At 40.6% G+C, this 113,403-nt stretch overlaps 6 protein-coding genes across 6 annotated transcripts; 5 read left to right on the forward strand and 1 right to left on the reverse strand.

Moving 5' to 3' along the window:
* The first annotated feature begins 785 nt into the window (after positions 1-785).
* Positions 786-7,328, forward strand: LOC139474427 (sialate O-acetylesterase-like). The gene is made up of 8 exons (XM_071257441.1): positions 786-865; positions 1,421-1,761; positions 2,141-2,279; positions 2,717-2,986; positions 3,964-4,100; positions 5,151-5,308; positions 5,417-5,609; positions 7,048-7,328. Exons 1-8 carry the CDS (start codon positions 799-801, stop codon positions 7,321-7,323), a joined length of 1,581 nt encoding a protein of 526 aa, XP_071113542.1. The 5' UTR covers positions 786-798; the 3' UTR covers positions 7,324-7,328.
* Positions 7,329-9,569: 2,241 nt separating this feature from the next.
* On the forward strand, positions 9,570-18,010 carry LOC139474534 (sialate O-acetylesterase-like). Its single transcript, XM_071257589.1, has 8 exons — positions 9,570-9,651; positions 11,003-11,343; positions 11,840-11,978; positions 12,716-12,985; positions 13,645-13,781; positions 15,490-15,647; positions 15,750-15,951; positions 17,717-18,010. Exons 1-8 carry the CDS (start codon positions 9,576-9,578, stop codon positions 18,005-18,007), a joined length of 1,614 nt encoding a protein of 537 aa, XP_071113690.1. The 5' UTR covers positions 9,570-9,575; the 3' UTR covers positions 18,008-18,010.
* A 1,754-nt stretch (positions 18,011-19,764) lies between these two features.
* On the forward strand, positions 19,765-44,058 carry LOC139474409 (sialate O-acetylesterase-like). The gene is made up of 9 exons (XM_071257422.1): positions 19,765-20,164; positions 26,153-26,499; positions 27,384-27,522; positions 29,111-29,309; positions 30,573-30,691; positions 31,504-31,643; positions 32,475-32,632; positions 40,332-40,512; positions 41,439-44,058. The coding sequence occupies exons 1-9, from the start codon at positions 20,026-20,028 to the stop codon at positions 41,727-41,729; spliced, it is 1,713 nt and encodes a 570-aa protein (XP_071113523.1). The 5' UTR covers positions 19,765-20,025; the 3' UTR covers positions 41,730-44,058.
* Positions 44,059-47,284: 3,226 nt separating this feature from the next.
* On the forward strand, positions 47,285-58,492 carry LOC139474838 (sialate O-acetylesterase-like). Its single transcript, XM_071257985.1, has 9 exons — positions 47,285-47,616; positions 48,473-48,822; positions 49,237-49,375; positions 50,418-50,619; positions 51,132-51,250; positions 52,751-52,890; positions 54,624-54,778; positions 55,070-55,250; positions 56,259-58,492. Exons 1-9 carry the CDS (start codon positions 47,502-47,504, stop codon positions 56,571-56,573), a joined length of 1,716 nt encoding a protein of 571 aa, XP_071114086.1. The 5' UTR covers positions 47,285-47,501; the 3' UTR covers positions 56,574-58,492.
* Positions 58,493-78,259: 19,767 nt separating this feature from the next.
* Positions 78,260-98,815, forward strand: LOC139476112 (sialate O-acetylesterase-like). The gene is made up of 9 exons (XM_071259369.1): positions 78,260-78,714; positions 79,303-79,676; positions 82,602-82,740; positions 85,759-85,942; positions 86,879-87,018; positions 91,846-91,979; positions 92,117-92,271; positions 94,310-94,493; positions 96,969-98,815. Exons 1-9 carry the CDS (start codon positions 78,603-78,605, stop codon positions 97,260-97,262), a joined length of 1,716 nt encoding a protein of 571 aa, XP_071115470.1. The 5' UTR covers positions 78,260-78,602; the 3' UTR covers positions 97,263-98,815.
* A 9,398-nt stretch (positions 98,816-108,213) lies between these two features.
* On the reverse strand, positions 108,214-109,989 carry LOC139476019 (uncharacterized). The gene is made up of 3 exons (XM_071259259.1): positions 109,300-109,989; positions 109,003-109,143; positions 108,214-108,639 (listed from the first exon to the last, which is right to left on the reverse strand). Exons 1-3 carry the CDS (start codon positions 109,987-109,989, stop codon positions 108,214-108,216), a joined length of 1,257 nt encoding a protein of 418 aa, XP_071115360.1.
* Between the last annotated feature and the right edge of the window lie 3,414 nt (positions 109,990-113,403).

The following is a 113,403-nucleotide window of genomic DNA, read 5'->3' on the forward strand; positions in this document are numbered from 1 at the left end:
CCAGATTCCGTTGATACATCACTAAACTTTTGATATCTCAGCTCACAAGAAAATCACTGATAATTCAAAATTCAATTATTAGAAGGTAACACACATATGCCAAACATATTCTTTCCTGTTTGCCCCATTGTGTACTCATCGAGCATCATACATGAAATGATATATTGTGTCTAACCATCTTGGAAAGGACCACGTATATGTCGGTGTCTACGTACAGCAAGTGGAATGTAAATGTATTTTATCAAGTAATGCAAGGATATATTATTTTCCTGAGCTATTGGTAATACTGGTTGCAATTCTCACCATCTCAGTGCTACCTCATTACCTCAAGTTTGCAACTGCATGTTGACTCCCTAAAGTTAGATTTGAATCATATCTACTGAACTGTTGACTAAGAAACAAATTTAGGAAGTCTAATACACCGTTGTCCCAAACGTTTGAAAACTAAATCATATTATTTGTGGTCAGGTTTTACCAACAACAAAATTCTTGACGATATGATGGATGTCTGATGGGTTATGAGTAAACTTAATTGTTTCACCGCTCCTTTCGGAATTCAAGATATGTAATTTTTTTCTGTCTCAAACAACAAATCCCAAAACCTGGACCAACCAGACCAAAAATATAAACACTTAAATCTAATATACTCAACCATAAGAAGGAATGTGTTCTACATTAGGTATTGTCTTAAAGAATGCAAGTAGTTTTCCAGATATGGTAGAGATATCATAGAGGTAGATAGTGTCCTAAATATATATACTGTACAATCATTAGTCTTTGCTCAAACATTCCGGCAAAATGGGACCAACTGCCTGCGCAGTTCTCCTGATTACCATTGAGGTGGCCTTACTTACTGCAGGAGAAGGTAGGTTTTCTCAAGATCATAAGTTAGTTGTACGGACCACATGATAAATTGACACCAAGTATTTGTGCATTCAATGATTGAACAAATTTTAACATTTGGTTGGAACCCCCCGTGATTTACACAAAAGTAGGGTCAGCTCTATTTGACTGTCATTTCGTGTCATATTTTAGTCCAAGTTGTTAAAACAGGTAAAGTTCTGTCGATATAACTACACAATAATATAGTACATTGTTCCACACTTGTGTTACAGTACGAAACGTGTTACGTCCGAACTGTGACACTGTCTGATAAACCTCTCTGACCCAAACCAAATCATCGTTATCTCCTTAAAGATATAACTATACAAGACTTCATTTCATTGTTCTGAAGCGTCCAAAATCTGCATTACATTTCCTAAGGGTTAATATATTTCAGGGAACATAGATGTTAAAACATTCTCCTTTGCAAGTTTCTATGGAAACTATATGCTTCTTCAAAATGCTGCCCAAAAGAAAATAATATGTCTGGTTTTACTGAACAACAAGGGAAAACATTCACATTGATATTTTATTGCAGAGGCCTTAAAAGCAAAATCATTCGCCTTTGCCAGTTACTATGGAGACCACATGGTTCTTCAACAAGCGCCTAGGAAAGCTGCAATCTGGGGATATGCTGCAAAACCAGGGGAGACAATCACATTAAGCATTAGTGGTAAAGGGGAGGTGAACACAACATCCTTTAATGGACCTATGGCAACAACCCCTGTGTGGTCAGTTCAACTTCCTGCCATCGCTGCTGGTGGGCCTTACAACATTACAGCGACATCTAGCGAGGGCAGCATTGGCTTAACAGATGTGTTATTTGGGGACGTCTGGATATGTTCCGGTCAGAGCAACATGCAATTTACACTTTCGATGGTAAGTTTTTTAAAAAAATGACAATAAGTTAGTCGATATTTTAGACGCTTCTCCATGCGTAACTGGTAGTCAAGGTCGATGAAAACTAACTGGTTACATACTCAATTATGATGGTAAAATAAGTGGTTATAGGACTCAAATATGGTAAGGTAGTCAATGAACAAAACGCAAATCTGATCTTAAACATGTTACAAAAGATTCTGACTTTAACCACAAGTAAAACAGGATGAGTGTCTCTGCTAACCTAAAACTTCTTTATGGAACTGCAGATATGCTTGTTTTGAAAAGGTCATGTATTAATCGATGATTTATAACATTCTTGATCTTTCTTAACAAGGTCCCACAAGGCATCATTTATAATTGAGTATAATCCATGCAGGCTTTAAATGCAACGGAAGAGATGGCAGATGTCCCCAACTATCCCAACATCCGGGTGTTTACAGTTGCCCTGGGAGGGTCTCCAGTCGAAGAATATGATCTGCTGAATATCAGTCAACCTTGGTCTGTTCCAAGTGCAGGTAGAACCAACAACTTCAGTGTTGCCAGGTCATGTGCAGTCGTTATATGTCAGCACCTTTTGTAAAAACATCAACATTTTGCTTCAAGTCTGTTTCAACAGTTCAACTTTGCTGCTGTCTTACAGATACACCATATGTCACGACATCCCTTCTTGCATGATAATACTGAAGATTAATTAAAACAGTGTCAGCCTTCATCGCGTTCATCTTCCTACCATAATCACAATAATCAGGTTGCAAACCACATTCAAAATGTAGTTTTATATTGGCATTTGACCATGAAGGTTCCTTTAGCCTTTATACTGCGATAGTGATATAGTCAGGGTGATACAGATATATTAATCGGCAGATGTCAATTTACGTTATTTTTTAATTTTAGTGGGTTTTTTTCTCCAAAATTCTAAATATTACGGCAACATTTCTTTCCTGACATCCAGCTACTATAGGCGGTCCTGATTGGTCGTACTTTTCGGGAGTCTGCTGGTTATATGGCAAGTACCTGTCTTCACATCTCAAATACCCCATCGGCCTCATAGCATCATCATACGGAGGAACCCGAGTGGAGGCGTGGTCAGCTCCAAATGTTCTCAAGAAATGTGGTGTAAGCGATGTGTCTGGTGTGAACCCGAACTCTGCTTCTGTTCTGTGGAATGCCATGATGCGACCCTTCCTCAACATGACCATATACGGAGCCATCTGGTATCAAGGTAAAAACTGTTACACATTAGACCTGTTGCCATATTCATCTATTTTAGTGGAATATTGTCTCACAAAATAGTATACATGTAGTACTTTTTAATATGGCTAAAGGAATATAGGTAAAAAATGCATAGTTCAGTGCTTACTTACAGAAAAAAGCAATTTCTAAATGGATATGCTCATGCTGACCTCAGCATCCCATGTATCGTGCATTCATGAAAATGTGGAGATTAATTCAAGTTCAACTAAAATCTGTCTAAATATGGAAAACCATTCACATAAACTCTTTACTTTCCCAGAAAGGGAATAATGCTGTGCTCTGATTTGTAACAGTGTATGACTAACAACTTATCCCATTGTTAAACATTGATATCTCTCTCGGAAACGTATTTATTAATACGATTAGGTGCTCTAGGAAAGGTCGTTGTGAGCACGGTTACAAGAGGAGATACCAAGAGAATCCACGTTTCATTTACGGCAACCGAAATAAAGAAAACTTACCTAGTGTGACCGTCTCACTATCGGTTGCAAATATGCACGTATAACAATAGGAACTTACTTCAATAGACATCACAATTATATTTTGATATGAATGAAATGATCTGGACACCCACCAATTTCTAACGTCCGATTTATGTAGTCAGCACGCTTGGGAAACGTGGAATAATTTCTACATTCTGAACGCCTACGTTGGAATTTAAGAGGGTCAAACTTTTAGGTCAATTAACAGATTACAAGTTGAACATTTTTCTGCAACAAGTTAAGGCGAGTACCACACCACCATTACATCAAACACTGAACCAGAACAGCTGTATGTTCTTTGCCATGATAGAGAGAGGTTCCGTTGAGGGACACTTGTAGACCAAACAATTGAGCAGAGAAACTGTGATGGATGATTCAAAGGAGCAACATACCACCTATAGACCAACAAATGGACCAGTATATGATGTACTGTTTGATATGTGTATCAATGTTCTGTGACAAGGTGAAGCCAATGCCGGTTCTTCAACAATGAACCAGTACAACTGTACTTTCCCAGCCATGATAGATGACTGGAGAGAGAGGTTCCACGAAGGATCAGAAGGACAAACAGACCCATCCTTTCCTTTCGGATTTGTTCAGGTAATATTCTCTCCTACTATTACACATACCAAACTATCCCTCACAGATGCCTGAGGCTCTGTGTTTATATCATGACAAATCGTAGCATGTTGCTGTGTTTATCCGTGTGACAACAGACAGCTAGTCTATGTGATCTTTAGTATGATTTGATAACTGAATATGTTGCCAGCAATGATCTGATATAATTCAATAATGACTCCCTTCCACTGTCTGACACATCTGAAACAGCTTTATCTCTTCATATTTATATCTGTGCAAAAAGACGGGTGGCCCCGTCTAAGTGTCATACCACACTTTCTCAAACGTTAGGTAACAACATTCAAGGCGTCAGCAAAGCTATTAAAAAGTTTTATTTTCGCCATGTGTGAAGATCATATCCCAATGTGATGCATCAGTGACAAAAAGTATGTCCGATGCAATTCCCTTATTTGACATGTACCTTATGTTCCCGTTGATTTTCATGTGAACAATTGACTTGCCTTGGCATACGTTTGTGACAGGCGCCACAAGTGGGGCAGGATACGCTCACCTTTCCGACAGCACCTGGTACATTACGATCTTATTGTGATTCATAACACATGCAAATGATATAGTCGGAATCGTACAATGGGCTCTGCCATTGGCAGATATTCCTTTTGATTACAGAGTTTTGGAAATGTTTTTGTTTCTTTTATTTGTATTTGCTTAAAATATAGGTCACACTGTCCCTTACAACACGTGAGTGGTTGATAAATAAAGTTATCAACACATTATCATTGTATAAGAATAACAGCTTTTCTTCATAAGTACCAATTCAAACAAAATTCAAATAATATTGGTTATTTAAAAAAAATTCTTTCATAATTTTTGTTTTGAAGATATTAAAATCTGCCCATACAGCTTGTTCGATGGAAAGGCAAACGTAAGCTGTTAGTACACTTTTCTTATCATTCATTATTTATAAGTTCTGTTAATATGTTTTTTTTGGTCGGTGCCATCCTGTAAATATACAGTTATTTCCATTCACTCGCTTGATTACACTGAATAATGGTCGTTATGTTTTGAATGCAGCTTGCCCCATGGAGAAACAATGACACCATTACTACCGGCTTCACAGACATTCGATGGCATCAGACAGCTGACTATGGCTACGTCCCTAACGGCAGGATGAAGAACACCTTCATGGCGGTGGCCATGGACCTGCCGGACTTTACATCTCCATACACAGGGTATATAACTATATCTTTTTATATTCTTGTATTTAAATAATATCTTTTTAAATTTAACTTATTCTTTTGAAAATGTTGTACATTTTATACAGTTGAATGTACTTTCAGTGTCCACCCCCGAGACAAGCAGGATGTGTCTATGCGTCTGTGTACAGCTGGACTTGCTGTGGCCTACAACCAAACTCAGTTCTCTACATTCGACGGACCCATTCCTGGTCTGTTCATAATCTACACCAAGCAAAGAACCATGGAGATAAACTTTTATAAAGACCTTGATATCAGATCAACAACCGGCTTTGAGGTCAGTGACCATTGCTAATACATTATTGGGTTGGTCAACAGATTTTAGTTTATATTCAATATATATTTAGTCACAGACAATGTCGATAAACGCTATAGTGGGACAACATTCAAAGGTGTATTAAGTTGAACTCCTTCCACACATTGCTGCAAAGATGCAACATTTGTACTTTGATGCCACATGTACAATAATTCAACGGGTGGAGCTACACATAATGCGCCAAGGGGGCGTGTCTGCACATCTCGGAGTGACAGTCCATCACGTGACACAGAAACTTTTGCAGGCACCTCACAGCTGCCAGACTCGGGCATTGAACCCATAGCCTGCATGAAAACCTGTAACGACAATAAATCCAGCCCGGGGACCGATTGAGCAACGAAGGCTCTTGATATACAGTGTGTTCGTCTGTTCCATACTGAAGTTGGTTTCGCGCGGTAAACTTCAAATTCTAAAGATTTGATAGGGGTATTCAGAGTGTCAAGATGGATGTTTGGATATGTTGGCGTACGAATAGGATGCGATCTAGGCATGGAGCTGACGCAAAGTAAGCTTCATTTTAAGTAATGATAAACAAAAGAGAACATGGCAGTTATGGAAGATTTTCGTAATGTCACAATAGATATTGATTAGTTCAAACAGCAAGTTTAAACACTGAAAGAGAAGAAGGTAATGTCTGTTGCATACAGGCTTCACTGCTACCCAAAAATGTGTCCTAATGTTTCTCTCAAAAATGTGAGTCAGTACAACACAACTTCTTCTGAAAGGTCAATTAAAGGTCAAATATCACAATACTGCAAAATTTGTTACGAATGTTTAAGGCCCGATGCCGACTACCAATGATGGCCATGCACAATTATATTCGTGCAATAATTTCAAAAAGGGCTTACTTATAAGTTTTTCCTTGTGGTTGACAAGGTGACCATGTTTATAAAATGGGATTCGAACATATCCTCAATTGTGGGCATGGGTGTGAAAAGTTTAAGATCAATTGGTCCAGTATTAGTGGGGATACAATCTGACTTTTTATTAACAGGGCCGTGCTACTCGTAACCACTCCTCGAAATATCTTGTGATACAACAACAAAGACTGTAATGCTGAGAGGTCCAGTGAATGATCCGGTCTTCTGTACCGAGATGATTCACTTCGACAAGCCAGCATCAGCTGATGGTGTCGACAATATAAAAAATGTCATACGAGTACAAACAGTTGCGGTTGAAGGTTGGATTCACAATGTTTTCGAGTTGAATTGAAGTTTCCAGGTTCTTCAAGATCATATGGTTGACAAAAGAAAATTGAGATGTATATTCATATGACGTGAATCAGTAGATGGATCAGCTGTTATGATCAGAGATATTGTGATTTACAACGTATTGCAGTGAGAAGTGATTCTGTTTATCATTAATAACATCTTTTAATTTTGATACTGACTTCTTCTAGGTGACATGCACCAATAGTTCAGCTCCATCTTCGGATGAGTCAGAGTGGTTCCCCTTGCCTATTGTGTCACATGACAACACATCAGTGACCCTCGACTACAGCCAAATATGTCTGCAGACTAAAAATATGGTGGTGTCTGCCGTACGCTATGCCTGGAGAGAGTCACCGTGTCCCTTTAAAGAGTGTGGTGTCTACAACAAGGATAGTGGCTACCCTGCGCCACCTTTTGTCGAAAGTGTTATCACCAATATGTCAAATGTTAAAATTGTGAAATAAAATGCGCAAGGAAAGAAATGTTGTCATGTTTTTGTTAATAATACTGTTAATAATAAAACAATGGGTGGCTGAAAATCTCTGAGCCTACTATGAAGGATGTATAATACACCCTTAACAGTTTGTATGTATTACGTCAGAGACCATATAATAATCTATTATATGGTCTCTGATTACGTTTAATACTTTCCATGCTTACAAGCTGAATTAGAATCAAATACACAACCAGGCAAGATATGTCTGCGGGTATGAAAGTGACTACGTATTCTTGTTTGAAAATTGGCTACCACGCTGCCATCAAGTATCTTCAACTGAAAGTCATGTTTAGGAGATGATATCATTCGCCTTGCTTTGCCACTATTAATGTGGGAGAGCCTCGAAGGTGATCCACAATCAGGTAGACCTTCAACTGCCACCACTGAGAATAATGTTGATAAAATAATGATACCATTATGGATGATCAACGACTCACCACACGTTACATAGCCAATACAGTTGAGGACATTCTAAGGAATCAACTGACAAACGTTTCAACACACAGAGTTCCAAGGCTTCTGATCAGAAACGTTCATCATCTATCGTGAGAACGTATGTCGTTTTGAAGCAGATCCAGCTGGTTTTGTGGAGCGATTTTGATACCATTGATGAGATTTGGGTTCATCGCTATCAGTCAGAGACCAAAGAAGACTCACAACTATGGAAACATCAAATTCTTTGAAGAAGGGCAAGTCAATTCTATCAGCTGGAATTTCCTGGTATTCCAAAGAAATCCTACTGGTGAACTACCTCCCGAAAGTTCAGACCATTTATGGCCAATACCATGCTAATCTGCTTAGGTAACCGCGTGAGAGTAACGTGGAAAATTCACTAAAGGTGTGTTTATCCACAGGACAATGCACCGTTGCCATGTCTATTGTCATCATGGCTGCAATACATGACTGTGGCCTTGAACTCCATCATTCATCCTCCACATTCAGCAGATCTGGCACAGTCCCATTTACATCCCTTCAAACTTGAAGAAAGTACTGTCTGTCAAGCATTATGCAAAAGCAGCACCAGGAGCTTCTACATCAGTGGGGTCCCGGCCCTCCAGTGTCATTGGCAGATGTATGTGGTCCTTGGGGATATCATGCTGAAAAATAACTAGCAACCAAATTTACAGGGACCAGCATTGTAAGGCTCAGACCTTTTCAGCCATACCTCGTATATGCCCACAGCATATGTGAACAATTCTAAAAGACGGATGGATTTTTTTATTCTTCAGAACTTCGTCAATTCCTTAACATTTAAGAAAGCCAAACATGTCAATAATTCCTGATCACATTAATGGAATATTGTAAACGAACCAAAGCTTTGATAAAGTTTAAGTAAGATTGTGTGTTTACTTAATGGGTTTACTAGTTATAATGCGTAATATTCAAGAGCAGTGTGCCCTAAAATGTGGTGACTATGAATAATAGGTGTCTTCCAATGTCACTAATCGACTACTTCAAATGTGGTTAACGAGGCTGTCATCTTATACCTTATATACTACATATCGTTACATGAATGTATGTGTACACTGCATTTTGTCACATGTGTATGGTGGGATGGAATAATACATCACATGTTTATTCTTTGCAAAGGATGCTTTTACTGTACAATACCTGCTTTGAAATACAGGTCAATGTTGTGGAAACACGAACAAAAATTTGAAACACAAACATTATTCTAAGGTTTCTGACAGGTGACCTTTAATTTCCTTTATGTCGTTATTTCATTATATATACATGGACATTGCTTTCAATAAATGTTGCTCAGATCTCTTCTTGTCGTTTCTAAGTTAATGAAAGGTTAGACATATGTATCTATCTTGGTAGTGTATGCTGGGTTTAACATTGAACAGTATTTCAGTTATATTTTGATATGTCAACATTACAGTTTGGTGACACCCATAAATCGTATTGGTGAATCACTGGGAATTTTGGATTCAACACCATGTGTAGCAGTTTAACACACTTCTGGCATCATACACCACTAAACCGATGATCCAGTAGTGCCCCAACAATATTTCATTAGACAAATAACGACTTGTTGATACATGTTTAAGATTAGTAGTTAAGAATAATAGTAAGGGTTCCTTCACTTGAGTAGCTATAGTCTCACAAGTTAAAAGTTTACTAGGTTAGAGATAAGATAAAGGTAGATATTGCCTTCTATAAATAAACAGTGTCAGTCTTTGTCTTTACTCAAACAGTCCTACAATACCGGCAAAAATGGAACGAACTGTGTGGATTGTTCTCCTGGTTGTCATTAAGGTATCAGCACTAACAGCACATACTGCAGGAGAAGGTGGGTTCATCCGTACATTAAAACACGTCTCAGGGAGTGGTCATATTAAAGGGCAAGTTGTATTTTTTCATCATGGAAAGTATTTACCTAGTAGTTTCAGAGGCCAAACAATAAAAATATCACAAGTATCTAATTTATTTTATTCATAAAATCGGTTCATATTTTTCACATTTCCCACGAGTTCTATTTTCATAATAAATACACCATGGCTTATGACCCTTGCAATATGACGTCACTGGTGCCAATTGATAAAGGAATGACGTCATAACACTTTATTAGACTCGTTTCACGTGGTGTATGTAGAGGTGTGTGGTGCTATCTTCTCAGATGCGCAGCATATTGTTTTGTACGGTGCCGCGCTGTTCAAGATACAGCAGGTGATGTGGGTCTTCTTTTGTTTCCACTTGACTCTCATCGTTTCCATACCGCGAAGCTTGCTCGTTTTGGTTCGAAAGCGTATGGTTTTGCGATTTCTTGAAGGTGTCAAGGGAACTTCTTCGGACCAGGCAATGTATCGGATGCCATGTTGTCTCACCATAAACTTGTACTTGATATCTTTTGCGTTATGACAAGACAGGGACCTAGTTATATTGGCACCAATTACGTCATAATCTAAGGGGGATAACCCAGGCCTGTTTAGCTCGGAAACCGAAGGCCTCATAACGGCATGACATTTTAACACTTATTGTGAACTCCCTACTTTCACTGCGAGAAAAGTGAGTGTATATTTTCAAACAATGATACTAACTAATTCTAAAATTGTGTTTTGTTTAAAATAAGAAAGAAAGTGATTTTTGCCTGTACACTTCCCCTTTAACATTCTTTAGCGCCGCAAGACTCATTATAAGCTGATATCGAACCTTTACATATTCAATGAACGAATAACATTTTAAAAACACAGCTCTCTTTTGGAAAGTGCCGATTTAAATACATGCATTATAGTGCATTAAATACAAATACTGTGGAAACCAGAAGGCTGCCCCTGACCTGCCTGAACAATATTTGATAGAGTTTAGGGATGTTTAAGTGATCCATTCATATTAAGATTCACCACCATTTTGCCTTTTACACTCACTGAAATCTGAAATCTCAGTGAATAATCGACACCCGTTATTATCTGGCGTTGATTTAAGGTTTTCTCTTCATAACATTTTCGAATAAAAAACAATCCTAGTTCTAATATGTGTGGTGAGTCGATGTTAAGCTGTGGAAATGATGAGAAGTCATTTGTGGAATAGTTCCCAGGTAATCACGTCGGCTGTGTATAGGTTGACATGCTGAGGATTGAGTGGAGGTAGCTTATGCCTTATCTGCCTTATCACCTCACATTTGTATGACGATTCTATTTTAGGGACCTCAGCGGCTAAACCTTTCTCCTTTGCTAGTTACTATGGTAACCACATGGTTCTTCAAAAGGCACCCCAAAGGACAACTATATGGGGCTATGCTGCAAAAGAAGGGGAGACAATCACATTGAGCATTAGTGGTAAGGGACAGGTGAATACAACATCCTTTAATGGACCTATGGCAACAACCCCTGTGTGGTCAGTTCAACTTCCTGCCATCGATGCCGGTGTGCCTTACAGCATCACAGCGACATCTAGCGAGGGCAGCATTGGCTTAACAGATGTGTTATTTGGGGACGTCTGGATATGTTCGGGTCAGAGCAACATGCAGTTTACACTTTCGATGGTAAGTTTTGTATCAGTGGTGAGATGTTCGTAAATGTTTTACCATGAAGTACTGGTACTCCTCAATGATTGTTTACTAAATTTTGTTTGGGTGAAGAAAGTCAAGTATTTCAGAAGAATTTAAAAATTTCAATTGGTCTCTATATTTTTACAGTTTTACTTGATATGTGATAATCTCTTATTCGTTATCCTGCCATGTAGAAGACATTGTGTTTAATACATATCTTACTGTTGTTGGCTAGACTTCCAACGGACAAAGTTACCAAAATAATCGCGTCACATTGATAGGGATATGACTGGTTGAAGCTTGACAGTTAGTGTGTATCACCATTGGTGGTGGGCATCATAAAGAAATGGAAAACCCATCTTGAAAATTTAGCCCATTTAACAACAATCAATTCGGTTTCGAATGCAATGTACGAGTGTTAAATCTACGTTTGAAACATGTAAACGGAAAACACAGTAGTTTATCTCCTAATTCCGTATAATGCATGCAGGCTTTTAATGCAACGGAAGAGGAGGCAGATCTCCCTAACTATCCCAACATCCGGGTGTTTACAGTTGCCCTGGGAGGGTCTCCGGTCGAAGAATATGATCTGCTGAATATCAGTCAACCCTGGTCTGTTCCAAGTACAGGTAGAACAAGCAGCTTCAGTAATGCCAAGACATGTGCATTCTTCATATGTCAGCACCTTTGTAAACTTATTTCAACATTTTTCTTCAAAAGTATTGTTTCAATAGTTCAGATAGTACAGATGCAACAGGTGTCACGAGATCCCTTCTTGCATAAATACACTGAAGGTTAATTGAAACAGTGTCAGTCCTCATCGCGTTCATTTGCCTACCTTTAACAAAATAATCACGTTGGTGCCCACATTCAAAATGTAGTTTGATACTGACATTTGACAAAAAAGGTTGTTTAACGCCCTTATGTACAGTGATGGTGATATAGTCAGGGTGATACAGATTTCTTAATCAGTGAATAATGTCATTCTACATCATCTTTTTACAGGTGTATTTTTCTCCGTATTTCTAAATAATATGGCAAAACAGACATAAGGCTGCTATTTGTTCAACAGATGTCATAAGATATCTATGCCTCCGTGTGCGATCACACTGGCTAACTGGACCAGGTCATCCTTCATCTTCCTGCCATTAACAGAATAAGCATGTAACACCTACATTCAAAATGTAGTGCGCTATTGGTGTTTAGTTGTTAGGTTCCTTAAACAGTAATAATGACGTGGTCATTGTGATACAGATTTAATCAGTACACAGAGTATACTGACATCGTCTTTAGGTATATTGTGTCATATATATGCATATGTTTCATGTAATATCATATGATATAAAGTGTTCTTCGTGATACTAAGCTACTATTGGCGGTCCGGATTGGTCGTACTTTTCGGGAGTCTGCTGGTTATATGGCAAGTACCTGTCTTCACATCTCAAATACCCCATCGGCCTCATAGCATCATCATACGGAGGAACCCGAGTGGAGGCGTGGTCAGCTCCCAATGTTCTCAAGAAATGTGGTGTAAGCGATGTGTCTGGTGTGAACCCGAACTCTGCTTCTGTTCTGTGGAATGCCATGATGCGACCCTTCCTCAACATGACCATATACGGAGCAATCTGGTATCAAGGTAAAAACTGTTACTCATTAGACCTGGTGCCATATACATCTATTTCAGTGGATTAATGTCTCACAAAATAGTATACATGTAGTACTGTTTAATATAGCTAAAGGAATATAGGTGAAAATACAGAAAAGGGTACTTTCCGTTGTATCTTAAAAGCATGACCATATGGGGATTAGTTCAAGATGATACAGATATGTCTACATCTGGAAAATTCCAGATTACACCTCTCACATTACAACTCTTTACAAATGAATCTTGGCACCCGGTGCTCTTGTTGTGTGGAGGAGTTGTTGTAGGGGCAGTGGACGAGAGTATCCCTCCTCAATACAGCTGAAAATCCGGTCCTTACTTAGTCAGCACGCTTGGGAAACGTGAAATAATGTCTGCATCCTCAACTCCTATTTTGTGATTTAAGAGGGGCTTCTGTGTAAATAACTTCATAAACGAGCTTAACAAATTATGAAGAGTTGATGCCAGTGTCATACAACCTATGAATCAAATAATAACCAGAGCCACTGTGGTTGATGACTCAAAGGATGAACAGACCACCATTTGACCAAACAATGAATCAGTGCAACTTCTCTGGATGACTCAGTGGCACACAAACCACTTGTAGACCAAGCAATGAACCACTATATGGTGCATCAATATTCTGTGTCCAGGTGAAGCCAATGCCCTATCTCCAACTATGAACCAGTACAACTGTACATTCCCAGCCATGATAGAGGACTGGAGAGACAAGTTCCATCAAGGATCAGGAGGACAAACTGACCCAGTCTTTCCTTTTGGATTTGTACAGGTAGGATTTCCTATGAGTGAAGATTGAGGCTCAGAGTAAGTAAGTATGTTGTGCGGTCGGGTAGCCTTGTGGCTAAAGCGTTCGCTCGTCACGCCGAAGACCCGGGTTGGATTCCCGAGGTGGGTACAATGTGTGAAGCCCATTTCTAGTGTCCCCCGCCTGCTGAAATATTGCTAAAACCGATAAATCGGGGGAATGTTTCAATATTTCTTTGCTGAATGGGTAATGTATTCCACAATTTGATCGCGGATGGTATAAACGAGGATTCAGATAACTTAATTCGTAATAGAGGAGTTATATTGTGAGCGGTTCTAAGGTTGTATGTTACGTTTGTCCTGACAGATAGAGGTACTAGATCTTTAAGGTATGAAGGTGTCATATTGTTATACATTTTATAGAATAAACACAATTTACGTTTTCTCCTGCGCTCTGATAGGGGTTCCCAGGAAGTTTCGAAATATAATTTTTTGACGGAAGTATAGGTTGATAAACCAGTTACAATTCTTGCTGCTTCCAGTTGGAGTTTTTCTAATCTGTCACTCTTCTCCTTGGTACAACCGTCCCAAACTTCACATGCATATTCAAAATGTGGTCTAATAAACATTACATAAATCTTATTCAACACACTACGACAGAGCATATACTTAAGCTTTCTCATGGAATGAATCATCTTTGATGTTGTTTAATAATTGAATCAATATGGCCTGACCACTTGCCCGATGACGACAATATAACACCCAGGTGTTTGTGTTTTTTAAAATTTTCAAAGTTTTGATTATCCAAAAATAATTTCAAAGTTCTCTGCGGCTCTTTTGTGGAAACGAGAATTGATTTTGTTTTGCTCGGATTATATAGAATTGAGCCCTTTCATTAATTTTGTTTAAATTGCTATTCATAGTAGTTTCTATATGTTCAATGTTATTAGATGATATCCCCAGGGATGTGTCATCGGCAAATCTTGTTGCATAGTTCAATCTGTCAGTAATATCATTGATGTACACAAGGAACAAGAAAGGGCCTAGTGCCGATGTACACTAGGTGTGAGTGTTTGATAGGTGAAGGTATTCACGCATTATTTTTCTGCAACCACCAACAATTTTAGAGAATTGTCATCAGATTCAATCAATGTTCAATATTATATTGTTTTCTTGGTTATTTTAAACATTTTCATCAATTTTCTTTTCAAGATAATCAAATCTGCTTATACATCTTTTTCTATGGAAAGACGATTAAACTGTTAGAAGCATTCATTATAGTACATGCGTTTGACCAAATTCTGGGAAACATATTAGTTTCTACTATTTCATAATGGAACACTTAAATTATTTCCCGTGTTATTTGCTTCATTAGCGTTTGAGACCCGTGAAGATCCTGGGTAGACTAGGTCTTCAGCAACCCATGCTTGACGTAAAAGGCGACCATGCTTGTCGTCAGAGGCGACTAACAGGATCGGGTGGTCAGGCTCGCTGACTTGGTTGATGCATGTCATCGAGTCCAAAATGCGTAGATCGATGCTCGTGGTATCAATCACTGGATTGTCTGGTCCAGCCTCGACTTTTACAGACCGCCACCATTTTACCTGGAATATTGCTGATTGCGGCGTTAAACAACAAACAAACAAAAAACTAGCGTTTGAATTATTTATGGGGATATTCGTCTTTGAGACACATTTCCCCAACAGAAATAATTAGTATATGTTTGTATGCAGCTTGCTCCATGGCGAAACAATGACACCATTACTACCGGCTTCACAGACATTCGGTGGCACCAGACAGCTGACTATGGCTACGTCCCTAACGACAAGATGAACAACACCTTCATGGCGGTGGCCATGGACCTGCCCGACTTTACCTCTCCATACACAAGGTATATCATTATGCCTACGATATTCTTTTAAAGCGATAACATGAAATCTTAATTTATCTTTGGAAAATGTTGTGCACTTTATACTGTTGAATGTACTTTCAGTATCCACCCCCGGGACAAGCAGGATGTGTCCATGCGTCTGTGTACAGCTGGACTTGCTGTGGCCTACAACCAAATTGAGTACTCTAAATTCAACGGCCCCATTCCTTCTTTGTTCACAATCTGGGTAGCTGACAGCACTATACAGATAGACTATGATAACAAACAAACTGTTCTGGACATCAGATCAACAACAGGATTTGAGGTGATTTCCAATGAACATTTACTTTAAGACTAGATACCTTTGGTGGGAGAGAAAAGTGGCATATTTCAATGGATTTAAGGAAATCGAGACCTCTTTCATTTACAGAAATCATGAATAATTTCAACAAGTACAAATATAAATATGCATCAAAGTATTTAACCTGAACACTGAATTGCAGTCAGGTGAGCTTAAAGGCTATTCAACCAGCCACAAGTCAATTTCTTTTACAGACAATCAAATGGTAGCAATGTTTATTTACAGCCCCAGACATAGATCAAGTTGTTGGAAGTTGACTTTAAAGAGTTAAAGTTCATTGGTATTTTCCTGTTTTGACACAATATCACAGTCAACATGTTTTAGATATTGAAATATGTTAAAATGCCTTGAAATGACTCTGAAACCATCAGACTAGACAGAAGTTGTTATTGACGGAAATGTTCCCACGTAATATGACAATAACCTTGACAACAATTCCAAAACCGAAGTGTCTTCAAAATCGTTCACGACTCAGCGTCAGGTGTGACTTTGACAACTTAACACCAATCTCTTGAATTTACTCCATTTACCCTCTGAGGATGATTGTGTCAGATATTTGGTTTGTTGTTTAACGCCACACTCAGCAATATTCCGGCTATATGACGGCGGTCTGTAAATAATCAAGTCCGAACCAGACAAGCCTGTGACTGACATCATGAGCATCGATCTACACATCTAGGATACGATGACATGCATCAACCAAGTCAGCGAGTCTGACCACCCGATCCCGTTAGTCGCCTCTAACAACAAGCATGGGTTTGTGAAGACGAATTCTGACACGGATCTTCACGGGTCAGATGAGTCAGAGCTGGCAAAGTGGCTGGAGCAGTGGTCAAAGAACAATGTTCCATCGGATTCCAGCCCGGGGAATACATCGTTATTGTGCTGTATGGTTCCCCTCTCAAAACACTCTGCAAATATTCCGGACCTATGTTATCTTTTAAATCGGCCATTAGAACGAAGTCGTCTCCTATGCTATGTTCATATCTCATCATATCTTGCAATTTCCTTTCCTTGGGATGCACAGTCACGGCTAAATCTATCATGTTCTACCAAATGGCAGTACAGCCAATGATAACTTACTGTCATGACAAACACGACCGTCACCATCGTAAACGAAACAGAAGGCGACTCATCTGTGAACAAACTGCAACTGGTTGGCATTCGATCGTCTCCATTAATGAAGATAACGTGCACGATGATGCACTAAACAGCGGTGGCCGCACAGACGGTTTTTGAGCACTAACATGATAAAGCCTATAACTAGCCCATTGGCTGTCCATAAGGTACCAGCGGTCTCTTCCGGTGTAAGGCGTCTTCCTAATGGCATTTTAAAGGGCAAGCCATCCTTGCATAAAATGACTAAGAGAGATGTTGCAAATGGCATGTACGTGTCTTGGAAACTACTGCTCAAAAACGTCCATTTTCACATATACATGCATATAACAATGCATGAGAATGGTGTGGATCTCTCCAGCTTTGGTCAGACCAAGTGTATGGACGTGAACATCAGCCGAAATGAATAGTATAACACATGCTTTCCATATTGTTTCATGAAAAATATCAGTCTCTTAAGTAAAATGTATGTATATTTTGGAGGAAAATGTTACCTTTTCTGAACAGCCATTTCTAGGACGTTTCCAAAATGCGCTTGTCTTCAGCAAGAATGCAACAAACCAATTGATTATTATATTGTTATTGATTTCTCCTTAATTCTTCTGCGATTCAGGTATCATGCATTACCTTGGACAAAAGGTCTGCTCTTGTTGAAGTCTCGGAAAACATTACGTGGTTCCCTCTTCCAATGGCGTCACATGACGACACGTCAGTGACCTTCAACTACAGCCAAATATGTCTACAGCCTAAAGACATGATGGTGTCTGCACTACGTTACGCCTGGAGAGAGTCGCCCTGTCCTCTTAAACAGTGTGCAGTCTACAACAAGGAAAGTGGCTACCCGGCGCCACCTTTCGTCAAATATATCATTGAAGATAAATCTAATGTCAAAATAGTAAAATAAACCGTGTCATAACACTTGGTTTGATATGTGTGGGTTTTAAAAAAACAACTAGTAATGACCACTGTGACAGAACAACAGTAGGGGACACACTATACGCACTTAAAAATGCACTGGGCTCGTAGATAAAAGAACATATTCTTGCAGTTAACGCACTTTATGATATTTGCTGCACGCATACATCTGCATTAAAAAAGCAGGCGTAGTGTTCCACTTTGAAGATACATGTATTTAAGGCTTGGCAGCGAGACAGATTGTAGGAGAACATCTTCCCTAGGCAAGTGAGTTAACTGACTATAAAACTCCAGTTTCCACCCTTGCCGAACTAGGCTGGAATTTCCAGGTTCGATCGTAAGGCCACCAGTGGCTATTATGAGTTTTGTCCCTTCTATATCCCTCCAATTGACCAATCAGATTCCAACTCTCGTATCACTTGCATTTTCAAACAAAATGGCGGCGCCCTGTCAAGACGATCTGATCGATAATCAAGATTTATATTGTAATAAAACTGGTCTTACCTCGCGAAGTGCATCAAATCACTTGAGCATCTTCATTAAAAACATGAACGGATTTGCAAAATATCTGTCGACGCCCAGTTAACGGTACATATACTTTGCAAATCCTGCAGTCGACCGAAATCAGCACGTTGAAGTCCATGTCAGCAAACCGGCGGTGTAGCACCAAACGCAAATGCTTACACTTTGAAATTACAAAAAAAATAATTCACACAAAAGAACTTTAGTGTGTTCTTCTTTCAGCCGTTTGTTATAGTTACCAGACTCGTTAGTTCAGCCAAAATGTAACTCCGGAATTCAAGCCTAGTTCGGCAAGGGAGGAAACTGCATGGACTATTAAGGTCAGTTATCGCCCTTGCCCCAGGAAGATGTTTGGCCAATGGCCGGACATATATTATGTTATCAGGGAATCAAAGAATGCTGAATAACTGAATGACATCGCTCGTGCAGGAGATATACTTGTCACACCTTAAGGAGGGAATAAGTACACTGCCTTTGATATTTAAAAGATCTATTTAGCGTGGTTCAGGTTTGAGGTTCGGTGTCTTATGGTTGTAAGCTGTCGTTCAGCCGAGTAGCTTGCCTATTGTTTTGACCATATGAAGTTCAATGCAGTTACCACACATTCATAGTTGCTTTAAACCGAGCTGCCTGGGTAGGTATATAGGTAATATTGACTTAGTGAGTTTGGTTTAACGCAGCCTTGAACAGTATTTCAGATTTATCAAGGGCTGTCAACTTGTAATACCATAATATCTTCACTGAAAAGTAACATATCTATGGTCCATAGTTTATAAATATAATAAATGTAGATATGTTACCTTCATAATATAATCTATAAAATCTTGAGTGAATCTTACACTTACACGGGCGTTTTTAAAAGCAACAAATTTCATTTATCTAGTTAACTTTACTCTAGATATTTTTGACATTTTAATATTTTTACGACAAAGATCTACTTACCTGCAATATGACCATAAGAAACTGTACAAGTTTATGGATAACAACTTCTGGGTTATTTCATTTTGCGACGTTACGATGTAGATTCTAACACCGCCATCAAGCTATTTACTTACCGACTTCTAGAATGCCAATCAAACTGTATAATGATCACACTGCTGAGTCAGGAGCGTGTTATTTTTGTCTGACCTGTGAATAAGTAACCCGTCAACTTGAGAGACCGATAGTGAGAATTGTTCGTAGATTTTAGTAATGGGAGGTAACTCTAACTTACGAACCCTCACATTGATAACAATAACATTGGTCACGAGGGTTTGTATTTTTAACTTTGCTCAGTTCAGTCTCTATCTGGATCTATATACAGGAGTGCTAAGTATTTAGGAATACTTTATTCATCTGCTATTGCCAAATGTAGATGTGTCATCGCGGGACTAACTTAATTGACCGAGGCTTCCGCGTTCACCTGTTGAGCTGTTGAACTGTTCTCCTGCTGAGCTTGAGTTGAAATACTTTACTACGGTAGCGAAAACAGGTTTAGCAAGAAAGATGGGGTCGATTGATTTCCTAGTCCTACACTGCGTGTTTCTGTCGCTGCTTTTGTTGACTGCTGCTCAGGCAGTAGAAGAACATTTTGAGCATGAAGATGAAATCTACGGAATGTTTCAGAACGGATTTCCGAATGACGGTAAGGGACTTGAAATGAAAGTAACTTTTTGAATGCTCTGGTACATTATGATTGATAGTGATACAGTAGAGCACATGGGTCATTCAGTGCTAGTGTGTACATTGCATACTATAGTATGACAGAGAGTAGCTACTGTCTGCAACAAATCAACACAATAATGAACAATGTTTAAATCACTGTAAATGTGTACAGTATGCAGTCAATCCAGTACCGTATGTACTCAAATGCAATCTTTCTTCAATCATTGTTTTTATTTTATCAAGAACATTATTAGAATATTCCCCAAGATTTTTTTTTGTTTATCGTTTTTATTATGTGTTACAAATAAAAGTTGTACTATGCGAGCATATATATAGTAGATCTACATCCTTTATTCATAATATATGATATGTGAAATGTGAAAACACCATCGGCACACCTTAACCATGTTAAGCCTAATTTAAGCATCTTGCTTCAATAAACGCTCCCCGACCAACTTCTTGACCAATTGATAAGTATAGACTTTATAGGCACCCCCTTCATGGACCAAACATGTACAAGATTGTATATTTCCTCCTAGTCCTATATATATTAGATATGTTTCAGAAACAGCAGCGAAGAAGGGGTATGTTTCATTGCCCATGAACTTTTATCTAAAATATTTCATTGATGTTTGAACTAAGTATGTTCACTTCCGTTCGATCTCTCTTTGACAACAAATTTAACTCAGTGTTTAGTTTTATTAAGTCACCAATTTTGGTACACAATGAAGCCATGTTTGTTTACAGTTATAGAAGTGCTAATACTTTGAGCAGTGTGTAATTAACGTTTTGGGAACATTATCGAAAGGTTTTTGAGCAAGTCTGCTTCACAAACTGAAAGCAGTTCCTGCTGGGTGACTTCATTTGCATATTTAATAGTGGATTGGTTTAATGCATCTTAAACTTGCAGGTTATGTGTTGGATCCTCCAGAATAGTAGGGTTGTGAACCCCTCATCTTCAGTCAAAAAAGTTGATAACGTGTGTAAACTACGATGTGCAAATATCTAAAAACATAATACCTTTCTGAGTACAACCCCGATCCTGCATGATAATTTTGTAGTTACATAAATTCATAACATGATATGATATTCAGTTTAAGCCAGTCACTGGTACCATTCATCAGTTTTGGGAGCTGGCCTAGTTGCCTAGGCAGTGCTCTTCTATGCAGTAATGTGTCTTAATGATCCATTGGTTTGTGTCCCCGAACTGCCCTGATTATTCAAGCTGACATGACCCAGCTGTGTCCCATCGGTCATCCCTCCCACATCTTGCTGACATGACCCAACTTGGTCCCATCGGTCATCCCTCCCACATCTTGCTGACATGACCCAGCTGTGTCCCATCAGTCATCCCTCCCACATCTTGCTGACATGACCCAGCTGTGTCCCATCGGTCATCCCTCCCACATCTTGCTGACATGACCCAGCTGTGTCCCATCGGTCATCCCTCCCACATCTTGCTGACATGACCCAGCTGTGTCCCATCGGTCATCCCTCCCACATCTTGCTGACATGACCCAGCTGTGTGCCATCGGTCATCCCTCCCACATCTTGTTGACATGACCCAGCTGTGTGCCATCGGTCATCCCTCCCACATCTTGCTGACATGACCCAGCTGTGTCCCATCGGTCATCCCTCCCACATCTTGCTGACATGACCCAGCTGTGTCCCATCGGTCATCCCTCCCACATCTTGCTGACATGACCCAGCTGTGTGCCATCGGTCATCCCTCCCACATCTTGCTGACATGACCCAGCTGTGTCCCATCGGTCATCCCTCCCACATCTTGATGACATGACCCAGCTGTGTCCCATCAGTCATCCCTCCCACATCTTGTTGACATGACCTTACTGTGTCCCATCGGTCATCCCTCCCACATCTTGCTGACATGACCCAGCTGTGTCCCATCGGTCATCCCTCCCACACCAAGCTGACATGACCCAGCTGTGTGCCATCAGTCATCCCTCCCACATCTTGCTGACATGACCCAGCTGTGTCCCATCGGTCATCCCTCCCACATCTTGCTGACATGACCCAGCTGTGTCCCATCGGTCATCCCTCCCACATCTTGATGACATGACCCAGCTGTGTCCCATCAGTCATCTCTCCCACATCTTGCTGACATGACCCAGCTGTGTCCCATCGGTCATCCCTCCCACATCTTGTTGACATGACCCAGCTGTGTGCCATCGGTCATCCCTCCCACATCTTGATGACATGACCCAGCTGTGTCCCATCAGTCATCCCTCCCACATCTTGCTGACATGACCCAGCTGTGTCCCATCGGTCATCCCTCCCACATCTTGTTGACATGACCCAGCTGTGTGCCATCGGTCATCCCTCCCACATCTTGATGACATGACCCAGCTGTGTCCCATCAGTCATCCCTCCCACATCTTGCTGACATGACCCAGCTGTGTCCCATCAGTCATCCCTCCCACATCTTGTTGACATGACCCAGCTGTGTCCCATCAGTCATCCCTCCCACATCTTGCTGACATGACCCAGCTGTGTCCCATCAGTCATCCCTCCCACATCTTGATGACATGACCCAGCTGTGTCCCATCAGTCATCCCTCCCACATCTTGTTGACATGACCCAGCTGTGTGCCATCGGTCATCCCTCCCACATCTTGATGACATGACCCAGCTGTGTCCCATCAGTCATCCCTCCCACATCTTGTTGACATGACCCAGCTGTGTCCCATCAGTCATCCCTCCCACATCTTGTTGACATGACCCAGCTGTGTCCCATCAGTCATCCCTCCCACATCTTGCTGACATGACCCAGCTGTGTCCCATCGGTCATCCCTCCCACATCTTGCTGACATGACCCAGCTGTGTCCCATCAGTCATCCCTCCCACATCTTGTTGACATGACCCAGCTGTGTCCCATTAGTCATCCCTCCCACATCTTGCTGACATGACCCAGCTGTGTCCCATCAGTCATCCCTCCCACATCTTGATGACATGACCCAGCTGTGTCCCATCAGTCATCCCTCCCACATCTTGATGACATGACCCAGCTGTGTGCCATCGGTCATCCCTCCCACATCTTGCTGACATGACCCAGCTCTGTCCCATCGGTCATCCCTCCCACATCTTGCTGACATGACCCAGCTGTGTGCCATCGGTCATCCCTCCCACATCTTGCTGACATGACCCAGCTGTGTGCCATCGGTCATCCCTCCCACATCTTGCTGACATGACCCAGCAGTGTCCCATCAGTCATCCCTCCCACATCTTGATGACATGACCCAGCTGTGTGCCATCGGTCATCCCTCCCACATCTTGCTGACATGACCCAGCTGTGTCCCATCGGTCATCCCTCCCACATCTTGTTGACATGACCCAGCTGTGTGCCATCGGTCATCCCTCCCACATCTTGATGACATGACCCAGCTGTGTCCCATCAGTCATCCCTCCCACATCTTGCTGACATGACCCAGCTGTGTCCCATCAGTCATCCCTCCCACATCTTGCTGACGTGACCCTGCTGTGTCCCATCGGTCATCCCTCCCACATCTTGCTGACATGACCCAGCTGTGTGCCATCGGTCATCCCTCCCACATCTTGCTGACATGACCCAGCTGTGTCCCATCGGTCATCCCTCCCACATCTTGTTGACATGACCCAGCTGTGTCCCATCGGTCATCCCTCCCACACCAAGCTGACATGACCCAGCTGTGTCCCATCGGTCATCCCTCCCACATCTTGCTGACATGACCCAGCTGTGTGCCATCGGTCATCCCTCCCACATCTTGTTGACATGACCCAGCTGTGTCCCATCGGTCATCCCTCCCACATCTTGTTGACATGACCCAGCTGTGTGCCATCGGTCATCCCTCCCACATCTTGCTGACATGACCCAGCTGTGTCCCATCGGTCATCCCTCCCACATCTTGCTGACATGACCCAGCTGTGTGCCATCGGTCATCCCTCCCACATCTTGCTGACATGACCTTACTGTGTCCCATCGGTCATCCCTCCCACATCTTGTTGACATGACCCAGCTGTGTGCCATCGGTCATCCCTCCCACATCTTGCTGACATGACCCAGCTGTGTCCCATCGGTCATCCCTCCCACATCTTGCTGACATGACCCAGCTGTGTCCCATCGGTCATCCTTCCCACACCAAGCTGACATGACCTGCACCCAGATGTTTTCATGTCACTCAATTGAAGTAACATAAAATTTATCAAACAATAATGTATTAATTGTATGGTGTCATATGTTCCAAATAGGAAAGTACACAGCATTAAACACTGTTACTTCAAAAGTACACTGCAGGGTGGTAGCATCACAATTCACTAATGTATCAATAATATTGTTACACCTGAGGTTGTGGCACACGATACAAATACATTCATATATCAATTCATGTTTAAGTGCTGTATCGATTTTCAAAGTGCAATATTTACAAAGTTTAGCAATAGCCCTTCCTGACAACTGTAGGGGCAAGTGTTAACTTACTGCCTGTCATGAAAAAAAGCTAGATCTGATTGCATAATTATATGAGCACGATAACCACGATAATAGGGCTGGGATGAGTCCAAATTGACCACCCGGGTACCCAACCCCCTATTACCGGACCCTACCCGGACACCCGGTGAATGTCTCAAGCAACAGGAACAAAATGTCTGGTTGGGAATTGTTTGATCAGAGCCCTGGAATAACGTATTTAGCACCTACCCGACCTGAGTACCCGAGTTTCCTGTCCTGGCCCAACATGTTAAGAAGAAGCCTAATCTAACCAATCTACATGCCATGTAGAGACCGTCACTTAAAATCAGCACAAGATAAGTAACAAGATATGTATCTTACCCCGATCTGTATCGATACATGAAGTATTTGTATCCTGAATACTGGATGTATGCATGGATGAGTGTAGGGTAGGTGGTTGAGCACAGTCAACGTGCCAGGTGCTTAAATCACATCAGACATGTTTCAGTGCAAAGCATATCTGCTGCCTGTTACCTGTCCATTGTGAGAAGTTTGTCTGACTTGGCAGAAACACAAGTAAAAGTTGTTTTTTTCTATTGTCACTTTATTTACACGCAGATGGTAAGTATTAAAGAATTAAAACACAATATTGTGGTTATGGGGGTGGTTATTAGGGAAAGTCCAGTAATAACATCATTTTAGGTAATATTAAAATATACCTTTGGTTGGAGGTATCATTTAAGACAAGATTATTTGTATCAATCCAGGATTCGTGTGAGGAATCACAGTTGTGCATATATGCCTCAGGCCCAGAAAAAGTGTCAACTGATAAAATTGGAAATGAATATTGCCCAATTCAGAGTATTATAATTTAACTCTATCATGTATGAATGTCTCATCTTTGTAATGGTGATTGTATTTCACTGATAACATCATACAATAAAGGGAAAATGACTTCATACATAGTTTTTGATCATTGTAATAATCAATTTGTCAGCCTTGAGCACTTAGTTTTTAATGCCAGATACATTCCTGATTTAAGATGCTAATATCCACTTCAGAATTAAAATTATTTTAGGGGAGACTAGGAAGTAGAATGCTGGGTACACTTACAAATGCTTTCTGATGATGATGTGTTAGTGGCTGGTGCTGCAAGTAGAGCAGGTCATACTTACCCTTTTCATGAACCGTTTAACATGAATGCCCCACTCAAACTCCAAGCCGACCAGTCCTTGTTTTAACCCCTTAATGCTGAGTGCCAGGCAGGGTAACAACAACTTAAGTACCATCTAGAATGTCTTTTGGTATGACACAGGCCAGGGATCAAACACCGGACCTTCCACTCTCCAGGTGGATGCTCTACAACCAGACCACGGAGGCGGTCGTGTCATTACTGAATTTCATTGATCCATTCATACAATGTTCATCATCATTTTGCCTTTTACTCCCAAAGGAATCTCTTTTGGCAGATAATTGAGACAAATTATTTTCTACCATAGACATATTATATTTCTTTGTTTTGCAGTTACACCTCAAACTTATCCCTCTAACTTCACATTTGCCTCCTACTATGGGAATCACATGGTTCTACAAAGGGCACCGAAACAGGCAGTCATCTGGGGGTACTCACCAAACATCGGAGAGGTCATCAAGGTCAAGGTGGAAGGTCAGGAGACAGTGTCAGCCACAGTTTACAAGGACAACATCTATGGTGTCGGCATCTGGAAGGTGACCTTGCCCCCTGTGTCCCAGCCAGGACCGTTTACAATCACAGCTTCATCAGCCTTGGAGGCAATCACCCTGACTGATGTCCTGTTTGGGGATGTCTGGATCTGCTCAGGCCAGTCCAATATGCAGTTTACTGTCAACAGGGTATATTGTCAACTTTTTTAAATAAGTGTGTGTCTGTGCGTATGCTAGTGTGTCTCTGTGTGTGTCTGTGTGCATATGCTGGTATGTCTCTGTGTGTGTGTGTGTGTCTGTGTGCATATGCTAGAATGTCTCTGTGTGTGTCTGTGTGCGTATGCTAGTGTGTCTCTGTGTGTGTCTGTGTGCATATGCTAGTGTGTCTCTGTGTGTGTCTGTGTGCGTATGCTAGTGTGTCTCTGTGTGTGTCTGTGTGCGTATGCTAGTGTATGTGTGTGTGTCTGTGTGATGCAAAGTGAGAGAAGGATATTTTTCAGTGAGTGAGCGTAAGTAAATGCAAAAAATTGTTGTGTTGCAGTTTTTTAATACACATGAGAATCTAATATTCACTTTATTATCCACTATTAGCTGTTAAAAGAAGCTGTGTGACCAAAAGACATTAAAAAATGGTACTTGTTGTTACCCAGTCTGGCGCTCGGCATTGAGGGGCTACAACAATGACTGGTCGGCTCGGAGTCAGTACACTGTGTCTGAGTGGGATATTCATGTTAAACTGCGGCATGGTATCTCAATGGGCTTGCACTATAAAATCAGCATTAGTTCGACAAGTACAAGCAGCCACACACACACACACACACACATATGTATGCACGTCGTTATATAAGTGCAATGAACACGACATTAAACCTCTTTCACCTCACCTGACCAACACTGGTAGCCTGTTTTGTCATTATTTTTGTGACATATATGTTTGTGCAGACAAGTGTATTTGTACTAACCTTACAACATTTGAGTAAGTAAACTTTGTAAACTATGGATTGTATGATTACAGCAAGAACTGACATAAATTAGGGATCAGCCCTGAGTATGTTTCAGCATTCCTCTTTCAGATGTACAACGGAACAGCTGAAATAGCTGCCGCAGCCAACTTCACCAACATCCGACTGTTTAGTGTCACTCTCAAGTACAACCCCAATGCAACTCTGGACCTTCTTGCTATAAATGAAGGATGGTCCCTGCCCAGCAAAAGTAAGTAACAGTTGGCCATTCAGTGTTGGAGTCGATTCAGATTAATTTGGATGTAAATAATAAATATTGGGCCAAGTATCAGTTGCCAATATAAGCTCAGCTTAGCATAAACTTGGTGTGAAGGAAGATGTATCGTTTACAATAGTATTAGTGTCATGTCATAGGTCGCAGTCCATAGGTCAATGTGTGATCTTGTAATACGTCATCCTTATTGCTATTTGAATATGATGTCATTCGAGAGATATGTGGCCTCCATGTTGGCTAAAGTGGTGTACCAAAAGAACACAGAATAAACCTAGTGTTACAAGCAACAAAGATGTCTTGTTTCCATATCAACATTACGTTCTGGCGTTGGGGATACCGGTGAAGTATTTGAAATGTCAACAAATCTCCTATCTTTCTCAAGTTCTCAAATTTTGATGTGCAGACGGATGCAAACACAGGAACGCTGTGAACAAAATGGCTGTCTCGATTTAAACGTTTGTTGGTGGCTTTGGATATTGCCGCTGATTCCCAAAGACATGTGTTGTTCTTGGACCAAATGTGGATGAAATATTTGACACATGAGAAGGCACAGGTAATGATGACGATCATTAAACTGCCCAAACCAAACTCACTGAATCTTTCATACTGGTTGTCAATACCGCATTTGAACTGTATTATTTTCGAAATACAAACAGCATGATGGAGAGACATATTATACATGTTTGGGGCACCTCCGAAATCTTGTCTTTAATAACATTGATAAGGAAAATGCTGCAAAAATTGTTCTCAGTTTCACATCGCAGAGCTTGAATTAAGTGAATTTCAGGCTTCTGATGTGGAAAAGTCGGTAGTCAAAATCTGTAAGTTTTGTGTCCTGTGGAAGAAGTAGAAATAGATACCAGGGACAAGAAGAAGATTATTTGTATACCGTTGTTGATGCACACTTAATCAATTCAGCTACATCTAAAAATCACCTGTGAAATCTGTAGACATTGCTGGAAAAGAAATTCCTGTCATTTTTTACTCTGGAGTATCGTGTGAAATTATGGATCAAAATACTTGGGATGTGCTCAAGGGAGATGAATGTGGTTTAGGAACACTAACTGATGCCAAATACAGATTGTACTTGTGTGGGTCGGACACAACTTTGTCAGTAATTGGTGTTGTTAAACTACCAATGATACATGGGGATTTGAACCCCAGACTTACCCTGATTATGATGCATGGACTTTGGGCACCATACAATGAGTCTCACTGGGTTTCCTCCATAAGCAAGCTGTGATGTCACTGAAAAGAGGCGTTAATCCCAACTATCTCACCCATGCCCATACATGGCCATCTGGTCAGTGTACAAACAGATCAACTATTTGGAACATTGCGGTTTCCATAGCTGTGTCCTTGGGGAAGGTTTCAGAGATTAGATACATCATGTATACCCATAAACCCACAGTTTCTGACTTGCGAACTGTTGCAAAAGAATTAAGGGAACCTTAAGTTTACAATAATTATCCAGTCAGAGAATAATCTATATTATAATGCATACTTCAACACAGAAGCAAGTATGTGAAGTTCCTTGTGTGACTGTTGTGGTGTCTACTTGCAGAGAGCCTGGTGGACCACACTGGATCTGTGTACTTCTCGGCTGTCTGCTGGTTGTATGGCAGGCTCATGTACCAGGAATTCGGATATCCGATTGGATTGATTGACACATCATATGGTGGAACACCCATCGAGGCCTGGTCTTCAAGAGATGCCTTAGCCCAGTGTGGAATCCCTGCCACGGACATTGTGGATTCATACATGTACGTAGCCCTTAGCTGTGGATTCCAGATTAGAATTGGTCACCTATGAGATGACATGATGGATCAGTTGGTTCAGCTCAGTGATTGTGTGTCATGATACCACCATGGCATGGATCATTGCTCATAATATCAATCACTGGTTTGTCCAGAGTTGGTTATTTATGGACGACCATCATATGGCTGGAATATTGCTCAATGTGGTCAACAAATGTACCAATTGTCGTTCTTCGAAACAGAATATTAAATGTTGTCTTTGTGTGCATCATTGTTTAAAAAGATACATATTGAAGCAGTGTTCAAAATAGCTGCAAGACTTAACTGTAATGTCATGTGATTATTTACAATGTGGTACAGCCCTATGAGAATGCTGGGACAAAATTTGTCTGAAGTACGTCATACCTCATCTAAAAACATTTCCAGAGCAATTTCAGTGCTCAGAGACTGTAGTAGTTCTCCTACTTTGACCTTCACTTAAAATATTCTCAATATTAGATTGGTTTTGGTAACTGTGCCAAGATCCTTTGTGTCATCCACTGAAATTCAAAGTGCTATTATAACTTCATAACTGATGAATGTGATCTCTCAGGGTAATGGAAAGAGATGTGTAGACTACGTGTGTCTGTCATATCTGTGTCCATCTTCCCAAGGCAAGGGAGTTAACTGACTGTAAAAGTCCAGTTTCCAGCCTTGCCGAACTAGGCTGGAATTTCTGAATTCAATCCAAGCGCGACCAGTGACTATTATGAGTTATGTCCCTTCTATGTCCCTCCTATTGATGAATTAGATTCCCCCTCTCATATCACTTGCATTGGCTTCAAACAAATTGGGAGGCACACAGTGAAGACAGTCTGATCGATAATCAATATCAATATTGTAATAAGATGAGTCTTACTTCGCGAAGTGCATCAAATTACGTGAGAACCTTGATAAAAAACATGAAAATATTAATAAAATATCTGTTGACTCTAAGTTGATGGTACACATGCTTTGCAAATCTTGCAATCAACCAAAATATGCATGGCAGTTTACGAACCGGATGTTGATTTCATTATGCGATTTTGATTGGACTATGCATAGACTCGTTAACGACACATGCTCTAAGATCATACAAAAGATATTCTTAGTAGGCTTCAAATTACTTTTTAAGAAACTCTAAACGTAACGTAAAAATTCACTTTTCTTACCTATTTGCCCACCATATTTGTTACTGAATGTTTTTGTCTCCATACGGCCTGGTCAGATGTATGTGATGCATGTTGACAGTTATGAGTTTGAGAAGACACTGCCAGGCTACACCAACTCTCACACCCCCACCCAGCTGTGGAACTGCATGATCCACCCTCTACTCAACATGACCATATATGGAGTCATATGGTATCAAGGTATATAGAGTTAGGCTCCGTGTTCGTGGAATGTGGATAGATTGTTTGAGTCATCCTCGACTATATTACAATTCCATTCTCTAATGATAAATACTCTGAACCCATTCACCACAGAACCTTAATTTGGGAAGTCACCAGCTCTATCCCTCTTATCACTACCTAAGACTCATCAACTGGAAATGAACAACCAATAAAAATGCCTCTTCTCAATGCTAGTTCAGCAAAATTGCAGGCTTGTCATACAAGATCTATGTAATCAAATCAGGAGACTGCAGGCTAGGTAAGATGCTTTCCTGAGGACTAAAAATGGAGCATTGAGATGTTCTGGTTGCGTTTGAGATGCCTTGTAAGTTGAGTTGAGTACTGATGATGTCTCAACTTGTTTCAGCCAAGAATAGTGTAATTTTATTGGATGTCTATTTTTAGTGTCGTATTCGGTCAACTCAAAGCAAATATTACCGGGATCCACCTCCGGTCCCCCCAATGCCAGTGATTCCTCACCCTATTCCCAGAGTTTCCCCGTTATCCCAGTGATTTCCTACACCCTGATGTCAGTGAGCTCCCACCCTCATCCCAGTCACATGTCCCAGTGGGTTCTGTAGTGTATTCCATTGTGATTAGTGCTGTAGTAAGTAGTACCAGCTGGCTCGCACTATGATGCAGCTGATGACGTCACGACGGACCTCATGTACTGCCGCCATGATAGAAGAATAAACCCATGATCGTATTCCAATGTCTTCCTGGTTTATGGAAACAGACATAGTTCCCAATATGAGAACTATACCTATTTTATCACTATGTCTCCCATGCAGGAGAGAACAACGCCCTGCCCCACGCCAACACCCACAAGTACAACTGCACCTTCCCTGCCATGATCTCAGACTGGAGACTCAAGTTCAACCAGGGCTCACTCGGACAGACTGACAAACTTTTCCCTTTTGGATTTGTTCAGGTAACTGAAACTTCTCCGATGTGTCATTATGCACACAGACTGATATCAGGATATACAGCCATATTGAAATACCACTGTTAGGGCTGGGACAAGTCCTACCCAGGTACCCAACCCCCTATTACCCGACCCTACCCAAATACCTGCTGTTGGTCTCAAGAGTTGGGTACAAAATGTCTGATTGGGAATTGTTTTACTGTTCCAATGGCAAAAAGTATTTAGATGCATGTATAAATGATCTGGTCATGCATACACAGAAGTTGACTGAAGTTGTATCTTTACTCAAAACATATAAAAGTCAGAAGGAATGTGCCAATAGTCAGAAAGATATGCAAACATTAACGATTTGTAGGTAACCATGGATTTTTTTTCTCATTAAACAATAAATCACGTGACTAACCTCGGGTCCGGATAGTCCTATGGGTACCCGGGGCCTACTCAGTACCCACCCAATCCGAGTATCCAAGCTACCCGTCCCAGCCACTGTCATTATTCTGCCCAACGTAACTTCCTGTGGTCGGTCATGTCTCGAATATGGTGCAACATTAAGTCAAGTTCCACTTTGAACAGACAACTATAATAAAGGAAACTTTTTTGTTGCCTTTTGTTGTTTCCATTGGCCTGATATTACATTTTCACCTGAATTTTGACATCTGTGTGCACCAGTATTATGAATGTCACCCCCTTTGTAAACACAAAACTGCAGGAGGAATTTGATTTTAAGCTTTAGATCTTTATTTTGAATTATTAAGATAAAAACTATTTTGGACAGTGTAAAATAATAACTTGAAGTTGAAATGAGCTACATAAATCTCAATTTGTCCTACAATATAGCTGGGACCAAAGAATCCCAACCCTACCTCACGATCTGGGTTCCCGGAGATCCGGTGGCACCAGACCGCTGACTATGGCTATGTTCCGAATCCTAAGATGGAGAAAACATTCATGGCTGTTGCCATGGATCTGGCTGATTTTGGATCTCCGTATGCATCGTGAGTACACTTACATTGATATCAATATGCTTAATGCCTCAGTTCCATTTGCTCTACGGCTAGGACACGGCGACTGTACCTTGCGGCTACCCTGTGTAACAGTAGCGTCAGTTTTGGCTCACGGTGGACGTATGGTCTCCCTGCAGCTACCTTGCGGCTGCCCTGTGTAGCAGTAGCGTCAGTCTTGGCTCACGGTGGACGTATGGTCTCCCTGCAGCTACCTTGCGGCTGCCCTGTGTAGCAGTAGCGTCAGTCTTGGCTCACGGTGGACGTATGGTCTCCCTGCAGCTACCTTGCGGCTGCCCTGTGTAGCAGTAGCGTCAGTCTTGGCTCACGGTGGACGTATGGTCTCCCTGCAGCTACCTTGCGGCTGCCCTGTGTAACAGTAGCGTCAGTCTGGCCGCACGGTAAACGTATGGTCTCCCTGCAGCTACCTTGCGGGTGCCCTGTGTAGCAGTAGCGTCAGTCTTGGCTCACGGTGGACGTATGGTCTCCCTGCAGCTACCTTGCGGCTGCCCTGTGTAGCAGTAGTGTCAGTCTGGCCGCACGGTGGAGGTATGGTCTCCCTGCAGCTACCTTGCGGCTGCCCTGTGTAACAGTAGCGTCAGTCTTGGCTCACGGTGGATGTATGGTCTCCCTGCAGCTACCTTGCGGCTGCCCTGTGTAGCAGTAGTGTCAGTCTGGCCGCACGGTGGAGGTATGGTCTCCCTGCAGCTACCTTGCGACTGCCCTGTGTAGCAGTAGCGTCAGTCTTGGCTCACGGTGGACGTATGGTCTCCCTGCAGCTACCTTGCGGCTGCCCTGTGTAACAGTAGCGTCAGTCTTGGCTCACGGTGGACGTTTGGTCTCCCTGCAGCTACCTTGCGGCTGCCCTGTGTAACAGTAGCGTCAGTCTTGGCTCACGGTGGACGTATGGTCTCCCTGCAGCTACCTTGCGGCTGCCCTGTGTAGCAGTAGCGTCAGTCTTGGCTCACGGTGGACGTTTGGTCTCCCTGCAGCTACCTTGCGGCTGCCCTGTGTAACAGTAGCGTCAGTCTTGGCTCACGGTGGACGTATGGTCTCCCTGCAGCTACCTTGCGGCTGCCCTGTGTAACAGTAGCGTCAGTTTTGGCTCACGGTGGACGTATGGTCTCCCTGCAGCTACCTTGCGGCTGCCCTGTGTAGCAGTAGCGTCAGTCTTGGCTCACGGTGGACGTATGGTCTCCCTGCAGCTACCTTGCGGCTGCCCTGTGTAACAGTAGCGTCAGTCTTGGCTCACGGTGGACGTATGGTCTCCCTGCAGCTACCTTGCGGCTGCCCTGTGTAACAGTAGCGTCAGTCTTGGCTCACGGTGGACATATGGTCTCCCTGCAGCTACCTTGCGGCTGCCCTGTGTAGCAGTAGTGTCAGTCTGGCCGCACGGTGGAGGTATGGTCTCCCTGCAGCTACCTTGCGGCTGCCCTGTGTAACAGTAGCGTCAGTCTTGGCTCACGGTGGACGTATGGTCTCCCTGCAGCTACCTTGCGGCTGCCCTGTGTAGCAGTAGCGTCAGTCTTGGCTCACGGTGGACGTATGGTCTCCCTGCAGCTACCTTGCGGCTGCCCTGTGTAGCAGTAGCGTCAGTCTTGGCTCACGGTGGACGTATGGTCTCCCTGCAGCTACCTTGCGGCTGCCAAGTGTAACAGTAGCGTCAGTCTTGGCTCACGGTGGACGTATGGTCTCCCTGCAGCTACCTTGCGGCTGCCCTGTGTAACAGTAGCGTCAGTTTTGGCTCACGGTGAACGTATGGTCTCCCTGCAGCTACCTTGCGGCTGCCCTGTGTAGCAGTAGCGTCAGTCTTGGCTCACGGTGGACGTATGGTCTCCCTGCAGCTACCTTGCGGCTGCCCTGTGTAACAGTAGCGTCAGTCTTGGCTCACGGTGGACGTATGGTCTCCCTGCAGCTACCTTGCGGCTGCCCTGTGTAACAGTAGCGTCAGTCTTGGCTCACGGTGGACATATGGTCTCCCTGCAGCTACCTTGCGGCTGCCCTGTGTAGCAGTAGTGTCAGTCTGGCCGCACGGTGGAGGTATGGTCTCCCTGCAGCTACCTTGCGGCTGCCCTGTGTAACAGTAGCGTCAGTCTTGGCTCACGGTGGACGTATGGTCTCCCTGCAGCTACCTTGCGGCTGCCCTGTGTAACAGTAGCGTCAGTCTTGGCTCACGGTGGACGTATGGTCTCCCTGCAGCTACCTTGCGGCTGCCCTGTGTAACAGTAGCGTCAGTCTTGGCTCACGGTGGACGTATGGTCTCCCTGCAGCTACCTTGCGGCTGCCCTGTGTAGCAGTAGCGTCAGTCTTGGCTCACGGTGGACGTTTGGTCTCCCTGCAGCTACCTTGCGGCTGCCCTGTGTAACAGTAGCGTCAGTCTTGGCTCACGGTGGACGTATGGTCTCCCTGCAGCTACCTTGCGGCTGCCCTGTGTAACAGTAGCGTCAGTTTTGGCTCACGGTGGACGTATGGTCTCCCTGCAGCTACCTTGCGGCTGCCCTGTGTAACAGTAGCGTCAGTCTTGGCTCACGGTGGACGTATGGTCTCCCTGCAGCTACCTTGCGGCTGCCCTGTGTAACAGTAGCGTCAGTCTTGGCTCACGGTGGACGTATGGTCTCCCTGCAGCTACCTTGCGGCTGCCAAGTGTAACAGTAGCGTCAGTCTTGGCTCACGGTGGACATATGGTCTCCCTGCAGCTACCTTGCGGCTGCCCTGTGTAGCAGTAGTGTCAGTCTGGCCGCACGGTGGACGTATGGTCTCCCTGCAGCTACCTTGCGGCTGCCCTGTGTAGCAGTAGCGTCAGTCTTGGCTCACGGTGGACGTATGGTCTCCCTGCAGCTACCTTGCGGCTGCCCTGTGTAACAGTAGCGTCAGTCTTGGCTCACGGTGGAGGTATGGTCTCCCTGCAGCTACCTTGCGGCTGCCCTGTGTAGCAGTAGCGTCAGTCTTGGCTCACGGTGGACGTATGGTCTCCCTGCAGCTACCTTGCGGCTGCCCTGTGTAACAGTAGCGTCAGTCTTGGCTCACGGTGGACGTTTGGTCTCCCTGCAGCTACCTTGCGGCTGCCCTGTGTAACAGTAGCGTCAGTCTTGGCTCACGGTGGACGTATGGTCTCCCTGCAGCTACCTTGCGGCTGCCCTGTGTAACAGTAGCGTCAGTCTTGGCTCACGGTGGACGTATGGTCTCCCTGCAGCTACCTTGCGGCTGCCCTGTGTAGCAGTAGCGTCAGTCTTGGCTCACGGTGGACGTATGGTCTCCCTGCAGCTACCTTGCGGCTGCCCTGTGTAACAGTAGCGTCAGTCTTGGCTCACGGTGGACGTATGGTCTCCCTGCAGCTACCTTGCGGCTGCCCTGTGTAACAGTAGCGTCAGTCTTGGCTCACGGTGGACGTATGGTCTCCCTGCAGCTACCTTGCGGCTGCCAAGTGTAACAGTAGCGTCAGTCTTGGCTCACGGTGGACGTATGGTCTCCCTGCAGCTACCTTGCGGCTGCCCTGTGTAACAGTAGCGTCAGTCTTGGCTCACGGTGGACGTATGGTCTCCCTGCAGCTACCTTGCGGCTGCCCTGTGTAGCAGTAGCGTCAGTCTTGGCTCACGGTGGACGTATGGTCTCCCTGCAGCTACCTTGCGGCTGCCCTGTGTAACAGTAGCGTCAGTCTTGGCTCACGGTGGACGTATGGTCTCCCTGCAGCTACCTTGCGGCTGCCCTGTGTAGCAGTAGTGTCAGTCTGGCCGCACGGTGGAGGTATGGTCTCCCTGCAGCTACCTTGCGGCTGCCCTGTGTAGCAGTAGCGTCAGTCTTGGCTCACGGTGGACGTATGGTCTCCCTGCAGCTACCTTGCGGCTGCCCTGTGTAACAGTAGCGTCAGTCTTGGCTCACGGTGGACGTTTGGTCTCCCTGCAGCTACCTTGCGGGTGCCCTGTGTAACAGTAGCGTCAGTCTTGGCTCACGGTGGACGTATGGTCTCCCTGCAGCTACCTTGCGGCTGCCAAGTGTAACAGTAGCGTCAGTCTTGGCTCACGGTGGACATATGGTCTCCCTGCAGCTACCTTGCGGCTGCCCTGTGTAGCAGTAGTGTCAGTCTGGCCGCACGGTGGACGTATGGTCTCCCTGCAGCTACCTTGCGGCTGCCCTGTGTAGCAGTAGCGTCAGTCTTGGCTCACGGTGGACGTATGGTCTCCCTGCAGCTACCTTGCGGCTGCCCTGTGTAACAGTAGCGTCAGTCTTGGCTCACGGTGGAGGTATGGTCTCCCTGCAGCTACCTTGCGGCTGCCCTGTGTAGCAGTAGCGTCAGTCTTGGCTCACGGTGGACGTATGGTCTCCCTGCAGCTACCTTGCGGCTGCCCTGTGTAACAGTAGCGTCAGTCTTGGCTCACGGTGGACGTTTGGTCTCCCTGCAGCTACCTTGCGGCTGCCCTGTGTAACAGTAGCGTCAGTCTTGGCTCACGGTGGACGTATGGTCTCCCTGCAGCTACCTTGCGGCTGCCCTGTGTAACAGTAGCGTCAGTTTTGGCTCACGGTGGACGTATGGTCTCCCTGCAGCTACCTTGCGGCTGCCCTGTGTAGCAGTAGCGTCAGTCTTGGCTCACGGTGGACGTATGGTCTCCCTGCAGCTACCTTGCGGCTGCCCTGTGTAACAGTAGCGTCAGTCTTGGCTCACGGTGGACGTATGGTCTCCCTGCAGCTACCTTGCGGCTGCCCTGTGTAACAGTAGCGTCAGTCTTGGCTCACGGTGGACGTATGGTCTCCCTGCAGCTACCTTGCGGCTGCCAAGTGTAACAGTAGCGTCAGTCTTGGCTCACGGTGGACGTATGGTCTCCCTGCAGCTACCTTGCGGCTGCCCTGTGTAACAGTAGCGTCAGTCTTGGCTCACGGTGGACGTATGGTCTCCCTGCAGCTACCTTGCGGCTGCCCTGTGTAGCAGTAGCGTCAGTCTTGGCTCACGGTGGACGTATGGTCTCCCTGCAGCTACCTTGCGGCTGCCCTGTGTAACAGTAGCGTCAGTCTTGGCTCACGGTGGACGTATGGTCTCCCTGCAGCTACCTTGCGGCTGCCCTGTGTAGCAGTAGTGTCAGTCTGGCCGCACGGTGGAGGTATGGTCTCCCTGCAGCTACCTTGCGGCTGCCCTGTGTAGCAGTAGCGTCAGTCTTGGCTCACGGTGGACGTATGGTCTCCCTGCAGCTACCTTGCGGCTGCCCTGTGTAACAGTAGCGTCAGTCTTGGCTCACGGTGGACGTTTGGTCTCCCTGCAGCTACCTTGCGGGTGCCCTGTGTAACAGTAGCGTCAGTCTTGGCTCACGGTGGACGTATGGTCTCCCTGCAGCTACCTTGCGGCTGCCCTGTGTAACAGTAGCGTCAGTCTTGGCTCACGGTGGACGTATGGTCTCCCTGCAGCTACCTTGCGGCTGCCCTGTGTAACAGTAGCGTCAGTCTTGGCTCACGGTGGACGTATGGTCTCCCTGCAGCTACCTTGCGGCTGCCCTGTGTAACAGTAGCGTCAGTCTTGGCTCACGGTGGACGTATGGTCTCCCTGCAGCTACCTTGCGGCTGCCCTGTGTAACAGTAGCGTCAGTCTTGGCTCACGGTGGACGTATGGTCTCCCTGTGCGTCATCACTTCAAAGGCCGTACAGCAGCCGCAGGTTTTAAAATACGGCATGCGGCTACCCTTACATATGTGACTGCTACAGTATGTTACCGTGGGAATGCTGCGGTGGCCCTATAATTGCTATTAGCTATAGATATTTTAGACCCAACGGCCGCCGCGGCAAATGTGACTGAGGCATTATCTGACTCCTATCTTCACTCCAATAATATTTACAACAGTTCACTGTCTATGATATATTTCCTGTCTAAACAAAGTTTTTGAGGGGATTCATGGATCAGGTTCTGTCTGTGCATCATGTTTTATTTCTAGAGCTTATAAGCCATTCCATATTACTTAATTTATTAAGTAATATTAATTTATTAAGTAATAAGTAAACAACTTGACCAAAGATACTGACTTGACATACATGTTCCCTCCATGATGAATGACACCCCAAATTGTTAAAGAGATCATGGCAACCATACCGAAAATCTGTTGATTTCCTTTACTCAACCATATTGGTACAAAATGTAATAAATTTTGGTACATGTATATAAGGTAGTAGGGAGCAACATATCTGTTGCGATATTTTACTTTTTTACCTTGATTTAATCTTTGAACTTACTGAAAGCTGAAACTTCTTATAGACGTTACTCAGACATTCTTGTTTAAAAATTAATGTTTTGTTGGTATTGGGGCTAACCACATATGTTCCGTTGTTTAAGTTATTTTAAACTTGAGTTTTATTTGACCATTGCACCTTGACCAGGCTCCAAAATTCTCTCAATTTCCTTTCCTTGTGCTGTAAATATAATCGCACTGGACCAATGAAACTGGGGAGCTGAACGTTGGCATGTATGTTCTTCTGCTGATGACATCATATATTGTTCCAATCATCAGATTTTAAGTTCAAAGTATTCATGTACAAGACATCAAATCTAACAGCAACTTTTGTTAGGCTTAAAAAAATTAAAGAAATGGCTCTCAGGCAATGGCTTTTGAAAAATATAGTGCGGGTGGCCAGCCGGCCCTTTTTTTCGTTGACTGTTTTACCAAATAAACATTTGTGTGCAGTCACCTTGGGAAGGGCTCCCTACATAAATGTATTCCTTGATGATTAAAATACTGGAATACAGTATTTGGTGCTGTTGTACAACCAGTGTGTGCATAATACACACATACAATGAGCTTTGATTTTACTTCACAATGCAAAAACATTATTGTGGGCTCACAACACTGGAAGAAGCATGTCGACAAATCCGTACTGAAGTACGCAAGTTACTCCTATTATTACACTCTCTGGCTATAAAAGTGTTTATTGTGTGTCTGGATTTGCGTTTATATCCATTATATTACTTTTCTTCAAGATTTCATTCAAGTTTGTTGACATTACTTTTGGTGAAATTGTGCATCATCTGATTGGCAAATCACCGTGAACTCGCCTTTAAATGAACATTAAATACAAAGTCTTCGGTCTTCCTATCAATTTTGGTTTCAATTATGATACTGACCATGACATGGATGAAGTGTTTTTTAAATTGAATCACCCATAGAACTGGGAGAAAATGTGTAAACCGCTGATCGCTATTTCTGGTTTATTTTACGAGACAACTACACATGTAATCATATTCTCTGCGTTTGAAACAGTGTCCGCCATAGAAGTTCACAAATACCATTGAATTTGTAAATCATCATATCTTCATAAAACAATAATCATGTTTTTATTGACCAAATTTGCAAACGGCAAAACAAGCACCAAAATATTGCCACTACGACGATAACATAATATTATAACACGATATGTAAAGGGAAGTAACTGCACGCTTATATTGGAGCTTGTTGTTTCTAAGTATTGTAGCATTTCACTGCAAGGGTAATGTGTGTTCAACACCCGGAATATTTAAGGATTTCTTTTGGGTAAATGAAAAAAAAAAAAAATGTGCGGTGGACTTATGTGATGATGCTGCAGTGCCTGAGAAGCAAGATTTTTCTTTTTTTAGTTTTAAGTGGCTTTCTTTGTTGAGATTTTACACTGTTGACTACATATCCAGATGAGCTACAGTGCCTGTAGCAGTATTTTCACATATAATCTTGTTTCTATTTCCCAGGGTCCATATTCGAGACAAGCCTGATGTTGCTAGGAGACTGTACCTCAGTGGACTGCGGGTGGCCTATGGCAAGGATGTCCTAGCTGATGGCCCTCTTCCTAGTACTGTTGTTGATAACTCAACCCAGCTCATCTTGACTTACAAGGAAAAACTCCTGTACCGCAACCTGGAAGGATTCGAGGTGAGGGTGGGCTCAATGTTTACGGAATGTTCAGTTAATCTCGTAAGATCAGTCTCAGGTTTGTCTGATCCAGACTTGATTATTTAGAGGCCGCTGTCATACAGCTGGAATATTGCTGAGGTGGCGTCGAACAACAATCAAACAAAGTTAATGGTGTTTTTACAAGCAGCCTGAACTGAGGGACCGACTTCGTGGTCTAGTGGTAGAGCGTCTGCCTGGAGAGTGGAAGGTCCGGTTCGATCCCCGGCCACACCATCAACAACAATGGTACTTGTTGTTACCCTGCCTGGCGCTCGGCATTAAGGGGCTAAAACAAGGTCGGCTCAGAGTCAGGAGAATGTGTCTGAGTGGGGTATTCATGTTAAACTGTGGCATGGTATCTCAGTGAGCTAGCGCTATAAAATCGGCACTAGTCCGGACAGTGCAGCAGCCACACATACACACGTGCATGCACATTGCTATATATCTTGGACGCAACATAAAACCCCATTTCACCTCACCTGACCTGCACTGAGTGTCTTGTACTGAAACAAAGAAAAAGTAAACACATCATCCGTCGTTCATATCAATCTACACAAAAGAACATGCACAATATTGCAACAATTATAAAACCCATTAAACTACAAAAACTTATCAGTAAAACTTGAGCTTCTCTGGTTGATTAATTCCATGATGTTCTCTTGAAAATGAAATATTACAACTAGTAGCTATTACACAAGCACCATAATGGCTGGACTGACAGAAAGACATGACTCTGCATTACGGTGTTTTGGCAATTGTCAAAAGACTGAATTTCAAATGGCAGCATTCCGATTATGTATGTTAGGTATTTATAGAACCATTTTGAAAGTAAATTGAGAAGAATGCCAAAAATGTTTCTTGTGAACTGAGCTAGTTTTGTTTCACATGGTGAGTTTATGTTTCAGGTACTGTGCTCTGAGCAGGGAACTAGCAAGACATTCTGGACCCCCACCCCCATCCTGTCTGCCCTCCCCACCAGCATCACATTGTACTCCCTGGTGTGTGGGGAGGGGCAGACTGTCCTGGGGCTCAGATACAGCTGGAGGGAGTCCCCCTGCGCCTTCAAGACCTGCACGGTGTACTCGGCGGACAACCCTCTCCTCCCTGGACCTCCCTTCCTGGTGTACCGGAAGATGACTGGGGTAGCCGGGACCGTTCACACGATAGACTGGAACACTCCGACTGCCATTCCTTAAAAAGACCTCCCTTCCTGGTGTACCGGAAAATGACCGGGGTAGCCGGAACCGTTCACACTATAGACTGGAACACTCTGACTGCCATTCATTAAAATGACCTCCCTTCCTGGTGTACCGGAAGATGACCGGAATGGATGGAACAGTTCACACCATAGACTAGAACACACCTAATGTCAATCAAAATTATTACATTAAACAGGTAGAAACAGCTGGCTGGCTTGAATTTTGTAAAGGGTGATAACTCTTATTAAAAAAATACCAAGAGAAGGTAACTCAAATTGGAAATTTGCCATAGTTTGAAGACATGAGTCCTGAGGTTGAAGCACAATATTTATCAGATTGCTGCTTGGCACGGATAATACAATAGAACATTTTTGTACATTATGCTAAGTGTTATTGTGAATCTTTGTTGTTAATATGAGTAAGTAAGAACCTACGGGTTGCTGAAAAATATTTTTGAATTGTATGACATCCTGTCACTGATTATGCCAGTCGTCATAACTTTGATAGTGTTTTTTTGTTATTTGTGTATGAATGATAAATTTTGACTACCATAAGTGACTCTTATATATATGAATGATCAAGTTTGATGTTCATGATTGTTTGAAGCAAAGTATGACAATCATAGGTGTATAAACAATACTGGTTCATGTTCATCATACGTGAATCAGTGATAAAGTTTGATGTTCATGTATTTATGGATGCCAGTTTGTATGTTTTCCAGGCAATGACTTCTTTAAAAAACACCGCTTCTACAATAAGGGAAAGAAATTACCGAGATGAAATAAGTGCAAAAACATCCTTCTGACACCTTAGTCTAAAATTCACTATCTCTTTGTGGTGATTAAAAACAATGATTATGAGTGTTGATGGTGTATGTTCAACATGGTTCATTCCCCAACTTGCTGATTAACACGGTCGTATCCTTCACCACACCACTATATGACTTAATGGGCCAAGGCTTGCACTTACTCAGGGGACAGCAAATACCAGCATTCCAGCAGTGCTTAACTTCCGGTTACCATCTATAGTTGCGCAGTCTACTTCCTGGTGCAGTAAGGGTTAAACCATCTTTCATAATAATAAATCCACATATATTATCACAGTCCAGAGAATCTTCATTGTGTAAAAGACAATTTGTGGGATTTTGTGGGATGTCATTGGTATTGACATGGTTAAGTCATGAAAAAAGATTACTTGTTAAACTATACTAACGAGCGACACATAAAACCCCATGTACCCCGAGTGATCCTGCTACAACGAATTTATCATGCCGACATGTTTTAATGTGACATTGTAAAAGAATTCAAACAACTTCAAAAGTGATAGAAAACAGCTGTTCTATTGAGCTGAGGTTAGCTTGCTATGTCACCTGACTTCCGTTGACTCGCAAAAAGCGTGCGGCTTTTGGCTTTCAAGCGGGGTATAAGGGATTTATTCTCTCTCTCAGAAATCTATGTGCACCCTAATTTGCTTGTGGTGGGGTAGAAGAGATTTATTCCCCCGCTGAGACATTTATTCCCCTCCAAGGCGGGTTACACAGTATTTTATCAAGATCAATCAGACCAATCAGATCTCATCATTCCGACATGGAGGTATGATAATGATGTTTTTCACATCTCATATACTGACAAATATGATAAAAGATACTCAAGAATAAAATATGCAACATGTGTATTAACAGCAATGCGATATGAAATTGATAAGCTCATGTAAACAATATGTTTAATCTCTAACCATTTCAAGATACTCAGCATATCAAATATGAGCAAATGTCTTTTGCAATGTTTATATTTAAACACAATATCCCATTTAAGGTAGGTTGGTGCACATTTTACAATTTGAGTACAAGCAGGTTTGTTATGGTTTTACGAATGCAAAACACTACCTCGCGGTGGTTAATGCTATTTAGTTCATAAATATATATGAATATAGATTTGAGAGTAAGGGAAAATCATTTTGTTTCTATTCAAACATGATTTTTTGCAAACTTATTTATAGAATGTTAACCCATATATAACACCTTTTAATACTTACACATTTTACAATTTGAGTACAAGCAGGTTTGTTATGGTTTTACGAATGCAAAACACTACCTCGCGGTGGTTAATGCTATTTAGTTCATAAATATATATGAATATAGATTTGAGAGTAAGGGAAAATCATTTTGTTTCTATTCAAACATGATTTTTTGCAAACTTATTTATAGAATGTTAACCCATATATAACACCTTTTAATACTTACATATTTTTTACAAACTGTATTAATTTGCATATATTTGTTGATGTATTTTCCTCCACAGACATTGATATTGATACATGTATATTTTTTCACACTATTTTATACCATTTTAAATAAAAAAACCTTTTCTTTGAAAGTGTGTCAAAGATGTTTCATTATTTTACAGTGAGCAACAATTTTTGGTTATAAAATACACTGGAGGTATATTCCCTGTAAGGGGGGTGTTTTTGTTGGAGAATATGTCATCTCTGTTACCAAGGCTAAAGCTCCCCATTATGTTGCATGTCTTGAAGCCTGACTATCACTGGAATCATTACAATGTGTGACCTGCCTGATCTTGTATTTCAAACAAGATGGAGTAGATCGTCACTCATACTATTAACTGTTTCTAGTCTTTGTTGACTTCTTTGTCACTGAAGTTGCTCCCAGTTAGATTCTCTGTTGATGGTTCAAAACTCATCCATTGTCACTGATTTGGGCCAGAAGTTTGAACTAATCACTGAAAGACAATACAACAAAACTTTCTCAAGGAATTATGTCATGTCAGGCAATGTGTCAGGTGACTAGAAGCAGCAGGAGCTCCATCTCAGGATGTTGACATCCTTACCAACAGCATGCCACATCATTTGGCCGACTCTGTGTTACAAGGGCTGCTCAAGACTGCTTCATATCGCTGTCATTTGCGACAAGACTGTACAAGAGAGTAAACTATAACAGCAGCAATTCCAGTATTGTGAAGGATATCTGACCAGACAGTGCAGAACTGCCTTCATGAGGCAGGTCTCCAAGCAAGATGTCCCTGTCAACATTGATGTCATGGTCAGTCGCGACGAGTATTGCCTAGGGGACCGACCATTTGATATTCTGGGTTTGGGGTGGGGGAACGTTTGCCTCAAACTGTTTACGGGAGGTCGACCGAAGCATTACTGATGTGGGCGGAATTCACCCACACTGGCAGAACAAAACTTGTGCAAGGAAACATAACGTTATTTTGATGAAATCCCACAGTTGCCCGTTGTACCCATTATGAACCATGCTAAGAGAATTCTTTTTACAGCACATTTCAAATTAAACCTATGGAAAGAATGTTAAACTTTTGTCACCGTTGACCAACACATAACTGTACAGATGTAGGTGATTTTGAAACAGAACAATGAAAATAGCAGTGTAATAAAGCATTTGAAGAGATAATAAATAAAAGACCATTATTTTACAACACCGTGTGTAGCAAAACCCAGTCAACTTGACATGTTTGTACTCACTTCTACGGAAGTAATGTACATTTCAATTACTGAGATGATGTGGATGATGGACATAAGTAGCATAACTTTTTAATGTAAACTGACAAAAAAAGGAAACATTACCCAACTGAAAGTTCCACACATTGGGTTCAAACCCTGAATAAAGTTACAAAATGTTTGAGCATTAATCGCCCAAATACAGAAACAAAAGTTTGCTGAGTAATGCATGTGCTACATCACCCAGATCAGTGGAACTTGAGTTTGAAGTGAAACTTTTGCTGCACTTGCAGCATGCCAGCCTACAAAGATGTGGATATAAAAGGAACGCGGTACTGTTCATTTACAGGGGCGGTCGGGTAGCCTAGTGGTAAAAGCGTTCGCTCGTCACGCCGAAGACCCGGGTTCGATTCCCGACGTGGGTACAATGTGTGAAGCCCATTTCCGGTGTCCCCCGCCGTGATATTGCTGGATTATTGCTAAAAGCTGCGTAAAAACATACTCACTCACTCACTCACTGTTCATTCACACCCAAACCGTTGAACAGTGACAAATAACATGCTGAGAATAATGGTACTGAAAGAACAAGGTGTTGGTATGATAATCAAGAAACAACGCCTGACCACGTTGCAAGGAGTTTTTGGCTGAAGCCGAATGACAGTCACAAGGCTGATGGTCCGTTATAGGCATACTGGATGGACAGGAGACATTGCTGGTGAGGCTAGACATGCACCCCAAAAATACCCATGAACGTCGTGGAGCTTTTGTCCCCAAATACATTTTCCAAGTCCAAGTACACAGTAAACTGCATTTCTCCAATCACAAAGATCAGTTTTTGCCTCAGATTGGTCAGAATGTAGGACACATGCACTCACATCATCACAAAATAGATATAGGTGATGTCAGACCCGTTAGACTCCCTTTGTATAGGCAAAACGCACCCATTAGGAAAGAATGTTCCAGACAGGTGCAAGAAATGTTCTAAACTCTGCACTCTTCCATTGTCATGGTTAAAAAACGTAATAGCTCTCAACAACTTGGCCGTAGATTATGGACCCCTCAATGCAAACGTATAGTTTTCACTCTTCCACCTCTACCAATAATTTTAGCGTGCTTGATCGTGCTAGTGGCTTATGACAAATACCACTTCATCCAGATGCAAAACACAAGTCGGCCTAAATTACACCCGATATTGTTTTTGGATGGAATCGTCTCCCTTTCGTCCTGAAAAATGCTCCTATGGCATTTTTGCTAACCATTTCCGAGGCAAAAGATTTGGCGTTACATACTAATACATGTAAATGACATAATATTTTCTAAAAAGTTTCTTGAACATTTCAATTCACCTTATTGTAAACGTCCTTTCGTGCTCACGGTGCACTGACTTCTTTCCTACACATTGTTCTTTTTTTTATTAAGATAATTGAACAACTGTTGTTGTTTTTCTGTCCGATATGTTCATTTCAGAGACAAGATGTTAGTCTATGGCCGCCCATACACCCACTAAGGGAATAGCTGCAGCAAAGATGGCATCCATGTCGATCCTTCAAAAATAGATTCAGTCACACAGATCCCCCAAAATGTCCATGACGTGTGTCGTTTCTTAGGTTTGGCCTGGTATTATCACAAATTTGTAGCAAAATGTTCTGGTTCTGGTCTTCCCTCTATACAGCCTTCTGAAAAAAGACGCATCTATGAATTGTCCAAAAATTGCCAACAGGCAGTCGAAAAGCTAAAGCAAGCCATTACAACAGCCCCCATCCTTGCAAATCCAGAACAAAACAAACCCTTCATCCTCACAACTGATGCATCTCAAACTACAATAGAGTACATTTTAGGCTAACTTGATTCTCATGGCATAACTTGTGTTTTTTGTTTGTTTTTTTTGCTGGGTCGGTTTTCTTCGCGCAGATGGAGGCTGAGTTTGTTTGTTTGTTTTTTGCGCTGCACTCAGCAATATTCCACACACACACACACACACACACACACACACAAGATATATATATACCCGGCCGATCAGATATAGGGGGAGTAACTCTAGTTTGTTTACTTATACATGAACATTGTACCGTCACGTACGTGAATGAATATTTTGAATTTGAACCGTGGAGGCCAGGTACGCATTATTGAATGTATGTAGTTATCTGCAATTATATTCCTGTCTTCAGCAAAATACACAGATCTCGTTGTGCCATGTGTCACGGGTGAGTGGCCAAATGTTTGTTGTTTGAAGCCATAATTATATTTCAAGGGAACACGAACCACGAACAGCCGATCGACTCATTGAGCGAGATGAATTCACACATCACTTTCAGCTTGTCAGTGTTAGTCCTGTTGCTATGGGAGGCTTCGACAGCACAAAGTGAACATATTAATCGCATCTTTGAAGAGGAAGTTTCGAGCAAAGGTGAAAAAGCAAAACCCTTATTTATAGCTCGAAATAAAATTACCGTAATTGACGCAATTAGCGTTCCAGTCTGCGACATTCAGCGGTATAACCAGTCTGCACATCTATGCATAACGTCCATCCAATCCAATACCAAAATAAACACTAGGCAGGGGACCTGTGTGTGTGTGTATTGTGTGTGTGTTAATTAGGACTGTATCCTAGGTATCAAGGTATAAGATTCTATAGAATTGTGTACCTTTATCTGGAAGTTGGCATTGCCACATGATAGTTGTTAGAAGCCCAAGTATATCTTGTACCTTTTTCAACACATCTAACATCGCTGTAAAATTACAGAGCAAGTTGAACCAATTGTTCAACCAATAATACACTTATATATATTTATCCATAAGTAATGGTAATCTTTATTGACAAATAAAACATCATGAGTAAAACATGGCAGCACTTCCAGGTTACATCAAAACATGCCTATCATTGTTGGATTAAAGGAATCTGCTCACAATAAGCTAAACTAGCTTGAGGTGAGAGTGGCCCTTTGTTGTTTTTGTGAAGTGGACAGACTAAATAGTGACTGCTGCCTAATAAGGTACATGCATCCTGTACATAATTTGTCACAATTGTAATCAATCATTGCTGGTAAAATACATTTCAATTTGTCATCATATGCACATGTTGTGTTCTCAATTCCTCGTGTATGCAATCATATTGCTATTTCTCCATAATTCTGTTACTTGATCTGTCTGGATGTGGATGCCTCTCTATCTTGAAGTTACCAAACAGTCCCGCTGTGTTCCAGATAACACGGTTCGACTGTATAGTTTTTAATGTATGCACAAACTTTTGATATTATTTTCAGCCAATAAGTCATCAGCTGAAGATCCCAGCATCTTGTTCGCCTCCTACTATGGGAATCACATGGTTCTACAAAGGGCACCGAAACAGGCAGTCATCTGGGGGTACTCACCAAACATCGGAGAGGTCATCAAGGTCAAGGTGGAAGGTCAGGAGACAGTGTCAGCCACAGTTTACAAGGACAACATCTATGGTGTCGGCATCTGGAAGGTGACCTTGCCCCCAGTGTCCCAGCCAGGACCGTTTACAATCACAGCTTCATCAGCCTTGGAGGCAATCACCCTGACTGATGTCCTGTTTGGGGATGTCTGGATCTGCTCAGGCCAGTCCAATATGCAGTTCACTGTTGACAAGGTGAGTTCCGATTAAAGGGTGCTTGTAAAAAACCTTTTACAGTTCTTCCCAAAATATTAAACAGAGGTTTCCTTGTGTTTCCATTGGCTACCAAACAAAATACTTTAGCTTTAAGGCCAAAATGACAAATTCTGAGGACTTATTGGCATGCAACTAAGTATGGATTATGTTGTGTAATGCCACATCTTTAGAACAATCAGTTCAGAATTCCCATTTGTAAACAGCACTGAAAAATTACTGTCTGGCTATACATTTCCCAGAAACAACCACTGTTCAGTCAAAGCTGCATGGGGACACAACATTCCGTGGTTGGCTGGTATTGTTTTGCTACAGGAAAGTACTATAGTAGAGTTATTAGTCTGCCAGACAAGTGATTGAGTAACTGCAACACTGCATGTGTGTGTGTCCCTTCAGATATTCAATGGCTCTGCTGAACTGGCTGATGCTGCCAACTATCCTCACATTCGTCTGTTTGATGTCTCTCTCAAGTATTCTCCTGTAGAAACACTGGACCTACTCTCCATCAATGAGGGCTGGACACTACCAAGCAAAAGTAAGAATTCCCACATAGATAAGTACATATGTATATGTGAGAATTATTGATTATTTTATTTTATGAAACTATGTTTAAAATAGACATGAAACAATATTTGTCATTAAGAACTTGTTTGTTTCTTTGTTGTTTAATGCCGCACTCAGCAATATTCCAGCTATATGACGACAGCCTGTAAATAATCGAGTATGGACCAGACAATCCTATGATTGACATCATGAGCATCGATCCATGCAATTGGGATACGATGACATGCATCGACCAAGTCAGCAAGTCTGACCACCCGATCCCGTAAGACTCCTCTTTCAACAAGCATAGTCTCCTGTTATGGCAGTCATGGGTTGCTGAAGACCTATTCTCTACCCGGACCTTCACAGGTCCAGTAAGAATTTGAGTTCTATATATTACAATATATTGTAATAGGTCAAAACAAACATTGTATTGGTATAACAATATGTCACTGTTTGTATTCTTATTCATACATGATTGTGATGATTTTTTTAGAGGCATTTAGAAGTTGGAGTACTAAGTAAGGATAAGATTCATGGATGAACAACTTCTTTATTACAGTTAGGAGCGACGCTTCAGTCTAGGTTCTGACACTGTTATCGGGCACTTATGATTGTGATGGCTAATTTTTATAATGATGACAAAATGGAAGTGAAGTTTAAACAAACATTTGTGCAGGACAAATGGACAGGTCTTGTTCAAATATCTTCGAAAAGCATGGGCGTGAGGACAGCTGGTGACTGTTGTTACTGCTACGATGTTCAACATGCTACCTTTGACGGTTGTAATGAGGATGCTGGATTTGATTGTGTTGTTGATGATGGTGATGATGATTCATTAAAGTTACTTGCTCCTAATTCTTGTGTCGTCACATCTCACAATAGTTGAGTCACGATAAGATATGTATCAGTTTCCATAAAAAGTGCCATTTTTGCATAACTTTTCCCATGTTCCATGTGGCCAAGGTCACCCAAAGTCTTATATCAGTTTGGTCAGTTTGAGTTTAATACTACTAACGTCTGTCTGTCTCTAGGGACACTAGCTGATGGTACTGGAGTGTATTTCTCCGCGGTGTGCTGGTTGTATGGCAAATATCTCTACCAGGAACTTGGATATCCGATTGGATTGATCGACACGTCGTACGGCGGAACCCCCATCGAGGCCTGGTCATCAAGAGATGCCTTAGGCCAGTGTGGACTTTCCTCTACAGAGATTGTGGAATCCTTCATGCACATGTATGAGAATATTTATAGAAATATGTCTACTGTTGCTATATTGATATTATTAAGATCAAGGTTGGATTAGGGATCTTTTTTTGACCACTGGTTATGTCAAATATTAGAGTTATGTAATACTTTAAAATGTACATATGAAAATCACAAAAGGTTTTCAAACGACTGAGAGCTGTTTGTCTCAATTAGACATGTAACATTTTGACTTCTGACTTCTGAGGTGAAATGGGGTTTAACGTTGCAACAAAGACTATTGCACTTACATAGCGACATGCGTGCATGCGTGTATGAATTATTGTTTACAAAAATGCTTACAATTCATATGTATTTAATATTCAGTTTTTCCATATATTAACTTGCATGATTTGCAAAAGGGATTTCTTTGACAATAATTTTCATTCTCTTTCGCATATACAAAATTGTAAAAAATCTGTACATCAAAAGAAAATAATAAGAATTTGCCACAAGTCACAAGTGTGTAGTGACTATTGTCAGCATCACTGTTTCCCCCTCAGTGATGACGGTGAGAGGGACACACCTGGCTACAGGAACCAGCTCACCCCTACCCAGCTGTGGAACTGCATGATCCACCCTCTACTCAACATGACCATATATGGAGCCATCTGGTACCAAGGTACTGTTAGGTTTGTCATACATATCCACATGCTGAGTATGTCGGATCAGCAGATAACAATTTAGCCATGGAGTATGGCCTAGTTGGATATATAGAGGTTATCACACAACTTTGTTAGGGGATGATAATATCCTGTGTTAGGAATAAACATTGTATTTAGCAAGCCTTGGCGCTCTAAATACATAGTGTTTATTCCTAATACAGGATATTTACCAATAATTAAATTTTCGTTGTGTTCATGGAAATTCCTGCATTCTGATTAGCTGAATTGGTCACGTGTTATTGCATTCATTTCCCAATGAATGTAAAAAATTAAGCCACGCCCACCGCTGCACACTACTTTTATTACTGCGGAATGTCGGGGAATCCCAATATTACAGTCGAGGGAATTCCCTTTCTGCTCACGTGTATCGTCATGCAGAGGACATTTAGCGACTTTCATGCATATTCATTGTCCAAACTACCCTTTGAAACCGAAGGCCGAGAATGAATGAAACATCAAACGTGCAGGCTCGCTCGCCAGTTTTTTTTCCTGCTCGCCTCGGTTGAACTTTCATGTCTTCGCGTTTCATTTCTAACTAGCATTTCTCCAACTGTTTTACCGTAATCAGAGAAGTAATGTTTGAATCACGCAGTAAATGACCATGTTATTTGAAACAGCCGCCTTCTCTCGGACATATTTCTTCCGGTTCGTTACAGTCTGACTGTTGCAAGTCTTTTCGCCTCTTGCCTTAATTGACAGGTCCAATGAACATTGTTTTAATCCCACTCTCCGTTGATTGGCTACTGACTGTGTAGGCGTGTCAAGTTATGTGCATAAATTAAACGATCACCTGATTCATGTCACGCCACTGTATGTATTCCTACACCTGGAATGTTCATCAATGCCGTCATTTTTGTCTGTTTTGAAATATGCAACTGTTTGGGGTTAAACTATTGTAGATAAAACATGTTTTACGTTTAATTATAAGCATTGACTGTGTATTTTTTTCGGTTCATTGAGGTCGAAAAACCGATGTGCAAACTGTATGAATCCGCGTAGCACAATCAATCCTTAATTGGCTTTATCCTCCCGAAAAACCTATCCATTATATGAGAAACAGAAATTATTAGCTGAGCGTGTTTCCGTATCATAAATGTCATGTACATGTATGAGGAATAGGACTTGTATCATATGTGAGCACTACTTGAGCACCTGAATTGGAAACATGAAAAGATTTGCAAAATATCTGTCAATGCCCAGTTGGTAGTACACATGCTTTGCAAATCCTTCAACCTGAGATCTGTGTTGTTTGTGAACTGGATTTATGGTTCGTCACACAATTTTGATTGGACTCTGCAGGATGGCCTCGGGAGGATGGGTTATAAGTTATTTTACACCTGTAGTTCACCAGTGTGGGCAGGGAATGGATGGTTCTTGAGTCATTTTGTATCCAGTGGGTTATAAAGCACAGTTTAATGAATCGGAATATTAAGAATTTTCCATACCGTCCCATGCAGGAGAGAACAATGCCATGCCTGGCGCCAACACCCACAAGTACAACTGCACCTTCCCTGCCATGATCTCAGACTGGAGACTCAAGTTCAACCAGGGCTCACTCGGACAGACTGACAAACTTTTCCCTTTTGGATTTGTTCAGGTAACTGAAACTGCTGGGCTGTGTATCCTGCTGTGTATGATCAACAAGGGCTGAGTCAACCTTCAAGGCTTGTCGTATACAATAAGCATTAGTTTCCCAAATCTGTTTTCACCACTTGCTCAGGAAACCTGGGATAGAAAATAGTTTTGGTCCTCTTCTTTAGCAGAAACACTGTCAAAACAGTGTATACTTTAAGTTACAACGCAATCATTCTTGCACTTTAGTAGCACTAAGAAAAACATAATAGAAAGACTGCTTGCTGGGATTTGTTTGATTTCCTCAAAGATACCCGCTATTCCTTTTTCTGGAATAAAATGTTTTATGAGGTAAATGACTAAGTCCAATCTCATTAAAATCAGATCTTAGTTCTCGCTACCTCTAAACAAAGAACTAAGATCTGATTTTAATGAGATTGGACTAAGTCCTACTGACCAATTTTTAAAAAAAGATGGGGAGCTATGAATTATATTACACAAGATGTTCTTATTGCCTACTACACCAATTTCTCACTATACTACAAAGCCCTCACAGTTAAAAGTATTGTTAATAATATTTAACTTTAAATACTTTAAATACATAAAGATAAAATCTTTATCTATACAGAAACGAAATAGTTTTTATAGGTTAGCGTGATTGTTTTTGAGAAAATGGGTCACGACATGTTTGTTTCCTTCAAAAGTGCAGCAACATTCAAGTAATGATGCTATACAGTGCTATGATGTCATTGAGGTTTCATTGCAACGTAAGGAACATTGAAGAGCTGTTCTCAGTTATTTTGCTATAAGCAACATGCGACCTTTTGGAATATGGGAATTAATCATATTCAAATCTCATTCAAAACAGATTTTTTACCCCATACTTTGTGTAGATCTGATGACAGAACATCATGTCAGGTGAACCGTGAACGAACTTTGGCTGCCCAATCTTATTGAAGGATGCGTGGGGTTTTTAACGATCAAGAAGTCCGTTTTGTGAAATGATTTGTTTTCATTTCTTCACAACTTCAATCTTCAGATTTTGATCTTTCCAAATGGAAAGTGCAACAGTAAAGAAATGTACCCTTGATAGTACACCCTTTTGAATGTAGATGCAATGGCACTCAGAAACAACAAGATGTATAAAATATCCACTACAATACTAAGCATGCCTTTATGTTTTTGCATTTGGAACTCACTGGTTATGTCCATCTTTGCAAAACAGGAATCACATATATGTTTGTTGGGGTGGATCTCGGAATTATAAACAAGGGGCTTCCACTTGACCATTTATTAATAATTTTACTTTGACAACCAAATCAACATGTTATCATGATAGGAAATGTGCATACAAATTTCATCAGATTTTTAAGAAAAAAGGGTGGCCACACCCAGATCCCCTCCCCCAGTAGGTGTACACTATATATACCAAAGTCTCGAGGTGAGCAACAAACATGATTGGTGGACATGTAAGGTGTCCAGACAACGATGGGGGTGCTCGACACAGCACACCCTCTCAGAATGCACAAGTGGGTTGACTAACAACTTGTCATAAAAGGACCCCAGCGAAAGTTTGGGTTGTGCAGCAAACACAAACTCACACCGGCTGACATCTTTAAAACAAGCTTGAGCATTGTCTTGCCAAAAGCCTGGTTTTGATTTCCATCATGGGTCCAGTTTTTGGAGCCCTTCCCTACCTTCCTCGGTGATGATACTGCAAGACTGTAGATCAACCTTATTATCATCTCACTTGCACAGTTGGGTCCAATGAATCCTGATCCTCCTACGTCCGGGTTCCCGGAGATCCGGTGGCACCAGACCGCTGACTATGGCTATGTTCCAAATCCTAAGATGGAGAAAACATTCATGGCTGTTGCCATGGATCTGGCTGACTTTATCTCCCCTTGGTGGCCGTGAGTACTGAATACCCAGTACAGTCCTCTCACATCTTCCTCTCGATGTCCAATGATCACTTTGTCAGGAAATGTAGGTAAAGTTTAAATAAATGGAGAAAAAAAGTTCATCGTGGATAACAAATTTGTTGATAGTTAGAAAAATCATCCTTTATCATTTTAGCTCTACTTTTGTACTTTAATAAAATTTGCCATTTCCTTTGGCCAAAAGAGCCATTTTCATACCTCATCAATTTGAACAATGCTACAGGACAACATGTTTCTGTTACAAAATATGAATCCTCATTTCAGAGTCCATTTTCGAGACAAGACAGATGTTGGCAAGCGGCTGGTTGCTGGAGGGCTGAGGGTGGCGTACAGTCGGGACGTGTTGGCTGACGGTCCACGGCCCATGACAATAACTGAGGGGTCAAGCAACCTGACCCTTACATACACACAACCGATCCTGTACCACAACCGGGATGGATTTGAGGTAAACTACACATTACTTTTGTTTCTTGTCAGTTCAGTAGTGTATCTTGTAGATCACATGACAGCCTTATTCAGGACAGTCTCTGTTCATGACCTTATGTCAAAATATGTATTGAGAACCTATTTAAAACAAACCTTTGATTACATGTGATATCAAAAGTTAATTAATTATGATGAAATGTGTTAAAATCAAGACATGAAAACATAATCAAGCAATTCTCGTAATATGTATACTGTAAACAGGCTCAATCGCAAAAATTAAAAACGCAAAAATAAGTATAAATAAGTAGTTGTTCACATACTTTATTCATTGCAACACGTCGTCAAATGATGAAATCATCAACCAGAATGTACAGCACACAAGTTACTCAATAAGTTAAAAACACAAATGAATGCAGAATGGTCACACAATACATCACAAATGACAGTGTAAACAGACCAATTAGTGTCACTGTTACCTCACAGTAATCCTGCCTTCCTCCAACCTCGCTTGATTGCGTCAGTGTCCTTTGCAATTTTGTCCACACAGGAAACAAGCCATCTCCAGTGATTGGCTGAGTGTGTCACGGTTATCCCTTGATAGATGACTTGGGGGGAGTAGCATGTCTCCACTTTGGGTGCATCCAATAAGCGCTGTTACTTCTCGTTTGTCGTCTAATCCGATTATGTCCACTTGCTTTGAACTCGCAAAAATATATCGTCGCAGTATTGTCTTTGGTGTGGTATTCGCAATATTTTAACGGTGCAGATATAAAGCTGTTTATAGTATTAAACACTATTATCAAGTCAGTCTGTATTATAATGCTATTTTTCCTCACTCTAGTTCATGGGTTTTTTAACCTGGGCCTATGGCTTATATTGCGTGATGAATAAACACATTTGAAACTGATCAAGGGCACTTTTATAGCATGCTTTGATATGGCCTAAAAAGAAGAAATCTGTTTAGATGTTTTGCAGATTACTTGAAACTTGATAATGATTTGATTAATGCCCAACCAAACTATTTCAGATTCTGTGCAGTGTCCAGTCCAAGTTGAGCGGACCACCTCCACCACAACCCCCCTACTGGACCTCTGCACCAATCATCTCCCCCCTCCCCACCAGCATCACATTGTACTCTCTGGTGTGTGGGGAGGGGCAGACTGTCCTGGGGCTCAGATACAGCTGGAGGGAGTCCCCCTGTGCCTTCAAGACCTGCACGGTGTACTCGGCGGACAACCCTCTCCTCCCTGGACCTCCCTTCCTGGTGTACCGGAAGATGACTGGGGTAGCCGGGACAGTTCACACGATAGACTGGAACACACCGACTACCATTCACAATTAATACATTACAGAGACAGACACACATATAGACTTTATACAGTATTTCATAGACTGGAACACACCGACTGCCATTCACAATTAATACATTACAGAGGCAGACACACTTATAGACTTTATACAGTATTTCATAGACTGAACCACACCGACTGCCATTCACAATTAATACATTACAGAGGCAGACACACATATAGACTTTATACAGTATTTCATAGACTGAACCACACCGACTGCCATTCACAATTAATACATTACAGAGGCAGACACACATATAGACTTTATACAGTATTTCATAGACTGAACCACACCGACTGCCATTCACAATTAATACATTACAGAGGCAGACACACATATAGACTTTATACAGTATTTCATAGACTGGAACCAACCGACTGCCATTCACAATTAATACATTACAGAGACAGACACAGAGATAGACTTTATACAGTATTTCATAGCCTGGAACACACAGAACTGTTATTTGAAAAGAATACAGGCCTCAAAGTTTAAAATTTTCCTAAGTAGCCCTATGGCTACAAGTATTTTTTTCCAGTGGTAAAATGAAGAAGTCAAGCCAATAGTGTATGTAGCCAAAGCATTCAAAATGATCTTTTATCAAATAGCTATTATATGTACAAGTTATAGCATTAGTCTTGAAATTGTTTATTGGTGGCAACTGTACTTGAGTTTTGTTATTTGTGACTCGAACAATGATGCAATTTATGCTACTAGATTATATAGGTATATCCTTGCTTATCCAATAAACTATCAGCTAAAATAAAATACTAATTACATTAATATTTATGTATTTGGGTTCATTGTTGACTCTCGGAGGAATTATTTGTGAGTACAATAAGTAGCAGACATGTTTATTTTTGTGTTTACATATGTGTTGCAACAGACTTTAGTCACCACAAGATTTTTTCAAGGTAGTCATTTGGCTACCTCTGAAATTTAGACAGTAGACAAATTGAAATTTAGGTCACATTAGTGACCGTTTTAGTTGCATCTTTGAGGCCTGGAATATGTTATACCTATAGTGATACATTGAGACTACAGGAATGTGTCTCTTGCAAGTTTCAATGATCCTAGATTGATCCTAGAAATAATGTGAATGGCTTATTTATCTGTGCTACACGGGCAGTGGCCTGTCACGGAGAAAGAGGTTTGATCCCCCTCTGGGTACACAATGTGTGAGTACCTCAAGAGCCACAAGACCCAGTGAAAAGTGTCCAGTTTTTCTTTGCAAATTACAGGCACTAATATCCAACATTGGTTAATTTGTATATTCACATGACAATTAACATATCGATGCAGAAGAATTGTATAATTCATATTTTATTTCATAACATCTCTACTTGCAACTCAGGGGGTATATTATTTTTATACTTGTTACATATATCTCAGTTTTACTTTAAATATATACTACAAAGGTGATCCTTAGAATACTTTGAAATCCTTCATGCTGGTGAAATGGGCATCAAGGTTTGCTGTGATATATTATTTTATTGCTGAATCATGCAATCTTCCTCCCAAAATGAGGAAATGTGTGCTGAGCAGGTCATGAGCTGATGTGAACCATGCCAGATTGATAAATGGTGAAATGGTGCTTGTGATATTATGCATTTCTGAGCATGATGGACACCTTGTCGTGCTCTTCTTAACATTTGGTGGAAACCTTTTTATGTATAAGCGAATTGTGTAATTGTTATAAACATAGTTTTCTGTGTGCATCTTTAAATATATATTTGTGTTTGACTCAATGATTAGGTGAGATTTTGTATCAGTACTACTTATTAATCAGAGCTTTTACACTAGGCTGTGGCAGGAAGAAATAAAACTAAGAATATTCAGAAATACTTTTCACTTTCTCAAAATCAACCAGAGAAAGTATGGTAGTAACTGTTAAATTCCCACCAGCCACCTACCACCTGCATGTAGTACATTTTCTGTATGTGTTCAGGATACACTTATTATTTAGTTTGAAACTATGGTATTGGCTTTTATGGCTGTAAATACACTTAGTTTCCTAATAGTATTATCACCTATTCAAATCTTGATTTTGCTGTATTGAACTATTAAGGTTGAATTTGTTTGGTTGATGCATGTCATCGTATCCCAATTGCGTAGATCGATGCTCATGATGTCAATCACTGGAGTGTCAGGTCTAGACTCGATTATTTAGACTGCCATAATATAGCTGGAATATTGCTGAGTGCTGCATTAAACAACAAAGAAACAAACAAGTAACTAAAGTAGAGTGGATGGTCAAATCGGTGACTGTGTGAGATGTTGCGGTTAATATCATCCACTGTTTTGTATGACCCAGATTTTTTTATTTACAAACCGCAATGATATAGTTGGAATATTATTGACTGTAGCTTGAAACAAGAAACCCAGAACTCATGATGGATATATTCTCTTCAAGAAACAGATTTTCTATATTGGTCACACCGAATCTAAACATAGGTCACACTCTGTTGTAGTTAAATGTATTCATATATACAGTGTCCCATAAGGGACAGTGAGTCTGTTTTTCAATATTTTGATATTTCACTTACATTTATCGTAACCTTTTGCAAATTTGTCATAGAAATATGTGATAAATCATGTATAAAGTAGATAATGAATCGCTGAAATGTAAATCGAAAATGTCAAAAACTAAAATGAAAATGTCAAAAACAAAAACGAATATGTCAAAAACAAAAGCGAATATGTCAAAAACAAAAGTGACTAAAATGAAAATACAGAAAAGAATTTCCACCGTGGTGAAAACTATTTACAACACGGTGATAATATTTCCACCTCAGTGATAATATTTACACCATGGTGGAAATACTTTTCTGTATTTTCATTTTAGTTTTTGATATTTTCGCTTTTGTTTTTGACATATTCGTTTTTGTTTTTGACATTTTCATTTTAGTTTTTGACATTTTCGATTTACATTTCAGCGATACAATAGCTACTTGAAAGTACATTTTCCATGTTTTCGGTTGTTTATATATATGATTTATCACATATTTGTATGAAGAATTGGGTTAATTTGCAAAAGGTTACGATAAAAGTAAGTGAAATATCAAAATATTGAAAAACAGACTCCATGTCCCTTATGGGCCATCGTACATATAGCCATTTCTTGAAGAAAATGACGTATTGTACCAGAACTCAGACCTCTAAATAGAAGCTTTGGCAATGAACACACACCTAGAATCATAAATGTTTCCTGAGCAAACGTGTTCCATCAGGGGAGATAATTCGTGCGGTTTTGTTTGGCGGGTGTATCGTGAGATTGAGCATGATCAGCTGGTATTTGGCCATGTGAAATATCACAACTCTAAGTGTATCACGGTCGATTACCATGCGCATATAGAGTATTAATTTACAAAGCAATTTTATTATGCTTCCAGGATAATGGCATGAAATGTTTGGTTTGGTTTGTTTGTTGTTTAACGATGCACTCATCAGTATTCCAGCTATATGACGGCGGTCTGTAAACAATCGAGTCCAGACCAGACATCCCAGTGATCGATATCATGAGCACCGATCCCCGCCTTAAGATACAAGGCATGCATCTACCAAGTCAGCGAGCCTGACCACCCGATCCCGTTCGTCGCCTCTTACGACAAGCATAGTCGCCTTTAACGGCAAGCACTGATTGCTGAAGACCTCGTATTATACCCCGGAATTTCACGGGTCGACTTGTGCCAGTATCTGGTTCTAGCAAACGCGACTCAAATCAAAGCATAATACTGTTTCATTCCTCACACGGAAACCATTATTTTTCGAAAATGACGTACTTTTTTACACTTTCATTTCCAGTATCCCATTTGGATTTGTTTATTGTAAAAAGTCAATTAGGGATCCAATAACCTAATATCTGCGTACTGCTTGATATTATACATAGCATATAACTTACTCAGAATAAATGAGCATTATTTAACCCTTGTTTGTGCCGTTATGATTATATCCCCACCTTTTGATGAAAATGTAGTCGTTAATAACCCAGTAACACCACACACCAAGGTCGTCGAAAGGATTCTGTAATGTTCAAGAACACCCTAAGCAGGAGCGGAATTGGTGTATCTCCACTCTCTACCCGTAGAAGATGAGTGAGTGAGTATGGTTTTACGCCGCTTTTAGCAATATTCCAGCAATATCACGGCAGGGGACACCAGAAATGGGCTTCACACATTGTACCCAAGTCGGGAATCGAACCCGGGTCTTCGACGTGACGAGCGAACGCTTAAACAATGCACTAGGCTACCCGACCGCCCGATTGTGTTGGGATATGCTGATTTCTCCAAACCATTGCAACTGTAAACGGACGCAAGTACACACGTCCTTGGAGCTGTTTCGTACCAAAAAGACAGGTAAACAACGAGTGGCTGCCCATGCCAGCCGAGGGTTGGGTAGATCAGAAAAGAAATGTTCAGCACACGTTGGAATTCTTATGTTTGAAATGGGTCATCTCTGAAAGAATTCTACAATCACCTCTATGGAAACAACTTTGTTGTACTCACGGACAATAACCCACGACAGCTCACCTTGATGCAACAGGACACGGATGGTTGGCGGCCTTATAACTGCACCATCACCTACAGACCAAAGAAAGGAAACGTAGATACCAAGCAATGCTTTGTCAAGATTACCTAAGAGAGATGACACTGACGCAGTAGAACTAACATAGTGAGTGCAATTTGTAACAAGGTTTCGGTCCCTAGCTGGTAGGAAACATTTTGCATGTCTGCTGATGTTATAGGTGATGCTGACTCAGAAGTATTTGATGACAAGTACACAATGCCAAGGAATGGAGTCACGCAAAACCAAGCTATTGCCACAAGCATGGACAGTCTTGGAGTTGGACAGAAATCCGACAGGACACTTAGCATTTGGGACAAGGAAATGACCTCGCTGCTAAAAGGCTGCCATCATTTTAGGATCAAGCATAGAGTTTTATACAGAATCACCAGTCCAGAGGTCACTGAACAGGAACAGCTAGTCTTACCTTCTAGATGTAGTTCAGCAGCCCTCAGCAGCTTGCACGACAGCGTCGGACACCCTGGGGAGACAGGACATTTTCCCTGCTGAAGGAACGTTTTTTTTCTGGTCAGGCATGGCACGTGATGTTAACATCCATCTAAGGACTCGTGAACGATGTGTCAAGAAGAAAGCGAATACAGACAGAGACCCATTAGTAAACATCGAGCCAACCCAAATACTAGTGCATTGATTTTCTTACCTTAGAATCATCAAAGGGAGGACATCAGTACGTGCTAGTAATCACAGATCAGTTTACTAGATACGTCCAAGTTTACCCCTCAAGAACACCTCGGACAGAACCACGACAGATCTATTCTTTAACAACTTCGTCAGTCACTACGGGTCACCAAGGAGGATCCACTCCGACAAAGGTGATAACTTTGTTGGAAATCTGATGACCGAGCTCTGTAAGCTATTAAGAACTGACAAGTCCTGCAGTACACCATGTCACGCAATGGGTAATGACCTGTGTGAAAGATTTAACAGAATTCTTTTGAACATGCTGGGAACACTGGATCCAGAAGCTAAGAAAGATTGCAGACACAGGTTGCGCCCTTAATTCATGCCTATGACTGTTCAAGGCATGAGACCAACAAGCATTCTCCATACTTTCTTATGTTGTACGTCACCCAAAACTTCCCACAGATTTAGCTTTTGGTCTGAACATAGAGCCAGTAAAGCCAAGATCTATGCTCAAATATACATAGTCATTGAGAAAGAAACTGCAACATGCACACGGCCTGGCTGCCAAAAAGGCGATAATCCTAAACTGAAGTAGTCCTCTACACGATACATTCAATGAAAGAACCTATGTATGTATTAACTTACATGGGCACGTTCATGAACCCTACCTACATTTGAACGAAGTCCAGTTTCCTTGACCTGGAGACGCAAAATCTAAAAGTATCATGAGCATCAATAGGTCTGTGTTCCCAACATGTTTAACTTAACAATACTGATGCGGCTAGATTTTGATGCTCTGATATCAGATGTACATTCATTCTAAATAGATGTATTAACTCATTAAATTAGACCATGACTTGGATCCCGACTTACGTAGAGCAGGAAGAAAACCAGTCAGGCTGTTAACGTCACGCGGTGCCATGACAGTCTCGCGAGATTTATGACGTCGTCATGACGACAGTTTCACTACTGATACCGCCATTATTGTCGCTATCATACTGCTGTCATATTGCCGCTTTTTCTGCCTGTTTGTCTTACATAGTGCTCGTCTCAGTTTATGAACACTATGAGTTCATACTCCCAAGGTATTTCTTTATTTCTAAAGTAGTTGTTGTGGTTATAGTTCTCTGTATTATGACTTGTTTATCATAATCTGAAGTATGGTAGAACAGAAACTTCCAGAACACGATCATTACTGCAATCACCAGCGTTAGAAATTGGCACTAGTCCTATAGTCCTTGCCAAACTGCCCAATGGTAAAGGTATCATAAGGACTAGAAGAAATTTGCCCTTTTTAAGGGTTTTGCTATTTGTTATCATTATAAGGACTAGTGGACGAAAACTGTTTCTAACCCTGAATCACATATGACCATTTGTCATGTGTTAATCATAAGATCTATTTCACGTTAATTGAGACCTTTTGGTATAAATGCAGCCCTACATGCATTATACCGGACACCTATCCGCCTTGTTTGTTTGATGCTTACTAGTAAACCCGCACGCGACAGCATCACTATAGGAAAAATAGGGCGATGAAGCTCAAATTCAGCAGATCCCACATGCGTTTGTATTTCAAACCTTGAAATTGAATATCAAGGCGATGCATAAACGTCGAAAATTGGACATCACATCGAAAAAGTACTCGAAAATAGAAGTTCCATAATGGCGTGCGACAACCTCATCTGTGACATCCGCAGGACCCACATTTCAGCGCACACGTTGTATTTTGTAATTAAATTTAAATTAAACTTAAATTTTAGATTCTCTTTTTAGCTCTCAAGAATGTTTGCGATTTTTAGTACTACTACTACTACTACTACAACTACTTCTACTACTGCTACTACTACTAACAGGAAAGCCGTTTTCCGGCACACAAGCCCGACTTGTCAATCCTTAAGCTCTACCAACTGATTCGTTTGCTTATCAAAGATGTAGAAAGTATTGCCCTTATTAGATTCAAGTAATCCACTATAATAATAAGAAAGCCGTTTTCCTGCACACAAGCCCGACTTGTCAATCCTTAAGCTCTACCAAGTGATTCGTTTGCTTATCAAAAATGTAGAAAGTATAGCCCTTATTAGATACAAATAATGGACGTTTTTAACTGAATGTTCATCTATGTAATCTGAATTTACGATAATGGTAGGTAACAGCACAGCTGAAGTAACGCCAAAGACAATACCATTTGCATTTTGGGTTAATCCCATGAATTACAAAGAGTTTAAATTGATTTAAACTTACACTAAACAGTCATGTGACAGTTCTCGTCCTGAAGCAACAACATGATAACCAACTTTATCAATGTCAAACATCAATATATTCTGGAGAAAAAAATTATCAGAAGATTTCCTGTTGAAGCTGTATTTCTTTTGCAGTTGTGTTCGCAAATACTCAAATAAACGGTCTGAATGGGTGATTTATAGTTTCCCTAAAAGTACAATTCACTTGTACCTATGATTGTTTGATTAGTGCCAGAATTAAATGATGCCTTTCATTCAACCAGAAACCACAGGTTGTTTATTGTTTCTGTTTTATCATATCTGTAATAGCTTCCCAGTCAATTTATTCAACACTGAAGTGGGAAGCAGTCCCTTCAATCTTCTTTGGTTCAGGAATGATGGTAATAATTCGTGCTTGTACCAGCATTTGTCTTTGGGGATTCTTGGCCAAAGGAATCATGTTGAATCCCATTTTTTGCTAGGCTTGTGAATGCATTCCACATATATGTCACAGGTAGAAACATCTTCTACATATCCAGGATATGGAAAACCATCATATAACACAACATCAAATTTTCCAAGATACTCTTGTGTATTATCTGGAACGGATAGTAAAGTGCCATTCTCACTTTTCTCAATCTCACCCATCACCACCACACCACCTGTCCTCTCCACACTTTTCTCAATCTCACCCTTCTCCACCACACCACCTGTCCTCTCCACACTTTTCTCAATCTCACCCTTCTCCAGCACACCACCTGTCCTCTCCACACTTTTCTCAATCTCACCCTTCTCCAGCACACTACCTGTCCTCTCCACACTTTTCTCAATCTCACCCTTCTCCAGCACACCACCTGTCCTCTCCACACTTTTCTCAATCTCACCCTTCTCCACCACACCACCTGTCCTCTCCACACTTTTCTCAATCTCACCCGTCACCACCACACCACCTGTCCTCTCCACACTTTTCTCAATCTCACCCGTCACCACCACACCACCTGTCTTCTCCACACTTTTTCAATCTCACCCTTCTCCAGCACACCACCTGTCCTCTCCACACTTTTCTCAATCTAACCCTTCTCCAGCACACCACCTGTCCTCTCCACACTTTTCTCAATCTCACCCTTCTCCAGCACACCACCTGTCCTCTCCACACTTTTCTCAATCTCACCCTTCTCTAGCACACCACCTGTCCTCTCCACACTTTTCTCAATCTCACCCTTCTCCAGCACACCACCTGTCCTCTCCACACTTTTCTCAATCTCACCCTTCTCCACCACACCACCTGTCCTCTCCACACTCTTCTCAATCTCACCCTTCTCCAGCACACCACCTGTCCTCTCCACACTTTTCTCAACCTCACCCTTCTGTTGTTTTTTTAGTCTATTTTTTTGTATGTTTTCTTCGAAACTGAGATAAATTTGAAAACATATCTCTTAATGTTTCATAAAATTAGAATACTGAGTGATTGGATAAGAAAAGTTAGATAAAGCTGACCAAATGTCTGTGCTGTTACGTTTAAGTCTTAAGCAACTTGTATTTATTTAGCTTGGAAGATTTGTACAACCATAGCCACTTGAATCCCTTTGTTGTTTCAAAGGAATTATTTGTGTTAATATGGTAATTATATTATTGATTGGTTAAACTAGGAAAGACCGTTTAAGGTGATGATAAGTCTGTGCTGTTACCACGGAATGTCTGTGCTGTTATTTTTTTTATCAGATAACTCGCTTGAACAAAGTCGTCAGTGGTTTTTATGCATATGTTTTCTTCTAAACTATGATAAATTTGAAAACATATCTCTTAATGTTTCATAAAATTAGAATACTGAGTGATTGGATAAGAAAAGTTAGATAAAGCTGACCAAATGTCTGTGCTGTTACGTTTAAGTCTTAAGCAACTTGTATTTATTTAGCTTGGAAGATTTGTACAACCATAGCCACTTGAATCCCTTTGTTGTTTCAAAGGAATTATTTGTGTTAATATGGTAATTATATTATTGATTGGTTAAACTAGGAAAGACAGTTTAAGGTGATGATAAGTCTGTGCTGTTACCACGGAATGTCTGTGCTGTTATTTTTTTATCAGATAACTTGCTTGAACAAAGTCGTCAGTGGTTTTTATGCATATGTTTTCTTCTAAACTATGATAAATTTGAAAACATATCTCTTAATGTTTCATAAAATTAGAATATTGAGTGATTGGATAAGAAAAGTTGGATAAAGCTGACCAAATGTCTGTGCTGTTACCAATATTTGTCTCTGCTGTTACTTTTATGTCTTAAGCAACATGTTTATATTCAGCTTGGAAGATTTGTACAACCATAGCCTCTTGAATGTCTGTGTTATTTCAAAAGGAATTATTTGAGTAAATATGGTAATTATATTATTGATTGGTTAAACTAGGAAAGACAGTTTAAGATGACGATAAGTCTGTGCTGTTACCACGGAATGTCTGTGCTATTACCACCAGTGTCTGTCCTGTTACATGTTTGATGGTAACAGCACAGACAGTAACAGCATAGACAAATTGACATGAATTACAGTTTTTTTAATGAGTTCTCCCTTGAAATGTTGAGACCACATGGCATTGTGAACAGTTCATATTTTCTAATATTCTGAAAAAATGGTTTTAGAAAAAAATATTTGTTTGGGCCAAAATAACAAGTAACAGCACATAGGAAAAGGGTATTCATGACAGGAATAAACTTCCCTGTCAAGCAGAATTATCCAAGGTCTTCTCTCACTTGAAGGACACTGCTGCCATGATAGTACAGGAAGTAAAGTGTATTTCTGTTATTTTGAATTATTGGAATCTTGAAGGATTATTCATTTTTCAGTTTTGATCCATCCTGGTAACAGGACAGACACTTCTTTTTGTGTACAAGTATTTCTTACCAAACACCAATATAAATAAAAGTGTGTATCTTTAAAAGATCATTTTATTCATTGAGTTAGAAAGGTTATGTACAATATATCAACATGTTTTACGTAATATGTTTTATTTTTAGCAACATTAAACAATGTTGATGTGCAAACTTAGGGTTACAGACACACCCTCCAGCTCAATTTAACCGCAATTTAGCAGTTTTGATTAAAATAAAACACATAATAAGAATTACCGAAACTTAACTTTCAGACACCATGGTATGTTCTACCTAACACTTGTGTTTAAACATATCTAAAATAAATAGTACCCCCATATAAGTAGGATTAAACTGCTATATATATAATGATGACAAAAACCCTGAATTATATTGGCTGTTTACATCTCAAAGTTTGCTACTTTGTTAAAAAGTGTTTTAGGCCACAGCAAGGCTACTCATTCTGAACATGTTTGGCACAACATAGATTTACAGAGGGGACCTTCCCTTTGCTTATTCCTTAACAGTGACTATATGCGGCTTATTGTGAGGACAGGCTTTGCAAGGATGTTTGGAGAACTACAGTGGGGCTGAGGGTAGATAGATAAGAGAGATCATTTTAAACTGCAAATCCTTATTCCCCAAAGTAAGAAGAATTTGCACACGTAATGCTTCAGTAGGTGACGAAATACACATCTCATTTTGTCATCGGATGTATTTCCTGCATCACTCTTGAATCTGTTCCAATTGTGGAAGCGGCCCGAACAGATAAATCAATGACTTAAAAATTCGTGTACAAAGGAGATTATGAAGTCAATTGGCTATAATTACCGGTAAAAGGCATACGCAAATGTCGCTATGTCTTGGGTTTTGTGCAAATCCTCCTGAAGCCATACAGAATGGTTTGAGAGCCATACTGGTGAAAAATAATCTACCAATGTTTAAAGTTAGCCCAGTTCTCACAATGTGAAGGTAGAAATTATGTATGGAACGGTTCTTAGAGCTACATATATTCTGGTCGGTTTATCTTTTTGGTACTAAACACAGTAACATTTCAACTAGGGAAGCACAGAAAATGAAAACTTTAAATTCTTGAACATCCTGAACAGTGCAGGAATTGTCTTATGTAACATGTTACAGCTAGACAGTGTGTAAAATCAGTCTATGTGTAAAATGACTGATATTTTCATTTAGGCAATGTACAAAACGCCAAAATATTTCAGTCATATTACAATTATTTTTCCATGTATTATATTATGATGACCAATTCCAACCAATTTATATGTAACTATTTTATTAATCAGTGACTGAAAATGATAGGATTTAAAGAAAACGAAAGTTAATGTATATGGTTTTTTTTCAATTTTTGGGTTCTAACTCTCAGCTTAACTAGTCTGTTTAAATTTTTAGTCAATCTGACGGAAAAATAATTCTAAAATGACTGAAATAGTTTGGCATTTTGGCAAATGCTTAAGTGATTTACACCTCGGCCGTGACATGTACACAGTTTTATGAAAGTGTTCCCTCTTATGGACACGTTCATGAACCCTACCTACATTTGATCGAAGTCCAGTTTCCTTGATCTGGAGACGCACACTCAGAAAGTATCATGAACATCAATAGGTCTGTGGTCCCAACATGTGTAACTTGATGCGGCTAGATTTTGATGCTCTGATATCAGATGTACATTCATTCTAAATAGATGTATTAACTCATTAAATTAGAACCACCCGTCATCTGGAAGCATGACTTGGATCCCGACTTGCGTAGAGCAGGAAGAAAACCTGTCAGGCTGTTAACCTCACGTGGTGCCATGACAGTCTCGCGTGATTTATGACGTCGTCATGACGACAGTTTCACTACTGATATCGCCATTATTGTCGCTATCATACTGCTGTCATATTGCCGCTTTTTCTGCCTGTTGTCTCACATAGTGCTCGTCTCAGTTTATGAACACTATGAGTTCATACTCCCAAGGTATTTCTTTATTTCTAAAGTAGTTATTGTGGTTATAGTTCTCTGTATTATGACTTATTTGTCATAATCTGAAGTATGGTAGAACAGAAACTTCCAGAACACGATCATTACTGCAATCACATATGACCATTTGTCATGTGTTAATCATAAGATCTATTTCACGTTAATTGAGACCTTTTGGTATACATGCATTATACCGGACACCTATCCGCCTTGTTTGTTTGATGCTTACTAGTAAAGCCGCACGCGACAGCATCACTATAGGAAAAATAGGGCCATGAAGCTCAAAATCAGCAGATCCCACTTGCGTTTGTATGGTTAATATGTTTTAAACCTTGAAATTGAATATCAAAGCAGGGTTAGAAACTAACAGTATTTGTCCACTAGTCCTTATAATGATAACATATAGCAAAACCCTTAAAATGGGCCAATTTCTACTAGTCCTTTGGATACCTTTACTTTTGGGCAGTTTGGTAAGGACTACAGGACTAGTGTCAATTTCTAACGCTGCAAAGCGATGCATAAACGTCGAAAATTGGACATCAACATTGAAAAAGTGCTCGAAAATAGAAGTTCCATAATGGCGTGAGACAACCTCATCTGTGACATCTGCAGGACCCACATTTCAGAGCACACGTTGTATTTTGTAATTAAAAATAACATTTACTTGCCCAAAATGTAGAAAGTACAGCCCTTATAAGATACAAGCACAGGACCATGTAACTTAAAATGATAACAACCAATCTCAAATATATAATAAATATCATGAAGGGAGGAAGGAACATCTCCCCAGATGAAGCTTATGTCGATCTTACATGTGTAGTACTCGCACTGTATATTGTTAAAATAAATTACAAATTAGTATGTAACATGAACACAAATCATGTAATATCTTTGATGACATGCGCATTTTATTTTGCATATATTTATCCTTGTAAGATCTTAAAATATAATTGAAGCCTGGATCTATGTTGATAGGGAGTAGTACAAAACACTTGCTTGTCAGCTAAATCTAATACCAAAGATAAATTTACATAAGTCTGAATTATGATTTCATGTTCACAGCCTCACACACTTTATATTTAAGTGTTTGGGGGTGAAACAATATAAGTGTGGAACCACAAACACAATAAAATTGAAAGTAACATATTCACATGCTCTTAACAATATTAACACACCACGCCCACACCCTTTTCCCCAGTTGTAGTATATTATAAATGGTAAACTGTATGAGACGTGTTTTGACATCTGAACATTAGTCACTAGCATAGATTGCAGGTGATCTGCTGTCTATGCTGAAAGTCCTAAACAGCCTCTGACTATGACACTGGGGGTATCAATGAATATCTAAATCAAAATCACTTTTACCGAGTTATATTCTGAGAATGCAAAAACTATGACCACTTGATAGTTTCGTTCATTAATGAAAACAAACATAATTTATGTCCCACGCTGACAACATTTAGGATACTTAAACTATGAAATAAAAACTCTCTATTGGTCACCTAACATTGGTGAGACGGCACATTGGTTTGGGCGATATTTTCCCTGCTAAATTACTGGCCATTGTGTACAACACAACTACATGTAATTATGTTCACTTTTTGTATACAGTTATACGTCTTCATGTTCAGTCTACACCTATACACTATATATTTCTGCCTTAAGCCTAACCTTTAGTAAACAATTCCGTCATATGATGTAATCACATATCTTAGATAATTCTGTTGAAACTCTAAATGCCCCTAAGCAGTGTATCTGATAAGACAATGATTGTACATTACATACGAAATGTTGTGTAATTTTATGTAAGTTCACCTCATCATTGACACCCCGTGACGGTATTTTTAGTGTACCACATGAATAGCCTGACTATGAAACCATTGCTTTAAGTATTTCGTATTGATGAGGGTCAATCATATTTCTATTGGGTGTTAAATCATCACTTTTTAATTTGTAATATATTACCTGATTGGGAAGACGGTGAATCAACAAGATAACTTGAAATGTTTGTTTGTTTGTTTTAAATCGTTTATACTGTCTATCATGTCTGGTGTATTGTTATTTATGACTCATTCCTTCTTTCCCGACAGCTGTTGACCTCGTGATCAGGTTCCCCTTGAACTTTGACATCTTCGCCCCTCCTCGCCAAGTGGGTATCTTAGAAATTGATTTGGAAACTATGTGCAGTTATTAGTACTAATTACCACATAATTTAATTACTAACGTTCTTGTAACATATCTAAGTATAGCTTAATCAATTTATTTCCCACTTCCCTCCTCTTTCTCTTCTTTCTACTTCCATCTGTCACTCTCTACATGTCCTTCTCTCCCTCCCTGTCAGCATCCAACTGGGAGATACATGACCATCCTTGAACCCCTGTTACAACTGCCCGTCCCTTCCACCTCTATCCCATACCCTGCCCCTCTCTCTGCCTCCGTCCTCCGTGATGCCCCTCACTTCATCGATATCAACCTCGATGATGACGACACCCCGACCCAGTCCCCAGTTCGAGTTTTCCTGTCACGTGTGTCTGGATTCTTGAGGAGAGTGTTCCGTGGACGCTTAGAGTGAAGTCTTGCTAACTCTTGGACATTGCGCCATATAATAATTAATCATCTCATTAATACAAAAAAAATTATATTTTTTTGTGCTTTTGGCATTTTTGGACCTTTCGGGCATATTTTTACTTTTCGGACCTTTCGGACATTTTGTACTTTTGCATGTTGTATGCTATTTGCATCATACGTATTATGAGTTACACATTTTGGCCCTTTCGGACAAGTTTTTAACTTTTGGGTTTTACTTCATTAAATCAATTACAATGATAATTAACTATTAAAGATTGTATTGACTTTCTAGCTCCGTTGTGTTTTTATCTTGTTATGTTACAGGCGACTTTTGTTGCTTAACAGACATCTTGATCAACAATCAGACAGCGCGTTCTATGATGGAAATTTGCATATAACGATTTCTTTAACGTTTATTCTTGTGGGTAAAGTGTCTGCCCAGAAAGCGGAAGGTCGGGGATTCGATCGCTGGCCGCGTCCTACCCTAAGACCTTAAAGGACGATACTTGTTACCCTTTGCTTGGCATGAAGGGGATAAAACAAGTACTGGTCGGCTCGTAGTCAGTATGTACTGTGTCTGATATCCATGTTAAACTGCGGCATGGCATGTCAGCTTATTAGCACTATAAAACCAGCATTAGTCTCTCTCTCTCTCTCTCTCTCTCTCACACACACACACACACACACACATATGTATATGGTTAATTCAAATTTCACCTCACCAAAACGTAAATATCAACTATGGTTCAGTTGGACTCGTCACAATGCACCAGACAAAATGTGGATTCGAGCCCGTTTCTTTGCATCTCTCTCAACGTATATTTGTCCACATGCATAAAGCAATTTTAAATCATTTAACATGGACTTCCAAGGTGTATAAGATCAATTTGTGCATACAGTCTCAGGAGCCTGTACTAACGAAGATATGTCATTTGATCCAAATTCAAGCCCAGATTAGGTCTGTTCTGGTACCGCTGAATACAGGCTGGAAGGAGAGGTGTGTAACAAGTGAGTGAATTGAGTTTAACGCCACTTTGAACAGTATTTCAGTGCTATCATGAAAGGTGTTTCGGCTTGATGTGAGTACGGTTTTACACCGCTTTTAGGAATATTCCAGCAATATCACGGCGGGGGACACCAGAAATGGGCATCACACATTGGACCCATGTGGGGAATGGAACCCGGGCCTTCGGCGTGGCGATCGAACGCTTTAACCACTATAGACTACTCCACCGCTCCGGCTAATGTAAGAGGAAAGTCAACAAAGACGTATGTCGTGAACGTGTACCACAAGCACGACTATCCTGCTCAGAACAAGGGTTAATATATAGATATTGGAACCAACGATAATCAGTCTAAATCAAATTGTTGGGCATACAGCCAGTGCAAGGATAGAGAATCGAGGGGATAGTTTAGCTTGTTTATTTAGGCCGCAGTCGGCAATATTCCGACCATAGTACGGCGGTCAGTATTTTATCCAGCCTGGACCAAACGCTGGGTTCGATGGCACGCAAACAACCAAATCGCCGATTGATCCATTTGAGACGATATGTATATTAGACTATGTAGTGAGGACCAATTGTATCCTGAATTCTCCACGTTCTGTACAGTTGAGATTTTACTACAGAATCGCATCTGAATATTCTGAAGGTCAGTTTAGGAGTATATAAGACAAGTCCTTTATGATTATATTATGGCAAACTTTTGAGAAAGTTGGCATTGGCAAGTGCCTTTGTACACACGCCATCTACTCAACGTTGTATCACAGTTACCTAATTCAATTTTCCCTCTGTCTACAGGGAGGAGAGCGGTAGCCATCCACTCGCCGAATAGCCTGGATATCTCCAGCTGATGTGTATCGCGCCAGTTATATATATATATATATATGTATCCATGAAATGTAATAAAATCATACTGTAAAAGTAAAACTGGTGTGTGCCTCTATATAGCTTTGTTCAATATGCGTGTAGTAATATACTAATCATTTATGATGAGTGAGTGGGTGAGTTCTCTTCTGAGTGCCGCTTCTGACAGTACATCCGTTTGTCAGTAGGTGTGGGAGGAAAAACTGAAGTGATGCAGGTCCTAGACACGTACACATGTATGGATATGCTATCGACAGACCAAAAAACATATTCATGTCGAATCTGGGATTCGAACCCATGGTCATTGGATTTCGGCACGGCAAGGGTTCACTACTAAACATCATGACTTGTTGCACTTATGATGAGTATGTTTAAATAACAGTGGAAAGAAGTGGAATACAAAAATTACGATGTACTCTCTCAATACAATCAGCATTGTTCCATCCCCATACTTCACATCCATAATGTAATACTGGTAACACACGTGTCGATTAGTTCAAGAGAAGATTTCACATCTATTTTTATATCTCACTTATAAAAGCATTACATGCTTTTAATCCCTTTGCTGATAACACTTTGATAGCTGGAGTAAGATTACACCAATAACAATCCCAAATAATTAAGCTGTTTTACTATTTCTAGTGACACTGATTGATATAAAAACTGTATGTCTAATAGTTGAAATGATTTTCTGAAAATTACAACTTGAGTTCTGTCAATATTGAACAGTCAAACCCCATTTGGTACAGTAATGGGCAAGTTTGTTAAGATGTCACTGCAGACCAGAAGCGGTTTTACTCATTAGGACCATGTCATCAGCAAAGAGTAATAAAAGTAACATAAGATCACTTATGTCTGTGCCAGATTGTAAATTTTCTTGCAAATTTAATTCTAAATCTTCAATCAAGAAAGAAAATAAACGTTGCGACATATTTTCACCCTGCCTAAGTCCAGAGCTATAACTAAATATTTCTCTATACATATTTTGATACTTAATACATGACTTAACATCATACATTGATCGACAAGTGTTTATAAACTTACCACCGATTCCCAGCTTACAAAGTTTAAGTCACAACCCATTTCGGTAAATACTATCAAATGCTTTTTGATAATCTATGAAAGCACAAAATAATTTTCCGTTATCTTTAAATGTGTGTTCTATTGAAATATTCAAAATAAACATTGCATTTATGGTACCGAAATCCATATTGAGCATCAGATATTAAATTAAACAAATTTGAAATATGTAATCAACAATTTAAAACATTTGTGAAAAGTTTTCCAAAACTGGTCAGAAGAGTTATTTGGGTCTTCTCTTGAAATCTTCTTGTGTAGAGGTACAATAGTACCAACTAATCATATTGATGGAAAACACCAGTATCCAATAAACTATTAAATAATTTGACAATATCTTTACCCATAACCTCAATCAAAACATCTGCATATTCATCCTGACGTAGGGAGGCATCGTATCGGAGTAAAAGTTCTAAGTTTAATGAGATAAAACAAAACACTTCGAAGAAGAAAACACGTTTAAGTGTTTGAAAGAGGTAACGCCGGCTTACCCGTTCACATTTGATTGACCCCCTTCAAAAATTAGCCAATCCGTTTCACAATAAATCTGGCTTGACTGTGCACACATTTGACTGACCCCTACACACAGATGACCGAGTACAGTCATTCATTGGGTGACCGAACAAAGCTATAAACAAGTGCATCTATTTATAGCTAACTCGCTGAGAGAGAATACTTTTGTCTCAAAGAGTGAGTGAGTATGTTTTACGTCGCTTTAAGCTATATTCCAGCTATATACGGCGTGACGAGCGATCGCTTTAACCACTAGGCTACCCGACCGCCCCTTTTCTCAAAGAAGGAACCAAAATGCATTAATGTTTCAGAGCATCTAACATGTCCCGTGTTGTAAAAAAACCCTTCTTTTTATCAGCTTTTTCGTGAACAGATTACCTTTTTTCAAGCCCATATTCGCCGCCACAGCTTTTGAATCAGATTCGAAAGACAAGACGCTAAAATAGCGTCCATGTGAATTACACCCCTGTGCCAGGTTGGCGATTAGAGAAATGCTGTGCTAAGTTGGTGATGTGACACATGAGAGCGATAAATGTTGTGCTAATGTGGTGATGAGAGAAATGATGTGCTAAGTTGGTGATATAATACATGAGCGAGAGAAATGCTGTGCTAATGTGGTGATGAGAGAAATGCAGCCAGGGTATTATCATAATAAAACAGATGCAGGATAATAGTTACGCAGATCTTAATAATTCTAGTCGACACTAAGACTGGCGTTACAAACGGTTGTAACACAACGAAAGAATCGATGTGGTCCCTTCTTTTGGGGTGTAACATTGTACTATTCAATTGGTTAATAACGCTCGACCTTCATGTGAAAAGCCCTCTAAATCGGTGAAGTGAAATCACACCCAAGCAGTAATAGTAGACTAACATATAGTCTCTGAAATGAATATATCGTACAGAAAAAAACGGTTGTTCAGTTATCTTAATAAAAATCTAATAAAAAAGGGAGCCCAATGATTCTCTTCATTTTCAGCAGTAATCTAGACTTGCCAAACATTATAGACTTGCATGGGCTGTAGTTGATATAAATGTATCAGGGTCTGTAAGACAGACTACAGTAATAGCAATGTGCACCTTCCTAGTTTGAAGCGCAAAGGCTGAAAATATTAATTCCTGAGACATTCCTTGTTCAAAAGATACCTGATGTATATACGAAGTTTGAAGAAACATATATTGAATGATTCGTTTGTCGGTTTTCTTCCGGAAACAAACCCTCTCTTCATTTGAACAAGTCCAAATTAGCCTCTGAAGCGCAAAATCTAAAAGTCAAACGCATTTTGACGTGTATTACCGTTCCTATGTTTTGTTTGATTAAATGGAAAATTAATGAATCCTACACGGATTGATGCATACTGTACGGACTGACTGTATACTGTACGGACTGACTGTATACTGTACGGGCTGACTGTATACTGTACGGATTGATGCATACTGTACGGACTGACTGTATACTGTACGGACTGACTATACTGTACGGACTGACTGTATACTGTACGGACTGACTGTATACTGTACAGACTGACTGTATACTGTATTGTTGTTTTCAACTTGCATCTATTTCATATGCAAGACGTGTGTTCCAGTAAACTAAAACTAAGAGCCACTGGCTGTTACATTCCGTACATTAGTGAGTGAGTGAGTGAGTATGTATAGTTTCACGCCGCTTTTTCTAGAAACATCGAGGGAAATAGATTTGCGGGGCTTTGCACGTTGTACCCACGTGGGGAACCGAACCCGGATCTTCAGCGTGACGAGCGAACGAGATATCCACAAGGTTATCCCACCATCTCCTGGTCCTGTTTGTGGATATGTAATAGTCAGACCATTTAGAGACTACTAAAATCAAGTATATGACAATACAGGCAAACATAGAATAGAAGTGAGATAAGTCTACGCACCTTCTCTTGATGCTGGTTTAGTTCGTAAGTATATATATCAGACCTTCATCAGAATAAAAGAAAACAAGACCTCTATCGAAACATCTGACATGAAATCTGCCTTTTGAAACATCTCATCAAAAGCTCTGACCACCATATTTCTTGGTTACAAATCAAGATTCTCCATACCAACATCAGTCATTGGAAAAAGAGGAAACTTCAAGAAAACATCGAAATCCAAAGAGAGAAGTCGGCCATTGACAGAGACAAAGTTGTGTACTCCACTGTGCTTTTATCACATCATCAACCACTATTGACATCTTGATTGCCTTATATTACTGCTTGTGTCATCATAGCCAGCTCCTTGTCATTATCACCCCTTCAGTGTACTTAATTAATTCTCTCCTGTTAATCTCATTGGCTTCGTTATAATATTGGTATGATTTAAACATATTTATTTTCACACAGTAATATGAAATTGATTGGTAAACAAGCAAATCGCTGTTTATAACGCTACATTACACATAACACATGATACAGTTAATACATCAGTGAAGGTTGAATGTAACAAATGAATTATACATGTCAAGCTAGATGTGTATACATACTAAATATATTTGCAGTTTATATTTTATTATTTATATCAAATTTTCATTTACTTAATTGAATATCTGCTAGTTTTTTATATGAGGTTTTGAATTGAATAGAATATTTGGATTGTATCTTCCTTACTCAAATACTCATTTCCTTATGGCACTATTTGCAAAGGGTAGCCATGCTGGTGAAAATACATTTCATTTTAAAGAATATAGTAATTTGTACGCACACACAAAAAGGATGTAAAGAGCATCTTCGGTAAAAAAAAAATATAGCATCAAAAATATATCTGTCACTCTGATATGCGTTAAGATCGTTGCAGCTAAGCCTGAGGCGACTGAATAATTTGACAACCCGTTTCCATATCATATTGTTATCTTTATACATTACTCCTATCTCATCGGCTTTGTCATTATATTGTTATCTTTGTACATTCATCCCACCTTGTGTTGTGTAGATATATGTTAACTCTAAGCACCTACTCAACATTCACCTGATGAAGAAGCCAGAAGTAGCTCTGAAACATCGTGAAGTCTTATTCTCTCAAAATCATAACCTCTATGCCTTTCTGTGTCGCAAACAGCTGATGGGATAAACATAATTATATTTATGTCAATTTTAATACGTCATACGTCTGTGCACTGTAATATGTATTCTTTGTCTTTTTGTGTACTTTAATATATTTGTTGACACTTTAAAACTAGTTTTTTTTTTTTTTTCTATTCCAAGCCATATTATCATTTCTGAGGCATAGTCGTATAGTAGCAATATTGCTGAATGCAACATAAAAACATTCGAAGACATCTAATTTATTAACATTATTAACCGATGTACACGGTTTCAGAGCAGGAGCAAACGCATAAATACGCACCAAAGGGGAGGCCACTCCAAAGCACCCTCGTTGACGAAACACTCAGTGTCACGAGTGGTCCATTGTTTACGCGTTACGACCGGGTAAAGCCGCAATGCAGAATTGATTGGAACATGTGACATATATTGTCAATGTTCCAAGCACGAAACAGTTTAACCTGCTAAGTGGGCTCATTTAGGGTAACAAATTTGCACCGGGTGCAACAAGTGTATTTGTTTACACGGTAGATCTATGCTACGCCCTTGTCGCCCTAAGTAAGACTCGCGAGGACAGTGGCTTTGTGGTCGATTTACGCAAAGTGCTCGGTTGAGAGAGTACAGACAGTGGTACGCGCATCTTTCTGTTCAACTGGTCGTCGTGGTGCATTGTTGACAATGTCGTTCTTCAAAAGCCTTTTTGTGTTTGGAGTCGTTGTTGTGACATGTTGGTCGGTCTCAGGACAGTATGTGGTCGAGATGTCAAAAGATTTGGAAGAAAACATTATGAGTGAGTATTAAAAAAGAAGTTTCTAAACACAATATCAACAAGTCTGCAGTTCACCTGCGCAGTTTATAGTGATTGACTCGGGCTGGGGGTTGTAGCATAGTTGTGTCAGAGTTAGGGAAGCTACCCCTTTCCTATGAAAATGGGAAACACATGCAAATCAAACATCCCTTCCCATAGCTGAGGGCCATAGGGTCCGACAGCCATGACATGTCTTGACTGTTAGACCATATCGCTGCTCTCAGCTACTCTTTACAATCCTTTAAATGCTCAGGTAAATGTACCCCTTTACCAGCCGAAGTCTGTCTGCTGGCTCACTGACTGACACACGCTTCACTGACCTGGCATGTCGTGACTGTCAAAACCTTTAGGATCTCGGGCAGTCTGTATACTATCAAATGTACTGGTATCTTTACAAACCTTAGAGTTGGCTAGGTTCACAAGGGTCATCTTTCCTTTCAAAGTTACTTGGGAAAAGAAAAAAATGGATTGTTCTTAAAATGGTAATGTCATTCCAAATTTGTGCATTTTTTTGGTCTGGAAACCAAATAATTTCATAGAAAAAAACTGTATCATTTCTTGCCATTTCAGCATCCAAAGAACAGCAGAGAGCAGCATCCACACTTCCTGGCCTTACCAAGCCCTTTGCCTTCGCCTCCTACTACTCGAGTCACATGGTTCTCCAGAAGGCACCGAAGAGAGCCACAATCTGGGGCTACGCTGCCAACATCGGTGAGGAGATCATCATCAAGGTGAGCGAGAGAGGGACGTACACAACCAAGGTGTACCTTGACCCGCTCTACAACTATGGGGTGTGGAAGCTGAAGCTGCCCGCAGAGTCGAGTGCCGGGCCCTTCACCATCACTGCCATATCAAGCGAGAAGACGATCACACTGACGGACGTGATGTTTGGAGATGTGTGGGTGTGCTCAGGGCAGTCCAACATGCAGTTTACTATGATCCAGGTATGTGTGTGACAATGAGGGAAAGTAACAGTGCCACGTCGGTTTTAGAGCGACCTCATCAACATTTTTGTGATAAAAACGATAAAATTTAATAGCGTAATTCAACATATGAGGTCTGCATTTCGCATGGTGAGAAGATGAAATTATCTTATTTATGAATAATCTTTAGAACATTCTCTCTTTGTAAGTTAAGATAGCTGCTATTTTATTTTCAAAATGATAGAAATACAATCCCCATGAATAAAAATTACAAGGTAATATTTATGTCTTTCTCAAAGGGAGTTTTTTGATGACTAGAAGGGCATTAAATGTGTAAAAGCAGGTCTATGATACTCTGAATATTTAAACTTATTCTATCTCACACTTTGCATTTCTCTTTCTTCTTTCGATTCTGAGGGGAAACATGTCTGAGATAAAGGTTTCACCACGGTCCCCTTCCAGATCAGGGCCCTGCATGCTATGCTGCTGGTTGACCTACTTGCGCTGATCATGTGTCTATCCCAGTCAACTAATTTTCTTTCAAATCACCACACAGTGGTGATGTGCTGTTATTAATACTAGTGAATCCATTTTGGTTTTATTTCCCTTGCAAGCGATCTTCCACTTTTTTTTCGTCATCTTGCCTGCATCGGCTACACATTCGGTGTACTTTTTCTTTGTGAATACCGACGCCTTTTTGTCCAGATCTTCACTTATATCCTTGTTTGGGATAGTTGTTCATCATTATGGACGAGCAGTCCACAAGACAACCAGTCTGCACTTTTTTCTCTCCGTCGGACCCTATTTCCCAGTGTTCAGATTGTCGTGGATTATGCAGTTATTCAGAGTGTTGCGAGCTCTGTTCTGATCTACCAGATGATTCCAGTACTGTACATGCATAAATGTTGGGTGCCAGATTGTCTCAGAAAAATCCACTAAAACCAAGAAAACACTGGTCAAGAACGCTAGATCAGACGGATCACTCTAACCGGCATGCCAGGATACTAGGAATCCCACTGGTCCCATGATTACAGTAGACCACGAGGGAGTCTCTGGTATTTTTCTCACAGACGACATGTCTAAAGCTTCCACGAATCCACTCACGAAGCCAATCCTATCATCGACAGCTCAAGACTTGGGGATCCCCCAACCGGCATTCTATAACAGGCATCAACCTGATTGACTATTCACGTCCACCTTGAACCAATTAATGTAAACAATATTGAATGAAATTTTGAATAAAATTAATAAAATGAATAAAATATATTACAAACATAAGTCCAGATATTCAATGAAGTCATTTTTATAACCAGATAGTAATATAATATGATTATGTTACATACTTCAGTTTTGATTTGTTGACAAGTATTTCCGGTGTTACGTGCTTGAGGTGATCAGCTGGGTTTTTTAAGATAGGGATAAAACATTGTGTCAGTGTAAAACTTGATGTTTATGAAAAATGTAAGTAAGTTTTTGGAGCCATGTGTTACCGTGCGCTATAACCGAGGGAGTGCTATGTTGAAGGGCACAATAGCAAGGGAATACTATATATATATATGTTATGAAAATAACACTTGAGTTTAGGTCGGCGTGACCAAAATGCAAATGTCCGATTGGCAAAAAAATATTTCCTGTCTTTAACCCTGACTATCACGAAAATGTGCCGCTGTGTCCGGTACATGCACTTCAAATCTATCTGGAAGCAGCGAAACCACTTTGTCGGTTACGTAAGAGGTTATTCTCCACGGCAGCTACTATTGAAGTTTCCTGTACCGCAATCTTGTTTTGGATACACTCAGTAATCCTTCAAGCCCTCGAAACCTGTGCTGTCGGCTCCACCATGGCACTTCTCAGTAATTACTCCTCGAACACAATTAAAGAGGGATGTTTTGGGGGAATTCAATACAGTATTCGCATCCCAATACCTCCGTGACATCTAAGTTATGTAATCACTCGTCTGTAGAGACTTTGGTCTTCATCTTGATGTCATTGCTAGATGCGACCGATCTCAGTGTTCTGATCCCTTATTTCACACACCTCTACTTTAGGTATGTGTGTTGAGTAACAGATGACCCTTTTGTGGATATTGTTGATCGTTTCCTCTTCTCGTTTCTTCTCGCTGCAGTAAATCCATGCTAAGTGCCCATCGATTCAATCACTGAGTATGTTAAAGGGTTTGCCGAAGTGAGATGCCAAGCTGGTCCAACCTATTGTCCTCAGGAGATAGGGATACCCCCTCTTGTAGTTTCGACGACTGGATACATCCTCTCTCAAATATAAGTCGTACTCGTTCGTTTTAGACATACGATTATGCTTCCTTATGTTTGAACATGTTCCACATATTGTACCTGACTTATTGTGTTTCAGTTGTTCACATGTCAGGGTCTCAACATTCTTTGAGAGTGTTTTCCTTATCCTGTAAACAATTTTGTTGTCTTACCAAACTTTGTTACTGTATTAAGTATTGTACCATTGATAAGTTTCAGCTTACTTGTAAATATCCTTCGGTTCTGATCTATAACCAAGGGAGTTGCACCCCACCATCCAACTGTTGGATACAATGCAAAATATGATACATGATAAGTTTGAAAATTGTATGATAAATTCTATATTTATATACTTATCCTATATCACACATATGCCCATCCGTCTATCCTCGCATCGCAAATTCCTTAGTCCATGCGCTCTTGAAGGGGAATGAGTTGACTTGGATAGACATGTGATCAGCGCAAGGAGGTCAACCAGCATACATAGCACGCATGACCCAGATCTGGGGGGTGACCATGGCGATGTGTGGTATGTACAAATTGATTAACTTCAGAAGCTGGAAACCTTTATTTCAGACATGTTTCCACTCAGACTAAAAAAAAGAAAGAGAAATGCAAAGTGTGAGATCAGACTTGTTCCTAGTTGTATATGAGTTGCATCATGTACTACTTGATTCAGGGGTTCAATGCAAGTGAGGAATTGGCTGATGCCAGCAACTACCCCAACATCCGTTTGTTCACCGTCGGCGATGTCCCTGCATCCTTCCCCATCCCGGACCTCCACGGCATCTGGGAACAGTGGGCTGTTGCTGGCAAATGTTTGTACAGATAATCATTATCTCCATCTTAACGTGGGCACGTTGTGTCCCTTATGCATGTAATGTGTGCAAGAAACATACGATCATGGGTTCGCAACTAGGGCTGGCTATTGATACAGATCATAGAGATTGATAATCGTTAACTAAATATCAATCAGTTATCGATAAATATCGGAAAAGTACTTTTAAGGGAATACGCAAAAAAATTGTAAAAGAAATCACATATTTCACTCCACTTGTGACGGGTGGCACATTTATGCAGGGATTTCTTTGAAGATATTTAGAATATAACAAAACAAAAACGTTTTTGACAATAACAAGTCTGTTTTGATAAGTCTAATCTTTATTTCATCATAATAATTTTCATATCGTTAATCATTAATATTTCTTCCTGTAGACGATAATTCGGGTTATTTTTCTTTTTTTGCCAGCACTAATCGCAACCCAGGTCGCCCTGATTTTGCTTCTAGGTTTGTCATCGTTATGCCCATGCTCAAAGATTTCACACCTGAAATTGGTTTCACACTTGAATTTGTTCAAAATGTTCAAATCCGATTTTCAATATGGCCACCTCTTCCTCCATATTGAAAAAGCTTATCATGGCCATTGGTCAGTCAATTTTATTTAAAAAGGAATGAAATTTGGTAATTTACCCTAAAGCGACCGGTTCCAAATTAAAATAAGTAGGTATCTACTCTACAGTGGGACAACATCAAATTTCAAGACACAGTAGGTTTATCTCCCAATTGTTGCCTATATATCCAGGTGAACTATAATGCCAGTTGCTCTATTTTTAGTAACATTTTGTGTCCTTATTATAGAAGAAATTATTTTTTTTACTTATCCTGCATTACTTAATGCTTTAACTGCTATTTTCTTGACAAACAGATGGAGTTTAACTGCTATTTTCTTGACAAATAGATGGAGCTGTGAGAGATCTAGGCTGCAGAAGAAGTTGTTCCAACCAGTTGTGTGGCTCATACCCTCCCACAGCTACCACGTGAACGGAAGTGGCGATGTCACATATAATCACATTACTGCAAGTCATCGGACCAGATATCATCCTTTGCTTATCCTTTTGGTTACCCAATACATTCATGATTGTATTTATTATAGTTCTGGTTTGTCATTGTGGTCCTTTCAGGTTAATTTACGCCTGAATTAGGCCCTTTGTCGCACTTTACATCATGCATGTGTTGTTCCATCTGCCATCTTGGATTTGCCAAGTTGTCATGTCTTCAAGTCTTGTGCTTTGATGTTCCATATTTCTATCGAAGCTCTTGTTCATGTGTTGTTAACACTTCTGTCCAGAGCTTTTTAAGTGTATACTCCTTAGATTAATTTTCTCTTGTAAACTTATAAAAGTTTTGAGTTATAATTACTTGCCAGGTTCACATTGTTGGCATTTGTGTCTTTCTTTGCATGCAACGTTTGCTTACTCTATAGTTTAAAGTTGCTCTCACTGTCAGTCAACACCGCAGTCTTCACTACTAGAGCAGTGTCTTTCATCCCCACCTTTGTCAACATTTGCGTTCACACCCGTCAAGTCCGCTTCCACAGTTACCTCAGGTTCATTTTCAATTATATCCTCTACCAGTGGGCGGTCATCCTATTTGGCATTTCCATGGCCTCGTTATTTACGTGGATTTCCAAGCCAATTGCCACAGACCTGCACCTGAGGAACGTCCAATTCGAGTTTCAAAATCTCTCTGCTTTTGATCACGACTTGGTTGCTGGCATTGAACTGGTTCATGGACCTTCAAGACCTTGCCAGTGATGACCACCTCAAGGTCCCCTGGTAGCCAGATCTGATGGTACATCCTCACAGCATGTTGCCATATCTAGCTCCAGACAAGTTTCATCTGAACTCCTGGTCAATCTTCACCAGGCCTTAGGTGCCAAGGGCTACTGAGCCATAGCGGCAATGGCTATTTTTTGCCTAAGTACATAGACCTTCAACACATAGTCTCTATGATGACAAGTGTTGTTACTTTGAATCTTTCTGTAAGGATAAGAACCAGGACTCCAAATCTGCCTCACTGCAATTTATGGCTGAATTTCTCCCCTTTATCCGCAACAAGTGTCACCTCAAGGGCAGTATCATCACAACATACCTGGTTGCCCCCAATTTGGTGATGGCGTTTCCTATGGATTGTAGAATGACCAAGATCCCGGAACATAAGTCACTACTGCGATCGTTTCTTCTGGAGGATCAATGAGCCAAGTTTTGACCCCCGGCATGGGATTTGAACATGGTTTTGAAGTTGCTTCGCATGGCTCCGTTTGAACCATTCCACTTGTCATTTTTCTTGAAGACTGCTACAGCAGCTCGAGTTTGTGAGTTACACACCCCTGAGTCTCCTGAGTGCAGATCGAGCGAAGAGTGCATGGTGCTGTTCATCTTGGGCTGTGCTGGGATTTCATTGCTAAGAATCAACTCTCAGGACAACTGGACAGACCTTTCACCTATTACCTCCTTGTTGTCGATAGCGGGCTCCAAAGGACAGGGATGAACTCTTCTCTGCCCAGTTCGAGCATGACTTGTTTTCCTTCGTTGCTCCAAGATGCAATGAGGATCTCAGAAACGAGTGAAACGACTTGCCCCACTCTGTTCTGTCTGATAAAAATGCATTAATGTTGTAATACAGGATAAGTTAAAAAATTTGGTAAAATCAAAATATTTTTTTACATTTGAATTCTTATCCTGTATTACTACATCTTAAATGCCCAAAGTGTTTCAGATGTTTGTTTCTAGTAGTATTGTGATCATAGCTGTGGGAGGGTATGAGCCACACAACTAGTGGGAACAACTTCTGCAGCCTGGATCTCTCACAGCTCCGTCTATCTGTCAAGAAAAAGGCAGTAAAGCATGAAGGTAGTAATGCAGGATAGGTATTCAAATGTAAAAACTATTTAGATTTTACTTATACTATGTTCTTGATTGTATTTTGGTAAACCGCTAGTGTTGTGTTGTAATGGCTATAGCACACTATAAATCTTGTCCTGCTATTTGAACAGCATCAGTTGGTGGAAAGCCATGGCGGTACTTCTCTGCTGTGTGCTGGCTGTTTGGTAAGACCCTGAACAAGAAGCTTGGCTACCCCATCGGCCTGATCGACACAACCTGGGGAGGGACACCAGTGGAGGCCTGGTCTTCTACAGATGCTCTGGCCAAGTGTGGACTGGATGAACAAACATATGAGTAAGTAGATACTTGCCTCCGCACGTTCACACACTCACTCACTCAGGTGGCCAGTAGCTTTCGACGCAACAATGTGATGTGCAGTGTTGCATCTGTAAGTTGTGCCAGGGTGCGCTGGTCATGGGTTTGAATCCAACATGAATATGCCCGATTGTGATTCTTGGTTTAGCGCATCCGCTTGTGGGTTTGAATCTGATATGTGTATACTGTAGTTTTGCATCATGGTTTAATACCCCCACTCATGGGTTTGAATCCAACATGTCTATGCTGTGGTTGTGTATAGTGATAAAAAAAGCATATCCCATTATGCCCAGAATTGTATGGTTATCAAGGCATATCCCTGTACAGCTCTGGAATTGTATGGTTATCAAGGCATATCCCAGTACAGCCCTTGAATTGTATAGTGATCAAGGCAGATCCCAGTACAGCTCTGGAATTGTATGGTTATCAAGGCATATCCCTGTTCATTCCTGGAATTGTGTAATTATCAAGGCATATCCCAGTACAGCCCTTGAATTGTATAGTTATCAAGGCATATCCCAGTACAGCCCTGGAATTGTATAGTGATCAAGGCATATCCCAGTACAGCCCTGGAATTGTATAGTGATCAAGGCATATCCCAGTACAGCCCTGGAATTGTATAGTGATCAAGGCATATCCCTGTACAGCCCTGGAATTGTATAGTGATCAAGGCATATCCCAGTACAGCCCTGGAATTGTATAGTGATCAAGGCAGATCCCAGTACAGCTCTGGAATTGTATAGTGATCAAGGCATATCCCAGTACAGCTCTGGAATTGTATAGTGATCAAGGCATATCCCAGTACAGCCCTGGAATTGTATAGTGATCAAGGCATATCCCAGTACAGCCCTGGAATTGTATAGTGAACAAGGCATTTCCCACTGTAGATTTACTGATTGATCTTATCATTAACAGAGCAAAGGACCTTGATTGGCTGAATATGGAAGTTGATCCTGAAAATCCTTTGAATGGACCAGACGCAGTCTCCAATCTCTGGAATGGAATGGTTTTCCCTCTCCTCAATATGACCATATATGGAGCTATCTGGTATCAAGGTCAGTTATATACATATAATATGAACCCTTAGACTCCCGAATTTTATTTAAAGGGCCTCCTGTACATGCTGAAGTGTAGTGTATATTTCTGGATCCTGACATGAGACATTCTGTGAACATCTAAATGACTATGAAGTGATTTTGCACATTTTGTCTTTTCTAACTTCTAGTTCTATTTTGAAACTATCAGTTTAGATCTTTTCGTATTTGTAATGTTCAGAGTGTCCACAAATTACCATACTCCACATAATAAGCGCTCCGCTCTAATGAGCGCCCATAGTGATATTTGCTTATATATTAGCAAGTGAACAATTCCAGTAACTGCCCCTTCCGATTATTATTTATTTGACTTATTTATTTGTGTATAATACAAACTCGTGTGTTATAAGCACCCTCAATTATGAGCAATTAAATTCTGGAACAATATATCTCTTGTGTACAATATGCAATATGACTTCTCTTTAGTATCTTTTCAGGCTGTCAGTATATATATGTGTATTTCATGATCCGTCATCGGAAATAGAAGTGTTGATTGTATGTCCTCGCAGTCGCGGTCCCAGTTGCAGTTTTAGTAGCAAATAATTTTGCAAAACAATATGTAACACGCCAGTCTTGTCTGATTTGAGCGTTTGCTTAAAAACAAGAGAAAACCCTGATCAAATGATATGCAAATTAGCATGTGGCGGTGGTGTTATGCCAAGTTTTGGTACTTCTGAAAACGATGATTAATTTAATACTAGATGTACTTTTTAGGATATTTGCATACATTTTCTTCAGAAAATGTTTATTAATTAATGTCTTGTAGGTGGTTGTAGTATTATTATTCAAGCTGGATATATCGATTGTTGAACTGGTGACCTGTCATGACAAGCACCATAGCCGACATAACAAAAAAATATTCAAGTTAATTTTACAAATGTGTAGCTGAAACAAAGAAGAGGTAATAAACATTACATATATTATCATTATCACCGAAAAATGAAGGTCAGTAACATAAGGTAATATTTGAAAATCAACAACACAAAGCAGATGTTTATATTTTATTTTTCAACTTTACCTGCTGTTTACCAGTATTGGTACTTCCATTTGAAACAATGGGCATCGACCGTCGTTTTTACTCATTATTGTGGAGTTGTATTATCACAAATATGTAGATATGTAAGTTAATTCATGCAAGCATGCATGTAGTATTATTTGTAAGAGGCATATATACATGTATCTAAAATGGTAAAATTCTGAGAGTGATCGTTTTCTGCGTTTGCCAGACCATGAAATTTACGGCCTTTCAAAAGAAACTTCACCAAAATGATATTCTAATAAACAAACCCCCTTTCTAATTATGAGAGCGTCCTGTGTGCTTATAACATCCAATACGGTAAATATTATTTAAGTGTTTTAAATAGTGTATGTTTTGAGGCTTCCTTATTCTTACTTTGTCCGGGGCGGTCGGGTAGCCTAGTGATTAAAGTGTTCGCTCGTCACGCCGAAGACCCGGGGCGATTCCCGACTTGGGTACAATGTGTGAAGCCCATTTCTGGAGTCACCCGCCGTGATATTGCTGAAATATTGCTAAAAGCGGCGTAAAACCATACTCAACTCAGCTCTTACTTTGTCCATTTGCCTATGTTGGAGATTGTAAACTGATGCTCTGTTGGGTACATGTTTTCATGTGTGCTGTTTGTTTGTCATAAACATTGAGTACCACTGAAAAAGAGTTGAACACCTACAATTAGGACAGCATCACTCAGATCAGTACAGGAGAATATGGTAAATGGAACTGCATCCTCCCCTTTTTAGGCCTCAGTATATATTATGATTTCAATATGATGTTTCCTATCCTGATGTATGATGTTTTCATAGAACATCATGGTAATATGGTACAGAGGAAGTTTGACACCTGTAAAGTCTGTTATGTTTGCGTCGCTTCAGCTCACCAGGACCAAATGTTACTTTAAATTTGAGAACTGAGGATAAGCGTAATAATACACTTGGGATGCCTTGTTTGGAGGGAAAATATAATTATAGGGTAGGGAGTGACCTGAGCATGCTATGAAAGTTACCGCCTCCAAACTCTATTGTAGGATACCAAAGTCAACCAGCTAAAATATTATATTTTTTACCTATCCTGCATTACTCCTTAATGCATTCACTGCATACCTTACGACAACAAGAAAAAATCTTACAAATATTATCATCAACGTTGGTTACTTGAGTTGCGTATATAAAAATATTGTATACACTTTCAAATCATATTTTTGCGGAAAGATTATTGTTCAATTCTACGGGATTCTTCCAGTCCCGTTTCATCAACAATTCTTTAATTGCGTAACTTATATTTGCATGTTGTACTGATTGTCGTGGAAAAAAATCGCCCAAAGATCTTTATCCACGTTCGGCATGCACGCAGATGTGCTCGTCAAATGCTAAATGTAATTTTTGTGTAAATCTCTCTCCAACGAGTTTTACAATTTATTGGCAGGTTACTCACAAACATATTTTGCATCAGTCCTGTCGTGAGACAAGAAGAATGACACAATCGCTGAATAGCGAAGGATATGGCTCGGTCATTACCACGCAGCCGTTATCATGGGTAATATGACATGCGTAACTGTGTAACAGAAGTGCACCCTCCACCGAAATCAACAATACCGGAGGATTTTGTGAGTATCGTAGCTGCTCCTGATTTTCAAAGACGCTTTGATGGGGGTAGCGCAGACGCAAGCCATGATCCCGTCAATACCAATGAGCACTGTGCCTCAGTTACCTGCGCAGAGCGCAGAGCGCAGCACCTGTATTACCCAAGATCCTTTTCAATGACATCAGCGTACAATGTTACGCAGACGACGCATGATCAGCTTAGCGCTGTTCCAACATATCCAGTGCAGCAGATGCATGCTCAGGCGTCAGCACCATTCCCAAATGCTAATTAGACAATGTTCTGAACGTTTTTACAATTATCCAGTCATCACCGATGAGCATTGTCTCATTGACCTGCGCTGAGTGTAGCGTCTGCGTACCAATCAAGGCCTCTACATTGACATCAGCCAAAGGACTTATAGTGTACCTGGTTACGCAACTGGCACATGACCAGCTTAGTGCTGTTCCAACAACTTTGGCACAAGTGTTTGTGCCTACACCGGCGCCTAACATATACCAATCGCCTAATGTACTTTCTGGTACAGCATACATCACTGAGCAGCGCTAGTACACCACCGTGTACGGGGCCATCGGCACATGACTCCTTTTCCAGGCAGGTGGTAGTGTTCCCATTTGGCATTTCAGTGACCCGATGGCTTTTTACAGGAGTAATGAGAGACCCAAAGACACTTGAAAGGTAGCACCATTACTATGTATTTGGTTGCGCTTAACGCAGTGTTGGCCTATCTGGAAAATCACAAGTTGACTAAGGTCACGAAACTACAGGCCCTACTACCCTCATTCAGGCTTGAGGATCAGAAGGCCAAGTTCCGTCCACCTGCTTGAGACTTGAACGTGGTGCTTTGCGAGGGTCCCTTTTCGAGCCCCTCTATGCAGCCTCATTTTATGACCTCACCATGGAAACAATGTTTTCTCTTGGCATTAGCTACCTCGACACAGGTGAGTGAACTACATGCGAGCGACATCACCCGTGTCCGCTTTGAGCATGGGACGCACGGAGCGGTACATCTCGGGTTGTGCTGGGATTTTATTGCAAAATCAACTACCAGGCCAACCTGATCGTTCCTTCACCATCCAACCAATATCGACTATTGTGGAAGCCGTAGATGAGGGTGAAGTTCTCTTGGGCTAGGTGCGAGCACTTAGTTTTCATCCAGCGCTCCAAGACTAGGCGTGGTTCGAGGAAGCGGTTATTTATACCCGTGTCTCCTATGTTCACGACAGAAGTTAGTCGCAACGCCATATCCCTATGGTTATGCGCAGTTATCCTTCAGGCTTACGAGATCGCCAAACTGAATTCGCCGAGAGTGAATTATCCTCATGAGTTCAGGGTGTCAGCCTTTACCATGGCTTTACACAGCAATTGTTCTATTAGAGCAATCACGGAAGGATGTTTTTGAAAGTCCGACACAGTTTTAGTTAGTCATTATCTTCGCGACGTGGCTTTCGAGGGCATCGAAGGCGTGCAAAGTTTTGGCCCTCTGGTTGTAGTCCAGCAGGTTACCAACCCCCAACGCTAATGATGAACTAACCCTATACAGAGCCGGCCTACTTCCATGTGCAGGCGCTCAGTTTCTGCCAGTGGAAGAATATTAGACAATCTTGATTAGCTGATTAGCTATTATTTTCTTCATTACTTAATGTGTATAAGGAATTTCTCTTTAATTCCTATGTTCAATTGTTTGGAAATTTTAACACCCCTACCGTAATAGTGTTTTTCTGCTTCACGGTTTATTGACCAACTGGTGTCATATTTCAGGGTGTGAATTATAGAGGTAAGCAGTGAATGCATTAAGGAGTAATGCAGGATAAGTATACAAATGTAAAAAATATTTAGATTTTACTAGTACTGGAACACAGATGGCAAAGATCACCTCCGCAATATTTTCACAGTACTTTATTTTTATCATTATATAAATACTATAGAGAACCCAACAGAGATATTGTGGATGTTATGTAGTAATGAATAATCAAATTGAAGTCTTGACTTTTTTAAAGGTGCAAACAGTATGAAAAAACAAAAGAAATACTTAACATGATCATTATTTGTGTACTACTTCTTCAGTCTAAATATGGAATACAACAAGCAATTTCAATGCATTAGTGACCCTGTGTCATTCATGTCATTTGTCAATTAATTCCTCATCCTTTGAAAATGTTATCTTCTAGGTGAGGCCAACATGGTCACCAACGTCCACAAATACAACTGTACGTTCCCCGCCATGATAGATGACTGGAGACAGAAGTTCCACAACGCATCCGACGGAGAAACAGATTCTCTATTTCCGTTTGGCTTTGTGCAGGTACATTTGCACTCTCACACTTCATCTCACAACTTGTTTAGGTGTATGCAAATTGTAGATTGCAGTACATGTATTGTGGAATGTTTCCTACGCCAACTAATAATTTAAAAGCAATTAATAGAATTATTTTATTCTAGTTGGCCGCCAATCGTCCTGACAGCGCTGACCCTGGGTTCCCGGAGATCCGGTGGCACCAGACAGCTGACTACGGCTTTGTGCCCAACCCCAGGATGAAGAATGTCTTCATGTCTGTTGCCATGGATCTCCCAGACTTTGCCTCTCCCTATGGAAGGTAGGACAATGAACACAGGGGGTTTGTGGAGGGGAAAGTCTGATCTAGCTACATTCTTTGTGGCTCATTAGGACGGAAGGTCACGCTGAACGAAGGAATGGCATGGCAGACACATTGTCTGTCCATCATCCTATGTAGTTCTTCTGCATATGAAGGAGGAAAGTGTAGGAATAAATCCAGCACCTTATCTGATTTGTACTTGGCATTAAGCAAAACTTATTTGTTTTTTAAGATTGTTTAAGACAACTAAGATGAAGAAAAGATATTTGAAGATATGATTTGCATTTGTTTCTTATGCCCAATCATGGCTGCATGTTTTTGCCTATTCTAATCATCCTGGTAGAGATCTTCTCAGACACTAGCAAGTCAAATCTTTGGTATGTGTAGCAGTGGGATATAAAAAAATGAAATTGTAAGTATATATATAAATTTCTTATTGAAATTATTTGATAAGACCACATGTTGGGTAACATATCAGTTGTTGATAAGTAGGAATTTTGCCTTTCATTGTTGATGACTGATCACAGACGATTTTATTACAAGAGGTTCACTCCTAAAACCCATTTCAGTTGTTGATAAGTAGGAAAGAACAACACATTTTCATGTCATTCTCAGGTACATGGGACCTAAAACCTTAAAGGTTCTTGAGTGACCTGTGTGTAAGGTCAAGGTTGATTCTTGAATAGTGGATGTCAGTCTGGACCAGTCAATCCCGTGATTGACATCATGAGCATCGATCCACACTAACCATCCGATCCTGTTAGTTGCCACTTACAACAGGCATAGTCGCCTTATACTGCAAGCATGGGTTGCTGAAGACCTATTCTACCCCGGATCTTCACAGGTCTTCTTTGTGAGGATAAGAATTTGTCGATGAACAACTTCTTTATTTCAATTAAGAGCGACGTTTAGGTGTAGGTTCTAACACTGTTATCAAGGAAGTGATATACAGAGTATGGTTGTCAAGTATATATACAGGTAGGAGGCAGTGTTTATACAGTAGAGTAGATATCAGATGTAGTTATACTGGAGTGGAGAAGCTTGTTATGTACACACAAGGTGGTAATGACAATCATCAGTGACATAAACAAAGGATGAAGCCAGTAATATAAACAACAGGATTATGGCTGATTGGGGTCTCTAATGAGTTGATGGTACGCTGGGGGAATGTAATAGCCTTGGTCACGGCTGATTGATGGTTGGAGTCTTTTGATGTTGAGGCTTCTTGTAATTTTCTGATTTTGAAGTCTTTGAGGTTTTTGGCGAGGGTTGTGACTCTCTCCCACTGAATGCTGTGGCTTGGGTTGTCACGGATATGGTCTGATAGAGCTGATTTAGAGTCATCTTTGGAGACTGAGCTTTGATGTTCTATAATTCGTGTTTTGAGGGGCCTAGATGTTTCTCTTATGTAAGCCTGGATGTTTCTCCTTTGTAAGCTTGTCCACAATTGCACGGAATGTGGTACACTGCTCCTGATGGTTCTAGCTTGTGGCTGGATGGTGGTTTCTCTGTGGATTTTATTGTGTTCTGAATGGTGTGACTTTTCTTGAAAACTACATCAACATTGGCCTGTTTCTTTAAGTGTCTCTGGATTTTGTGGCTAGCTATTCCAAAGTAGGGGAGGCTGATCACAAAGGGTGCAGACTGTTGACAGGGGGCTTTCTGAGATTTCTTGGTGATGTTCTGTATCGTCTGTTGTACTAGTTGCTCAGGGTAGAGGTTAGACTGTGTAAATACTTGTTAGAGGTGGCTTAGTTCAGTAGTTGATATTGCTTCGTAGAACAGTAGTTGTGAGCTCGTCTCGCTAGGGTATGAGATCTGCTGCATCAGGCCGGTGTTTTCCTCATCCAGAGCTGCCTATCACCTTATGCAGCTAGGTAGAGGCATTGGACTTTCTGTTTTATAGACCAGTAGTATATACCCTTCCTTATTTAGCTGTCTTAAGACATTGCACTTTCAAAGTAGATGTGCAGTAGGCATGTGTTTTCATTGATGATCCCAGACATGTAGTTTTGACTGTGTATCATCTTCGTTCCAGCATCCACCCCAGAGACAAGCAGGATGTTGTAGCCAGGCTGGCTGTCAGTGGGATGAGCATCGCCTACAACCAACAAGAGGAGGTAACTCAGGGGCCTCTACCAGCACACGTACAGGAAGGGACAACAAACCTCACCCTGGTGTACACAGAGAAGATCAAGTACAACAACCTGGTCGGATTTGAAGTAAGTGTCATGATCGGTTCGCAGTATGTCAGTGTTAAATGGTCAGACAACTAGCCATTAGGGCTGGGACGGGTAACTCGGGTACTCGGGTCAGGTGGTTCCTGAGTAGGACCCGTGGTTAGTCCTGTGATATATATTATAGAAGTCTGTCATGGATGGTGGGTATTGCAACATAGAGCCTTCCAGTTGTAGGTGTTTTTTAACTTGTTTTGATGAATATATATGAAGATTGGGTCAACACAAGTATATTTTGCCAGATTGGTAAAAAGTACACTTCTCTGTTTCCTCTGGATATATTGTTTCCAATTATATCTGTAAGGAACTTACCTACATTTCGCCAAGGTTTGATCTTAATCAGTAGCAGATCAGGAATATGGTTTCTAAGAATCGAGTAAATACTGAATGAAGTGCTCCCAAGTAAACAATATCATGCTGAATCACATTCTTATCTGATTTTATCATGGATGAAATAGTTCTGCGAGTAGATGAAACCTCCTTACCATGATCACCTTTGAGGATACCTGTGATGACCCGGGATAGAATAAGTCTTTAGCAACCCATGCCTGTCGTAAGAGGTGACTAATGGGATTGGGTAGTCAGGCTCGCTGACTTGTTTGATGCATGTTATAGTATCCCAATTGCAAGGATCAATGCTCATGATATCAATCACTGGATTGTATTGTCATTACTTGATTATTTACAAATGGATGTCAGATAGGTGGAATATTGCAGTGCAGTGGAGTGCAGCATTAAACAACAAACAAACCAACTTTGAGGTCTTTATGCAGTCAATTATTTTCATCCAGTATGTCACTGTGACAATCAGTATCAGTATCACAATCAGTATCAGTATCACAATCAGTATCAGTATCACAATCAGTATCATTATCACAATCAGTATCAGTATCAGTATCACAATCAGTTTCACAGTCAGTATCAGTATCACAATCAGTATCAGTATCAGTATCAGAATCAGTATCAGTATCACAATCAGTATCAGTATCAGTATCACAATCAGTTTCACAGTCAGTATCAGTATCACAATCAGTATCAGTATCAGTATCAGAATCAGTATCAGTATCACAATCAGTTTCAGTATCAGTATCACAATCAGTTTCAGTATCAGTATCACAATCAGTTTCAGTATCAGTATCAGTATCAGTATCACAATCAGTTTCAGTATCAGTATCACAATCAGTTTCAGTATCAGTATCACAATCAGTATCAGTATCAGTATCAGTATCACAATCAGTTTCAGTATCAGTATCACAATCAGTATCAACATCAGTATCATTATCAGTATCATTATCACAATCAGTTTCAGTATCAGTATCACAATCAGTATCAGTGTCGCAATCAGTAGGAAGAAATTATACTCAACACAACTGTTGAAGAGTCACTCATACAGGTAAGGACAATACAATTGAAGGTCTCCTATTCAAATCTAGATTTTATATAAAAGCAAAACCCTAGTTGTTCAAACCACATCAATTTGAATGTGTGTGGCTATATTAATGAAAACAATATTTGAAACATGGAAATTAATGCAGGAGAAGGTAAATACAAAATTTAACAAATTTAAGCATTGTGTTCATGGTCACAAAACTGTATTGCTCAAACAAGTTGACAAACCCCACTGTGAATGACCGAGAAACAATGTGTCAATATCTTAGTATAGAATATTGAGGGTCAGCTCACCCAATATTGGGGTTCTCTCAATGGGCAGTAATCAGGTGGCTGCACATTGTAACCCCACTCCGAGTGGGACAGGGAGGCTGCAACAGCGGTACCAGGCCAAAGGAACAGTTGCCTATGCTTAAAGACCAGGTCGTCCTAGGGTCAGGATAGGTACCTTGTGAACCTTGCCCTGCGTGACCAGTTTCTGATGTCACGTCAGGTTAGTGGTGAACACTTTATCACCAATAATATCCACATTCAGCCAGACCACCATACAAAGCAGATTGTGTTCTGCTGGTCTCTGATCTGAACATCCGGCAGTTCATCCACCACTAGCCAGCTTGCTCTCCTGACTTTAGCCCAATGGAACATGTCTGGGATGAACTAGACACATGTTCCACATGGTCTCTGTTCTGAACATCCGGCAGTTCATCCACCACTAGCCAGCTTGCTGTCCTGACTTTACATCTTGAGTGTTACAACAGTTTATGTGAACATGATACTAGAGGGTACCCATTGAACTGTTTCAATCACCGGTAACCTATTGCCTTTATCTCTTTTCTTTGTATGAATAACAATACATTCAGTATCAGGCGATATGTCTTCATTACTTATAGAAATTAGTTTTCAGGACCATATTACACAGGCGACTCTTGAATAGTTGCACTGGGTATATTATGACAAGTAACATCAATTTGTTCACTGACTTGTCTGATAATGACAATTGGTGTATGCAAGTTTCCTGAGTGTATAACATACATTTTGCTTCATATTATAGTTTATTCTTATCAATTTCAGTTTCTGTGCTCTGTAGAAAACTCCAGCAAGACATTCTGGACCCCCACCCCCATCCTGTCTGCCCTCCCCACCAGCATCACATTGTACTCCCTGGTGTGTGGGGAGGGGCAGACTGTCCTGGGGCTCAGATACAGCTGGAGGGAGTCCCCCTGTGCCTTCAAGACCTGCACGGTGTACTCGGCGGACAACCCTCTCCTCCCTGGACCTCCCTTCCTGGTGTACCGGAAGATGACCGGGATAGCCGGGACCGTTCACACGATAGACTGGAACACTCCGACTGCCATTCACAATTAATACATTACAGAGGCAGACACACATATAGACTTTATACAGTATTTCATAGACTGGAACACACCGACTACCATTCATTAAAATGACCTCCCTTCCTGGTGTACCGGAAGATGACCGGGGTAGCCGGAACCGTTCACACTATAGACTGGAACACACCGACTACCATTCACAATTAATACATTACAGAGGCAGACACACTTATAGACTTTATACAGTATTTCATAGACTGGAACACTCCGACTGCCATTCACAATTAATACAATATCGAGACAGACACACATATAGACTTTATACAGTATTTCATAGACTGGACCACACCGACTACCATTCACAATTAATACATTATAGAGGCAGACACACATATAGACTTTATACAGTATTTCATAGACTGGAACACTCCGACTGCCATTCACAATTAATACATTATAGAGGCAGACACACATGTAGACTTTATACAGTATTTCATAGACTGGACCACACCGACTGCCATTCACAATTAATTCATTATCGAGACAGACACACATATAGACTTTATACAGTATTTCATAGACTTGAACACTCCGACAGCCATTCACAATTAATACATTATAGAGGCAGACAGACATATAGACTTTATACAGTATTTCATAGACTTGAACACACCGACTACCATTCACAATTAATACATTATAGAGGCAGACACAGAAATAGAATTTATACAGTATTTCATAGACTGGAACACGCCAACTGTCATTCCTTAAAAAGACCTCCCTTCGTGGTCCACTGGAAGATGACCAGAGTAGCCAGATCAGTTCACATCATAGACTGGAACACTCCGACTGCCATTTGCAATAAATACATAATACAGGTAGCATTGAAACTAGAGGAATGTGGGTGTCTTACAAATATTACATTGTGTTTCTAGTATGTGGTATCAGTGTTACGCTAAAGATGATAAACTTTGTCATTTCATATTTTTTTTAAGAATAGCCAATAATTTGTTTTGCAATGCTTTTTTTTTGCATACTTCTATAGGCAATGTTTGCCAGTCCTGTACTTTATGAATAGGATGAATATCAAATGAATTTGTTTCCCCTGACAGTAGCAGGATGACCCTCGACATGACTTTTTAACTGTCATTTTAATTTTTTTAGACATTTGAAAAACATTCTTCTTGGAAAAGTTCTTACTTTTTCAGCTGGGAATTTTAAGGATTTTGACATGTTCTAGTTGGTGTCTGTGCTACGCAATAATTACTAATTGTTTCTGGGTTATATGTGCAGATGAATGTAGTGACCATGCCTTATACATACTTGGAGGTCATGAGCATCAGATATGTACACTGTACAGAGGTTGTTTGTTTACAGTAGTAGTGTACCATGGGTAATGCTGCACACTGTAATGTTTACATGATGTACACTGTCTCATGTATATTGTTGTACAGTGTACCATGGGTAATGCTGCACACTGTAATGTTTACATGATGTACACCGTCTCATGTATATTGTTGTACAGTGTACCATGGGTAATGCTGCACACTGTAATGTTTACATGATGTACACCGTCTCATGTATATTGTTGTATATACAGTGTACAATGAGGGAATATGCATTTTTGTTGTGAATGTTTACATGTGAAATATATATGTATATAGTTGTACAGAAATTGAGTTTTCATCTTCCCGAGGCAAGGGAGTGAACTGACTGTAAAAGTTCAGATTCCACCCTTGCCGTACCAGGCTGGAATTTCTGGGCTTGATCGTAGCGCCACCAGTGGCTTTTACGAGGTATGTCACTTCTATGCCCCTCCTATTGACCATCAGATTCCACCTTGCATTTGCTTCAAAATGGCGGCATCCAGTCAAGACGATCATATCACATGAGAACCTTGATTAAAAACATGAAAATGATTTGGGAAATATCTGTCGACGCCCAGTTGACAGTACACATTTTTTGCAAATCCTGCATCCGATCAAAATCTATAGGTTAGAGTCCATGTTGTTTATGAACCGGATGTTGATTTCATTTCGCGATTTTGATTGGAGTATGCATAGACTCGTTAGTCCAGCCAAAACATAACTCCATAATTCCAGCCTAGTTCAGCAAGGGTGGAAACTGGACTTTTTGTAGTCAGTTAACTGCCTGGCCTTGGGAAAGCAGTGTGAAACCCTGCTCATTGACAGGATATATTTAGGGGGGTGTTTACATATATTTGTATAAGGTGTCTTTCTTTTGATGTTGATGAAATGATATAATATTAGATTATTTACAATATTTCCCTTTTATTACCGGTATACCACGTATAAGATCAGACAGTACTTAAACATTCCAGGAAGATATTTTCTTATTGATGTTTACAAATTTGCAATTTGGAAATAAATGTTGTACGTGTTACTGCTCAGGAATTTTAGCTTTTCATATGATACTGAGAGCTGGGTGTATTTTGTGTTAGTTTTGTTTCATTTGTGACATGTTATACACGTCTATGTTATTGAAATTCCTGTGATGACATATAAAAACAAAACCTATTTTTGTAACAACTCCCACTATATTTGGATTGTCTGTCATTCGAATTGATGGCAACTTACTCCCGTTAAAAATAGCCATGTGACCCGAAATATCTTATTTTTCTCTCGTAAGTTTGTAATGTAAACTAAAAACATTTGAGAACATTTCAGCATACATGTCTACATTCAATTAATCAGATATTGTATCTAAAAACTGCAATTATTACATAAACAGTTTGTCTGAAAATTGGACTTTGCAGAAAATGAGTCCAAATGTTTGATGCCATTTGTCTCTGTAGTAAATATAAATTGAAGCTCTTGAATTGTATTTTGTGTTCCTAATACAGAGCTCCAGACAACTTTTTTAGCAATTGAGTTTTTACTCGAAGGTTTCTATTTGAATTGGATTATTTCATTTTTCATTGGGTGACCAGTATTTTTTCACTCATCTATTGAGTAAGCATTTTGAGATTTAAAAAAAAAATATGAAATAATGTTTTAGATGTATATAACAGTTCTAAATGTAGGCTTGACTCAGAAAGTAAATTAGCTGCAATTGTGTTTCGGAAATTAGCTCCATTGTACGCATGCTGAAAAAGCTTCATAGGGTATTTTATGCGTTCTGTTTTCAAACATTTGAGTTTTTCATTTATGGCATGCGTTTCTGTATGCAAGTTAATTGACAGTAATTGGGTTTTGAATAGTTTCTTTGGGGTATTTTACACAAATAAAGCTTATCAGTAGCTCTGCTAACATACTATAGCTTTAAAATAACATGATTTCAAAATATGATTTTCACCAACTAGGTGCCTTATCTTATGGTTGGTCACATTTATTAAAAGAAAGATTCCATGGACCTCACATTGTCATACTAATGATATGTTCATGTATGAGAAGAGAAAAACTATGAAATATTTCTTCTTGAAATGTTTTCAAATGCCTTTTAACTTTTTTTTTATATTATATATATTTTGTATATTTACCTACAGTGGAAATCAATTGAAGGTTGAAAACATATTCTGTTTAATTTTTCAATGTTATTTTAACACAACTGCAAATGTTTTTAAGGCAAAATGTAATTATTTTTTTAAATGCCACTGCTCAATTTGGCAAAATTATTATCTGATTAAGTTGTTTTGGCATTACACCATTCATGTACCCCTTACAACACTGTGTCATTATGTTTTATACTGTCTGTAGTAAACAGAAGAAATAAATCTGATAATAAATACTAAGTGTCTGTGATCGTATGTGTCCTTCATGTGACTGCTAGTGTTGGAATTATTCAGTGCCTAACATGTTACTTAATATTTCTGTGTTCATTGTTCGAATCAAAATACTTATACACATCTGATAAATCAAATACCGGTACTACTTTCATAATATACACAAAGAAAGTTAAACACATCCCTGTTTCTGAACCATGACAAATGGCAAAAATCATCGCATGGGATGACAGACAAAAGGAGCTGGGCAATACCAATGTCATCGGATAGAACAAACATTTGACAACAAAAAAGAAGATATTAGTGAGTTGTGATTCAAATTTACTGAAAAAAACATCATGGTAACACAGGTACTGGTTTTGACCTTAGACAATACCTCAAAAAAGTATGGAGCTGCAGGATTAAGTAAACGAGTTACGTTTGATGTTTCTTAAAAGTCTCTTATTTGACATGACACATGAAACAGATCAGTAGTGGGTATAACCGCCATGTGCCCGGATGATGCATTCCACTCTACGTCTCATGCCTCCAGTCAGACTTGGATCTGTTGATGGGTTAACTACAACCACTCCTGATGCGATGCTGCTTCAAAATTGGCGTTAATCATGTACATCTCATGTTCTTCCATCATTGACGTGGAGCAGAAAGCCACTTTCGTCTGACCAACGGATCCGTCTCCAAGTTCTCAGATTCCAGTTCTATCTTGCAATACACCATGCTAAACGAGCAGCTTTGTGGTGATCTCTCAACAAGGGATGCTTTGTGACTCGTCTGACCCCCAGTCCTGCTGCTTTCAGCCTGTTCCTGATCGTTCTGGTGCTGAAACGACAATTTGGTAACCACAGCTGTTTCAGACGAGTACTTGTTAAAAAGGGTTCTCAGCGGGCGAGACGAAGAAGAGACGATGTGTCGTGACACAGGAGGTCTTCCGGGTCTGGGACAGTCTTGTACATCACCAGACTGAACATGTTTCTTGACTAAATGGCTTACGACAGTGTGATGATACCCCAAATTCCGACCAATGACATTACAAGACATTCCTGCGTTATGCATGCCGATTATTTGCCATCTTGTGGCGTTTGATAATTGCCTACATGCCATGGTCACACAGTGTCATGGAATAACTGTTTAAAACCGAGGTTATGAAAGCAATTTTAACGTTTGGATATACTGCTTTTATAGAGATACTAGAGGGTAGCATGCTGCACGGGCATACCATGCATGGCACGTGAGCTTTCATCACGCATGACTGATTATATCATCTCGAAAAACAATTCTTCCCGTAATTATATCTTTCATGACTGTTACAAATATTGGGACCAAACAATAATGAAATATAGTAGGGTGTGCTTAACTTTTTTCTTTGTGTATATATCTCTGAAAACACTGCTGATTGTGCATCTTTCGTTGCATTGACTTGCGATAAAAAGCTCTGTAAAAGTCCTGCACAATACCAATACCTCATACATGTCCATGCTGAGGGAAGTATGACAAACTGCCCCCCCCCATACACAAATTGTGAAATGGTTGTTACATTTTTTTGGTAGTACTTTGCCTCCCATGATCTGTTTTAACCCAGATTTCATTTAAATGTGTTGTTTCATATCATTTTTGTTAAATCCACATATAAACAATTAAAATCTGATTCAAAGTAAGCATAATGTCTATGAACATATGTGTGTATATCCATATTTATGATACCTCTATGTCAGAATGATGAGATCTCATTGGTCCATGTGATCTTGATAAAATACTATGTATCCCGCCTTGAAGGGAAGTAAAATTCTCAAGAATAAATTCCTTATAGCCTGATGCTTTTGTTTTGTGTGTGGTTCTGAAATATGCAGCCAAAGCCCCTCGGCTATAGACTGCCAACTTGAAATCACACTGCATGGATGAAGGGGACAAGATTGGCTTGTTATGAAACAGTTACTTCTGATGGAGCAAGGTCAATCAAGAGCTGCCAGCTGCAGCCTTATTGCTTGAAAATTTTAGAACTTTCTCGATAAGATTAGCGTTTTTATCCTGTGACCTTTATCTTGTCTGCATGTTCCGAAACTATTGTCTGCACAGGTATGTTTTTAGAACTGTTAATAGATTTATTGATTGGATGTCATTGCACCTGATTGTGTTGAATATTGCTCATACTATCAATATTATTACAACAGTAGTTACGATGAATATAGCTGTAACATTTCCACAATCTCATCTTGCAACAGTCAGTTCTCAGTAAGAGTTGACATTTCTGGAAAAGTATGAGAACTTCTGCCTTTCATCATGGTATAATGGTATGTGCAGAAGTATTGGACAAAGCAGCCTGTGAAAAGTTCAGTTTCCACTCTTGCCAAACAAGCCTGGAATTTCTGGGCTTGATGGTAGCGCCACCAGTGGCCATTACAAGTTATGTCCCTTCTCTGTCCCTCCTATTGACTAATCAGATTTCATCACTCATATCACTTGCATTTGCATCAGACAATATGGCAGCCCTCAGTGAAGACAATCTGATCGATAATCAAAATCCTTTTAAAACAGGTCTTACTACACGAAGTGCATAATTCAGGTGAGAGCACCTTGATTAAAAAAATAAAAATATTTGGAAAATATTTGTTGACACGATTTTGATTGAACTATGCATAGACTTGTTAGTCCAGCCAAAATATAACTCCATAATTTGAGCATAGTTTGGCGAGAGTGGAAACAGGACTTTTATAGTCAGTTAACTCCTTTGCCTTGGGGAGATGCCTTTGGTCATTTGTTTGTTTTTACAGATCTTGTAATGAATGTATGTTTTTACATAAATCTTCTTTGTAGTTGTATGATGTAGTAAAGAAATTGGATTAATATTGGTGTAATGTAATTATGTGTATGTCTAGTGACTAGGTTGTTAGAGCATGATTAATGTGTTTGTGTTACCACATGTGGAAAATGAAGTGTTGCCAAAGTCATGGTTGTAGTCCCTGCTTGGATGTCATGGCAGGTAGGCCCCCATCACCCATGCTTGTTGTACAAGGTGACTCATAGGGTGACACTATCAGCTTATCTGGTCCAGGTTCAGATCCTACTGGTTGGTCATGACACCTCCTAGTGCACCACACCTCAATAGCAACTTATCTGGTCCAGGTTTCTTATCTTTCTTATTGGGTGTCATCATAGCTCACCCTATCAACTTACCTGGTCCAGACATCAGATCTTACTGACTGTGTGTTATCATACATCCAAGTGGAGCACTCCTTACACTATTGATCTGTCTGATACAGACTTCATAACAGTTGCTAAAAATATCAACTGCAAAATTCAATAGTCATACATTATAAATTTCGCCTGTCAATCGCTCAAAGCCCACTCGACTGCTTCCGTGGTCTAGTGGTAGAGCGTCTGCCCTGGAGAGCGGAAGATCCGGGGTTTGATCCACGGCCGCGTCATACCAAAAGACGTTAAAAGATGGTACTTGTTATCCTGTCTGCCGCTCGGCATAAAGGGGCTAAAACAAGGACTGGTCGGCTTGGAGTCGATAAACTGTGTCTGAGTGGGGTATTGATGTTAAACTGCAGCATGATATCTCAATGAGCTAGCACTATAAATCGGCATCAGTCTGGACTAGTACAAGCAGTCACACACACACACACACGTGCATGCACGTCGCTACATAAGAGCAATAATCTTGGGTGTGACATTAAACCCAATTTCACCTCACCTCACCTCAAAGCCCACTTGAGTTCCACTCATGATATTCAGCCTATCAGCACCATGCCAGTGCTCATGCATTTCAATAGTGGGAAACACAGTAATATGACATACTAGTCAAAGCTTAGCTCACTCATTCACTGATGATGGGAATGAAAACAAAAGACAATATTGTGCCTAAAATAAAATTGTATTTATTAAGTCCAGAAAATGTGTTTTCATAAACATCAGTAATTCATTTTGAATGATAATTTTACAGAGTAAATGTAAACCCAAATTAGTTAGGTGTCAATAATTTTAAAAAGAAAACAATTACGTTGTTCAAAACTAAAAGTGGCCTCCACCTCCCCTTATAGCCACACCTTCTCCACCAAAACATATCCCCTGAAACAAATAACTGTAATCATTGTAATTACTGGCACTTCAAATTAACAACAGGCAGTCTGCACATTGTTGATATACATGTACATGGACATGTACTTACAATGGAGATTATACATGTTGTGTGTACCTCTATAATGTAATATTTCAAATAAAATATCACATGAACAGCAAGAAATAGATATAAGTGAAGTAAACATGGCTGGCTGTACCTGCAGACTTTTAAAGTTGTTTCTTTTTTATGAAATACTTCATCACTAAACATCACTAAACATGTAATTATTTTTAACAAGAAAACAGTTATCTTTAAGAAAAAGTGGCCTCCACCTCCCCTTATAGCCACACCATCACCACCAACAAACTTATCCACTGAAATATATGTTATCACATGATATGCCAAGGACGGGGTACTCCGGTAACATGATCCATTTCCGCTGCCCAGCCCTGGTAGCAACTACTGCTGCCTGGCCAAAATAGCAACAAGCGTTGTAAAAGTACAGTGGCAACTACCCCAGTCTGGCAATTGCAAACTGACCTGACTATTCTGAAGATGCTGGAGTCAGAGGTGTTAATGGTGATGCTCTATCAAGGTCCACTTAAAACCGCACCACCAGTCAGTGATTATTGATGAATTGAGATCAGATAGAAGGGATCTGAAGTTTGGAGTGCCACAGGGATCTGTTCTTGGCCCAATACTTTTTTCACTATATACACTAACTGCTGGAAGAATTGCAAGATCTCATGATCTCAGTTTTCATCTGTATGCTGATGATACACATCTTTGTCTGTCATTCAAACCACCAATAATCATCATTTGTAAGTGAGACTTTCCAGAGAATCAGAGCCTGCATTCCTGACATCAAAAGTTGGATGACAACAAATTTCTTCAAATTGAATAATGACAAAACTGAAATTTCCATCATCAGTTCAAAACTAATGCAGCTCAAGCTCTAACAAGTATCATAAAAATCATTAACAAATAATAATAGTAATTAATAATGCATACATGAAGAGTCAGCAGTGTTGAAAGAGGTAAGTTTTCAACCACGATTTAAAAGCAGAAAGAGAGGGAGCACTGGTCAGGGTCTGCAAATGCTTCATACATGCACATGTTGTTTCAAGTTTGGACCATGCCACTGGTCTCCTGCATGACATTCAGCAAAGTCATTTGCACAAAATACAGCTGCCAGGGTCATCACACAATGTCAAATGCACAACCACATAACATCTGCCACACTCAAAATGCTGCATTTGCTGCCAGTGAGAAAATCATGTTCAAGCTGCATCATCTAGCAGTCTCTCTCTCACAAATACTGGGTAAAACTCCCTCTGTTTGCCAGACATGCATGAATTCCTTGAGGCATACTTCTGATGAATCGACCAATGTCAGCTTAACTAATGTTGTTCCATTTATCAGTGAGAGCAGCACCGGATGTTTTGCCATTGGAGGAATTGGGTCACAATCCTGGCACAATAAGCATGTGCACTATCATCTTGAAAGATGAAATGTTTCCTAACACATGTAAATGGCACCTCGAGTGGTGCAACGATGTTGCCCCAATAGTATCGATCTGTAACTGCCATGGACAAATGAGACTACAGTTCGGCCAGTCATTGTGATACCACAGAATACCATTATGGACCCAAACCATAAACGATCATGCTGTACAACTTTAACATCTATAAAACACTCATAAGAACGTCTACAAAGTCGAAAGTGAACCTCGATTCATCAAAAAACATTACATTAGCCCAATGTAAATTATCCAAATGCTGTCATTCCCTTCACCACTGAAGCCTCTGATTTCAATTATGTGCAGTAAGTTGTGACATGACACATGGTAGTCGTCACGCAAATGCTATCTGTGCAGATGATTTCACACTGTCTGGGCATGTGCTCTTACACCAGTTGCCTGTTGTAACTGTTCCCTTATCTGAATGTCTGTTTGCAACTGATTTCTCAATGCCATCATTCTGACTAATCTGTCCTAGCTTCTTGTTGCCATCCTGAGCGACATTGATCATCATATGGTATTGGTCCAACAATCTGCTGATAGATTGAGAATCATGCAGCATTTGTACCTGCAACATGCCTGTGGCATGTAAACGTTCAGCACATTGCAACATCACATGATCAATGCTGTCACTTCATAAATAATTCAATGTGTTTTACAAAGTGTCTTTGAGCGTTTGGTTCCAAGCGTCGGCTCTTAACCCAGTCTGAGTGACAATGGTAAATCTGACAGACATCCCCATGCATGTGCCGTCTAAGGTCACATGCTTCATGAATGTCCAAATGTAGAGTTTTGGAGCTTGATATCTTCGGAAATGTTCTTGCCACATAAATCACTTACTTTCATTGCCAGACATTGGTGTATGTTCCTGTAGTTTCACCTCAAAACAAAATATCCCCTACTGTTTTTTTATAGTGATATATGGGAATGACACAGCTCAAGGCACTGCTGGAAGATGGGGTTAAATCTATATACGACTAAAGAGAAGGGTTTAGCGCCACTTTGAACACTGCAACGAGTTCAGGAGGTACAATATGTGAAGCTAGAGGAAACATGAGTTCCTAGTTGACACAACTTGAAAGACTGACATATCTGTAGAATAGAATGGGTTCATGATTCCAGCAGGTTGTACACATGTATTAAGGAGGGCAGAAAATCTTTGACTGGAGCTAGATCACTGTTGTGTGACAGAGATATGGAGCTTGAACTGAATCTTGAGTATGAGAACCAGTGAAGGGGTCACCAAGGCAGATGGAGTTTTGGCTGGTGCTAGATTTTGGATCACTGTTGCTGGACTGATTTATGGCACTTGAATTATATCTTGGTCTGATAAAATATGATTTGACATGAGTTGGAGCAAAGGGTTCGCAGCAGGAAAGTTACTGCAACCTCAGCTATTATCCTGGGAGTAATTCAGTGGAGAAACCTGGTTGTAGAAGTAAAAACAAATTGAAATCAGGAGAACAGACATATGATACAAGTGCAGAAACATTATTTTGAACTTAACATACAACATGCCAGATGACTGCAAATAATTAGCACAGAAATCTGTGTCTCTTAGTCTTCTTGTTAATGTTGGAAAACTGTTTTCCTGCTTTTACATGTTTAGTATGTTTCAAAAAGACCACACACACTCTTGATCTGTGTCTCTGATGTGACTGGATTCACAGCTGAAAGGAATAGGCTATGAGGATGGATTCACTGAAATCCTCAATACTTGATACTTGGCTGTTGGTCTGAGACAGGCTGGAATCACTGCTCCCAGGATCAGGGCTGAAAATGGATTTCATCAAAGTCTGGCTGTAGTCTTGTGACAGGTTGCATTCACTGCTGAAGGTGGCATCTTCAAACTCAGGGCCCAATGACGTTTGGCTGATTGATGCTTGATCTAGGGTGCAAGCACTGTCAACCTGAAGCTTCCTGAAGGTGGAATCTTCAAACTCAGGGCCCAATGACGTTTGGCTGATTGTTGCTTGATCTAGGCTGCATGCACTGTCAACCTGAAGCTTCCTGAAGGTGGAATCTTCAAACTCAGGGCCCAATGACGTCTGGCTGATTGATGCTTGATCTAGGGTGCAAGCACTGTCAACCTGAAGCTTCCTGAAGGTGGAATCTTCAAACTTGGGGCCCAGTGATGTCTGGCCGATTGATGCTTGATCTAGGCTGCAAGCACTGTCAACATGAAGCTTCCTGAAGGTGGAATCTTCAAACTCATGGCCGGATGACGTCTGGCTGATTGTTTCATCTAGGCTGCATGCACTATCAACCGGAAGCGGCTGGAAGGTAGAATCATCAACATCTTGGCCCAATAAGATCTGGCTTATTGCTGCTGCTTCATCTAGGCTGCATTCGCTGTCAACTGGAAGCGACTGGAAGGTAGAATCATCAACATCTGGGCCCAATAAGATCTGGCCTATTGCTGCTGCTTCATCTAGGCTGCATTTGATGTCAACTGGAAGCGGCTGGAAGGTAGAATCATCAACATCTGGGCCCAATAAGATCTGGCTTATTGCTGCTGCCTCATCTAGGCTGCATTCGCTGTCAATTGGAAGCGGCTGGAAGGTAGAATCATCAAAATCTGTGCCCAGTAAGATCTGGCTTATTGCTGCTTCATCTAGGCTGCATTCGCTGTCAGTTAGAAGTGGCTGGAAGGCTGAATCTTAGAAATCCGGGTCCAATGAAGTCTGCCTGATTGTTGGTAGATCTAGGCTGCATGTGCTGTCAACTGGAAGAGGCTGGAAGCTGGAAACATCGGAACTCAATGAGGTCTGGCTGAGGCTTGGTTCACTGCAAATAGTAACAGACATGAAATGAGGTGGTGACAGAGCAGTAATAAACTCTCTGCTGATTGAGGTTTGGCTTGCACTGGTGTCAGCAGGGAGGGACATATCACATAGGGTTGGGAACATGCTTGCACTGGTGTTGGCAGGGAGGGACATATCACTTAGGGTTGGAAACACGCTTGCACTGGTGTCGACAGGGAGGGACGTATTACATGGGCTCAGGAACATGCTTGCACTGGTGTCGACAGGGAGGGACATATCACTTAGGGTTAGGAACATGCTTGCACTGGTGTCGGCAGGGATGGATGTATGATTTCGGCTGGGGAAAACATGTCTGCTCTCTAATAGAAACATAGAAGGAAGGTCATTAGTGTCAGTACAGTTAGAAGTAAAGTTAAGATAGTCTGAATGAAGCACACTAGTATTTGGACTAAAAAATCCTGCATTATGAATATTCAGATACTGGTTTGGGGTGAAGGATGGGAAGGAAATAGGTTGTTCAAACTGTTGTAGGATGCTATTGTAGAAGATGGAGGATCTAGGGGTGGGGCATATTAGGCTGGTGGACCTCATTGTAGGACTGGAGGGGATGACAGCATCAGTGTCGGGGCAGGGAGGGTCATCCAGGTTCACCCAACTCTCACTGGGACACAGCATGTTGTGCCTCTGAAGTATCAATGTGGGTTTTATTTAGATTCATTTCACACAAAGGACAATATACAGGTATTGTCACATGTTAGGCTTGTTTACGTGAGTGGTTTACATTGTGTACTTAGACAGGGATTTTGATGGAGACAATTGCCATGAGGACATTTTCATCATTTTATCAACTATATATAAATATATACCAAATTTGAAAACTAACTGTAGGACATTTGGGATGACAATCAGTCAATGTCCTGGAAATTGAACCGATCAGAAACCCTGCCTTGATGAATGTAAAAGCTAGAGTTCTTGTGTTTTGAAGTGGGACATGTCATTATTGTGTGTGTTGTTTAGATGAGAGTACCTCTAGAGTTGATCTTTGCACCAGATCAAGGTGAAACACAGGAAAAACTGTAAAATCCAGATAATCCACACTGCCTAACCTGTCAACAACAACAAAGACATGAAATTACTTATAATATCTTCATGTATTATCAGTGCATAAATAGAGTGAAGTTGTTTATATCGAAAGATGCTTTTATGTTATACACATATTTCAGAGCTGAAAGCAATGTTTGATACCAAGGGTCATTATCAAGGGCAGTGACCTTCAAAACAGTACATGTCTCCCACACTTGGTAGGCATGTAGTAATGACAATGAGGTGATATCCTTACAGGGTTAGAAATTAATAATAAGGTTACAATTAACCTTTATTTTAACAAGTCAAGACTGCAAAAAGTATCTGGTAATAGTGGTAGTCCACAAGGAAATGTCACCAGTTCTTTCTGAATTTCTCTAGAATAGAGTGCAGTAGTTAATTTCAACATTGCTGTTTTATAATAAATACCATAGAATATAAAAGTACATAAATATATAGGGACTGGTTATGTAAATTCTATCTGGTTACAGTCATTGACTGTTGTGATTTCAGAGATCAAGTAAATGACATAAGGAAATGATCTTATCAACTTTTGAAAGGACATTCTTCTATATCATCATTAAATTATGAAATTTTGAAATCAGGATATTAATTTTGACTGGCAAGTCAGTTTCCTAATAAAGCACATGCAATGACTGAATAATTTCTGTGCAAAGCGTGACCAGCCCAATTTTGACAAACCTTATATATTCCCAGTTTACGGGACTGCAATTGTCTATTGGCATCATTTAAGTTGATTTTTCTGTTATAATATGGAGAACTATAAACTGAGCTTAGCAGACCAAACAGAATAATACTGGACTTGAAGTTAGAATGTATTCCAACCACATATCTTACTTTCAATGATTAGACCCTGATTAGGCCATTCTCAACTCCCCAAAGCACATTAATATCCCTGTGTCATGGGTTTTAGGACATTCATAGGTATTTTTCTGCTAGTCACATGAACAACTGTAAAACATCTCACTCAATTATAAAACTTTATCTAAAAACAGGCCATCACCTGAGCAATCTCATTTAAATCAGATCTTGGTTCTCGCTACCGCTAAACAACTTTGTTTAGCAGTAGCGAGAACTATGATCTGATTTTAATGAGATTATCACCTGAGCATTTACAATGTTTGCGTGATAGCCACTCGCCATTCTAGCCCACTGTTGTAACCTGCACCCCGTCATTTTCAGTAGATCTTAGTGTTAATGTTTGAACTTTTATAAGCAAAGCTTACTAGATCGAAAGAAATTTGACTAAACTTGGGCAACGGACTTGTGGCTAAGGTCATAGTCTGGGTTTAGGATAGTCTACATGTCGTTGTTGGTGGGGTCGTTCATAAACATGATCACAATTGAGGTCCATTTTGCGGTCAAAACAACCGTGGTGGCTCCGAATTAACCGAAATACTTACAACGTGTGTCTAAATATGATAGGCAAACAAGGTGGTAAATGAAGGAATAGATATTTCAGCAGTCATCAAAAGGAAAACGTATTCAAAATGTTGAATATTTGCTGGTTGTCAAGGATGGTCTGTTTTGTTTACAATGCCAACAAAGGCAAATCCAGAGACATTTCTGGAGAAAACAAAATGGATACATGCAAAATAACATCTACAAACCTGTGTGAAATAACAAGAAGGCACTTGAACTCAAATAGGTCGATGAAATCTGTTAAAATAACAACTGTGATAGCAACGATACGCTTCTGTCAACGAAGAATCGTAAGAGCCGGGTCTTGAACTTCGCAACCGTTACCGTAGCAACACCGGAAATAGATTTTATTCAAAAGCTTCTCGTATTTACAAATGGAAATGTGCTTCCACGTCCTGTGGAACGTTATCAAAATCATAATGACAAAATAAAACCCTACATTGCAAAATAAAATATACTTGCTGGTTCCCCATTCTCTCTGCGCTGCGTCAACTTTGTAACATGTAGAGACGGAGCCTGGCGGAAAGTCAACTCGTTCACACGAAAACCCGTAAACAATCATTCCACTAGCAATATTTAATGTTAGTCGTTTTTGGTTGAACCTGACATGGCGGTGTTTCGATGTCACAATATGACGAACTGAAGACAGAATTTGTATTCCCAATAATACAAGAGTCAGTTCCCTGTATAAAAACGTTTTCTTTTTAGCTTAATATTTGAGAAGGTGCCACAAATGTAAAAACGATCGCAAATAAGTGATCAGCCACGCTTGGTTCTGAGCGTGGATTATTTACGCTGAATTATAAGTATAAAGAAACAGGTGAAAACAATATGCATATATGATATAAGGACATTTTTGTGGGAATGTTTCGGGAATATAATGGGCTAGCCAATGCCAATAAAACTACATATAATATATTTTTTGAAAGACCTTGACATACATGATATTACACTGGCCATTACTTCTACACTAACCTCTGTTCAAGGCCTAAGTCACCAGTGGTCCTGTGACCAAACATGATACATAATTCCAGTTGGTGCTGTAAAAAGGCGACTATGCCTGTCGTAAGAGGCAACTAACGGAATTCGGTAGTCAGACTCACTGACTTGGTTGGTGCATGTAATCGTGTTGAAATTGCGTAGATGGATGCTTATGATGTCAATCCCTGGATTGTCTGGTCCAGACTTGATTATTTACAGACTGCCGTCATGTAGCTGGAATATTGCGGTGTTAAACAACATACAAACAAACATTACAGTTTACGTTGCATTTAAGTCAATAAATAACGAAGAATTAATAATAGTTTTATAAAATATAATGTGTCATTCGTTTAACCCGAATCGAATAAAGCCATGCATTATGCCTGTGTCTGTTCAGTTTCGTGGAACAGCCAGCAAATACGTAGAGTATATTTAGAAAATATTTAGGCCGCCAGCGTAAGATACATGGGTCCAACATAAATATATGTTTAATTTATTGGTATATAGCTTGGGGTATGTATAGATGTAAGGGATGACCCACGGACCGCAGATGTAATGACTGCAAACCTCCGAAAATATTTC

The sequence above is a fragment of the Haliotis cracherodii genome, unplaced genomic scaffold (assembly GCF_022045235.1).
Source record: "Haliotis cracherodii isolate W230 unplaced genomic scaffold, xgHalCrac1.p SCAF_3, whole genome shotgun sequence".
Taxonomy (NCBI): domain Eukaryota; kingdom Metazoa; phylum Mollusca; class Gastropoda; order Lepetellida; family Haliotidae; genus Haliotis; species Haliotis cracherodii.

What these genes read in the sequence shown, in the direction of transcription:
- LOC139476112 (XM_071259369.1), top strand. Translation starts at nt 78,603, where the DNA reads ATGTCGTTCTTCAAAAGCCTTTTTGTGTTTGGAGTCGTTGTTGTGACA. An exon ending in TTTGGAAGAAAACATTATGA is followed by an intron (nt 78,715 to 79,302) that starts GTGAGTATTAAA and finishes TTGCCATTTCAG; the next exon opens with CATCCAAAGAACAGCAGAGA. An exon ending in TGGAGCTATCTGGTATCAAG is followed by an intron (nt 87,019 to 91,845) that starts GTCAGTTATATA and finishes GTTATCTTCTAG; the next exon opens with GTGAGGCCAACATGGTCACC.
- LOC139476019 (XM_071259259.1), bottom strand. Translation starts at nt 109,989, where the DNA reads ATGCTGTGTCCCAGTGAGAGTTGGGTGAACCTGGATGACCCTCCCTGC. An exon ending in AGACCTCATTGAGTTCCGAT is followed by an intron (nt 109,144 to 109,299) that starts GTTTCCAGCTTC and finishes GCAATAAGCCAG; the next exon opens with ATCTTACTGGGCACAGATTT. An exon ending in CTACCTTCCAGCCGCTTCCA is followed by an intron (nt 108,640 to 109,002) that starts GTTGACATCAAA and finishes AGGAAGCTTCAG; the next exon opens with GTTGACAGTGCTTGCACCCT.
- LOC139474409 (XM_071257422.1), top strand. Translation starts at nt 20,026, where the DNA reads ATGGGGTCGATTGATTTCCTAGTCCTACACTGCGTGTTTCTGTCGCTG. An exon ending in TTTGGATCTCCGTATGCATC is followed by an intron (nt 32,633 to 40,331) that starts GTGAGTACACTT and finishes TCTATTTCCCAG; the next exon opens with GGTCCATATTCGAGACAAGC. An exon ending in GCAACCTGGAAGGATTCGAG is followed by an intron (nt 40,513 to 41,438) that starts GTGAGGGTGGGC and finishes TTTATGTTTCAG; the next exon opens with GTACTGTGCTCTGAGCAGGG.
- LOC139474838 (XM_071257985.1), top strand. Translation starts at nt 47,502, where the DNA reads ATGAATTCACACATCACTTTCAGCTTGTCAGTGTTAGTCCTGTTGCTA. An exon ending in CTGGACACTACCAAGCAAAA is followed by an intron (nt 49,376 to 50,417) that starts GTAAGAATTCCC and finishes GTCTGTCTCTAG; the next exon opens with GGACACTAGCTGATGGTACT. An exon ending in TGGAGCCATCTGGTACCAAG is followed by an intron (nt 51,251 to 52,750) that starts GTACTGTTAGGT and finishes CGTCCCATGCAG; the next exon opens with GAGAGAACAATGCCATGCCT.
- LOC139474427 (XM_071257441.1), top strand. Translation starts at nt 799, where the DNA reads ATGGGACCAACTGCCTGCGCAGTTCTCCTGATTACCATTGAGGTGGCC. An exon ending in CTTACTTACTGCAGGAGAAG is followed by an intron (nt 866 to 1,420) that starts GTAGGTTTTCTC and finishes ATTTTATTGCAG; the next exon opens with AGGCCTTAAAAGCAAAATCA. An exon ending in TTGGTCTGTTCCAAGTGCAG is followed by an intron (nt 2,280 to 2,716) that starts GTAGAACCAACA and finishes CCTGACATCCAG; the next exon opens with CTACTATAGGCGGTCCTGAT.
- LOC139474534 (XM_071257589.1), top strand. Translation starts at nt 9,576, where the DNA reads ATGGAACGAACTGTGTGGATTGTTCTCCTGGTTGTCATTAAGGTATCA. An exon ending in TTTACCTCTCCATACACAAG is followed by an intron (nt 15,648 to 15,749) that starts GTATATCATTAT and finishes ATGTACTTTCAG; the next exon opens with TATCCACCCCCGGGACAAGC. An exon ending in GATCAACAACAGGATTTGAG is followed by an intron (nt 15,952 to 17,716) that starts GTGATTTCCAAT and finishes TCTGCGATTCAG; the next exon opens with GTATCATGCATTACCTTGGA.